Source organism: Mus caroli, unplaced genomic scaffold, assembly GCF_978045245.1.
Source record: "Mus caroli unplaced genomic scaffold, Mus_caroli_1 scaffold_1, whole genome shotgun sequence".
In the NCBI taxonomy this organism is placed as follows: domain Eukaryota; kingdom Metazoa; phylum Chordata; class Mammalia; order Rodentia; family Muridae; genus Mus; species Mus caroli.
In genome coordinates this window covers 94,901,298-95,045,449 of record NW_028227256.1, presented here as the reverse complement: position 1 = coordinate 95,045,449, position 144,152 = coordinate 94,901,298, and the positions used below count along the sequence as shown (strand labels likewise).

Here is a 144,152-nt window from a genome sequence, read left to right as displayed (position 1 = left end):
TGAGTTTCATGTGTTTTGCAAATTGTATCTTGAGCTCATATCTCAAGCTTCATATGTAGCAGAAGATGACCTAGTCAACCATCATTGGGAGGAGAAGCCCTTGGTCTTACAAAGATTATATGCCCCAGTACAGGGGAATGCCAGGGCCAGGAAGCAAGAGTGGGTGGGTTGGAGAGTAGGGCACAGGAAGGGTATAGGGGCCTTGCAGGATAGCATTTGAAATGTAAATGAAGAAAATATCTAATAAAAATTTGTTTAAAAAAAAAAAAGAAAAGAAAACTGAAGAAGATGGTATCCTGCATGGTGAGCAACATACAGAATTGATGCTAGTGTGGGTTTTAAATTTCATTCTTTTGAAACTGTTGTTGTAGGTACAAAAGGATACAAGCTAAATTGACCTAACACTGATCCCACTGAGGGGTTGACAGTGGAAAATGGGACTGGAAAATTCCATATAGGTAATTGTCTACAGTCAAGAACTGAATCAGGCGCGAGGAGTAGGACTTAAAATAAAATAAAATAAAATAAAATAAAATAAAATAAAATAAAATAAAATAAAAAAGAGTTAAAAAAAACCAACAACAACAAAAAAGGGAAGATCCTAGATATACAAATGACATGAGAGAAAAAGATCAAGAGAGAAGGAAATCGCTTTTGGAGCTCTCCTTGGGACACAAGGAAATCGGGAGACATCCTGCTTCCTCTCTGGCCCCTACAAGAGACATTCTTAGTTCTGGTTACATCAAGTTCCCTTCCCTCTCTGCATTGTATATCCTTGGTGCACCAATCTTTCCATGTGTCAATTTCTGTCTCTTTGTCTTCATTATCTGAATGACTGTTCTATGTTTCATGTTGAAAAGAAAAAAAAATGGTTAAAACTTTATCTGCTGACTATCCATCTCTTGATTCAGTCTCAGTTTGCACAGTGGAGGCTGATTTAAGTTAACCTGCACCCTTAGCAAGTAGTCAAGCACAGCAGAAGCTCTGCTGAAAAGATTCTCTTAAAAGGGGTCAGCAGCTTCTTTAGTTCTAAGACAAATAAGCTGATAGTTGTTTTTTCCTAGAAAAATCTCTGTAAATGTGAGTATTGGGTTCAGTAAATAACAAAGTGCTTTTTCTATTGAAATTATACCTAGAAAAAGTAAAAATTCTTTGATTGGTCTAAATTTATAAGATTCATGTAGCTGCTTCATTTGGTTTCTGACTGGTCTTAAGAGAATAAATATGCTCTGCATATCTTGGTCATAGAATATTGGCTTATAAGTTATTGGGTATGATTAAAAAGGTATAACATTGGTAACAAGGGAGAGAGCTTAAAAATGGTAACTCAGGGTTGGAGAAATTTTAAACAACAACATGTGGCATGAACCAGCCCAGGAAACCAAGCCTCTAAGATACTTCTAAATTGGGATACTATTTTATGTAATTCTTATCCTAGAAACTAGACTTATAAGGGATAAGATTTAAAATAATGTCTCCTTAGTGAAACATTAAAAATTATACTCTCATGCATTCATATATAAGAATTGGCAGCCAAACTTTGTAATGTGAAAGTGATGCTTTTAATATTAATTTTAAAGAGGATGGATTGTTTAAAATTGGATTTTGCTTTCCAAAAGTTATGATTATACTTTAATACTGCAAAAGAAACTTAAAAATTATGGGTAAAATTGCCAGTGTTCCATTGGATTCTTAACTCACACATATTTTATAATTAGGATGATTGGAAGAGTAATAGAAGTTAAAAATAACTGTGACTACTATCGGCCTGCTTCCCCTTTTACAAAAGCTTTATTGGATACAGTGGTAGAAGCAAAATTTATCCCCCCAAGATTGGAAAGGAGATCTCAGTAAGAATGTATTTGGTATCAAACAGGATACTGATGAACTGTTTCAATGAGTTTGTGGATAGGCTCAGATTAAGAAATATTAACTTTTGAGTTAATGCAAAGTGAAGAGTGGCCTCGGCGAGGTTTGTGTGGACCCTGTCTATGGAAAGTTTTCAGGCCTAGCCTCTCCTTGCCTCTCCTCTTCTCAGGGGAATTACTTTTAAGACAAAACAGCATTATTACAGATCTATCAAGGTGTTGTTCAAAATAAGTTCAAACTTCAGATTTATGAAAGTGCAATGAGGCTGTGTAACTTGTAGAGGCATTACAATCTGGCATGCTTACTCCATATAGAATTATTGTGGATTTGGAAGTCTGTGTTTTTCCTTTGTATCCTAATATTTGTAAAGGGTTTGCTTCTAGTGATATTGTAATCATTTGGAAAGTTTTGCCTATAGAAATGGCTAATAGCCTTACAATATATAATTTTTTTTGTCTCGGCTTTAATAAAAGAGGCTAGGACTTTGAATCTTTCAGTGTATATTGTTTATTATATGGAGAGTATTTTATTAGCTAATCCTTCTGAAGGGAAATTTACTAAAAACCTTTGCTTTTATGTAACAAGCTTTAGATTCAGAGACAATATCTTTTTCAATATTTGGGGCCTCAGTTATATCCTAGAAAAATTTGGTGCAGAAAATTCGAGAAAGAAAAGATGATTCGCTTATTTCATATTATTTTCAAAAGCTTCTAGGAAATGTTAGTTGGCTAAGACCTCACCTTAAGCTCCCCACAGGAGGACTTAAACCTTTGTTTGATAACCTCAAGGGGGATACAAATTAACTGATGAGGGATGAATCATTTTGCAGATAGTAGAAAAAGCTATTATAATCAATTGCTGGCTGTTTATGTTATGTGCCCACAGCAATTCTTTGGCAAAGGGAATATTAATGTGGATTCATCTTTCCTCATCTCCAAGTAAAGTTTTAACATCCTATTATGAAGTTGTTGTGGTGTTAATAAAGAACTGTAGGATCAAATCATCAAAGTATTTTGGGAAGAATGTCTTAAAAACTTGATGAGACATCTGTTCCTTGTTTCAAACAGCAATTAAATTGGTTATTGCAGAATACTAATATTTGGTTTATTACATAGCAAACTTTTTAGGCAAAATTGATAATCATTATCCAAAAATAAGTTTTTAAAATTTGCTTGCATGCATGCTTTTCTATTTCCTGTAAATTTTTGCATGCATCCTATAAAGAATATATCTACTGCATTTATAAACAGCCCGTCTATGTGAGAGAAATATGTGATTGGATACATGTTTATTCTCGTGAGTTTTCCTCTACTTCAACAAAAATCATTTAACTACGTGCTGTAGTCACTGCTTTTAAAGTGTTAAAACCAAACTTTTAATTTGTATAAAAATTAAAAGCCTATATATATATATATATATATATATATATAACTCAGGGCTTACAATTGCTTTAAATTATTCTGTTTTTAGATACTTCTAGCTATCAAATTTTGCAATTGTTTATGCATATACAACTCAAGTTAAGAAAAAGTACTGTTCCTTTAAAGGACTGTCTTTGGATATTTAAGAAATCATCCATCCTGGACTGCCTGGGAAAAACCCCTTAAGGCAATGCCAGAGTAGATTTGTATCCCAGGCAGATTATAGACCTTACACAAGAACAATTAGCCATATAATCTCATTCTTCACATCATCAAAATAGTAACGGCTTGAGATAATAATTTGGAATTTTTAGAAAATATGTCTGTCAAATTGTAAAGACTTGTCCTCAGTTTCTACCTGTACCACATAATGGTACATAATTAACAAAGACTTATACTTAATCAATTATTATAAATGGATACTCATATTTCTGATTTTAGAAATATAAAATATGTACATGTGACTACTGACACCTTTTCAGGCCCTCTAGTTGCAACTGCTTTAGCAGGAGAAGCAACTAAAAATGTAATTAGTCATTTTCTGCATTATTTCTCTATGCTTGGTGTTCCAAATGAGATTAAAACAGATAATGGAACTATTATAGACAAGCATTTGAGATGTTTTGTCAACAATTTAATGTTACCCATATTACTGGGAATTCTTATCGTTCTCAAGGACAAGATATTGTGGAACTTTAAAACAATATAGTCTAAAAAAAACAAGCCGGGCGTGGTGGCGCACGCCTTTAATCCCAGCACTCGGGAGGCAGAGGCAGGCGGATTTCTGAGTTCGAGGCCAGCCTGGTCTACAAAGTGAGTTCCAGGACAGCCAGGGCTATACAGAAAAACCCTGTCTCGAAAAACCAAAAAAAAAAAAAAAAACAAAAAAAAAAAAAACAAAAAAAAAAAACAAAAAAAAAAAAACAAAAAGAGGGGAATTATATATCCATGTACAAATTACTTAAATCATGCCCTATATTTTTAAATTTTTAAAATTTGAATGCCAAGGAACTCTTTGCTGAACAGCCATGGCATCCTACAACTACGCATTCTTATGTTTAGGTGAAATGGATGGATACACTTACTGGCATATGGCATGATCCTGATCAGGTATTTAATATGGGGAAGAGGACATGTTTGTGTTTTTCTGCAGAATGTTGCAGGAGTAAGCTAGGTGCCAGAGTGACTGGTGTGACATGTTGATTATGAAACAAAGGAGCTTGCTGAGTGCCCTGACAATGGTGTAAGGAATCCTGTACTTGACATATGTTCTTGACCCACCTTTGCTTGCCTATGTCCCAGATTGGACAAGCTGCCTTGCTTAAAGCTTTTAGACCTTATGGGGCAGAGAACATGGAGACTGTGGAACCTGACTTAGAACTTAGAATGTAGTTTCTACTCTTACCAGGGAAGTAACAGTTTTCTGTTAATTCTCAAAGCCACCTCCCCACACCAGAATGCCAGGCCTTGTGCCTGATTGTTGCTAATTTACAACTTAATTGAATGCTTGGGAAATACCTTGAAGATTACCTTAATACTGTTTGCTCTTAACTTCTGACATTGTGTTTTAAGCAGATTGGTTGCTTTCACATAGGATTGTCTTTGGCAAGCTCAGTCATTTACCATGGCAGTTATTCATCACTATGAAGAAATGCATTGAGTGCATATTGTGGTTTTGGTCTGAATGGGGAAATGGTATGCTATGAGGGCTGGCAGTTAAAGATGGGCCACGGATGTTCTATGACTCTTATCAACCTAAGACAGAGGCCATGATTGTTCATAATAAACACTAAAAGGTAAATACACACAAGCAAGTTGTTCATGTACTCTGGGATGGGTGAGAGAGTATAGACACAGACCCAAGCCAGGCACAGCCACCAGCCACCATAATTCCCAGGCAGAACCATGGAGCATAAGTAAACCTTATGCCCCAGTACAGCTAATTTTTAATAAATAAAAAGGGAGAAACTGTATCCTTACCTAATCCTTGAGCAAGCTAAGTCAGACCTTGTTTTGCCATAGTCAGCTAGCTCACCTAGGGTGGAGTCTTCCTACCTAGATGAAGTCTAATGTACTGCCACATCTGCGGCTTCCTGCAAGAAACCACTACCTGCTGGGCTGCCGAGCTTGTCTTGCTGATGAGGTTCTTGCAAAGTGGGGGATGAGTTTTCCCCTTTTAAATTCAAACTTAAGAATTAAACATTGGGCCTTGATCAGATAACTTTGTCTTGGTCTTATTCTTCTCTCATCTGTCATTCCCATCCATCCCTAGCTTTCCTTTCAGGAACCCAGTTTTCTGTGGCTGCAGGTAGCTACAAACAGGTGTGTGGAAAAACAGAAGAAATGCTGAGAAGGCCAAGAAAATGAAGTGAAATCTGTAGCTGCTGGGGTAGGATATGGATAAGGGTAATCTCTAGGATGTCCCAGAGTCCTGGGATGGGGAGGCTCTGAGGAGGTGTGACGTTAGTTGATATGCCTAACATTGGGGACATGGAACATCAAGAGGCCATCTGTAACCAGGAAGGATCCCCAGTGAAGCAACAAATACACTAATACACTCACAAATGTTTTGACCGAAAAATGTGTCCTTTCTAAAAGAAATGCAGGAACAAACAAGGAGCTGGGACTGAAGGGATGGCCAAGCAATAACTGGCCCAACTTGAGACCCATCCTATGGTCAAGCACCAATCTCTGACACTATTAATGATGCTGTGTTATGTTTGCAGATAAGCACTTAGCATAAATCTTTTTGAGAGATTCTTTCTAGCAGCTGGCTGAAACAGATGCCAAATATTGAATGGAGAGCAAGTATTCTTATTGAAATAATTTGGGGTAGGATTGAAGGCCCTGAAGGGGATGGGAACTACACAAGAGGCCAACAGAATCAAATACCTTGGACTCCTGAGAGCTCTCAGATACTGAGGTACCAAACAGAGAGCATATATGGGCTGGACTGATGCCCACAGCATATATGTAGCAAACACACAGTTCAGTCTCCATGTGGGTCCCCAACAACTTTAGCTCTTTCTAAAGGTGTAGCCCGACTATTTTATCTGTTCCCTATAGGGATGCCTTGTCTGGACTCATAGGGAGAGAATGGGCCTAGTACTTCAGTGACTTGATTTGCTAGGGTAGGTGGATACCCAAGTGGAGTTCTCCTTTATCAAAGACAGGGGTTTGAGCGCCATGTGAAGGGGTCGAATTGATTGAATGAATGAATGAATGAATGAATGAATGAATGAATGAATGAATAATATGCATTATCACAGTGAGCATGTCTTTAGAGGACAACTTTGAAGGTCAGTTCTCAGCACACATCTCATTTGATAAAAGTTCTTTTTATTTGTTGATGTATATAGCAAGAAGTGGCCTGCTCACTTCCTGAAATTCTCTTCTCAGCCTCCATATCCTGGGTGCAATGTGAGTGGATTACTGACACTTGCTCTACATGAGTTCTAAAAATCCAAAGGTATGTGGTTAGGTTTTATAAAACAGCACTCTACACATTGAACTTTCACTCCAACTCTTAATTTTTTCATAGAATATGAGGATGGACAATTGCAGTGTCCAATGCCTGTCCATCTATGCTATTTAATAAACCCTCAAAAAAAGCTAGGGCAAAAGAAAAAATGTCAATAGGGATTTGCAGCATAGCAATGATGCAGGACTGACTCATGATGTGTATCTTGGGCACACTGATGAATCTGAATGTCTGAGACAATGCAAAGATGTCACCTCACTACACTTGGTCGAAGATGAAACCAGCAATTGTGCTAGTAAGCGACTCTTCCACAAAAATGTTGTCAACTCATGGTCAAATGCACTCAGCAATTTTGGAAAGAAGCATCCTGCTTAGGGCAAATTGCATAAGGGGCTTAAAATACCTGCTTCTGCTTTTCTAAAATACAAATCTGAATTTGTAACATAATGTATTTGAAATGGGTATGCACCTTGCATCTCAAAAGGATTATTCTCTCTGTTTGAACGTCTCTGTCTCTATCAGTTTATGTCTCTCATTCTCTCACTCTGAAGTTAGAAGTAGGGGAGTAATACAGCATACAGCATGCATAGGGAGAACAGAGGACATTGGTTCTCTCCTCTCACATATGAAGACATTTTTTAATTAATTTAATATTTTCCCCATTTGCCTTCATCCTTAATATGTTTTTTCCCTATCAAAGGTATTTGGGGAAAGGATGAGTATCCTTATTTTTACTGAAAGGCAAAGTGAGCCATTCCTTGTTTCTTTTTGTGGTATTTTAGAATTCAGGATATCTCAAGATCAAACAGTTTCCTTGTCTCTCAGAGTAGATGAGCAGAAACAGAATGCTGTTGGAGTAAGCAATAACTCATATATAAACTGCTAGCCATCCAAGCATGAGGACTGCGATTCATTCTCTAGAAACTACATTAAGAAGTTAGTTCTGGTGGTACATGCCTGTAAGCCTACCAGTGGAAAGCAGAGAAGAGATTTCTGGAGCTTGCTGGCCATCTGGTTTGGTCTAGATAGAGCACCAGGAAAATTACCAATCTTTCTTAAAAGACAAGGTAGATGGTGCCTGAGGCACTAGAGTTTACTTGGACTAGGCACTTGGATGCCACACAGGCACACATACAGAGAAACAGAGCTTTAAAATGAAGTCTCATGTGGTGATAATCTTTCACTTAGTGGTTATACAGACCCACACATTTGTTCCAATACTCCCCATTTCCCTGACATTCTTGTCTCAGTTTGTTCTGTGAAGCACCTATTAATGCTTCAAATGATCACAGACTCCCTTCCCCATCTCTTTTTCTCTCTCAAGACTTTTCTCATGCAGAAATGATCTCTACTCCTAAGTGCAATGAAAACTTCCTGTCCTCTTTGTCCAGTGCTCCAGTTTCCTTCCTGTTTGCTTCTTAAAATACCTTGAACAAAATAACTTAGTATCAAGGAGAGAATTAATTTCAGATGAGTCCATCATTTAGGAAAGCTGGAGCAGGAACTTGAAGAAGAAACAATGAAGGAACAGTGCTTGCTGGCTCACTCATCTCATGTTTAGCTAGATTTCTTACACAACCTAGAACCACCTGACCAGGAGACAGTGCCACTTACAGTAGTCTAGGCTCCCTTATAATGTTAACAGTCAAGACATGCCCATTTGCCAGTTTTATCTAGGCAATCCCTCAGTGGAGACTTTTTTCTCAGGAGACTGGAAGTTGTCTCAAGTTGATAGTTAGTAGGTAAAAGTGCTTGCTGCACAAGCATGAGGATCCAAGTTTAAATCCCAAATACCCATGCAAAAAAAAAAAAAACAGGTGTGGTTAAATACTAACATGTAACTTTAGCTCCACTAGAAAGGAGCAGTAACTCTGGGACTAAAAACTTAGCTCCAGTTTAAAGAGGTTTCCTGAAGCTGAGTTCTAGGCACTATGAGCGTCCCTGTCCTGAGAGACTAGGAAGGATAGAACAGAACAACTGATGTTGTTTTGGCCTCCACATACATACGTGCAGATACCCAATCCAAGTGCACCTTTATCACAGAGTCTGAGGGAAGAGGTACGGAGAGTAATACACTAACAGTAAGAAGTATTTCCATGTACTGTCCTCTTTAAACTTTATCCATGAATACAGGGCAGACACTCCATTTAGTATTAACTACTTTGGAGAAGAAACACTGGCTTAGAAAGTTTAAGTAAATTGTTCTAAATCACACAACTTATAAGTAACAGAAGATTGAAAATGACTTCCTGTTGAGGTGGAGGACCAGTACAGATATAAATAAATAAATAAATAAATAAATAAATAAATAAATAAATAAATAAATAATAAGTTCTTGTTAGGGATTGGTTCTAATGCTAACTCAATTCAACTTGTCTCCCAAAAGGCCATGGTCCCCGAAGCTGAGGGTCTTCACCACCAGCTGGATTTGACTGGCAATAAAGAATTGCTGGGCAACCAATGGCTGGGCAAAAGGAGATGGAGTGAGACATTTAGATTTGCACAGACTAGAAACTGGAAAAAGGAAGACAGAGGATAGTCATGATTCAGAGAGAGAGATAGATAAGACTTAAGAGCTGCAGAAGGAAAATCATCTGAGATATTGGTGAGAAGTGTAAGTCTTTTGAGAGACTTTGTCTCTTATACATGACAGGTAAGCTACACTCATAATACATCAACAAAATGGTTGTCTAAATAAGACATAAACAATGACAATGTCAAAAGAAGGTTAATGAAGAAGAGGAAATCTCATGGAGTCCTACCCCTAGATGAAAACTCTACAGCCACTAATGACTACTAAGAGAGAGGGGGAGAATTATTCCTTCTCAAAGTTAAAAACTAATTGGTTTTCTGACACAAAGATGTTAACCTTAAAAATATGTGCCTATAAGCAAAAAAAAAAAAAAAAAAAAAAAGGTACTCAACAGTTTATATTTCTCTCTCTCTCTCTCTCTCTCTCTCTCTCTCTCTCTCTCTCTCTCTCTCTCTCTGTGTGTGTGTGTGTGTGTGTGTGTGTGTAACAATAATAAATAAAGAAAAAGGAGCCATCAATTTGGGAGGGAGTGGGCAGAAGATTGGAGGTACTAGAGTTAGCAGACATGGGAGAAATTGGAGGAAAGGGAAGAGATGAGATGGTATAATTGTATTTAATTATTTTTTATTAATAATAAATTTTTAATAAATAAAAATCAAGAGGGGACTAGTAGTCACCATCCATGAAAATAATCTTCCTAGCAGGATCCCTTCTATTCATCAGCATTTTTGCCAGACCAGCCATGTTTTATCTATTCATATGGAGCTCTTGCCAACAGGCCATTACATGTTTGATTATTTGTTTGAGGTAGCCTCACACCCCACAATGCAGTGTCAATGTCTTTTCTTTGTGCAATGTCTATAAGCTATTCTTTTCAAAAATCTTGAATAAGTCTACCTTTTTTTCTGCCTTTCTTATTTCTAAATATTCTTAAAAATACAAAACTAGTAAAATATTAAAATCTTTACTTTGCAGTTCTCACATTAACTGCATATTATAATCATCAGAGGACATATTGTACACAATTTGCTACATGCCATTTACTAGAGCAAAGGTTACTCTGTACACTCTTTTACTTCATCTTTACAAAGTCCATATAGACTGTTTTTTCTCATTTTCATATACATTAAATTACATCTAAGAACAAATAAAGTATCTGAGGTCACAGATATTAGAGGGTGCTACTTTATGTTCCACAAATGAAAATTCTATAAAAGAGCAGCAAAGGACATAGAATCATACTTTGTGCCCTTCCTTTTTATTTATGCTTTTCTGTTGTCATTAGCTTTGTGTTTTATTTGAAAACAACTCATAGAAAAGCATTCTCTCATAGTATTTTTTTCCAGAAAGGGGCTGTATAAACAATTTTGTGATGTGTGGAAACTGTGGAAAACTTGTCAGAATGAAATTATTAATCTGATACTTGGGTATTTATTCCTGTCATAAGACTCTACATAATGGTTTTGAAAAATTGCCATGGCTGGTGATTCATATCCAAGGATTTATAAAGTACACTTTTTAAAAATATAATGCAGGTGTCATGAGGTTACTGGCACATTGCAGTCTTATCCAATAATTCTCTATAATCCTGAAAATAAAATCCTGGATTACTTTTATGGGAAATTTATTCCTGTTTATAGGCCTTACTCCAAAGCCATAAGTCATATTTGAAAGGGGGCACTAAATAGGTGATTCTGTAAACCATCTTTGAGAAAATGAGAAAATGGTCAGAAAAGGTGGTATACACCCAAAATCTCAGCACTTGAGAGGCAGAGGTGAAAAAGTAAACGTTCAAGGTCACTCTCAGCTACAAAGCAAGTTCAAGATATCCTAGGCTAGATGACACCTTGTTCCATAAAGAAAAATATAAGCATTGGTAATACTAATACTAGAAGTAATACTGAACGGTGTCTCACACAGATGCAAAATGCCTCTGAAAGACTTCCATGTTTTCATAAACAGTAGCTACATTGTTTCACGTTCCCACCAGCAATATGTAAGGGTTTTCTTTGGCCCATATTCTTACCAGATTTGGTTGCGATTTGCTTTCTTAATGATAGCTACTCATACTAAGGTGAGTTGGATTCTCAATTTTGTTTTAAAATTCGTCTTCTCTGATACCTAGCTATGTTGAACATTTTTCCTATTGGTTGGTCATCTACATGTCTCTTATTTTTAAGATTTATTTTTTTAATATTTTTATTACGTATTTTCCTCAATTACATTTCCAATGCTATCCCAAAAGTCCCCCATACCCTCCCCCCGCTCCCCTACCCACCCATTCCCAGAAGATTTATTTTCTGATTTTTTATTTGCATGTGTGTATGCATATACATTTGAACACTTCAATGCTGGTGCCCACAGAGGACAGAAGAGGGTTTTGTATCCCATGATGTTTCTGGATCACTGATATGGGTGCTGGGAATGTTCTGTACCCTCTAGAAGATCAGCAAGTACTCTCAAGTATAAAGGTATGTCTAGAGCTGTTGTGATTCATTTTTAAAGAGGAGTCATTTCATTAGTCCATTTAGCAATTGTTCCTGAAAAAATTGTCCAAAATATTCAAGACAACATGTCACCAAAATTCTTGCAGATCCATGTTATTTGTAGCATTATTCACAAAAGGTAAATTTTGGAACCAACCTAGGTTTCTAACATCAGAGGAGTGAATAAATTAGACATGGTATATATGTAGAATGGAATTATTTTCCGCCATTAGTAAAACAAAGTTATGTTAATTGCAGAAAAACATGCATGCAACCAGAGATGGGCACAGTAAGCAAAGTAAGTCAGTTTCAGAAAGACAAAGCTCATGATTTCTCTCTTTCAAGGTTCCCAGATTTTATATAGACACAAAATTACTAAGGAATGTAAAACATGGAAGTAGAATCAAATATGCCCAGAAACAAAGGAGACTAAGAGGAAGAGAGTAGTTTTAAGAATTGGATAGTGTGGCGATTATGTAAAGATACATTTAAATACTTTTTAAAAAATAGCCCAGTGACCTTATACCTTGTGAAATGACTCTTTACAGCAAAGCAATGAAACAAATGATTGTCTTGTCAGGTCATTTTCCTGAAGATGTAGCTGTGGCAGCTTTTCCAATTAGATCTGAGCTTAGAGATAATTCTCTATATGTCCCTCATGTCCTTCTTTCCACTCATTAAACAAAGCACCCCATTTTTATTGTTGGCCTTTTAAAATAGGAGAGACAAGTAACACATTCTCATACCATGGACCCAAAACTTTGCCATTTTCAAAGTGATTACTCAACACCCAGCAAGGCATTATTTGCAAGATCCATGTCTGGTACAACTCAGAAGCTTAGAAATATGCAAAGAATGAACCACAGAGATAGATCAATCAAGTGCTTGCCATGAAAGTGTGAGGAACTTATTTCAATATCATACCCAAAACCATTGTGAAAAAGCTAAACATAATAACATGGGTATACCATCTTAATGCTGGGGAGGCAGAGATTTGAGGCTACTTAAAGCTAGCCTAGCTTGCTTAAAGAGTTTCAGTAAGAAATGCTGCTTCAAAAATAAAGTGGGCCGTTTCCAAACTACAACTCTTAAAATTAACCTCTAGCCCGAATGTATACATATGATCATACAGAGAAAAAAAGAAAGAGAGGGGGGGGAGGAGGAGGAGAAGAAGGAGGAGGAGAAGGAGGGGAGGGGAGGGGAGGGGAGGGGAGGGGAGGGGAGGGGAGGGGATGAGAGGGAAGGGGAGGGGAGGGGAGGGGAGGGAAGGGGAGGGGAGGGGAGGGAAGGGAAGGGAAGGGAAGGGAAGGGAAGGGAAGGGAAGGGAAGGGAAGGGAAGGGAAGGGAAGGGAAGGGAAGGGAAGAAAGAAGGGAAGGGAAGGGAAGAAAGAAGGGAAGGGAAGGGAAGGGAAGGGAAGGGAAGGGAAGGGAAGGGAAGGGAAGGGAAGGGAAGGGAAGGGAAGGGAAGGGAAGGGAAGGGAAGGGAAGGGAAGGGAAGGGAAGGGAAGGGAAGGGAAGGGAAGGGAAGAAAGAAGGGAAGGGAAGAAAGAAGGGAAGGGAAGGGAAGAAAGAAGGGAAGAAAGAAGGGAAGGGAAGGGAAGGGAAGGGAAGGGAAGGGAAGGGAAGGGAAGGGAAGGGAAGGGAAGGGAAGGGAAGGGAAGGGAAGGGAAGGGAAGGGAAGGGAAGGGAAGGGAAGGGAAGGGAAGAAAGAAGGGAAGGGAAGGGAAGGGAAGGGAAGGGAAGGGAAGGGAAGGGAAGGGAAGGGAAGGGAAGGGAAGGGAAGGGAAGGGAAGGGAAGGGAAGGGAAGGGAAGGGAAGGGAAGGGAAGGGAAGGGAAGAAGGGAAGGGAAGGGAAGGGAAGGGAAGGGAAGGGAAGGGAAGGGAAGGGAAGGGAAGGGAAGGGAAGGGAAGGGAAGGGAAGGGAAGGGAAGGGAAGGGAAGGGAAGGGAAGGGAAGGGAAGGGAAGGGAAGGAAGACTTGGCTTTCGGTCATCTCTCTGGCATCTCTGTACAAAATTTTAAAATAGAGCCACTACCAACTTTGTCACTTGAGGGGGTGTTTCATTATTTTAGCATCCCTGAAAAAGCCCAGCAACTGCTACTGAAAGAAGAATTGGAGAACAAGCATGAATGAAACTGAGGCCACTAAGCACTAATTACACACTGAATAAAAAAATTATTCAGTGTTATAGACTGAGGAGTAAGGAGAAAGAAAAGCTCCTTCACACCCACCTACCCACCTATTTTTACATGCAAGCTTTCCATCTAGCTTCAGTTCATCTGAAATCTAGGTGAACTGGATGACTCTATTCTGGAAACAACATTAAGTGACCCAATGAACTATATTGCTAGCTAAATTCCCAGATTGTTCAGACAGAACATGGCAACCTAATGAAAGGGTAAACCTTATACGCAGCTCTCTTCTAAAGCAAACCACAAGTGGGTACTATAATGTGGAGACTAGTGTCACATTCTCAGGTATAACTCTAATACAGTTGAGTGCAAGTGAGAAATAAAAGCCACTTTCACTAGAAAACCACACTGCTATATGCTCTTCAGAAATGCCAGATCAGAGGCAAGGATTCAGGAAGCTGTGAACATCCTAAGAAATGTTAGGGAGTACATAATATGAGTTTCTCATCCATATTTGGCCTGGGACTTCCATTCTCCCTCTGAAATCTGTAAGAGGAGATACTACTGGCTTTATCTTGTGGACCTGAACTAAATATGCTTCAGAACTGCAAAAAGGAATCAATCTCTCTCTTTCTCTCTTTCTCTCTCTCTCTCTCTCTCTCTCTCTCTCTCTCTCTCTCTCTCTCTCTCTCTCTCTCTTCTAATATACATCTTAATCTGATCAGTCCAGATCGATAATCTCTATTGAACCCCAAGTCTAAGATCTTACAAAAGTCAGGATTCCCAGAGCCATCTAGGAGAAGCTAAAAACTAGCAGGTCATTTTCCTGAGATGGGTACACCATGGTTTAAAATCAACAATAGATTTACTACTTTAGGCAAGGCCAAGGAGAATTTCATTTTAGGAATTATTCCTACTATTAGTATGCTTTACCTGTTATTATTAAATATATACAACAATCACTACAGATTAGACCATCCTCTTGAGAAGATTTCTGCAGAACAATGAAGATGTACTGTCTTGTACTAATACTGTGTAGACAAATAGATAAGTTTTGAATTCTTAATGATTACCCTATAAGAATTCCTACAATTATATTAGTAATTATTAAGTTCTTTTGTAATAGGACTGCTACTAAATCCTTTCTGATGCCAAAACTACATAGAAAACAGTCAGTCTTCAAGTGTCACGAGTTAATTGCTACTGAGAAAACAAGCAGGCATCTGCAATTGAGTACATTCCAAGAGGTTGAAAAACCATTAAACAAAGGTCATATAGAATTAATGATTTGCTATAGGTGCAAGGACAGACGATGAAATATTGACTGGGTTTATGTATATAAAACTTCACTAATAACTCAGTCACAAAAGTTATGGTTTTTAACTCTTCATGAGCCTGTAGAGCTGATGATAGATGATAAATATTTAGCCAGATAATTACTCCTAATGGATATGCAGGTAAATATTCTCTGTTGTAATCACATTATTCAGTTCATGATTTGAATTTATGTTTAAACTTATGATGAACTTTTTGCCATATGATCCTGTATTATGGAAGATGTATTTATTAGTGCTGAGGGCAAAGAGAGGAAAGACATCTTATCCCTCTTTTTTGTTTTTAAGCCTGATCCCCTCTTCTTAGAGAACTTTCATAGGAAACTTTTTGAAACATAGAAATAAAGGCTGAAATCACTTCTCAACATGTCCTGGGACTTCAACAAACAAGCCACACACTTCATGTGGAGACAGAACAAAGGCTTCTTTATTTTATCCCCTCCTGTTTTACAAAGAGGTGCTAAAGAATTTTCTCAGTTTCTCACCTCAGAGGAACTTGGGAGGCAGGCCAACTACTGAACCAAAGTGACTTAGACTTAAGATAGGTAAGTATTTTATACTTTATACAGCAACCCTAAATATCTCATAAGAACAAGTTTTAACCCATCGAAGCTTTTCCTGCTCTTGCTCTGCTGTCTCAAGAAGAACCAACAAGAAAGAACCACTGCAACTGGCCCCCAACTCAAGATCACATCCTGGTTTTACCATGTACCAGTTCAAGAAGTGGGACTATATCTCAGATGGCCTGTGATGCAATATATGATCCTGCTAAAAATCAGGGAATACATTTATTACCTACATTTTCAAGCTCCAATTGACTCTGGTGATGAATGTGCTGGTGTATTTTACAGAATGAAAGTTGTTAAGGCTAAGCTTCTAGGAATGGATGTGTGAGAACAGCATTGTACAGCCCAGGGTGTGTCTTTCACCTCTGAGCCACAGTGGATTGATGCAGAGATAGTAATTTCCCTCCATTTTACACTCTATCTTTCATCTAATAGAAGCTTATTTTGACTTAGTTACCTTGATGTCTTCAAAGAAAACAAGTAGGCTCCTCTTTTGGGGAGAATTTCCAACAAATTTAGAAGATGTAACATTGGCTTGTATGCATTTGACATAACCCTTCCACAAACCCTCATCCCATTCCCTATCCCCCTGCCTCTATGAGGGTGCTCTCCTACCAACCTTCTCACTCCAATCTCACCTCCCTAGCATCCCCCTGCAAAATAGCTCTTGAAACAGTAGCAAACAAATAGAGTTCCCTTTCAACTATAGTCCTGAGAAGACATATCACTAAAACTTGTAGGTTCCTCTGTTTCTTTATAGCATCCTTTTTTTTTTTCATCTATAAAAACCAATGTTTTATTTTGGGAACTACTTGTACCTCTGTCCAAATACCATGATTGCTTAGGGTCCTGTGTGTATCAGCTCTGCTAAGGCACACAGGTGCCAATCACCACCTTGCTTCCAGGGTCATATTTCAGTGTTCCACAGAGAATGGACAAATGAGCTACACAGGATCACTTTGTCATACCATCATGTACTACTTCAGATCCTCAGGAATTCAGAAGCCAAGTCAGATAAGGATAGCCAACTGAAAACCTAATGTGTATCTTATTTATTATTTTCCCCTTAGGACAATGTTTAAAAGAGGCCACAAGCCAAAATCCAGTGGCTAATCTATAACAGGTAAATAAAAAAAATAGGACTATAGCACCAACATACTTAGTCAAAGAACAAAAGCTACTCCATCTTTCAACCTTTTAGCTTGCAATAATTTACTAATAGCAAACAGTAGGTACTGAAGAATTGTAGCCTTATAAGTAAGAGCAAGCCCTACAGCAGATCAAACATATATGGAACAAATGGATGAAATAAATCAGACAGTGACTAATGCATGGAGGAAATTAACCAACCCAGCATAAGAGAGAATAATAACAGAGTTTAAATTCCTTCCATCAGACCACAACACAGTAGACGTGAAAAAGCCTACTTATGGATAACCAGATTTCTGTTGGAGCCAGAACTCAATCAAGCAAGTACAGTAATGTTTGTAGAAACAACAGAAGTTGCTGACAATAGAGTAGGAACCACAAAGCCTCAGAAACCACAGAGACTGAGTTTTATACTAACAATTATGCAAACAAGAAAGAGGAAAATAGGCAAAGTCACTTTGTTAGTCTTACAAGGAAAAGTGGGCAGGCTAAGAGAAAGCTCAGTCACTAACATGCTGGCCAACTAAGCAAAGGGACCTGAGTCTGATCTTCAGAGCCTGTATGTGGTAGTTAACCTTGATTGTCAACTTGGTGAGATTTACAATCACCATGGAAACAAGTCAATGGGTGTGTCTGTGACTTGTCTAGATTAAAGTGAGATAGGAAGACCACTATAAATGTGGGTGGTGAGCTGAACTGAAGAAATGAAGGAACCTGAACACAGGCACTGACTGTTTTGTGCTTTCTGATTATGGATGTGACCTTCCCAGCTGCCTGCTATTCCTACTGCTCAAATGTTCCCCAATCCAATGGACTGTATCATCAGGAACTGTAATCCAAATTCTCTCTTCCTTCCAGGATTATCTTCTATCAAATATTCTGTCACAGCTACAGACAGGTAGTTAATGCATACTTTAAAAAGCAGAATTGCACTGCTGTGTATTTGTGAACCAAGCACTGGAGAATTAGGGGGGAGGTTGAGTCCTAGAGCTCACTGGCCAAACAACTAAATTTAATCCAGAAGCTCAGACCAGTGAGAGATGCTGTCTCAAAAAGGGAAATGGTTGGTATCTGAGCAAGAGAAATGATACCCAAGTTTGTCATCTAGCTGTCATAGGCATGTGACCCATAAAATCACATGAATTTACATCTGCACACATATGTGCACTGACACACACATAGACACACAAAGGGTGAAACTTTTTTGTGCTGTGGTCTTAAAGTTTGCAAAATGACATTCCTAAATGAAATCATTAGCTGTTAAAGAATCTATTACTGCTCAAAATTTCAATTAACATGCATTTTATTCATAATTTTAAAACTAATTTTGATAGTTTAAAAGTTAAATATAGCAAATATGTATAACGTTCTTTATATTTCAGAATTCCAAATTGGTGGCATCACACAACAGAACTAATGGGTATAGATGGATTTTGGCTCCTTTGACTTGACTTCTCACTTGGGTGGTCATTAAACAGTTTGAGTCTAGTTTATTATACATTACGTTTTATTTGCTCTACACCCATTGGGCTCCACTGATGCAAGCCAATAGCAATGAGTCTCAAAATGGTCAAATCTCTTAATAGTTTAATCAGCCTTATTTTCTTGTAGGTCCTCAACTTGCCCCTTTAAATATTAACCTGTTTTCTCAAAAGAAGAAAAGTTTAAATCTTCTGTAACTGCAAAAGTGACTCAAAGCACAAGTCATGAACTTAGAGTAGTAGGTCAGTTGCATTATGCACAAAGAATTTTCAATGCATTCATTTGTGAATTCCTACTTTATGCTATACAAAAGATGTTTAAAAAACCAAATGACTTACTAAAATTTATTTTTAAGGGCTAGAAGTGAATACACATCCCTGTAAATAAGGAGTAAGGCTTCAACTGTCATAAAAATAAAATATATGAAAAGATCAATAACATAAATTATAAAAAATAAACACATACACGCGCAGGAACTCACACACACAACCGTACCTGGCTATGTACAAGGGTGCCTTTAACTAGAACAGGAGAAATCTTTGAGGTAACCAACTCCTTATAGCTCCTGTATTCCTTTTTTAAAAGATTAAAATGAATCATTTTTAAATTCTTATTTTCAATATGAATAAACAAGTCTATGGAAACATGAACAATTTACTCATTTGAAAGTTATCAAAAAGTCATGGAATCAGAAACGCTAGAAGCTATAGAATCATACAGAAAATAGTGATCTTGATGGTAAAGAGTTAGCTAGGGAAACCCCTGACAAAAACGGAACTCTAATAAAATCAGAAAATGAAGAAAGAAGAAACACAGAGGGGGCCCAGGAAAGCATGAGATTTCCCTTCATTGTCTTTCAAAGACTAAAGTCAGTCACTGACACAAAGCCATTAGCAAATGAGATTAGTCAGAAAGCACTGAATTCTTGCTATTATTAAGGAAGATCTATCTCCTAAGGGAATAGTGACTAAGGACTCCAAGCAAGAGTCATTCCATGAAAATTGCTGTACTACTTCGTAATGTCTCTGAATGTTGAAATAAAACTCCAAAGGTCACCAAGCCACTCTGTGTGTTTTCTATAACAATACCAAGAAGCAACACAAGAAATTGTAGATAGAATGCTTCTCAAATGTTCAAGAGCTCCCAAATGACAACCAAGTTACATGTGCCTAAGGTATGAATGACAGGCACTATCACATACCCAGGTAACAAAGCAAGAGAACTTGGCAACTAATACACTACATATAGTTCTAGTGGCTATTTCATTCTCTACTAAGAGTCAGGAGCAAGATGACAGGAAGGAATTTTTAGGTAGAAAGAAAGAAATTCCAAGAGTTGGTATATTTTTGCATTTTACTACTATAAAAATAATGCTTAAGAGGTACTTTCAGCTTTGAAATACAACCCAAATAAGGATGTCTTTGAAGGAAACACATTTCCCAAAAAGCTAGTACTAAGATATATAGACCAAATCACTCTCAGTAAGTTTGCTGTGCATAGCTGGAATATATCATCCATGTGTAGTCCAAAAGCTGGGGGGGGGGGGTGTGAGGTGGAGGCAGAATGACATGTCTAGTGATCTAGGAACTCGAATCCTCAGATGAAGTCCTCTCCCATAGACCTATGCATTGTCATGATACAACAGAGTCAAGACTTAAACAAACATTACTGTTATGCTCTGAGCCAAAGCAAACAGTCGTCTATCTGTGTCCTCTAAGGTACTATTATAAGATATAGTTAATGGTGTTGCTATGGTGAAATATATGCTAAGTTCAGAAGATATGATTCACAAAAAAATGAAGATTTCTGTTAATAATTTTATATATTAACTACATTTTAAAATGATAAATAAAATATTAAATGCATTACATTAAATAAAGTTTATTAATAGAAATATATTTTTGATTCCTTCTTAGGGCTCCTTATTGTCTATACTAAAGCCTAATTATCATTTCAATTTTTTGAGAATTTTATACATGTGTACACTGAAATATCATATCTACACCCATTTACACTCTCCTCCAATATCTCTCCCTCTTAACTTCATGCCATCCTCTTCTTTCTCTTCCTCCTCTTCCTCCTCCTCCCCTCCTCCTCCTCCTCCTCCTTCATAACCCCAGTAAGTTTAATGATTTTTTTAAAGTCCATATGTGCCTGGGTATGGAGACATCCATTGGGCATAGAGCATGAGAGACCTGTTAGTGGCCATAACTCAAACACAGATGTTGTAACTTCCCCAGCAACTACCAATTGCAAAAGCTCCTCAATAAGTGATGAGGCCTAGAGAACACCACCCATCTATAGATGGCTCATGATGTATGTATACATTGGACAGTGCTAAACTATAATGTCTTTGTGGTATTTAGACAGAAGAAACAGTCAAGGGGACATAAATTTTCTGTGAAAGCAAGTACTGGCTTGAGATTAAGCAGGGCCATACAATCTTGAAACATTACAAGACTAGGAGACTTAAGGCTATATTTTCAGTATGTGCACAAAATTTGGAAATAAGTTATCCTGCATAAAAGAAAGCTTAGGCCAGGCCAGTCCCGTGCCACCTTGGGCCCAAACTCGGCAGACGGTTCCACAGTCCCCAGAAGACTTTCCATGCCTCAGGCTTCCTAGCACACCCAGGATCTAAGGATCACTGAGAAGAGTGTGCCTCCAGAGAGGGATCTCAGAGGAGAGCGTAATCTTGTATCCCAGGTCTCTCAGAGACCAGTCCAAGCAGGAGAGCACATGGGCCACAGAAGTAACAGAGATTCTTGAACAGGGTCCCTTTGGGCCTTCATCCTCAGCCAGGATGCAGAGCTGAGACCCAGATTTCTGGGCACCTTCCCTGCAACAGGAGAGCTTGCCTGCAGAGTGAGCTCTGAGCACTGGGAATCAGGAGAGAGTTGGATTTCCAGGAGTGCTGACAGAAGCTAACAAAATCACAGGGGGCATATAAAGTTTGCAAGACCAATGGGCCTCTCTTTCCACTGACGGCTGACTAGGCCATCTTCTGATGCCTCAGTACAGGGGAACACCAGGGCCAAGAAGTGGGAGGTGGTGGGTTGGGGAGTTGGGGGGAGGGTATGGGGGACTTTTGGGATAGCATTGGAAATGTAAATGAATAAAAAAAAACCTAATTAAAAAAAACAATCAGAGGAGGAAAAAGCTCCACTCAAAGACAGTTAAAACATCTAACACAAGAGATTTCCAGGTTGCAAAGGCAAATTTAAGAATCTTACTAACAGAAATCAAGACCACACAGCATCACCAGAACCCAGTACACCCACCACAGCGAGCCCTGGATACCCCAACACACCCGAAAAGCAAGATTCGGATTTAAAATTATATCTCATGATGCTGGTAGAGGATTTTAAGAAGGGCATTAATAACTCAGTTAAAGAAATACAAGAGAACACTGCTAAACAGGTAGAATTCATGGTCTGTTTAAAAGGACATAAAGATGGAAAGAATCACATGAAAATAGAACATGGGAAGCAGTTGAAGTTTTAATGACTTCTTTAGATATACCCAATGTTTTTTGTTTGTTTATATGCTATTATGAAAGGGGTTTTGCTGATTTTTTTTCCCATTCTGTTTGTCATATATACATACAAATGGTACAAGGATTTGTGTGTGTGTGTGTGTGTGTGTGTGTGTGTGTTGATTTTGTATCCTACTATGATGCTAAAAGTGTTTATATTGATGGAGAAGTTTCTAGTTAGGGTTTTGTTTGCTTGTTTTGGGGTTTTTTGGTTTTTTTTTTTTTTTTGAGTTCTTGGATAGAATCTTATCTGCAAGATACTTTGACTCTTTTCTTTCTTGTTAAATCCTATTGATCTCCTTCATTTGTCTGATTGTATTAGAGAAGAGTTCAAGTACTATGTTGAGTAGGTATCGAAACTGTAGACATCATTTTTTTGTTCCTGATTTTAGTAGAATTGCTTTAAGTTTCTCCCTGTTTATGCTGACATAAGTTGGAGGTTTACTGAACATTGCCTTTGTAATGTTGAGATATCTCCCTTGTGTTCTACTCTCCAAGAACTTTTATTGTGAAGGACTGTTGGAAGTTGTTAAAGGCCTTTTCTGTATCTAATGAGATTATCATGAGGATTTTACCTTTTAGTCTGTTAATGTGGTGGATTAAATTTATTGAATTATATATGTTTCCATGTCATTGTGCCTGTGGAATGAAACCTGTCTAATCACTTTGCAAACTCTTTGTGTGTGTGTGTGTGTGTGAATGTGTGTATGTGTGTGTTTGTTTTATTGGATTCAAGGTGAAAAGTTTCTCCCAGAGGAGACAGATTTTTATTTGAAATCTATAGCTTCTTGGAGGAGCATAATACCTATGTAGGGTAATTTCAGCTAAAATCTTATATGAATATAGAAAGGTATGTAGATAGACAATAAATAGATAGAAAATGATAGATGTATATATAGATACATAGATAGACTGATAAATACATGACAGATAGGGAAAAAGGAAAAAAGAGAGAGAGAGAGAGAGAGGAAGGAAGGACGGAAGGAAGGAAAGCACAAGATAGATGATAGAATGTTTGAGAAAGCCATATGGAAACCTATTAATGGCAAAATAAGGCCTTTACAGTTAGTTATCTAACCCATTCCTCCTCTCATACCTTACCAACCCTCTTTCCACTTAAATCTCTCTACTACTCATTTTCCCTCCTCCTTTAAGGTCTTTTTTTTTTCCTCTCAACACCAAATATCCCTTTCTACTTTCCTTGATTCTATAGGTACTTAAAATTAAATATACAAGTCAATATTTGAAGTTAAGACTTGTAAATGCCAGGCAGGGGTGGCATAGGCCTTTATTCCCAGCATTGTTAATGAAAGAACCTAGTGGGGAAACCCCCACTCAACTCCCGATTCGGCGTGCACCCAAGAATCACGAACAAAACACAACACCTTGATGTAACAACACTAGGTAGTTTAATGGCGGAGCTCCAGGTCTAAACGTGTCTCACACAGGAGACAGTGGATCTGACCATGAGGCTCGGAAGCTAGGGGTTTTTATAGAAAAGGAGTGGGGCTGGGGGAGGAATTGGCATGGTTACCCATGATTGACCCATTCAAACATCAGCAACATGATTATGAGTCAGCAGAGAAGTACGTGCAGGTATAAGAATTCTAAAGCAGGGGGCTTCTCTGAGTCGACAATGCATCTGGTTAATGTTTCAGCTTTTAACTATGCTCTCTATAGAAAGGGGGGCGAGCAAAAGACGCTGGGCTGCCAGATGGTCAATGAGTCAGCAAAGATAGTCAGAACCAGTTCCTGCATTCCTTCCCTTATCTTTTACGACCTGGTGACCTAGCTTCAAGACGGATTCGGGCGTGCCCGGGCTTGTTTGACATACATTACATGAATCACAGGTCTCAAGTTTTATTTCCTTTCATTAACTCTGGACTCTAAAGGCAGAAGCATGCAGGTCTCTGTCATTTGGAGGCTCGTCATATATATGTATTTGTCATGTATGAGTGACTACATGTGATGATTGCCTTTCTGATTTCAGTTACCTCACTGGGTTTTCCAGATCTGTCTTCTTATCTATTCATTTTTTTTATGTAATTGAATGAAATCGCATTGTCACATTTTTGTCTTCTATTCATCCACTGATAGACATCAACAGTGTTTCCATGCCTTAGTTTTTATCAATAAAGCAAGAATGTACATGCGTCTCTGTTGTCAAATGTTGAGTCCTTGGGATATAAGTCGAGGAAACATATGGAGGATTATTTAATTCTTGTTTTCTGACTAAACACCACACTGGTTTCCATAGTGTTTGCACCAAATTATATGAGATTTGTCAGTTTCCCAGGTCCTTCCTAGTATTTCTTATCTTCTATTTGAGTGGGTTAAGATGAGATATTATTACTTAATCTTAATTTGCACTTCCCTGATGGCTCAGGACACTGAACATTCTAAAAGTATTTGTTAGCTGCATGTGTTGCTTCTTTCTTCTAATTCTGTTACATTCCTTAGCCACCATTGATTTTTTTCCCCTTAGTGTTTATTTTATATATTGAGTCACTTATTTATTTATGTATTTCTTTATGTTTATTTATTTATTCTATTTTCATCCTGATTTTGCCACCTCCTTTCTTTTCAGTTCCATCTTTACAAAACCCTTTTCCCATTATCCCCTCCAGTTTATAAAGTTCCTTGTATGCTTTAGACACCAATTAATTTCCGAATGTCTGGCTGGAAAATATTTGTTTTTTCTCACTCACCATGCTGTTGCTGTAGCCAGTTGACAGGTTCCTTTGCAGTACAAAAGCTTTTAAATTCTATTATGTACCATTTGCTGTATATTTTCCTGTTTCCTTTGGAGAAGGTCCTTACTTGAACCTAAATCATAAGACAAGTTTCAAAATTTGAGGTTTAATATTGTCGAGTCATTTGGAATTAGTATGTGTGTGTGTGGAGGGCGTAGGGGTAAGGCAAAAGGATAAACTTTCATTGGATTACCTATGGTTATCAAGTTTTCCCAAACACCACTGTTAAGGATGCTGTCTTTTGTCAAATTTATGTTTTCATTATGTTGGTCACAGCCCGTGGTTAGGTCTGACGACTTATATCTGGATCTTTAAATCCTTTCCACTAGTAAACTCCTAATAAATGTGTCTCTTTTTGTATCGTGCTATTTTTATTACTATTACTATTACTATTACTATTACTATTACTATTACTATTACTATTACTATTACTATTACTATTACTATTACTATAGTTCCCCAATGTAACCTAGCACCAGGCATGGTGGCACGTCTAGCCGTGTGTTCATTGTCAGAGTGGTTATGATTATCTTTTCTTTGTTTTTCTCTGCACAAATTTTAAGATTTATTTGTATTTCTATGCAGAATTGTATTGAAATTTTGATAAGATTTGTAGAGAATATGTACAATTTTTTGGTAGAAAGCCATTTTTATAATATTTATCTTACAAACTGGTGTGTATAAGGGGTCTTTTCATTTTCTGGTGTTTTATTCTTTAGTGTTTTTAAGTTTTCTTGGTAGATCTATCTCCCTGTCTTGGTTTATTCCAAGGTATATGTGTTTGTTCATAGTAAAATTGGAAATGACATTGTTTTCCTGACTTCTACCTCAGAGTGCCTTTGTTCTACAGGCAAACAAAGGATTTGGATATGCAAATTTGCAAACTCCACTTTGGTGACTGTGATTATCAGCTAGAAGAATTTCTTGTTGTCTTTGAAATTTACAAACAAGTTATCTACAAGTAGGGGTACTGTGACTTCTTCCTTTCATGTTTGTAGGCCTCTTACTTCCTCATTCTGTGGTACTGCTTTAGTTAGAACTCCACACACTGTAGCACTGCACTGAATACAATTGGTGACACTGAACATTCTTTTTTTTTAACCCTGATCTTCATGGAAAAACTTCGAGTTATTCTGCATTTAATATGATGCTAGCACTATGTCATGGTCATAAGCCTCTCTTATGTTAAGATATGGTCATTCTAGTGTTGTTGTGAAAGGATGTTAAAAAAATTGTTGATAAAAGCCAAATTTTATCAATGAACTTTTTGGTATTCCTTGAAATGATCAAGTGATGTTTTTTTCTGGTGCTCTTTTATTTCATAAATTACATTTATTGATTTACTCATGGGAGCCATCTATGAATGAATCTATGAAATGAAGCCTACATAGCGATGGTGAATGTTTTTTTGGTATGTGCTCTTAAATATTTTACTGAATAATATTCCTTTAAAGTTCATCAAGCAGCTTGGCTAATAAGTATCTCTCTTGGTTTTGGCGGCATGATAACTGTTTCTTTCCTTTTTCTTTTATGGAATAATTGATTAGGAATAGATATATATGATAATGCACAAATATCATCCGTATATTTTTGTATAGCTTTGTTCTGTGGTCAACTTTCTATGGAAGTCCTTTTAGGAAAGTATAATAGGTGATGTTGAAGGCACAACAGATCACAAATCTCATGAAACTGAAATAGAAGGAAGACCAAAGTCTAAATATTTCGATCCTTCTTAGAAAGGGGAACAAGATACCTATGGATGGAGTTACAGAGACAAAGTGTGGATCAGAGACTGTAAAAATGACCATCCAAAGCCTGCCCCACCTGGGGATCCAGAGAGAGGGTATAGGGAATTTTGGAGGGGAACCAGGAAAGGGGATAACATTTGAAATGTAAATAAAGAAAATATCTAATTAAAAAAGACAGTACAACATTAAAAAAGAATCATGAACTAGAATTAGTTTTTAAGAAATTGTCATATTCTGTACATTTTGGCTAATATCCACTAATCAGTGAGAACAAGCCATGTATGCCTTTTGGGGTCTGGGTTACCTTACTCAGGATATTTTCTTTTTTAATTTTTTTTAATAATCATTCTATTTGTTTACATCCCAAATGACATCCCACTTCTGAGTTACCCCTTCACCAACACCCCATCCCAGGATATTCCACTTTCCGTTTGCAGTCCATCAACCTCCATCCCACATCTGCCCTCCCCATTGCCTGTATGAGGGTGCTACCCTACCCACCCACACTTTCCTGCCCTGTTGCTCCAGCATCCCACTATGATGGGGCATCAAACCTCCTGTGACCAAGAACCTCCCCTCCCAGCACTGTAGGCAAGGCTATTCTCTGTTACATATGTGTCCAGAGACATGGATCTCTCCAGGTACACTCATTGGTTGGTAGTCTAGACTCTGGGAGAACTGGCCAATATTCTTCCAACAGGATTGCAATCACTCTCCATTCCTTCAGTCCTTCTGCCAGCTTCACCATCAGGATTCCTGAGCTCAGTCTGATGGTTGATATTTTCTAGTTCCATCCATTTGCCTGCAAAATTCATAACGTCCTCATTTTTAAAAGCTCAATAGTATTCCACCGTGAAATGAACCACATTTGTGGTATCCATTTCTGTATCCCTTAAGGGACACCTGGATTGTTTCCATCTTCTGGCTATTACAAATAAAGCTGCTATGAACATGGTGGAAGAAAGGGGGAAAATTAGGTATGGAGGAGGGACAGGAGAGATGCCCAGAGGGACAAGAGAATGAATGGAAATAAGTAGTTTGGGGTGGGATGGAGAATCTCTAAAAAGTACCAGTGATCTTGGAGGTAACAGAATCTAAGGACTCAATAGGGGTGACTTAAACAAAATGCCCAACACTGGGGAAAGGGAACTTGAAGAGTCTAACTTCAGGAAATACACAAACCCTTTAACAAAGGGACAGGGTTACTAAACCACAGCCTAAATTTCTAACCCAAAACTGTTCCTGTCTAAAAGAACTGCAGGGACAAAATGGAGAAGAGACTGAGGGAAAGGCAGTCCAATGACTGGCCCAATTTGATATCTATCTCTTGGGAGGGCATCAAGGACTGATATTAGTCAATCTGATCGGTGTCAGGTAGAATCTCAGAGTTATTTTGTTTTGCATTTCCCTGATAACTGGGGACTCTGAACATTTCATTAAGTACTTCTCAGCCATTCAACATTCCTCTGTTGTGAATTCTTTGTTTAGTTCTGTACCTTATATTTTGATTGGGTTGTTTGTTTGTTTGTTTGTTGTTTTTTGAGGTTAAATTCTTGAGTTCTTTATATATTTTGGATATTAGCTCTCTATAGGATGTGGCATTAGTGAAGGTTTCTCCAAATCTGTAGGTTGCTGATTTGTTCTATTGACTACTTCCTTTGCCTTACAGAAACTTTTCAGTTTGATGAGGTCCCACTTATCAATTATTGAACTTAGAGCCTGAGCCAATGGAGTACTGTTTAGAAAATGTTCTCTGTGCCAATGAGATTAAGGTTCTTTCCTACTTTCTCTACTATTAGGTTCAGTATATCTGGTTTTATGTTGAGGTCCTTTATCCACGTGGACTTGAAATTCATACAAGGTGACAAATATGGATATATTTTCATTTTTGTGCATAGAGACTGCCAGTTAAACCAGCACCATTTATTGAAGATGCTTTCTTTTTCCACTATATATTTTAAGTTTCTTTGTCAAAGAGCAAGTGTCTGTAAGTGTGTGGTTTTATTTTTTATTTTTTTTATTTATTTTTGGGTCTTCAATTCTATTCTATTGACCAAGCTGTCTGTCTCTATATCAATACCATGCAATTTTTAATCACTATTGAGCTGTAATACTGTGTCAACACAGGAGTGGTGATTCCCACAGAAGTTTTTGTATTAAGAATTTTTTTTTTTTTTTTGCAAACCTGGATTTTTTTTCCACATAAATTTGAAAATTGCTCTTTCCATGTCTGTGAAGAATTGTGTTGGAATTTTGATGGGGATTACATTAAATCTCTAAATTGGTTTTGGTAGCATGGCCATTTTTACTATATTAATTCTATTAAGCCATGAACATGGGAGATCACTCCATTTTCTGAGGTCTTCTTTGATTTCTTTCTTGAGAGACTGGAACTTCTTGTCATATAGATCTTTCACTTGTTTGGTTATAGTTACCCTAAGATATTTTATATTATTTGTGGCAATTGAGAAGGATGTTGTTTCCCTAATTTTTTTTCTCAGCTGCTTATCATTTATAAAATGGAAGGCTGCTGATTTATTTGAGTTAATTTTATATTCAGACACTTTGAAGTTGTTTATCAGCTGTTGGAGTTCTCTGGTAGAGAATAGTGTTATTTATTATAGTGTAAATGGGGATATTTTGATGTCTTCTTTGCCAATTTATATTCCCTTGACCTCCTTTTGTTGTCTTATTGCTATAGCTAGAACTTCGAGTACTATATTGAATAGATTTGAGGAGAGTGGATATCCTTGTCTTGTCCCTGATTTTAGTGGGATTGCTTCAAGTATCTCTCCATTTAATTAGATATTGGCTGCTGGTTTGCTGTATATTGTTTTTATTATGTTTTGGTATGGGCCTTGAATTCCTGATCTCTCCAATACTTTTAACATGAAGGGGTGTTATATTTTGTCAAATGCCTTTTCAGCATCTAATGAGATGACCACATGATTTATTTCTTTGAGTTTGTTTATATAGTGGATGATGTTAATGATTTTTCACATATTGAACCAACCTTGCTTCCCTGGGATGAAGCCTACTTGATTGTGGTGTGTTCTTGGATTCAGTTTTTGAGAATTTTATTGAGTATTTTTGCATTGATATTCGTAAGGGAAATTGGTCTGAAGTTCTCTTTTTTTTTTTTGTTTTTTGGATACTTCTGTGATTTAGATATCAGAGTAATTGTGGCTTCATAGAATAAATAAAGTAGTGTTCCATCTGCTCCTATTTTATAGAATTGTTTGAAGACTATTGTTATTAGCTCTTCTTTGAAGGACTGGTAGAATTCTGTACTAAAGACATCTGGCCAGGAACACTTTTGGTTAGAAGGTTTTTAATGATTTTGTCCATTTCCTTAGGTGATATGGGCAAATATAAATAATTTACCTGCTCTTGGTTTAAATTGGGAAAGTGGTATTTTCCTAGAAAATCATCCATTTCAGCTAGATTTTCCAGTTTTGTTGAATATAGGCTTTTATAGTAGGATCTAATGATTTTTTTTTTAATTTCCTCAGTTTCAGTTGCTTTGTCTTACTTTTCATTTCTGACTTTTAAAAAATTTTTAAATTTTATTTTATTTGTAATTCATTTTTTATACTTCATATTCCATCCCCTGACCCTCCCCATCCACCCAACTGTTCCACATCCCACACCTCCTTCCCACCCCACCCCGTCTCAACATGGATGCCCCCACCTCCCATCCACCTGACCTTTGAACTCCTTGGGGCCTCCATTCTCTTGAGGGTTAAGTACATCATCTCTGAATGAACATAGACCTGGAAGTCCTCTACTGTATGTGTGTTGGGGGCCTCATATCAGCTGGTATATGCTGTCTCTTTGGTGGTCCAGTGTTCGAAAGATCTTGGGGATCCAAATCAATTAACATTGCTGGTCCTCTTACAGAATCGCCCTTCTCAACAGCTTCTTTCAGCCTTCCTAATTCAACAACAGGAGTCAGCTGTTTCTGTCCATTGGTTAGGGGCAAAAACTACACCTGACTCTTTCAGCTGTTTGTGGGATCTTTCAGAGAGCATCATGATAGCTCCCTTTCTGTGAGCATTCCATAGCCTCAGTAATAGTGTCAGGCTTGGCACCTCCCGTTGAGCTAGATCCCACTTTGGACCTGTCTTTTCCCCAGGATCTTCTCCATTTCCATCCCTGTAATTTTTTCAGACAGAAACATTATGGGTTAGAGGTGTGACTGTGGGATGCCAACCCTATCACTCACTTGATGTCCCGTCCTCTTGCTGGAATTGGGCTCTATAAGTTCCCTCTCCATTTGTCAGGCATTTTATCAAAGGTCCCTCCCTATGAGTCCAGGGAGGCTCTCACCTCCCAGATCTCTGGTGCATTCTGGGGATTCCTCCAAACCTATTTCCTGATAGTGCCTGCCTTTGTTGTTGAGGTGTGCTTCTTGTATGCAGCAAAACGCCAGATCTTGTTTGCATATCCAGTCTGTTAGCTTATGTGGTTTTTTTTTCTTTTAGTTTTTTTCCCGTATTTATTCTTACTAGATTATTTCTTTATATACATTCCAAATGCTATCCCGAAAGTTCCCTATACACTCTCCCCACCCTGCTCCCCTACCCACCCACTCCTACTTCTTGGCCCTGGCATTCCCCTGTACTGGGGCATATAAAGTTTGCAATACCAAGGTGCCTCTCTTCCCAGTGATGGCTGACTAGGCCAACTTCTGCTACATATGCAGCTAGAGATACAAGCTCTGGGAGTACTGGTTCGTTCGTATTGTTGTTCCACCTATAGGGTTGCAGACCCCTTCAGCTCCTTGGGTGCTTTCTCTAGCTTCTCCATTGGGGGCCCTGTGTTCCATCTTATAGATGACTGTGAGCATCCACTTCTGTATTTGTCAGGCACTGGCACAGCTTCATATGAGACAGCTATAACAGGGTCCCTTCAGCAAAATCTTTCTGGCATATGCAATAGTGTCTGGGTTTGGTGGCTGATTATGGGATGGATCCCCAGGTGGGGTAGTCTCTGGATAGTCCATCCTTTCATCTTAGCTCCAAACTTTGTCTCTGTAACTCCTTTCATGGGTATTTTGTTCCCTATTCTAAGGAGTAATGAAGTATCCACCCATTGGTTTTCACTCTTCTTGATTTTCTTGTGTTTTGAAAATTGTATCTTGGGTGTTCTGTTTCTGGGCTAATATCCACTTATTAGTGAGTGCATATCTAATGAATTCTTTTGTGATTGGGTTACCTCACTAAGGATGATATCCTCCAGATACATCCATTTGTCCAAGAATTTCCATTGTTTTTAATAGCTGTAGTACTTTAGTAGTACTCCATTGTGTAAATGTACCACATTTTCTGTATCCATTCTTCTGCTGAGGGACATCTGGGTTCTTTCCAGCTTCTGGCTATTATAAATAAGGCTGCTATGAACATAGTGGAGCATGTGTTCTTATTACCAGTTGGAACTTCTTCTAAGTATATGCCCAGGAGAGGTATTGCTGGATCTTCCAGTATTATTATGTCTAATTTTCTGAGGAAACTCCAGACTGACTTCCAGAGGGATTGTACAAGCTTGCAATCCCACCAGCAGTGGAGGAGTGTTCCTCTTTCTCCGCATCCTCGCCAGCATCTGCTGTCACCTGAATTCTTGATCTTAGCCATTCTGACTGGTGTGAGGTGGAATCTCAAGTTTGTTTTGATTTGCATTTCCCTGATGGAGGCTAAACTCCTCCCCATTTACCTAGCAACAGTAAAGACCATAAAAAGAGCTGTTCAGCCCCTGCTTGCTCTCTTACTTCTCTCTCTTACTTCTTACTCTCTTACTTCTTACCCCTCACTCTTACCCCCTCTCTCCTCTCTCTTTGTCTTCTCTCCTCCCTGCCTTTCTATAATAAAGCTCTAAAACCATAGAGAGTCTCTGCTCCAGTCAAGATCTGCTGCACTCACTCTCCTCAATGTTGGGAACCTCTTTCCTCATCCTTCTCTCCCATAACCTCTGGTGGCTTTACCAAAGTAGCACCAGGGCTCCCCAGGGCTTCAGCAAAGTAGCCAGGGCCTCCCAGGTAGGGCTGCCCCTTGCCACCCCCTGAACAGTGGGTCAGAGTCTTAGATGCCCACTCAGGGATGAGTGGAAGGTAGATAGCAGCCTTCCCATGCCTGAGTGACCAAAGAATAGGTGGAACTCTGGTGGGGTGTGGTTCTTCCTCTTCCCCTTCTTCCCCAGGGCACCCCTTTTGAGTTCCCAACAGTGGTTGATGGTCCTGAGTCCACCAGCCTCCCAGCAGCAGTTCAGGAACTCAGGGAGGGGAGTGGGATTTCTTACCAACTGCTCTGAATGCAGTGGGCCCTCTGGGATATATTAGGATATAGAGTCTTCAGTGGAGCAGGCCAACTAAGGATCTGCCCCAGCAGCAAGGACCAGGCAGAAGGGCCAGAGTTTGTTAATTTAGATACTGTCTCAGTGTCCTTTGGTTAGTTTGGCTAGGGGTTTATTTATCTTGTTGATTTTCTCAAAGAACTAGCTTTTGGTTTTCTTGATTCTTTGTATAGTTCTCTTTGTTTCTATTTGGTTGGCTTTGGCCCTATGTTTAACTATTCTCTGCCTTCTAATTCTCTTGGGAGTGTCTGCTTCTTTTTGTTCTAGAGCTCTCAGATGTGCTGTAAAGTTACTACTGTGTAGGACCCCTCCAGTTTGTTTACCAGGACACTTAGTGCTATGAATTTCCTCTAAGCACTGCTTTTATTATGTCCCATAAGTTTGGGTATGCTGTTTTATCATATTCATTGAATTTCAGTAATTCATTGACTTCTTTCTTTCTTTCTTCCATGACCAAGTTATCACTGTGTAGAGCATTGTTCAGTTTCCATAGATATGTGGGTTTTCTGTTGTTGTTATTGAAATCTAGCCTTAGTCTGTGGTGATCTGATAGGATGCTTGGGATTGTTTCAATGATCTTTTATTGGTTGAGGCTTGCTTTGTGATGGATTATACGGTGAATTTTGGAGAAGGTACCATAAGGTGCTGAGAAGAACATATATTCTTTTGTTTTCAGGTGAAATGTTCTGTATATATCAATTAAATCCACTTGGTTTGTAACCTCTATTACTTTCACTGTGTCTCTATTAGTTTCTGTTTCAATGACCTATCCATTAATATGAGAGGGGCTATTGAAGTCTCCCACTTTTATTGTGTATTGTTCAGTGTGCATTTTGGGCTTTAATAAAGTTTCCTTTATGGGTGTGGGTGCCCTTGCATTTGGGACATAGATGTTCAGAATTGAGACTTTCTCTTGGTGGATTTTTCCTTGGATGAATATGAAATGTCCTTCCCCATCTTCCTTGATAACTTTTTGTTTGAAGGTCTAGTTTATTGGATACTAGGATGGGAACTCCAGGATGTTTCTTGGGATCATTTCCTTGGACCACTTTTTTTTCCAGCCTTTTACTCTGAGCTAGTGTCTGTCTTTATTATTGAAATGTGTTTCTTGTATGCAGTAAAATGCTGGAACCTGCTTGCATATCCAGTCTGTTAGCTTATGTCTTTTTATGGGGAACTGAGTCCATTGATATAAAGAGATATTAAAGGCAGATGGTTGTTACTCCCTGTTGTTTGTGTTGTAGATGGTATTATGTGCATGTGACTCTCATTTTAGCTTTGTTGTGAGATGATTAATATTTTGTTTTTTGGGGTGTTTTGTTTTGTGTATGTGTGAGTGTGTGTGTGTGTGTGTGTGTGTGTGTGTGTGTAGGTACCCTCCTTGTGTTGGAGTTTTCCTTCAAGAATACTCTGTAGAGCTGGATTGGTAGATAGATATTGTTTGAATTTGGTTTTTCCTGGAATATTTTGGTTTCTCCATCTCTGTTGACTGGGAGTTTTGTTGGGTATTGCAGCCCGGGCTGGCATTTGTGTTCTCTTAAGGTCTGCATGATGACTATCCAGGCTGATCTGGCTTTTAGAGTCTCTATTGAGAAGTTTGGTGTAATTCTGATATGTCTAATTATATATGTTACTTGGCCTTTTCCCCTTACAGCTGTCAATATTCTTTCTTTGTTCTGTGCATTTAGTGTTTTGATTATTATGTGCCTGTAGGTATTTTTTCAAGTTCCAATCTATTTGATGTCTTCTAAGCTTCTTATACATTTATGGCCATCTTGTCCTTTAGGTTGGGAAAGTTTTCCTTTACAGCTTTGTAGAAAACATTTTCAGGTCCTTAGAGCTGGGAATCTTCACTCTCTTTTATTCCTATTATTCATAGATTTGGTCTTTTCTTTTTTTATTTTTATTAGGTATTTATTTCATTTACATTTCCAATGCTATCCCAAAAGCCCCCCATACCCTCCCACATCCACTCTCCCACCCACCCACTCCCACTTCTTGGCCCTGGTGTTCCTCTATACTGAGGCATATAAAGTTTGCATGACCAATGGACTTCTCTTTCCACTAGTGGCCAACTAGGCCATCTTCTGATACATATGCAGCTAGAGAACATGAGCTGGGGGGGGGTACTGGTTAGTTCATATTGTTGTTCCACTTATAGGGTTGCAGATACAATCCAACACCCCCCCCCCCAGTTCCTTGGGTACTTTCTCTAGCTCCTCCATTGGGGGCTCTGTGATCCATCCAATAGCTAACTATGAGCATCCACTTCTGTGTTTGCTAGGCCCTGGCATAGTCTCATAAGAGACAGCTATATCAGGGTCCTTTCAGCAAAATCTTGCTAGTGAATGCAATGGTGTCAGTGTTTGGAGGCTGATTATGGGATGGATCTCCGGGTGCAGCAGTCTCTAGATGGTCCATCCTTTCGTCTCAGCTCCAAACTGTGTCTCTGTAACTCCTTCCATGGGTGTTTTGTTCCCAATTCTAAGAAGGGGCAAAGTATCCACACTTTGGTCTTCGTTCTTCTTGAGTTTCATGTGTTTTGCAAATTGTATATTATATCTTGGGTATTTTAAGTTTCTGGGCTAATATCCACTTATCAGTGAGTACATATCATGTGAGTTCTTTTGTGATTGAGTTACCTCACTCAAAATGATGCCCTCCAGGTCCATCTATTTGCCTAGGAATTTCATAAATTTTTAATAGCTGAGTAGTACTCCATTGTGTAAATGTACCACATTTTCTGTATCCATTCCTCTGATGAGGGTCATCTGGGTTCTTTCCAGCTTCCCATTCCAGTGGCAAAATACCAAAGAGAGAGGAGAACTTAAACTGAAGAAATATTTATTTTTGTCTCCTAGTTTCAAAGGGTTCAATCCACACTCAGCTGACTCCATTGTGTATAGGCCTGGGGTAAGAGAAAACATCATTCAGGTCTAGTGTAGGAGCCCAGTGTAGCTTACATCAGGCTATGCTGGTGATGTCAGTCATCCTGAAGGCGCTGTTTGCCAAAGTTCCTGTGCTTGGACAACCTAACTGACCCTTCCCTGCCCTTGTGAATATTTGCTTCACACCTTTTGATATACTTATGTTTCTTACTGTTAAAGTCCTCTCTCCAAAGAAATACAGAGAAAGGAAAGGAAAGGAGGAATTAAGTATGAGTTAGAGATTGAACTTTTTAGAGTTAGTTAGAGAATACATTTTGAGCTATTATTTTTATGCCACACTGAAACAAAATCAAATTCAAACAGAGTCATCCTGTGTAGCATTTCTGTAACCACAAGGCTTTACTATGTCAATCCTAAAGAAGAAGATACTGAGTTTAAAGAAAATATCTGAGTTTAAAGAAAATTGATTTTATTGTAATGTTAGTTTTTAGTTCTTATGAGATTGCTGTTTGCTTGCTTTGTTCTTCTTTCAATATTCTTATGTAATCAAGGAAGATTTTAGAAGAAAATATATTTTGAAAAGCTGTGTAGTCAATAAATAAACTTTCTAAGGAAATGATTTTAAGTATAAATAAAGCCTGAAAGAAACAAAAGTTGTCAGAGTAGGAAAAGCCATACTGAGATGTGCTTCTTCTCTGTCCCTTCTATCACGAAGCAAATGATGTCCTGTGTCTGATCTTTCCTTTCCTTCACCACTCTAGCATCCACCCTTCTCCAGACCCTTCCCTCAGCTGAGGATGGTCCCTAGCAGTGTGTACCAAGCAGAGATAGAATAGCTACTTGAGGCCATACCTCCAGTAACCTATGACACCTAACAAAGTCTCACAATGTAAACTTTCTACCAGTTCCTAGCAATGCCACCAATTGTCATCAAGTCTTTGACTTATAGTACACATTTAAGATAGAAACCATAACTTATACAAAACTTATATTAAAGGAGGATAAAGGGAAAAGAGCAATACTGGAATTGGTGTCTGCAGAAAGGATGGATCTCTAGGCGGCCTTTCCTTCAGTCTCTGTTCCACTCTTTGTGTGTGCATTTCCTTTAGACAGGAGCAAGTCAGGGTTAAGGTTTTTGAGATGGATGGGTGACCCCATCCCTTAACCTGGGGCCATGCCTAACCACTGCATATGGTCTCTACTGGTTCTATCTCCCTTTTGGTTATTTTAGCTAGTGTCATCCCCACTGGGTTCTGAGAACTTCTTGCTCCCCTTAGATCTGGGACTTTCTAGTCGCTAACCCCATTTCCTTATCTCCCACTGTTACAAACCTCCATACAATATTCTGAACCTCTGTACTTTTCCCCATCTCCTCCCACTCCTGACTCTGTCCTCTTTCCCCCATCCTCTCCTTCTCCCATGTCTCTCCCTCTACATCTTATGATTGTTGTGTTCCACCTTCTAAGTACAATGAAGCATCCACACTTTAGTATTCCTTCTTCTTTAGCTGCGAGTTGTATTGTGGGTTTTCAGTACTTTTTGCCTAATATCCACTTATTGGTGAGTACATACCATGTGAGTTTTTTGTGACTGGGTTACCTCACTCAGGATAATATTTTCTAGTTTCATCCATTTGCCTATGAATTTCATGAGGTCATTGTTTTTAATAGCTGTGTTAGTACTCCATTGTATAAATGTACCACATTTTCTGTATCCATTCCCCTGCTGAGGAACATCTGGGTTGTTTCCAGTTTCTGGCTATTGTAAATAAGGCTGCTATGAACATAATGGATCATGTGGCCTTGTTATATGTTGGATCACCTTTTGACTGACAGTAGCCTGATATAGCCACCCCCTGAAAAGATCTGCCTGAGCCTGACCAATAGTGAATCAGATGCTAGCAGCTAACCATCAGACTGAGCACAGGGACCCCGGTGGCAGAGTTAGGGGAAGGACTGAAGGAGCTGAAGGAGTTTGCAACACATAGGAAGAACAACAATATTAACAAGCCAGATCCTTTTCCCCCACCAAGAGCTCAGAGGGGCTCAACCACCAACCAAAGATTACACATGGAGGGACCCATGACTACATCTGCATATATAACAGAGGATTGCCTGATCTGGCAAAAATGGGAGGCTAGGCCCATGGTCTTGTGGAAGCTGGGCAGTGAGGCAGGAGTGGGGGGGGAGCACCCTTATAGAAGCAGGGGTGAGGAAGTATAAGATTGGAGGTTTTCAGAGGGGAAAACAGGAAGGGAGATAACATTAGAAATGTAAATAAATAAAATTACCTCTAAAAAAAAGGTAAAAGGAAACAAAATAATATTGTTAATTAAGAAGCAGGGACCTATCTACTTTAATGGAATTCTATTTCAACTTAACACTTTACCTGGTCAACATCTAGGATTTCCCCACATTACAAAGTACCTCCTGCCCATTCTACCATCTATTAAAATAACAACATTTAGAAAGATGTTTATTTCATTTCACTTAACCATCCCTTTGTCTCTTTCTACCACAAAATCATTAGTTGCTATTGAGAAAGACTTAAAATGAAGAAAAATGCCTAAGTAAGAATAGAGTTAAAATTTTATATTTGTAAATGTTTTTAATTCAACAGGGTGTTTCTTCCCATTTACACACTAGATGGAGCCATATGCTTAAGCTTATTTTAGAAACATTGAGAAAAGGCCAAACTATGCATGCTTGAAAATAGAAATATCAGTTTCTAGCTTCCAAGACAGCACATGAAGTATTAGGAGGTTTCATTCACATCCAGATTGGAGTTTTGCTACTCTTTAATTTTATTCATCATACACTTGTGCATCTCTGTATATTGTTTTATTGTGTGTCTATTTTTAAGGGTATATACCTGTTTCTGTGGGTAAGAAAATTGAGGTAAAACATTAAGGATGTCGTTTCATATCCACTCTTTATGTTTGTTCTTTGAGACAGAATCTCTCACTAAACTTAATACTAGTAATTCAAGATGGGACAGGGTCCTATGGGCCTACATCTGCAGCCAGGAGGTGGACCGAATCCTCAGCCCTCTGTTCACCTTCCCTGCTAGCCTCCAGGGAGTGAGTGCTCTGATGCCCAGGATTCAGTGGAGACTCTGAGTGACTCTCTAAGGCAGATCCACTCAGGAGTGCACAGGCTGCAACAGCTACAGAGCAGCTGAGACAGGGTCCTATAAGCATATATCTGCAGCCAGGAGGTGGGGCTGTTCCAGAGCCCTCTATGCTCTGGTCTTGCCAGGAGAGTGCTGGTCTCCCAGGAGTGCTAACACAGGCTTATAGACTCACAGGAGGAACAAGCTCCAGCCAGAGACAGTAAGAACATCTAACATAAGAGATTACCAGATGGCAAAAGTCAAACGCAAGAATCTTACCAACAGAAACAAAGAATACTTGGCATCGTCAGAACCCAGTACTCACACCACAGCAAATCCTGGATACGCCAACACACCGGAAAAGCAAGATTTGGATTTAAAATCATATCTCATGATACTAATAAAGATTAGTATCATCCCAGAGATCCCAGGGACTAAACCACCAACCAAAGATTACACATGAAGGGACCCATTGCTCCAGCCATATATGTAACAGAAGATGGTATTGTCTGGCATCAATAGGAGATGATACCCTTGGTCCTATGAAGGCTCAATTCCCCAGTGTAGAAGAATGCCAGGGCAGGGAGGTGGGAGAGGGTAGGTGGAAGAAGGAGTACCCCCATAGAAGCAGGGGAAGTGGGGAGGGGATAGGGTAAGTTCTGGAGAGGAAACTTGGAAAGGTAAATGTAAATACATAAAATATCTAATAAAAAAAGTCTATAGCTTACACTATAGGTCCACTATAAAATCAGCCCTGTCTTGTGGTCAGAGATCAGTTATATATTTTAATGTAATTTATTTTAAACAAGTTTGTATAATATAGGTAAATATTGACAAGATTTATTTTAAAATCTCAATGAGAAACTGTAAGGTATCATTCAAGGCCCAAGAAAAAATAAAAACAGCAACATAGCATAGGAAGAAGAAAAGAGAAAATGTGTCCTGGGTGTTGTAGAAGGTTCTTGGAGGGAGAAGGTTAGTTTTAGTTGCCTTATTAATTTTGTAAGAATTTTCACATGATTACTTAAAGTATGTTGTGCTCAGATTTATGTTCTATAAATAAATGACTTAATTCTTTCTTTCTTTTTATTTTTAGACATTATCACACATTGGTATCAATGTTAGGCATTTTGAAATGTTCAGGCAATAGGAGGTGGCCATGTTGATCTTAAAGAGATGAGAAGTCAATCTGTGCATGTTGGTAACCAGTCCATCTAAGTGTCCCTCAGTATCTTCCCCATTGATGAAGGGCTGAGGAGACCCAAAAGCTTAGAGGTGCTCAGTGCTGTGTCCTGCCTAATTCTTTTAAATGGTAATAAAGATGTTTTTCTTCCCCGTGAATGCAACATACCAGAAACACTTACATAGCAGGGTTTTTTGTTTTTTTGTTTTTGTTTTTGTTTTGTTTTTGTTTTATTTATTTTTTGGAAATTAGAAGATAGCACATACACACACTATCCTAGGTCTTACAAAATGGCAGATAGTAAGCTTTCTCAGTTTTTATAATTACATAAGTAAATTCATCATAATAAATCCCATTCAGATATATCTGTACCCTACTGGATTGTTTCTCTGGACAGCCCTAATTTAGCTTATGTCTGAAATATTTTTTTAAGAAGTAGATTGATATCCAAAGGTCTATTCATCAATAAAAGAGAGAAAGAGATAACAGATAGCACCTTAAGGTGTTCAGCCGATGTTGAAGATCAAGTGACCATAGGTGTGTGGGTTCAATTTCTGGGTCTTCAATTCTATTCCATTGGTCTACTTGTCTGTCACTATACCAGTACCATGCAGTTTTTATCACAATTGCTCTGTAGTAAAGCTTTAGGTCAGGCATGGTGATTCCACCAGAGGTTCTTTTATCCTTAAGAAGAGTTTTTGCTATCCTAGATTTTTTGTTATTCCAGATGAATTTGCAGATTGCTCTTTCTAATTCGTTGAAGAATTGAGTTGGAATTTTGATGGGGATTGCATTGAATCTGCAGATTGCTTTTGGCAAGATAGTCATTTTTACAATGTTGATCCTGCCAATCCATGAGCATGGGAGATCTTTCCATCTTCTGAGATCTTCTTTAATTTCTTTCTTCAGAGACTTGAAGTTCTTATCATACAGATCTTTCACTTCCATAGTTAGAATCACACCAAGATATATATATATATTGGTTTTTTTGAGACAGGGTTTCTCTGTATAGCCCTGGCTGTCCTGGAACTCACTTTGTAGACCAGACTGGCCTCGAACTCAGAAATCCACCTGCCTCTGCCTCCCGAGTGCTGGGATTAAAGGCGTGCGCCACCACGCCCGGCTAAGATATTTTATATTATTTGTGCCTATTGAGAAGTGTGTTGTTTCCCTAATTTCTTTCTCAGCCTGTTTATTCTTTGTGTAGAGAAAGGCCATTGACTTCTTTGAGTTAATTTTATATCCAGCTACATCACCGAAGCTGTTTATCAGGTTTAGAAGTTCTCTGGTGGAATTTTTAGGGTCACTTATATATACTATCATATCATCTGCAAAAAGTGATATTTTGACTTCATCTTTTCCAATTTGTATCCCCTTGATCTCCTTTTGTTGGAAGAAAGACAGCATTTTCAACAAAAGGTGCTGGCACAACTGGTGGTTATCATGTAGAAGAATGCGAATCGATCCATTCCTATCTCCTTGTACTAAGGTCAAATCTATGTGAATCAAGGAACTCCACATAAAACCAGAGTACTGAAACTTATAGAGGAGACAGTGAGAAAAAAACCTCGAAGATATAGGCAGAGGGGAAAAATTCCTGAATAGAACAGCAATGGCTTGTGCTGTAAGATCGAGAATTGAAAAATGGGACCTCATGAAACTGCAAAGCTTCTGCAAGGCAAAAGACACCGTCAATAAGACAAAAGACCACCAACAGACTGGGAAAGGATCTTTACCTATCCTAAATCAGATAGGGTACTAATATCCAATATATATATATATATATATATATATATATATATATATATATATATATATATATATATAAAGAACTCAAGAAGGTGGACTCCAGAAAATCAAATAACCCCATTAAAAAATTGGGCTCAGAGCTTAATAACGAATTCTCACCTGAGGAATACCGAATGGCTGACAAGCACCTGAAAAAATGTTCAGCATCCTTAATCATCAGAGAAATGCAAATCAAAACAACCCTGAAATGTCCTACATTGATGAGAAGAAACTTGTAGAGACCACCTCCAGCATAAAGACAGGGCATCAAGTGAGAGATGTGTTTGCCATTCCACAGTCAAAATTCTGTCTCATAATTGTTCCTTCCTGAAAGAACTGAAGGTATGGAAATAAAGAGGAGCTTGAGGACAAGAAGGTCCAGCAATAGGCCCAAAGTAGGCTGCAACTCAAGGGGAGGACCCAAGACCTGACACTATTATGGAGGCTATGGAGTGCTCACCAAAAGTGACTGCTCTACAAAAGACCCAACAAGCAGCTTAAAGAGTCAGATGTAGATATTTTAACCCAACCAAAGGACAGAAGCTGCAGAACTCTGTGGTGGAATTAGGGAAAAGCTGGAAGAATCTGAGGAGGAGGGTGACACTGTAGGAGGACTAGCAGTCTTAATTAACTAACCTAGACCCCAGAGATCTCTCAGATACAGGAACACAAACCAGGCAACATATACCAGTTGATATGAGGCTCCCACCACATGTACAGAGGACTGCTGGTTCTAGGTTTAGTCAGAGAAGATGCATTTAACTCTCAAGAAACTTGGGGCCCCGGGATGTTTAGAGGTCTGGTGGTGGAGGAACTTGGAGGAGGAGACATTCTCTTGAAGACAGGGAGGCAGGGAGGAGCTATGTGATGTTGAACTGATGGGGAATAAAATCTGAAGTTTAAAATACATACATACATACATACATACATACATACATACATACATACATACAAATTTAAAAAAAAGAAATGTTCAACATCCTTAGTCATCAGGAAAATGCAAATCAAAACAACACTGAGATTCCATTTCATACCAATCAGAATGACTAAGATCAAAAACTCAGGTTAGCAAATGTTGACAAGGATGTAGAGGATGTAGAATTGCTGGAGGGATTGTAAGATGGTACAACCACTCTGGAAATCAGTCTGACAGTTCCTCAGACAACTGGACATAGATTTCCTGACAACCCAGATGAACCACTCCTGGGCATATAATCAAAAGATACTCATACATATAACAAAGACACATGCTCCACTATGTTCATAGCAGCCTTATTTATAATAGCCCGAAACTGGAAACAACCCAGATGTCCCTCAACAGAGGAATGGATACAGAAAAAGTGGTACATTTACAAAATAAAGTACTACTTAGATTTTAAAAACAATGACTTCATGAAATTCTTAGGTACAAAAGAACACACATGATATGTATTCACTGATAAGTGGATATTAGCAAAAAAAAAAAAAAAGAAGCTTAGAAAACTCATGATACAATTCACAGGCCATATGAAACCCAAGAAGAAAGATCATACCAAACTAATGGATTCTACAGTCCTACACAGTAGGGGGAAGAGAATACTCTCTAGGAAGAAGAGGGAGAGAGGGATCTGAGAGGGAGAAACAAAGGTGAGAGAAAAATGGGGGCCAGTTCAGATATGGGAGAGGATAGAGGAGAAGTAAAAGGGTCAGGAATTTGAAATTAGGTATGTAGCAGTGAGAGCAAGAATTCTGGAGGTAGCCACCAGAAAGTGGACCCAACAGGACCACTTCACAGGACCCAACAGGGAGGAAATTAGCCAAAATACCCAACACAGGGAAGATAGAATCTGTAGAGACCATAACCAGTGGATAGGCATGGCCCCTAGTAGGTTCAAGAATATTTCAACAGCTATAATTTAAAAATTTGGAACTAGTTCTTAATGGAATCTATATTACTTACATAGAAAAATATTTTAAAATCCTATTCCAGAGCTAGCAAATGGCTTAGTGGGTAAGGGTGCTTGCCCATAGAGATGAAAACCTTAGCTCATTGCCAATAGCCCACATGATGGTATGAGAAAACTGACTCCAGAGAACTGCTCAGGTATGACCTATGCTCAGAACACACACTGTCCCCTCAATAAAACTAAGAAAAAGTACTAATACATAAGACATGATTAAAAGTGTTTCATATGAGTATTTTATTATGAAAATAAAGATCCACATAGATATTTTAATGTTCTTTGTCTTTTCTGAAATTATGGCATAGACCACATCTTATGAAAACTTCAAAGAATAGACTGCAGTCCTTAGAACTCAGAACATCACAGATTGTCCAGTCCTACAGATTTAAACCAAAAAGATTTAGTCAGTTTCTACATAAAACTAGTGTGATGGTTTGAACATGCTTGGCCCAGGAGTGGCACTATTAGGAGCTGTGACCTTGTTGGAGTAGGTTTTTCACTGTGGATGTGGGTTTTAATAACCTCATCCTAACTACCTGGAAGCCAATCTTCTCCTGTATGCCTTTGGGTGAAGATATATAATTCTCAGCTCCTCCAATCCCACATCTGCCTGGAGGCTGCCATGCTCCTGCCTTGATGAAAATGGACAAACTCTGAAACTGTAATCCAGCCCCCAAGGGACTAAACCACCAACAAAATAGTACACATGGAAGAACCGATGGCTCCAGTCATGTATTTAGCACATGACCTTGTTGGACATCAATGGAAGGAAAGGCCCCAGTGTAGGGAAGTTTCAGTGCCCCAGTGTAGCGAAACACCATGGCAGGGATGTAGGAATGGCATTGTGTGTGGATGAGTACCTTCACAGAAGTAGGGAGAGGGAGGATGAGATACAGGGTTTCCAGTGGAGAAACTGGGAAAAGTGATAACATTTCAAGTGTAATTAAGTAAAAATATCAAATACAAAAAAAAAAAAAAAAAAAAAAACGAAATTGCCTTGGACATGGTATCTGTTCACAGCAATAAAACCAAAACTAAGATAACTAGTTTATAAATGTTCATGTTGTATGTTTAATGTGAAGACTGTGAATACAATGGACATTTCCTGCTTCACACTTCCTTCTGAGTGCTGTGAGTATGGACAGAGCTACCCTCCCAAACAAGGATTCATTTCCATCCAAGATTGTCAGTTCCCCCAGAGAATGAAACAGCAGAGAAAACTGGCTTATGAGTTTTTGCTATAGAAAATCAGTTTATCTAGTACTTGAAAAATATAACAAAAATGTGAATAATATGTGAAAAATTAAAATTTCTTTAAATGCAAATTTTAACTAAGGGCACTTTCAAACATTGATTGATACCTATTCTCTTGACAAGTATAAATGTTCCTTCACAAGAAATATTTGTTATTAAATATAATCTGCGACTAAATGTAAATATAAGAATAAAGGAAAAATAAACAACTCAAGTGATTGTATATTGTTAATAAAATCCAGGTGGAAGTAAAAGGTAGAGATATGTAAAGTCTTTAAATTTCATGTCTTCTAAAATACAAAACGGCAAAACATGGGTAGTGCAAATTTTCTAAAAAATCTATATCAAATCACCAATGAATATAATTTTGACTCTAAAAAGCTACAATAATATACTTTGAAATTTAATTCAAATTTAAGTTAAACTTCATTGTATATTCTATGGGGAAATTTCTAATTTATAGCATTATTGAAAAACAATTAGTTATACTCCAATTATCTTAACAATTATCTTAATACAAACAGTAGTTTCACATACCAAATAAAAATTGTGTGATAAAAAGAAACATATTTTTGAATGTAACTATTCACAATTATTGTTTTAAAATTATCAATATGATATTCCATTGACAAAGGAAAAGCAAACAATCCTTACCCAATGAAGAAATCAGTTTGAAATTAATGTTCTTACTTTTCTTCTGCTTTTTCACCATTTCCTTTTACCACATAATCATGTCTGTAAACCCCGTAAAGACAACTCAAGCCTGACAATATTTGCATGTTAATCCCTGAAACAAAAGAAGGGGGTAACTATATCACATTAAAAAAAAGGTTTTTTTAATGAAAAATGCCATTTACCCAAATAAAACATAATTTATTTCTAAAGGTGTTAATTTCCCATTTATAAAATGATATTGTAATCTTATGTCAAATTATGTATTTTGAAATGCTGATCATATTTCATACTTATCAGAGAGCTTCCAAAAACTAATTTTCCATGAATTCATAAACTATATTCATTTGCAAGTACATGAATTATATTTTTAAAACTTAATTATCATTAAAAACATAAACTTGCTTTAAGTTTTATATACCTTAAGTGTTTGAAATATTGATCACTTTCCATACATAAAAACTAATAATTGTTTTATAGATTTAATTTTTGTCTCAAATTTCTTAAATTAAAATATTACATAAAAATATTAAACTTCACAAGTGAAATACCCTATTAGAGTGCAAATGTTGTAGCAAATGAATACTAGTTATATAATCCAGCCAATTGAAACACTAAGAAACACCAATAAGTCTTTTCTATTTATGAACTATGGCATCTGTTTTAAGGGATATCATCTCAAAGACATAGTTACCTGTGATAGAAAAGTAATATTACCATGAAAATTATAAGTAATGAATGACTGTAATGAACATTTGAAAGCACAAAGTTTGAGAAAAGAATGAGAAATTATTAAAAATAAGCCTGGCAGCTCTTCACAGAAGAGTGACAAGCTAGTAAAAAATGTATCTGACCACAGTGAAAAAAATCTAGACAATAAACCATATTTTTCCATGTTTAATAACTAAAGAAATAAGGAATTAACATCCAAAGGAATGGAGAACTTCATGACCATGTCATGGAGTACATTTTCCACAGCAGATGGGAGTATGAAGTGGAAAACCACATTTTCACCCTAGAAGGACCTGTGAGAGAATGGAGCATTCTGTTGTAGTCTTACAATGACTATCTGGAATGATTGCACAGAACAAAGCCTCCCAAAATACCAAGAGGTATGCTTAATATTAAGAGGGCAATATTCAAACAATCAAAGAATAATGATATGCAGTGGACAGTACTGACTGGTTTTATTCAGAATTTTATACTAGTAAAGATTTGGAAGTTCTATAGCCTGGTCAGAAAAGAAGAAAGCCACTTTTGTTTGGAAGAACAAATTCTAAGTGTTGCCCAGTAAGCACTTGCTAATGAAATTAGTGTGACTCTGTAGGAGTGGACTGTGGTGGATTAGAAAGATAAAGAAACGCCTACAGGATATTCTAGAACTCTTTAAAGATGTCCTTGGCACCAGAAATGGATTTCCTGCTCAGAGAAACTTTCTCTCCTTGTTGCCAAGTGAGTAACTAAAATAGCTATGATTTAGTCTTCAGTATCACAACTCAAATGTACAGCAAATCTTACTAAGTGGTCTTTTTTTAAAAATTTTTTATTAGATACTTTCTTTATATACATTTCAAATGCTATCCCGAAAGTTCCCTATACCCTCCCCCTGCCCTGCTCCCCTACCCACCCACTCCCACTTCTTGGCCCTGGCATTCCCCTGTACTGGGGCATATAAAGTTTGCAATACCAAGGGGCCTCTCTTCCCAGTGATGGCTGACTAGGCCATCTTCTGCTACATATGCAGCTAGAGACACAAACTCTACTGGCTAGTTCCTATTGTTGTTCCACCTATAGGGTTGCAGACCCCTTCAGCTCCTTGGGTGCTTTCTCTAGCTTCTCCATTGGCGGCCCTGTGTTCCATCTTATAGATGACCGTGAACATCCACTTCTGTATTTGCCAGGCACTGGCATAGCCTCATATGAGATATCTATACCAGGGTCCCTTCAGCAAAATCTTGCTGACATATGCAATAGTGTCTGGGTTTGGTGGCAGGTTATGAGATGGATCCCTGGGTGAGGTAGTCTCTGGATAGTCCATCCTTTCATCTTAGCTCCAAACTTTGTCTCTGTAACTCCTTTCATGGGTATTTTGTTCCCTATTCTAAGGAGGAATGAAGTATCCACCCATTGGTCTTCCCTCTTCTTGATTTTCTTGTGTTTTGCAAATTGTATTTTGAGTGTTCTATGTTTCTGGGATAATATCCATTTATCAGTGAGTGCCTATCTAATGACTTCATTTGTGATTTGGTTACCTTACTAAGGATGATATCCTCTAGATAACATCCATTTGTCCAAGAATTTCATAAATTCATTGTTTTTAATTGCTGAGTAATACTCCATTGTGTAAATGTACCACATATTCTGTATCCATTCTTCTGTTGAGGGACATCTGGCTATTTTAAATAAGGCTGCTATGAATATAGTGGAGCATGTGTTCTTATTACCAGTTGGAACTTTTTCTGGGTATAGGACTCCAGAATCAAATAACGCCATTAAAAAATGGGGTACAGAGCTAAACAAAGAATTCTCAACTGAAGAAAACCAAATGGCTGAGAAGCACCTGAAAAAATGTTCAACATCCTTAATCATCAGGGAAATGCAAATCAAAACAAACTTGAGATTCCACCTCACACCAGTCAGAATGGCTAAGATCAAAAATTCAGTTGACAGCAAATGCTGGCGAGGATGTGGAGAAAGAGCAACACTCCTCCATTGTTGGTGGGATTGCAAGCTTGTACAACCACTCTGGAAGTCAGTCTGGAGGTTCCTCAGAAAATTGGACATAGTATTACTAAGTGGTCTTACTTAACATCCAAGTGTTGTGGGGGTTCTAACATCTTCAACAAAATTCGCACAGTAAGTCCTGAAGACCAGACCAAAATGTGCTACAAGGTTCATAACTATAAAGAATAGACTCAATGGGACTATAGGAAGTTGAGCTTTAGAAGTGGACCTGCAAATGTGACAATAGACAAGCAGAGTAGTAAAAAGTATTCTACTGATTCAAATAAAGGTAGATAGATAATTTGCAAATCCAGAGCAAAATAAAGCTCAGGGTCCTACAGTTTTATTAACATCAAAATTAAGATCAAAAGTTGCCTGAGGGGTCACACAGCATTACAATGTTTATGTAATATCATATTTGGAGCTTAAAGACTCTGCATCTTCCATGCTAGATTTTAGTCTTTGTTATGGCTTCAGTACTACTCTATACCTCTTGACATCTTTCTTTGTACTACTGTTGTTTATCATGTGCTTGTCCCACTCCTAATTGTAGACACGTAACTTTTGAAACAGCCGCTCATATCTGAAAATGTTTTCACTCAGATAAACCTGTGGATTTAGTCTTTGCAGGGATGTTGCACAGTCCTTAGCACTAGGAGGATTGGATTATTATAATTTATATTAGGAGACGTTCATAGATCTTGGATGCAGGCATAGATGACAACAGATTGGATATTTATGCATTGGGAGATTATATTAATTAATACACTGGTGAGAGGTAGAGTACAGTGGAAGACTCATAGAGAACACTACAGATAAGGACTTTACTTTGATTACTTCCCATTGTAGCAATAAGCCTATGCTCTGTATTTTCTAGCTTCCTGTCTCACAACGTGATATTTTTATGATATATAGGTCTCAGACATTACACTGAGGACTATGATCTGATGAAGCAAAAAAGTTCTTTCTGGATTGAAGTCCTACAGGGTCCCCAATGAAGGAGCTAGAGAAAGTACCCAAGGAGCTGAAGGGGTTTGCAGCCCCAAAGAAGGAACAACAATATGAACTAACCAGTACCCCCAGAGATCCCTGGGACTAAATCACCAATCAAAGAAAACACATGGTGGGACTCTTGGCTCTAGCTGCATATGTAGCAGAGGATGGCCTATTTTGTCATCAATAGGAGGAAGGCCCTTGGTACTGTGAAGGTTCCATGCCCCAGTATAGGGGAATGGCAGGGCCGAGAAGTGGGAGTAGATTGGTTGGGGAGCAGTGTGAGGGAGTAGTGGATAGGGGATTTTCGGAGGGGAAACTAGAAAAGGGGATAACATTTGAAATGTAAATAAAGAAAATATCCAATAAAAAAGAAAATTTTTAAAAAGCCTTAAAAAAAAAGAAAAGAAAAGAAATCCTATTTGGAATTCGAAACTCCAAGACTATGGACTATATACATTTCATTATGAAATACCAAGATTCAACGAATTTTAGAACAATAGAAAATGTAATGATAATATACATAATATCTATCAGATTTATCCATATCTTCAATAGAGACTTTTTTTTCTTCTTTTTGGATCAAAATAGTATCTGGCATGTAATGGCCTATGGTCATTATCCACTCATCAGTTAGTGAGATTACTGCACATTCTTTTTCAAATTTCTAAAAGGTGATCTGCAATAACTATAGTTTTTCTTCACTATCTTATGTTTTCTTTGCTTTGTGTTTCCTTGTCTGGATAATTTGAAATGACTTGCTTTCTGACGTGTACCACATTATGTGTGTGCCAGCCACTGAAATTATAATGAATCACCTCATCTCTTCTGTTGTTAGCTTTACATTTCTAATTTGTTCTTATTTTCTGATTTTTTTTATTTCTGCTGAATTTAATTTCTTTTTGATACTCTCTTTTCTTTTTGTATTCTCTTGTTTATGTCTATACAATAGACATATCACAGTGGAGTACATTCCAAAGTGCACACAGCACTAACTGCACTCATTAACACAAACATTCACGCATACATTACTTTGTGTTTCAACATGCTGATATCAATTCAATTAAATCACATACATTATTCATGTCTCTTATGCACACATATATTTTATCAAACATAAGAATTCATCTTGCTGGTGAGATGGCTCAGTGGGTAAGAGCACCCGACTGCTCTTCCAAAGGTCAGGAGTTCAAATCCCAGCAACCACATGGTGGCTCACAACCACCGGTAACAAGATCTGACTCCCTCTTCTGGAGTGTCTGAAGACAGCTACAGTGTACTTACATATAATAAATACTAAATAAATCTTAAAAAAAAAAAAAAGAATTCATCTTGTGTGGGGTCCATCATTCTTGAACTCATAGATAATATAACTGAATTTGCATGGTTCTCACGTTCCTTCTCTGTAGTTTCTTGGCAAATATGTTGTCAGTCTTGATCCAATACTTTTTCATGAAGCTCTTATGTTTATTTGCATTTTATTTTAAAAAGGCATTCAGTGATACCTCTCTACCATATCTGGACATCAATTCAATCATACTGTTGAGAGACTTTCAATAACTAAAAATATTAACATATATGTCTTCTCATACCAAAAATGATGAAACTTCCAAGATTAGTCTTCAGAGAAATTATAGTATTTTGATGATATTATTTGCAACTTGCCTTAGTTTGGATTTTATTTTTGTGAACAGGCACCATAGCCATGCCAACTCCTACAAAGGAAAACATTTAATTTGGCCTGCTTACATTTTCTGATTATTAACAAAAACAAAAACAAACAAACAAAAACAAAAACAAAAACATTTTCTGATTATTAGTCCATGATTTTCATGACTGTAAGCATGGCAGCAGGTAGGCAGAGATGGTGATAGAGATGAAGCTGAACATTGTACATCTTGATCCACAGGCAGAAGAAGTAAACGCTGTGCCTCACTGGGCATAGCTGGAGCATAGAAGACTGTAAATCCTACCTCCACAGTGATACATAGCAAGGCCACAATTACTACAACAAGCCCACACCTCCTAATAGTGTTACTTTCAATGGGTCAAGCATTCAAACACATGGATCTCTGGGGACCATACCACTGAATTTCAATTCCTGGTCCCAATAGGTTTGTAATTGTATCATAATGCAAAATATGTTTATCTCAATTTCATAGGTGCCTATAATCTATCATAGTCTCAACACTGTTGTGATCCAAACATCCAAGTGTCTTCTGAGATGCATGCAATTTCTTAACAGTAATCCATTGTAACATGAAAATCAAAAAGCAGATCACAAACTCCAAACATGGAACAGGGTATACATTACTGTTCTAAAAGATAGAGAAATGAGCAAGGTCAGGAAATACTGGATGAAAGCAAGGCAAAACACAAATAAAGGAACAAAATCCCAGCTTGTCAAACTTTGAACTCTGCATCTCTGTGTCTGATGTCAAAGTGCTATTCAAATTTCCATCTCCTTTAAGTTTTGTTGATTGCAACACATATCTATCTGCTAGGCTGATTTCATTCCCTGTGTTTTGCTATCTGGCAGAGATCCGATGAATCTGGCATCGCCAACATTTTGGGGTCGCCATGCAGGGACACTCTTGACACCAACCTTGTGTTAGCAAATTTTCTTAGTCACAGAGGAAGATTTCAAAACTTCTATTATCCTTGCTTCTAAAGACAGTACCACATATCCAAAGATGTCAAATTCTGCTGTTAGCTGGGGCTGAAACATGGTCCCCTCATTCAAGTCTTTCTTCACCAGCTTTCTGTTTTTGATGGCTTCCTTCTGTGCTTAAACTCAAATCTCCTTGAACTCCATCTATACACTAGGTTGACCATGAACTCAGATATCTGCATGTCTTTGTCTCCTGAGTGCTGCAATTAAATGCATGTACCTCCATGCCTAGACCTAAGCTGTTCTTTAATTCCTTTTCACAAGATGGAAACTTACCGTGATGGGTTCTTGCCATGTTGTCACAAATCCTTTTATGCCACTTAATGTCTTTAATATGTTTATATGCTTCAACATGGGATTTATCTCCTTTGTACTTTCTGGTGCCGATTTTCTCCATGAAACATACATGTAGTAGTTTTCCTTGTTACTTTTCAACAAACTGTTCTTCATAAGAGTGAACCACAGGACAGTCTACACTAGGCTGTTTGAGATTTTGTTTGCCAATGAAATTAATCTAGACCTCTTCACTTTAACCTCAGGAAGACTCTACAGACAATGGAAAGAGCAGCCACATTCTGCACCCTAAGATCACAAGAATGATCTCTAGGCAACATACTAAAATCCTTCTATTATGAAACTTCCTGAGCCCAGCACCCACAGTTCAAATTGCACTCAACACCACTGTCTTCTTTGTTCTTACTAGTATGACCAATTTTTCCCAGTTAAAATGCACTCTACTGCTTTCCTAACCCATAAGCCCAAATCCACATTCCTCCAAATCATGTTCAGTCCTATCATGCAATACTCCAGTCCCTGGTACCACTTCTAAATTAGGATGTTACTGGTGGGAAGAAACACCACAGTAATTCTTATTAAAAAATATTTAACTAGGACTGGCTTACACTATCAGAGGCTTAGTCCATAACTGTGATGGTGGGAAGCATGCTGGACTACAGGCAGACACAGTGATGGAAAAGAAATTGAAAGTTGTTACATCTTGATTGGCAGACATCTGGTGACTGAATGGTACACTGAGCATATAGTTTGAGCATAGGAGACCTTAAGCTTGACTCCACAGTAACATACTTTCTCTAAAAGATCCACCCCTACTACAAAAGGCCATACCACCTAACAGTGTTACTCCCAATGTGTCAAGCTTTCAAACAAATGAATGTGTGTGAGGTTGAGTGATATGCATTCAAACCACCAAACAGCTATTATAGTTTTTATTCAAATTTATCTAATAATTAAATCTGTTGCCTTTAAAATTTTATTAGGAAAATTTTATTTTGCCTTCAAAAATGTACAAAATAGTCAACACATTAAAATTATATTAATTACTACCCTTTCTTAAAGTATTATACAGAAATCTAGAGTGCACTTAACAGAAAAATATAAGCATTTGCATGAATTATATAATAAAAGCTTACAAAATACTTCCTATAGAATTATGTAAGTCTTTAATTATCAAAGTACTTATTCACAGTTATTACCTTGGTATAAACAATTGGAAATTCTAAAATCAATATAAAATTCACATCACTTACATATTGTCTTAAATGTGTAGACCAAATTTTCCGTATTATAGATCCAACAATGTACTTTTTCTCCACATTCATTAATATCCCAGAATTGACAAGTAAAATCTGATGTTGCTGCAAAAAATATTGGTGCAGGGACAGAGCCTATAAAATAGTAAATGATCAGAAGTGCTTCATTAAAAAACAAAAACAAAAAAAACAGGATAAGAATAATTACTTCTCAGCATCCATGCATGCACATACAGGGAATCCTATACAATTATTGAAAATTCTATAATAGCCTTTTTTCCATTGGCTAAAAAATGTGATAATCAATATCCTGATCCTTGCATGCATACCAATATTAGTAGTTTACAATGATTTTAGCATTCTGCCCATGCTGTTATTTATAAGATATAAAGTAGATTTTTAAAGGGAATATTTATCAGACATATTTACATCAAAGGAACTCTATTACATGATTTTTTAACTCCTACTATCTTTAAAGATAGATAACTATGAGATTTTTTTAATGACCAAAAGTGACTTCTTACTATTTTCTGTCTGCAATCTCTTGTCTATGTCTCTCAAGAAACCTTCTCTTATCCCAGGGGAATATATTTCAAGATTCTCAGTGGCAACAGCCTGTACACACACACACACACACACAGGGGTTCAATGTGCTGCTATCAATTAAATTAAAACACATAATCTATTCATATCTTCTATTTTCATATAGCATAAAAGCTAGTAAGAGTTCATAAACCTTCTATCATTCTTAGTTTTGATGGACTCTTCCTCTATTTCTTCATTATTCATCTCAGTCCCGTCCTTTTAAAACCACAGCATCCAGTATTTCCCACTGTGTTTTCATATCACATGGGTTTTATCCTTCTTGTTTATGAACTTTTACTCATGCTACAAGATCATTGTTGCCCATGTAACTTCTTCATAAAGACTGCATTTTCTTTGAGGCTTCCCCTGGCCCTTCCTTTGCTCTGTTATTTTACTCCCTCCCCAAACCCTTTTGTTCCCTACATTCTCCCTCTCTACTTTTATCTCACCTATATTATGCCATACCTTTTCCCCAATTGAATCCTATCAAGCAATGGGCCATTTCTAGTTTCAAAATGTACTTTGGATTAAACCTACAAATGATCAAAAGCTAAGATAAACTTATTAAAAGGAGCATTTAGAATTATATTGTTGGACCTGAATGACCTCACTCAATATAATTCCTTTTTGGTTATTTCAATTTTTCTGCAAGTTTCTCAATGTTACTTTTTCATTACCAGTAATTTATAATATATATATATATATATATATATATATATATATATATATATATATATGCATTCTCAGTGTGCATTCCTCAGCTGATGACCAACTAAGTTGCCTCCATTCCTAGCTGTAAAGCAATATAAAATCAGTGAGCATGAATACTATGGTATTGATGTAATAAGAAATCAATTCATTTGGCAATATGCCCAGGAATTGTATAACAGGGTCGTGTAGTAAGAATTATTTCAGAGTTGAACAGATGTGTCCCACACTTGTAAGTAATACTCTGCATGAACACAGGTAATATTAAGTGCAAATCTCAGTGTCAAACACCATTTTCCTCTCTGTTGGTTATTTATTGTTCAGGGAGGCTGTAGAGGCACTTGAAACAATATGGACTATTGCCATTGATAATAGTACCAAAATGTCTAGATGATAAGACCTGATTACTGAAGATACACTTTGGTGACAGGACACAAAGAAAAAAATCCTGAAATCTCTCTGCTGACTAGCGTTCATAGAGCTGGGTGAGCTATTCAGGCTGATGGAGAAAAGTTGGGTATTATCCATGGCCAGACTCAACTACAGTACAAAGGTTTCAGGCAGGTAGTAGTGCCCATGGTGCAATAGTGGCAAGATTGGTTATATGGACAACCAACCCCTTTCCTATTGAACCAGAGAACTACTCTGCAGGAAGAAATTTTATGAGTACTGCTATAAACATGGTCAAAAACTGTGATTAAGGAAAATATTTCACAGGACACATTTCTTATGACAATCCACAAGCATACAAGTATAATATTACTTCAAATATGTAGATGTTTTAAATAATCTCTCTGTAATTTGTGTGTGATGATGAAAACACTTCAGGTACAACTCAAGGCTTCAGCTGACACAATATAATTGAAGCCCATTTTGTTTAATTGGATGGTTTTTATCTTACCTAATAGAGCAATCTCATATTTATTTTTGTATCACTTTACATTATTTTTTCCTGAAGTTTAAGTATACATGAAAATTTACATGTCAAAGATAAACAATTTTGTACATTGTATATAGCTGAAAACACATACCAGTGAATCTCCAAACTGTCGACATTAAACCCAAACTCATTGAATTCCAACTGGTAGGTACACTTCTGAAAGCAAATAGCAATGATATTACCTATGAGTCACACATGCTAGGTTTTTTTTTTAATTTATGTTATACTTAATTTACACCACAAATATTTAGCTGGTTGACAAAAGTTCAATTTGTCCTATAAACACAGTATATATCTATCCATTTACCCATTATTTAACATGAATAAAAACTCAAACAATAAAATTCTTTCCATTGGGGAAGAACTTTATGGATTAAATCTGCCTGAACCACCTTTTCCTGAAACAACTCAGCTCTGTATAGGTCTCATGTTTACTTTCCTCCCTCTGCCAGGTATGGTATTGCTTAGAGTCCATTTCAGCATTGGTAAGTACACTCTGTACTTTCTTAGTTCGCTGTTTCTGGTGGATTCTATACTCTATAAATTGCATCAGTAAGTCTACACTTAACATTCTTGCCTTTGATTGAGTTCTGGTAAAATGGCTCTTTGAATGAGGGGGATAATTTAAGTCCACTCTTTACCTTTAGGTATACCCCAATGGTTACTTGGGGTGAGTGAGCCCCAAAGAAGGTTGTCTTCCTTACAAGGGCTCCTCTCTCACTCTCATTCCATGCAGACCATTGTGCCTGCATAACACATTATGAAATGGCTTTCCTTACAACCATCCTACATTTGGTTAGAACTTTATTCAATTTTACTTGAATCATCCTAATTTCTGAGTCTCCCCTCTTTCATGTGGTATCCTTATTATATTCACAATTCCAAATTAAAATAAATGAAAAAAATAACTTTAAATCTGTAAAATTTACTGCACTCCATTTTTGTTGACACATGACTCAGCTGTTAATGTAGAACTATTGTTAAATACACACACTAATAAGTTAAATTTACACTCACATCTATGGTGACAATTTAAAATTTTCTTGATTATGGATTTATCATGTATATTCTACAAGATAAATATAAGGTTTCTTTCAAAGTTATGCTGTTTCTGGTGCATAAATACCTACATTTGCTATAAAGTTAGAGATCAATATATTCAATTCCAACACGGGTTTCATTTTTAAATTAAAGTGAGAATAAGTGTAGCATCTATACACATTACAGAAAAAGACTAAGTATAATAAGTAAAAGGGAAAATTATACATATACATAAATTTTAACAATAAAAATATTTTCTATTTGTATTAACTACAATAAATCACAGGAAATCATTTGTGGTAATAATTTGAAGTATTCCTGTTTCATACTTATAAGGTAACTTCTCAATAATTACAAAAATCACATACTTACTGAATGACAATCAAGGTTGAAGGTATACTACAGAAACTAGAAAAAATGGTTGCAGTAAAGTAAAAGGCAAAAAATAAAGGCAATGTAAGGCATCTGGTATTACATGTTCCAGAAACAGCATCAATATATTGACCTTCATTATCAGCAGTTGTCAATCCTTCTTTGATGCAAGAACAATTGTAGTATGTCTATTAATATTGAAAATAATAATAGTATTTCAGAAATAGCCAGCATACAATAGCCTTATTATGAGAGTAAAGATTAAATTAATACTCAAGAGATATTTCCCAGGGTTTTGTTTCTTATTGCTTTTATTTTCTGTATGTGTGATATTAAGATCAAATGAATATGTGGCACATTTACACAATGGAGTATTTCTCAGCTGTTAAAAAAGGTGGCATCTTGAAATTTGTTGACAAATGAATGGTAATAAAACAACAACAACAACAAACATCCTGTGTGAGATAAACCATACCAGATGGAGAAACATGATATGTCCTAATTTATAAGTGGATATTCTCATTAAGTAAATGATAATGAAGCTACAATTCACAGACCCCAAGTTTAGATAAAAACTAGGACACTATGGTAGATTCATTGATCTTCTTGATAAGGAGAAACAGAAAGTTATGTTTGTAGATTGCCTGTAGACAAAGACAGGAGCAAGAGGAATCAGATGGACAAGAAGTGAAAGATAGAGCTAGAATTGGGGAGCATTGGGTGTGTTATGGAAACCTAGTCTAGGGGAGGATTCTTGTAATCTATGAGGATGACCCTAATGAAGACTCCTAGTAATGGAAGATATGGTATGAGAACCAGGAAAGGTTTTCAGTGGTGATACTGGGTTGCATTCATTTGAGTTGTTGGCTGAGAGAGTTCCACAGGAATACCAAAGCATCCCAATCTGATGCTAAGACCAAAGATTATTTTCTAAAAACCAACACTGGGATCCTTTTGCTAAGGAAAACATCCACAGAGCTCTTTGAATGTAAAGGGCCTGCCGAGATCCTTCTCCTCTACTTCTTGTCATAAAGTTCTCAATGTATGGGTCACAATACATTTGGGGTTGAATGACCTGTTCATATCAGCTCTCTCAAACCTATAGAGCCCATAGACCTAGGCTAGAACCAAACATGATTGGCAGAAAAACAAAAATCAAAAGATTCCTAATAATATTCTGCTATTCTCATAATTTGGTGCTATGTACAGTTGTCATCAGAGAGGTCCCCTCCATCAGTAGATAGGAGTAGTGCAGAGAACCTCAGCCAGATATTCTGTGAGAGACATTCTAAATTGGAGGACTCACTAGGTCCCTCCACTGGCATATAGGGAAAGACTGCAGTAGAGGGAGAGATTAAATTGCAGGAGTCTGAGGGATAGAAGATACCAAGAGAATTTGGATCACTGAATCACCTATGCAGAGCTCGCATGAGTTAAAAGAGACTGAAGCAGCAAGCACAGGGTCTGCATGGGTCTGTACCAGGTCTTCTGTGTTTATGTTATGGCCTGAAAACCTTGGTGTATTAGTGGCACTCATAACAGTGAGAGGGGTGTATCTCTGACAATTTTTTATCTCTCTAGGGACACTTTTCTTCTTCATCGGATCCCTTCAGTCCAACCTCAATATGAGGCTTATTGTATCTTGCTTTGTCCTACTTGACTGTTGTCTCTAAGTGGTACGCTCTTGTATAAAGAGGAGGCAGAATAGGATTGGATTTGTGGGAGAGGGGAAATAAAGGGAAATTTGGGAGGAGTGAAGGGAAAGGAAACTAGACAGGTTTATTTTGTTAGAAAAGAATCTTTTTTTTCTTAAGTAAAACAGTTGGAAATCTATAGGAAATATTAAAAAGTATAGCACAGTGTAGATGTCCCCTCCCTTCTGTGTGATTCTGTCCATCAAGTATACATAACTTAATAATACCCATGGAAAAGAATCTGTGGCTTTTAGTTCTCTTATAAAGTATATTACAAGTGTAATGAGGGGGAAAAAAGAGTACTTTGAATCTCAACTGACTAGGTGAGCTTCAAAGTGTAACAGGCATTTCATTAGAGGAAGGCAGCCTAATATTGTATTTTGCTGACCTTGATGGAAAGGGGTTCACCTGTTAAAGAATTTTAGTAGTCCATATAAGCTAAAACTGCCTCTGAGGAAATCTATTAAAGAAATACAAATTATATTACTTTCAAACTTAGAGAAACCAGAAGCATTTACAATGCACTAATTCTCAGAGATTCTAGACAGACCAGAGCTTGGCTTTGAACCCTGACTTCTGACCATGCAACTGAGTCATGCTATGTTTGGGGTTCTGAACTTAGAATTGGGGCATCATAACAATGTTATTCAAATTCAAAAGTATTTTGGAAGTTGCTAGGTAGAGATAGGGTAATAAATGATAGATATTGATCCAGACTCAAGATACAGGTTGAATCCAAACAAAAAAATAAAATAAAAATTATATTCATATACTAAATAAAGCACAAAAAGAGAAAATTCTAAATGTTTGTGGACAGACAAGATAATACAACTCTGTGATGGTGAATTTTGATTATCACTTTGTCCCGAGTGTATGTATGTATATATATAGTCATTGCCAGACATTAATTTGTGGGATTGAAAGTGAGCATTATGTCTAATACAAAGTGGCCATAGGGAAATAAGCATCCTATTTGTCAGCTGGCCCAGGCGTGCACACCAGTTTCCTCTCTCCGTATTGAATGCAGTAATGTGAGAAGCCCTGATCCACATCAGTGACCCTCCACAGACTTAAATAAAAAAAAACACCTACAATGGACAAACAGTTGATAACAATAGCAAAGACAAATCATTCTTCTCTCAGAAATTCTAAAACTGTGGATTTCAATTGGTAAGGGGGAGTAAAGAACATGCAACCCAGCATCCCATGCCTAGTGAATACATTTCAGAAATGTTGGGGAAATTCTTCAGGCAGAAAGAAAATAATTCCATATCAAAACATAAAAATATAAGAACCAGCTAAAGGTACAAGATCATAAAGAAAAACACAAGGATTTTTATTACATAAACATGTGGGGGGAAAGGTGAGCATATTTTATGAAATATAAGATGTGGTCTTAAGGAGCCCAATGTTCTTGAAGAAAAGACATTTTTAAATTTTACTAAAGGTATCATTTCTCCTTAGTTTTATCAAAATTATTTTGTTGTTATAGTTCTTTCCCTTTTCAAGTTAATGCTTATTGTGTTAATTCCTCCATTCCATACATAACAAATTTGCATAACCAAACTCTTTGTTTTTATCAATGTTGCTTCAGAGCTATAATTTCCAATACAGATAATTGTCATTTTATAAAACTCTGGTAGTTATACTCTTCACTGCAAGTATTTTGTTTCCACCCTTTTAATTATCAAATGTTATCTTAAACTTGTGTGGATATTTTATGGAATATTTATAAGTGATATTCATTATGAATTAATTATGCATTGTAGAAATGGATGAAAATTATAAAGAATTCCAAATGCTGAATGTTCCTAAGCACAATTTCCCAAATAGAAGAATTGCTCAGAATTGATACTGTTCTTAGCATCTCAGTGAAGAGCTGGCCCTGCTGGAGGAGTCTTTACTGCCATGATTTCAAGGGCCAGAGGTAAGGAGAGGTGGCTGACCACTCATCTACTCTGAGGTGGCATGTGTGCAGACATGATGCTCTCCCCCCTTGACCCCTTAGTTCTTACAGTAGTCAGTTGAGCTGGTGTGAATTCATGAGAGCATCCTGGCCTCACACTGGATATAGTTCTTGGAAAAGCAAAATCTATAGTATGTGTGGACTGTGGGTCCATGTGAAAGGGCCAGTCCTGATGAACCAAAGCTGCAGGATTTACATGATGCATGGAAACCAGGACAGCAGTAAGGAGTCCCAGTAAGGATCCAATACTGATGATGTGATAGAAGCCAGAGACCTTAACCCAGACTAGTGAGTCATTGCAAAGAACATTTGAGGAGAAGATGGACACAGGGCTACCCTTTGGGACACACTGTGGCAAACTTCAGCTTCCACAATGAGATATTTTTTATGCTTTGTTTGGTTTATTACTTTGTGTGTTTTGTATCTTGGGGGGGGGGTGAAGCTTCCAAGGACAGAGAGCAGATTATAGGGGACAAGTAGGTATGTAGGCCTGGGGTGCATGATGTGAATCTCATAAAGAATCAGTAAAAAGTTAAAAAATAAAATAAAAACCAATTAATTATCCCTGCCCTCCAAACTTGCTTAACATTTTAAGGATCCTATCACCTTCTATATCCATCATACTGTGGGCCAATATTCTGATACATAAATTTTGGTGATATGTATTCAAATTATATCCAAATGTTATCACACATGATAACATTTACTTAATGAGTTATACATGCTGAGTCATGCTATGTTTGGGGTTCTGAACTTAGAATTGGTGGATCATAACAATGTTATTCAAATTCAAAAGTATTTTGGAAGTTGTAAGGTAGACTTAAATTATATTTTAATAAATAGCATAAATTTTTTTAATAATGCTTGTTAAAAACCTTGTTCTGATATTAAAGCATAAACACTACTAAACATGTCAATATAATATCTACAAATCAGTAAATATACAATTTATTGCTCTCTTTTCTTCACAGGTATCAAAAGCAGAGGAAAAGAAAGACAACAGTATTAGTACCTAGATCCCTATTTTGTTCCAATAAAAAGGAAAAACTTAAGAAAACATAGTTAGCAAATATGAAACATACACATAGGGGAAGGAGTAAAATTCTGTGTGGTTCCAAGAATGGTGTTCTCACTATACCCACATTAAAAGCCTTGCATGGTAGTGTGCTTCTATGCCCACTGCTGCAGATCCAGAAATATGTGGTTCCCTGGGGACTTGGGGCCAGGTACTCTAGCATACTTTGGAGAGCTCTAAACATGTGAAAGACTGCCTCACAAATTAAGATGGACTGATCCTGATGAATGACATCAGACATTCTCCTCTGACCAGTACCCCATTTACCTAATTCATAACTGAATACTCTTATATTTTGGAGAAACAAATATTTTCATGAATGCACAGATGTGCTTCACGTGTGTGTGTGTGTGTGTGTGTGTGTGTGTGTGTGTGTGTGAGCTGGGGATATGGCTCAGTGGTAAAGAACTGTATTCACAACCACCCATTTTTTTAAAAGTCATGTCCAAATCTGAGTTGCTGTGAAACAGAAATAAGAAATATTGGGAAACTAGGCCTGGCAGTGCTGGCACACGCCTTTAATCCCAGCACGTGTGAGGTAAAAGAGGGGGATTTCTGAGTTCAAGGCCAGCTTGGTCTACAGAGTGAGTTCTAGGACAGCCATGGCTATACAGAGAACCCCTGTCTTGAAAACCCTTTCATATATATATATATATATATATATATATATATATATATATATGAAAATGTAGACTAGGGATTTTGAATCTCAGCAGAAGGCACATTTGAAGGAGAGGTGACACACAGGATAGCACTGGGCAACTCTTCGGTTTGTGAAAGATTGTGATCAAATTTCAGTGAATGCTGATGAAAGGGAATTCGGTAAACAAAAATTAGTTTTTCTTTGATTGTTGCTAAAATTAAAAGTGAGAAAAATATAAAAGCAAAATATTGGAGAGCTATGAGTAAAATCTAGTTAACATCTACCAATTGAGCATGTTACTGGAGAGAAAGAAGCATAAGAAAATCTACCTTTTCCTTCCTTAGCTTTTTAGTAGCTCTGCAACCTGCAAAGCAGGGAGAGAAATATTGTGTCTCATCTCTTCCACATACAGGATTATATTCAGAAGTTGTACAACCACAGGGCGCATTGCATGGAGCTGTGAGGTTTCCAATTATACCAAGCCTGTGAAGTTGAGATTAAACATAATTATAAAACCATCACTTAAACTGTTAATGTGTACATCAAGATATTCATAATATCCATAAATATGCATTTTTGAAATATTTTTTCACAGATTTTTCTCTTCCTGTTCATCTGTTGGGATTTTATAAAAAGTAATCACATGATACTTATATTTTCCTTGCTTCTTTTGCATTAATGACCTTTATTTGTTCATATAAAGACATATGTTTTCGAGCCTTCTGGTTTCCCTCTGTGCTTGGAGCCAGTACTCTGCCACTGGGCTCCATACCCAGGTGGAACCAGGAGAGAGGTATCAACCCAGGAGTGCAGACAGGCCTGTGAACATAGGTAGGACCACCACTGCTGCTCAGAGAAACAGGCCGGAACCCTCAGGACACAGGAACCAAGGAGCTGCCTAGGACAGGAGTTTTCCCATTCATGTCTGTGCCTATATCAGATCCTGTGCCACAGAACTACATACATAACTACTCCCAGGAAAGGGCTGGTCTCCAAAGAGTACCTACACACCTGCAAGCACTTCTCTTCAAATTCCTGGCCCAAGAGGGACCCTACCAGAGCCATTAGGACCCAGGAACTAAGGATGAGATGGGGTAAGGCTCTTTCTGATTTCTGTCTCCATCCCAGAGCTGGCACTGAACCACAGCTCTCCATACCTAAATAGCTCCCAGAGAGAACTGGTCTTTCAGAAATACTGACACAAAAGATTGCACTATGGACAAGCCACAGTCAGAGACAGCAAGACCAGCTAACACCACAGATAACCAGATGGAGGAGGGCAAGCTCAAGAACATAAGCAACAGACACCAAGGCTACTTGTCATTATGAGAACCCAGTTCTCCCACCACAGCAAGCCCTGGTTACCCCAACACTCCAGAAAAGCAAGACTCTGATGATCACAACTCATGATGTTGACAGAGGACTTTAAGAAGGAAATAAATAACTCTTTTAAAGAAATACAAGAGAACACAGGTAAACAGGTAAAAGACCTATAAGAGGAAACGGAAAAATACATTAAAGAATTACAGGGGAAAAAACCAAACAGGTGAAGAAACTGAAAAAAAACACCATGGATCTAAAAATGGAAATAAAAACAATAAAGAAATCAGAAAGGGAGACAGCACTGGAGAAAGAAAACCTAGGAAACAGAACAGGAGTCATAGATGCAAGCATCACCAACAAAATACAAGAGATACAAGAGAGAATCTCAGGTGCAGAAGATATCATAGAAAACATTCACATAATATACAAAGAAAATGCAAAAAATTCCTAACCCAAAACATCCAGGAAATCTAGGACACAATGAGAAGATCAAACCTAAGGATAATAGGTAAAGAAGAGAGTGAAGATTTCCAATTTAAAGTGCCAGTAAATATCTTCAACAAAATTATAGAAGAAAACTTCCCCAAACTAAAGAAAGGGATTCCCATAAACATACAAGAAGCCTACAGAAATCCAAATAGATTGGACAAGAAAAGAAATTCCTGCTGTCACGTAATAATCAAAACACCAAATGCACAAAACAAAGAAAGAATATTAAGAACAGTAAGGATCAAATAACATATAAAGGCAGAACAATTAGACTACACCCGACTTCTCACAAGAGGCTATGAAAGCTAGGAGATCCAGGGAAGGTGTAATACAGGACCTAAGAGAACACAAATGCCAGCCCAGACGACTATAGCCAGCAAAACTATCAATTAACATAGATGGAGAAATCAAGGTATTCCAAGACAAAACCAAATTTACACAATATCTTTCCACAAATCCAGCCCTACAAAGGATAATAGATGGAAAATGCCAACACAAGGAGGGAAACTACATGCTAGAAAACGTAAGAAAGTAGTCTTTTAACAAACCCAAAAGAAGATAACCACAAAAACATAAAAATAACTTCAAAAATAACAGAAAGCAAAAATTACTATTCTTGAATAGCTCTTGAAATCAATGGACTCAATTCCCCACTGAAAAGACATAGACTAACATACTGAATAAATAATCAGTACCCAGCATTTTGCTGCATACAGGAAATGCACCTCAGTGTCAAAGACAAACAGTACCTCAGAGTAAAAGGATCAAATACAATTTTCCAAGCAAATACTCCCAAGAAACAAGCTGAAAAAGCCATTCAATATTGCATAAATTCAACTTTCAACCAAAAGTCATCAAAACAGCAAGGAAGAACACATTATACTCATCAAAGGAAAAATCTCAATTGTGGGGGACTTCAACACACCACTCACATCAAAAGGACAAATCAGGGAAACACAAACTAAACTGAGACACAGTGAAACTAACAAAAGTTATGGACCAAATGGATTTAACAGATATCTATAAAACATTTTATCCAAAATCAAGTAATATACCTTCTTCTCAGCACCTCATGGTACATTTTCCAAAATTGACCATATAACCTGTCATAAAACACCTTAACAGATATAAGAAGATTGAAATAATCCCATATGTCCTATCAGATAACTACAGATTGAGGCTGGTCTTCAAAAAAAAAAAAATGAAAACAACAACAATAAAACAGAAAGTCTATATACACATGGAAATTGAACAATGCTCTACTCAATGATAACCTGGTCAAGAAAGAAATAAAAGACATTTTAAAATATAATGAAAATGAAGCCACAACATACCCAAACTTATGAGACACAATGAAAGCAGTGCTAAGAGGAAAACTCAGCTCTGAGTGGCTCCAAACAGAAATTGGAGAGAGCATACACTAGCAGTTTAACAGCTTAGCACATACACCCAAGAGGAATAGATGGCAGGAAATAATCAAACTCAGGGCTGAAATCAACCAAGTAGAAACAAAAAGAACTATATAAAGAATCAACAAAGCAAGGAGCTGGTTCTTTGAGCAAATCAACAAGATAGATAAACCTTTCACCAGACAAACCAAAGGACACAGAGTCAACATACAAATTAACAAAATCAAAAATGAAAGGGGGAATATAACCACGGAAACTGGGGAAATTCAAAACTCATCAGATCCTATTACAAAAGCCTATACTCAACACAACTGGAAAATCCAGATGAAGTGGAAAAATTTCTAGACAGATACCAAATACCAAAGATCGAGAAGACCAAAGCATTCAGAATTATTCTGAATACAAAAATAACCCATAGGGGAGAAAAACATCCCTGTCAGAAGTTTTTTCATTCAAATAGAAGATAGATAGATAGATAGATAGATAGATAGATAGATAGATAGATAGATAGATAGATAGATAGATAGATAGATAGATAGATAGATAGATAGATGATAGACAGACAGATGATATAATTTTCTGCCAGACACAACTTGGTAAGGGAGGCAGAATGAACTGCAAATCTCCCAAAATTCCAGGCAAGCTACCCAGGTTCAGAGATCACCCTCCTCATGATCTAACCAGAACTCAGAGCTCTCCTGATGACTTCCTCCTGTCAGCCCTTTCTGTCAGAGTCCAGTAGTGCAGAGCAGCAACAACTGAGTTCCAAGCAATGGTAGGTGGAGCTCCAGGACCTACAACTGGAACTTAGATTTTGGTTTTGTTTGTTTTTTGTTGTTTTTTCCTCAAAGCAGTAATAATTCAATGTCAAAGCTGCTTTCATGAGCATTTTCCCTCATACCAGGAAAATACCACCCTCTTCATGACAGAAAAATATCAAAAGATCCCAACTTTAAGTACAGCAACAATTATAACTAGAAGGTAAAGCACTTAAACTGATGCTAATTAAACTTCCCGAGGCATTGTTCATTCAATTTATTGAGGACATTCTGTTATCCTGCTCCTCAAATCAATGTTTAAGTTAGGATTTGGTGTTTGTGGTAGATAAATTAAGAGAAAAAAATTCAAAATATTTGAGCTAAATCAATTGGATATCATCTTATCTGCTTAACACTACTAAGGATTTGAACCTACTTTGTAGGTTGCTTTCTAGAGGCACCGCATTAAAATTTGAGAGAAATGTAACATCTAAAACATAGCAGCAAAATTGAGGCTCTACATTAACTGACCTCATGTATAAACACATGAAGGACAGAGATGCACTGAGAACAGAAACTGACCTAATTTCAGAGAAAGAAAATATTGAAGATTTGTGAATGTAGAAAGGGAAAAGTGAATGACAAAACTTGCCATGATGTACTCAAGGTTGGAGTTCAGTGACAAGATGTTGGAAAGGCTAGCACATGAGTAGTTTGGGTTTAAATTTGAGAAGAGGCAAAATGACGTCGGACTCCTCAAAGTTTGATCCAAGTTGACAAGGTCAACCTGAACAGCCATTTTACTCTAACCTCTTTGTGGTTCATTTAGGTGCCCTCAGTTCCTTGTAGAATTTCTCCCAGCAGTATGTAGGAACTTCAACTGTTTGCCACATTACTTTGTAATGGTATGATTTCACTAATTTACACATTTTGATATAAAACAATTTGCTAGTGACTAATGGGAAAGAATTTCTGTCTGCATATTTTCCACATGTATATAATTATTATTTGATGAAATTCTGTTTCAAATTATTTGTCCATTTCAGATATGCCATTTATTTTCCAGATACTAATATATCACTGTAGCAGAATTTTTCCCCTAATAATTTAAATATTAAAACAACAAGACGCCTATGATTGGACACTGGAAAAGGAAGGCTGGTGGAGATTTTTGGAGACAGGAGAGAGAGGAGAGAGGGAGAAGTAAGAAAGATGAAGGAAGAGAAAGATGATCTAGAATCTGCATGGCTTTAAATAGCAACAGGTAGCCATAAATATCTTCGAAGTGATGGACAGTAACAGGACAATTTGTCTTATCTCTAGATTAGACAATTTATATGAATATCAATTGGCTGTGAGTTTATTGTGTGGGTGTTTTCTGTGGTGAGAATTTACTGATAGAAATCTGACTTATAAATTACAAGCTTCTAGAGTTTTGATTTTAATGGGATTTGAGACTGCTAGCCACAGGGAATGGATTGCTGGGAATGTGGGCAGAATCCACAGCAAGAGAACTGTGAGGTGTGTGGTCACTGCATGGGGCTAGCCATAGAGGCAGTGGGATTGCCAGCACCCAAGAGTAGCCAGTGATAGTGCAAGATGGTGCATTTTTAAATATTTCCCTCTACATACTACTGTTAAATGTTTTATATGATCAGAAATAAGTCCTTTTTTAATATACTGTTTTCTGATGTCTTATTTTATAGTTTGTGGGTTATTTTTTAAAAGAGAATTTGACTCAAAGATTTTAGTAGCCCTCCTTATCCAAACTATAACTGGGCCAATAAAGAAAATAGGGAAATAAAACCCTTTACAACAACTACAAATAGTATGAAATATTTTGATGTAACTCTAACTAAGCAAGTGTAAGCTCTGTATGACAATAACTTCAAGTCCCTGAAGAAGGAAAGAAGATATGAGAATATGGAAAGATCTCACATACTTATGGACAAGAATGATTAACAAAGTGAAAATAATCATCTTACCAATAGCAATCTTCAGACTCAATTCAGTCCCCATCAAAAGTTCAACACAACCTTATGAACCTGAAAAAACAACACTCAACTTCATATGGAAAAACAAAAACCCAGAAGAGTCAAAGTAATCTTGAACAATAAAAGAATTTCCAGGGATGAATTACCATCCCTGACCTTAAGCTTTACTACTGAGCAATAGTGATCAAAACTACATGGTATTTGTACAGAATCAAACACTTTTATCAATGGAATCTAATAAAAGTTCCAGATATTAACCCATAGACCTATAGACAGAGACTTGATTTTTTATAAAGAATCCAAAACCATACAATGGAACAATGATTACATCTTCAATGAATGATGCTGCTCTAACTGGATGTCTGCATGTAGAAGAATACAAGTAAATCCATATTTATCATCCTGCACAAAACTCAAGTCCAAGTGATTCAAAGGACCTTAACATTAAAACAGATGCAGTATATCTGATAGAAGAGAAAGTTGGAAATATCCTTGAACACATTGGTATAAGAAACAACATCCTGGGCTGAAGAGATAGCTCAATGGTTAAGAGTACTGAGTACTCTCCCAGAGGTCCTGATTTCAATTCTCAGCAATCACATGGTGGTCCAGAACCATCTGCAATGGGGTCTGATGTCCTCTTCTGTTGTGTCTGAAGAGAACAATGCTGTGCTTATATACATTAAATAAATAAATAAATAAATAAATAAATAAATAAATAAATAAATAAATAAATTTTAAAAAGAAACAATTTCCTGAAAAGGACATAAATATCTCAGGCTCTATTATTAACAATTGATGAATGGGACCTCATGAAATTGAAAGGCTTCTGTAAGGCCAGGAAGGACACTGTCAATAGAACATTTCAGCAACCTACAGACTAAGAAAGGATCTTCAACCTTACAACTGACACAGGGCTCATATCCAAAATTTACAAAGAACTTAAGAAGTTAGAAAACAACAACTCAAATAATCCAGTTAAAAAAATAGTCTACAGAGCTAAACAGAGAATTATCAACAGAGGAATCGTGAATGACTGAGAAACACTTAAGGAAATATTCAAAGTCCTAGGTCCTCAGGGAAATTCACATGAAAACAACTTTGAAGTTCTATCATATGGCTGTCAGAATGGCTAAGATCGATAACTCAAGAGATAGTAAATTCTAGAAAGGATGTAGAGCAAGGAGAAAACTTCTTCATAGCTGGTGGGAGTGCAAACTTGTACAACGACTTTAGAAATCAATTTGGTGGTTTCAGAAAATTTGAAATAGTTCAACCTCAAGACTCAGCTATACCCAAAGGATGCTTCAACATCCCAGAAAGTCACTTGCACAACTTTGTTCATAAAAGCTTTATTCATAATATCCAGAAGTGGGAACCAACCTAAATGTCCTTCAAATGAACAATGGATAATGAAAGTGTGGTACATTTACACAATCAAATATTCTTAAGTTATTAAAAATAATCACTCCTGTGGTTCCTCAGAAAATTAGAAATAGTTCTACTTAAAGACCCAGCTATTCAACTCCTGGTCATAGATCCAAAAGAAAATCCAACATATAATAAGGACACATGATCCACTATGTTTATACCAGCCTTACTTATAATAGCCAGAATCTGGAGCAACACAGATGTCCCTCAACAGAAGAATGGATAGAGAAAATGTGGCACATTTACACAATGGAGTACTAATCTGCTATTAAAAATAATGACTTCATGAAATTCACAGCCAAATGGAGGGAGCTATAAAATTTCATCTGAACAGATATAACCCAAACACAAAGAACACATATGATATATACTCACTGATAAGTGGATATTAGCCTAAAAGCTTGAATTACCCATGATACAACCCACAAACCATATTGTGCTTAAGAGAAAATATTATCAAAGTGTGGATGCTTAAATTCTAGATAGAAGGGGAAACAAAATAATCACAGTAGGTAGAGAGAGAAAGGGTACTGGGAGGGAGAGAGGAGGGCGATGGAATAAGGGGAGCAGGTTTAGGTATGGAACATGACAGGAGAGTAGTACACAGGGTCAAGAAATTGAATAGAAATATGTAGCACTAGAGGATGGGGAACTAGGGGTAGCCACCAGAAAGCCTCATTTGCCAGGGTAGCAAGAGGCTGCCAGGATCCAGTGGTAATGACTTTAGCTGAGATACCCAACAAAAAGGAGATAGAACCTATAGAGAACACCTCCAGTAGATAGGTACTGTCCCCATTTCAGAGAAGGGGACATCTGCCCATCTCAAAATTGTTAACCCAGAATTGATCCTTCCAAAGGAAAGGCCAGGACAAAAAAAAAATGGAACAGAGACTGAGGAAAGCATTCCAGAGACTACCCCAACCCAGGGATCCATTCCATCTGCAAATTAAACCGTACATTATTGTTGATGCCACGAAGCACATGGTAACAGGAGTCTTGTATGGCTTTTCCCTGAAAGGTTCTGATAGCACCTTATTAATACAGATGCAGATACCTACAGGCAACCATCAGACTGAGCTTGGGGAACCCAATAGGAGAGCTAGGGGAAGGACTGAAGGAACTGAAGGGAATTGCAACTCCATAGAAAGAACAATATCAATGAACTGGAACACCCAGAACTCCCAGGGACTAAACCACCAACCAAAGAGTATATGGAGGTATCCATGACTCCAGATATGTATGTAGCAGAGGATGGCCTCATCTGACATCAGTTTGAAAGGAGGCTCTTGGTCCTGTGGAGAATTGATGCCCCAGTGTAGGGGTTACTAGAGCAGTGAGGCAGGAGTGGGTGAGTGGATGAAAGAGCACCATCAGAGAGGCAAAAGAGATGGAGAAAAATAAAGGTTGGATGGAGGTTTGTGGGGGAGTAACCATGAAGGGGGATATCATTTAAAATGTAAATGAATAAAATTATTAATAAAAAAGGCTAGATATGTTAAAAAAAAGACACCATGAATTTTGCAGCAAATGGAAGGATGTTAAAATATCATCCTGAGTGACATTACCCAGTCTCAATAGGACATGCATGATTTGTACTCACTTATAAGTGGATATTTGCTATAAAATACAGGTACCATGCTAAACAAGACCTTAAAAAGCTAAGCAAGCAGGAAGGCCTGGGTGAAGAAGCTTGATTTTCACTCAGAAGAGGAATAAAATAGCCATAAGACGCAGATGGAGGGAGGGAAATAGGTGGAAGAGGGATGGGGAGGGTAGTGTGGGGTGTTCAGGATCAAGTGTGGAGAAGGACAGGAGAGATGACTAGATGGCCATGAAAATGAATGGAAATATGCAACTGAGAGGGGTGAGGTGGTCCAGGATGAGGCAAAGACCTGTGATAAGGAAGATGGCCATGAATCAATAGGGTGGCCTTAGCTGTGACTCACAACATTGGAGATATGGAAACTGAAGAGGCCACCTGCTGTAGCCAGGCAGGAACCCCAGTGAAGTAATAGAAACACCAACCCACACACAAAACTTTCAATAGATCTTTATCTGGTCTACAAGAAATGCATGCATGGGGAATGGATCAGAGCCTGAGGGAATGGCCCAACATCAAACCCACTCAGTAGACTAGCACCCATCCCTACCACTATTAATGATACTGCTATGCTTGTAGACAGGTGCCTGTTGTCCTTTGAGAGGCTCCCCCTAGCAGCTGAATCAGGCAAAATTTTTATCATAAATTACTAATAAAGGATGATAAACAAATATATCTATATGAAATATGTAACCTTAATATAAAAAATAAACATGTTTGATATTTCAGTTGCATGATTAATAATTCCAAAAACTATGTAAATATGTAGTTACTGAATTATTAATATAAAAATATTCCTTCAGTTATGAATAAAGTATATAGTCTACAAATGTATATTTATCTATCCCAGCCAAACAGTGGAGCTTGGGGTTTCTTAATGGAAGATTAGGAGGAAGGATTGTGAACACCAAAGGGAATAGGGACACTTTAGGAAGACCAACAGAGTCAACTATCATGGACCCTTGGGATTCTCCAAATTGGAATCACCAAACAAGGAACATACATAGGTCCCTTGTATGGCTTCCCTGCACATATGTAGTAGATGTGCAGCTTGGCCTTCATGTGAATCCTGAAAAACTGGAGCAGGGTCTACCCCAAATGTTGTTGCCTGTACATGGTATATGTTCTTCTAGGTGGGCTGCCATGTTTTGCCTCCCTGGAAGATGAGTTGCTAGCCTCACAGAGACTTGAAATATGAAAGTGGGGGGGGGGAGTGGAGGAGTACCAGGGAAGGGCTGACCTGGTCAGGGGAAAAGGGAAAGATTGTGGGATGGAGTGACTGGGGGGAGGGGCAATGATTGGGATATAAGAGGAATATGCAAAACAAAACAAAACAAAATTACCTTTAAAAAAAATCCTCTGACATTAACATCACGTTTTATAGCCTTGTGGTCAGCTCCAGTAGCATTTATTGAACAGTGGTTTGTCATATGCTATCCCATTGTAGATGAAAGTGCTATCATTTCCTTTTATCATTTCATTTGCTTAGTCCTTTGGTTTACAGTTACTTTTATGTGGTCCAATATTTAATATTAATTCATCCCAAGACCTTTTAATTTGAGTATTTAATCTAAAATATGTGCATGCTCAGGTGAAATTATGTTTCACATATTCTAGTAAAATTTGTTACTTTCTGCATACCTTAACACAAAGTTCTAGTTTTGATCATAAAACACTAAGAAATGCATAATAAACAAATATATCTACATGAGATATGTAACAATATTAACAGTAAAAACATTTTTGATTTTTCATTTGCATTTTTAATAATTCCAAAAGTTATTTAAATATATAGGTACTGAATTATTAGTATAGAAAATATCACTTCAGTTATAGAGTCTCCAAATGTATATTTACCTATCATAATCATCATTGATTCCAGCAAACTTTGATATTTCACACTCCACAAAAAAGGTTAATAGGAAAAGCACAATTGACACAAAAGATACTACTACTAAAAATTTCAATTTGTTCTTATTATTCATTTGCATTCTGTGAACAATAAAGCCTCCCAAAAAATGGCCAAATATATTTCCCGGTAATATAAAAACACCTGAAAAAGGAAAATAAAATATGGTTAAGCGCAATCTGCTGATAGTTGAAGAAAATTACACATAGATATCATTCCCTCTAGTTTAGCACACATTTTTAAAACAAACCAAGAAACAGAAAACTCTAGAGGATGTGGTATTTGAATAAATCACGATTTTATAATATCTAAAATCCTGTGCATGGTTATGGAGCTAGTATAGGTCTTCAGGTTCTGGTAGACATGGTGATGATTTACCCCTAAACACTGAGCACCTAAGACAAGCAAGTACAGTCCATGCCACATATAAATTAGGAGGTGCCTTATTGAGAGACATTATTACTACTCCACTTAAATGTATAGCCAATTTTAGAGATTTGATTGAAACAATAGGCTTTTTCAAGCATCCTGTGAACAAGAATGGAAGAACCAACTCACTGAGATCTCTCATAGATGGTAAACATGAACATTTTTATAACAACCTGAGACTCTCGAGTTCCCATAATAACGTATGATTTTTTTCTACTTAAGTATCAGAAAGGAAATCACAAGAAGAATATGAGCTGGAAAAAGCAAACTAAGAGAAATAGAAAAGTAAGTGTAACATAGTAAACTGACACACTAATACAGTCCAATCAACTCCAAATGTAGGTCACTGTGAGTACATATAAGAGAAGAGAATAAAACACCAATAACAACACACACACAATATTACATCATGCTATAATGAAATGTTTCATAAAAATGGAAAAAGTGAAGGAAAAAAAAAAGAAATAAAGTTGATGTTTAAGAAAAACAAACATGAAATGTGACTTACGGTGGGCGCCATCTTGGTTCCAGGACTCCACTGAACTTAGGAACTTAGTCTGCACAGGTGAGAGTGTGCACCATAGAAGCTAACAGCTTCTGGGACAGGCAGGAGCCACAGAGCCTCTGAGGCAGCGCCCTTTTCGGACCCCAGACATCCGGCCACCCTCCCAGCCAGAGGAAAGGTGTCTGCCCTGCCCTGGAGACTTTTGCCTCAGGACCAGCAGGCACCATCTTGGTTCCAGGACTCCACTGAACTTAGGAACTTAGTCTGCACAGGGGAGAGTGTGCACCACAGAAGCTGACAGCTTCTGGGACAGGCAGGAGCCACAGAGCCTCTGAGGCAGCGCCCTTTTCAGGCTCCAGATATCCAGCCACCCTTCCAGCTAGAGGACAGGTGTCTGCCCAGCCCTGGAGCCCTTTGCCTCAGGAGCAGTGGGAGCCATCTTGGTTCCAGGACTCCACCGAACTTAGGAACTTAGTCTGCACAGGTGAGAGTGTGCAACACAGAAGCTGACAGCTTCTGTGACCTGCCAAAGCAACACAGCTTCTGGTAAAGGTCCTGTTATGGGCCTTCATCTTCGGCCAGGAGGAGATCCAAACACCAGATATCTGTGCACCTTCCCTGTAAGATGAGAACTTGCCAGCAGAGAGTGCTCTGACCACTGAAACTCAGAGGAGAGAGCCTGTCTCCCAGGTCTGCTGATAGACGGTAACAGAATCACCAGAAGAACAATCTCTAAACAGAGACAACTATAATAACTAACTCCAGAGATTACCAGATGGCAAAAGGTAAAAGTAAGCATCTTACTAGCAGAAACCAAGACTACTCACCATCATCAGAACCCAGCACTCCCACTTTGCCCAGTCCAGGGCACCCCAACACACCAGAAAAGCTAGACCTGGATTTAAAATATATCTCGTGATGATGGTAGAGGACATCAAGAAGGACTTTAATAACTCACTTAAAGAAATACAGGAGAACACTACTAAAGAGTTACAAGTCCTTAAAGAAAAATAGGAAAACACAACCAAACAGGTAGAAGTCCTTAAAGAAAAACAGGAAAACACATCCAAACAGGTGATGGAAATGAACAAAACCATACTAGACCTAAATAGGGAAGTAGACACAATAAAGAAAACCCAAAGTGAGGCAACGCTGGAGATAGAAACCCTAGGAAAGAAATCTGGAAACATAGATGTGAGCATCAGCAACAGAATAGAAGAGATGGAAGAGAGAATCTCAGGTGCAGAAGATTCCATAGAGAACATCTGCACAACAATCAAAGAAAATGGAAAATGTAAAAAGATCCTAACTCAAAACATCCATGAAATCCAGGACACAATGAGAAGACCAAACCTACGGATAATAGGAGTGGATGAGAATGAAGATTTTCAACTCAAAGGACCAGCAAATAACAAAATTATAGAAGAAAACTTCCCAAATCTAAAGAAAGAGATGCTCATGAACATACAAGGAGCCTACAGAACTCCAAATAGACTGGACCAGAAAAGAAATTTCTCCTGACACATAATAATCAGAACAACAAATGTACTAAATAAAGATAGAATACTAAAAGCAGTAAGGGAAAAAGGTCAAGTAACTTATAAAGGCAAGCCTATCAGAATTACACCAGATTTTTCACCAGAGAATATGAAAGCCTGAAGAGCCTGGACAGATGTTATACAGACACTAAGAGAACACAAATTCCAGCACAGGCTACTATACCCAGGCAAACTCTCAATAACCATAGATGGAGAAACCAAAGTATTCCACGACAAAACCAAATTCACACATTATCTTTCCACAAATCCAGCCCTTCAAAGGATAATAACAGAAAAAAAAAAAAAAAACAATACAAGGACGGGAACCACACCCTAGAAAAAACAAGAAAGTAATCCCTCAACAAACCAAAAAGAAGACAGCCACAAGAACAGAATGCCAACTTTAACAACAAAAATAACAGGAAGCAACAATTACTTTTCCTTAATATCTCTTAATATCAATGGACTTAATTCACCAATAAAAAGACATAGACTAACAAACTGGCTACACAAACAAGACCCAACATTTTACTGCTTACAGGAAACTCATCTCAGAGAAAAAGATAGACACACATCAGAATGAAAGGCTGGAAATCAATTTTCCAAGCAAATAGTATGAAGAAAGAGGCTGGAATAGCCATTCTAATATCTGATAATATTGACTTCCAACCCAAAGTCATCAAAAAAGACAAAGAGGGGCACTTCATACTCATCAAAGGTAAAATCCTCCAAGAGGAACTATCAATTCTGAATATCTATGCTCCAAATACAAGGGCAGCCACATTCATTAAAGAAATTTTAGTAAAGCTCAAAGCACACATTGCACCTCACACCATAATAGTGGGAGACTTCAACACACCACTTTCACCAATGGACAGATCATGGAAACAGAAACTAAACAGGGACACAGTGAAACTAACAGAAGTTATGAAATGAATGGATCTGTCAGATATCTACAGAACATTTTATCCTAAAACAAAAGGATATACCTTCTTCTCAGCACCTCATGGTACCTTCTCCAAAATTGACCACATAATTGGTCACAAAACAAGCCTCAACAGATACAAAAATATTGAAATTGTCCCATGCATCCTATCAGATCACCATGGACTAAGGCTGATCTTCAATAATAAAATAAATAATAGAAAGCCAACATTCACGTGGAAACTGAACACTCTCCTCAATGATACCTTGGTCAAGGAAGTAATAAATAAAGAAATTAAGGACTTTTTAGAGTTCAATGAAAATGAAGCCACAACATACCCAAACTTAGGTGACACAATGAAAGCATTTCTAAGAGGAAAACTCATAGATCTGAGTGCCTCCAAAAAGAAACTAGAGAGAGCACACATTAGCAGCTTGATAACACACCTAAAAGCTCTAGAACAAAAGGAAGCAAATTCACCCAAGAGGAGTAGACAGCAGGAAATAATCAAACTCAGGGGCTAAATCAACCAAGTGGAAACAAGAAGAACTATTCAAAGAATCAACCAATCGAGGAGCTAGTTCTTTGAGAAAATCAACAAGATAGACAAACCCTTAGCCAGACTCACTAGAGGGCACAGGGAAAGCATTCTAATTAACAAAATGAAAAATGAAAAGAGAAACATAACAACAGATCCTGAAGACATCCAAAACACCATCAGATCCTTCTACAAAAGGCTATACTCGACAAAGCTGGAGAACCTGGATGAAATGGAGAAGTTTCTAGACAGATACCATGTACCAAAGTTGAATCAAGATCAGGTTAATGATCTAAACAGCCCATATCCCCCAAAGAAATAGAAGCAGTCATTAATAGTCTCCCAACCAAATAAAGCCCAGGACCAGGTGGGTTTAGTGCAGAGTTCTATCAGACCTTCACAGAAGATCTAATCCCAGTTCTTCACAAACTATTCCACAAAATAGAAACAGAAGGTATTCTACCCAACTCATTCTATGAAGCCACAATTACTCTGATACCTAAACCACAGAATGACCCAACAAAGATAGAGAACTTCAGACCAATTTCCCTTATGAATATTGATGCAAAAAATCCTCAATAAAATTCTTGCTAACTGAATCCAAGAACACATCAAAACAATCATCCATCCTGACCAAGTAGGTTTCATCCCAGGGATGCAGGGATGGTTCAACATACGGAAATCCATCAACATAATCCATTATATAAACAAATTCAAAGACAAAAACCACATGATCATCTCTTTAGATGCAGAGAAAGCATTTGACAAGATCCAACACCCATTCATGATAAAATTCTTGGAATGATCAGGAATTCAAGGCCCATACCTAAACACGATAAAAACAATCTACAGCAAACCAGTAGCCAACATCAAAGTAAATGGTGAGAAGCTGGAAGCAATCCCACTAAAATCAGGGACTAGAAAAGGCTGTCCACTCTCCCCATACCAATTCAGCATTATACTTGAAGTCCTAGCCAGAGCAATTCGACAACAAAAGGAGATCAACGGGATACAAATTGGAAAAGATGAAGTCAAAATATCACTTTTATCAGATGATATGATAGTATATATGAGTGACCCTAAAAATTCCACCAGAGAACACCCAAGCCTGATAAACAGCTTCAGTGAAGTAGCTGGATATAAAATTAACTCAAACAAGTCAATGGCCTTTCTGTACACAAAGGATAAACAGGCTGAGAAAGAAATTAGGGAAACAACACCCATCTCAATAGTCACAAATAATATAAAATATCTTGCCGTGACTCTAACTAAGGAAGTGAAAGATCTGTATGATATAAACTTCATGTCTCTGAAGAAAGAAATTAAAGAAGATCTCAGAAGATGGAAAGATCTCCCATGCTCATGGATTGGCAGGATCAATATAATAAAAATGGCTATCTTGCCAAAAGCAATCTACAGATTCATTGCAATCCCCATCAAAATTCCAACTCAATTCTTCAATGAATTAGAAAGGGCAATCGGCAGATTCATCTGGAATAACAAAAAACCTAGGATAGGAAAAAAATCTTCTCAATGATAAAAGAACCTCTGATGGAATCACCATGCCCGACCTAAAGCTGTACTACAGAGCAATTGTGATAAAAACTGCATGGTACTAGTATAGTGACACACAAGTAGACCAATGGAACAGAATTGAAGACCCAAAGATGAACCCACACACCCATGGTCACTTGATCTTTGACAAGGGAGCTAAAATCATCCAGTCGAAAAAAGACAGCATTTTCAACAAATGGTGCAGGCACAACTGGCTGTTATCATGTAGAAGATTGGGAATTGATTCATTTCTATCTCCTTGTACTAAGGTCAAATCTAAGTGGATTAAGGAACTCCACATAAAACCAGATTCACTGAAACTTATAGAGAAGAAAGTAGGGAAAATCCTGGAAGATATGTGTACAGGGGAAAAATTCCTGAATAGAACAGCAATGGCTTGTGCTGTAAGATCGAGAATCGATAAATGGGACCTCATACAATTGCAAAGCTTTTGCAAGGCAAAAGACACTGTCAATAAGACAAAAATACCACCAACAGATTGGGAAAGGATCTTTACCTATCCCAAATTGGATAGGGGACTAATATCCAATATATATAAAGAACTCAAGAAGGTGGACTCCAGAAAATCAAATAACCCCATTAAAAAAAAAATGGGGCTCAGAACTGAACAAAGAATTCTCACCTGAGAAATACCAAATGGCAGAGAAGCACCTGAAAAAAAATGTTCAACATCCTTAATCATCAGGGAAATGCAAATCAAAACAAACCTGAGATTCCACCTCATACCAGTCAGATTGGCTAAAATCAAAAGTTCAGGTGACAGCAGATGCTGGCGAGGATGTGGAGAAAGAGGAACACTCCTCCATTGTTGGTGGATTGCAAGTTTGTACAACCACTCTGGAAATCAGTCTGGTAGTTCCTCAGAAAATTGGACATAGTACTACCAGAGGATCTAGCAATACCTCTCCTGGGCATATATCCAGAAGATGTCCCAACCGGTAAGAAAGACACATGCTCCACTATATTCATAGCAGTCTTATTTATAATAGCCAGAAGCTGGAAAGAACCCAGATGTCCCTCAACAGAGGAATGGATACAGAAAATGTGGTACATTTACACAATGGAGTACTACTCAGCTACTAAAAAGAATGAATTTATGAAATTCCTAGGCAAATGGATGGACCTGGAAGGCATCATCCGGAGTGAGGTAACACAATCACAAAGGAACTCACACAATATTTACTCACTGATAAGTGGATATTATCCCAGAAACTTAGGATACGCAAGATATAAGAAACAATTTGCTAATCGCATGAAACTCAAGAAGAATGAAGACCAAAGTGTGGACACTGTGCCCCTTCTTAGAATTGGGAACAAAACACCCATAGAAGGAGTTACAGAGACAAAATTTGGAGCTGTGAAGAAAGGATGGACCATCTAGTGATTGCCGTATGCAGGGATCCATCCCATAACCAGCTTCAAAACACTGACACCATTGCATGCACTAGCAAGATTTTGCTGAAAGGATCCAGATATAGCTGTCTCTTGTGAGACTATGCAGGGGCCTAGAAAACACAGAAGTGGATGCTCACAGTCAGCTATTGATTGGATCACAGCGCCCCCAATGGAGGAGCTAGAGAAAGCTCCCAAGGAACTAAAGAACTGCAACCCTATAGGTGAAACAACAATATGAACTATCCAGTACTCCCTGGAGCTCATGTCTCTAGCTGCATATGAATCAGAAGATAGCCTTGTCGGCCATCAGTGGAAAGAGAGGCCCATTGGACCTCCAAACTTTATATGCCCCAGTACAGGGGAACACCAGGGCCAAAAAGGGGGAGTGGGTGGGTAGGGGACTGGGGGTGGGTGTGGGTATGGGGGAGTTTTGGGATAGCATTGGAAATGTAAATGAGGAAAATACCTAATAAAAAATGAAAAAAAAAAAGAAATGTGACTTACATAATGAAACATACATTTGATAAAATAAAATTTCTAGTTCATGTCCAAGGTGGTAGTATGGGGAAACTCAGGAATAATTTTCTCTTCCGTAGACTGGAAAGAAAATAATAGACATGGAACTTCTCATGGAAGGAAGAGTGGGTGAAACCTGGAAGTTGTCTGCACAGGAAATAAAACCTAACCAGATTCCACAGACTAAGGGAGAATGACAAAGCAAGGTGAGCAAATACCCTTGCTCCTCAAATACAAAGTTTAAAAGGGAGGTGGACTTCCTCTTCCTAGGCAGGAAAGTGGCAGTGGAAGGCAACATGTGGCCCTGAAGGCTGCATCCTGAAGACAAGAAGCCGAACTACATACCAGGTGTGGAGGGTGAAAGCAAGCCAGCTTCAGAAAATAAAGTAACAGGAAGCACAGAGAAAACTCAGTTATAGAGCTGCCTGGAGGGAAGTTCTGTGGCCAGGAACTCAGCCATTCTCAGACTGTAAATCCCGACATGGTCTCAGACTTCTCAGAAGAATCTCAGAGTTTGCATGAACACCTCATTGCATCACCTGGGTAAGCAACCATCCCAAACGATGAGAAAATTACAACTTGGGCAAGTTACTCTGACTCAACATACTGACAGATGTATGTTCACACACACTGTTGGAGATGTTCCAGGCATGCCTTATGTCTTAGATGTTTCCTGTGCCTCAGGTTGAAATAAAACTAAAAGCCTTTAGAGCAGATGTATACCAATTCAGTATGGTCCACAGACTTCCCAAGTTTATTGTTGAGTGAAAAGAGCTCACTGTATCACAAATACTGTCTATATATTCACTGTACAGAGTAACACTTCCTAAGAGAAGATAAACCTAAATTAGATTATATTCCTCCTATGCCCATGTTGCTAGACAGGGTCACTGCTCTACCATCAATATCCACTGCCAGGGCATTGCCTACTTAACAAATCCGGAGAGTACAGTCAGTGTGTTTGCCAAAGGTTAAGCATAGCTTGGTTTTGCTCCTATTAGTTTGTTCACAACTGAGAAGAAATAGAATAATCAGAAAATGCCTTCTACTAGTCTCAGTGTATTCGTTAAGAATTGTAACTCTAGAAAATCTTAGCAAGGAATAAACTTTCACTTACTTTTCAAGCCACCTATTTACATTTTAATATTGCAATATCATTTCTTTCCAGTTTTCATACTATAATCTTCATTTTAATTGAGTTTTATCTCTTCTCCCTTTTCTTTTCATATTTCCCTCTTTATTCTTTTTATTTCTGTTTTTATCTTTTTACTATTTTAGTTTTTAAAATGCTGGGAATTTTCATGTGTCTTAGGCAAATGGTTCCTTCACTGAGTGAAATCCAGCCTTTCAGTTACCGTTTCTATTTTTCTATTTATATTATTTTAAAGATCACTTCTACCTTTGTCTCTCCTCTGTCCCACATGTACTGAGGATAAAACCCAAGGCCCAGTGTATAATGAACTGTTGTGTCCTTGAGCTATAGTTACTGAAGAATTAATTTGGTTTAAATCACAACACATTCCTGCTTGAACCTAGTGGAAACTTTTACTTAGTGAAAGGGAGAAGGCATATAATCCCACATATTCACCAGTCTGGATGGGGAGGTATGGCTGAGGTTCTATTTCCAGGCAAATATTAACTGAGTGGCAATAGAGAAGAAAACATAACACAGGGGAGAGCACATCTACATCTCTGTTCTACTGTATTCAAGGCTGCAGCAGTGCAGACTGCATGTGACTGATAAGTCTGGTCATGAAGTGTCAGTGTCATACAGTAAAACCTATGATTCTAGATGTTAATCATCATCATAATATGTCTTCAGTGATTCCATGGACCTTTCAGCACAATTGCAACAATGACCATAATATCTTTAGAGATCTGCAATTCCTAATAGTGCTATCATTCCAGTAGGAGTCACATTTGAGTATGCATACTACAACTTAGGATGCCTACCCATCTGCTTGAAATGACAGTGTTTGTCCATTCTTTCAAGATTTGCAGAAATACTGAGATACTCTGTTCTTGACATGGTAATATCTGCTGAAAAACTGAGGTCACAAACAAAAGCCCTGTAAAGACTGTATTAGAGACTCCTTTTGACAATGAATACAACATTACATAAGATGCTCATCATTCCAAATCACACAGAATTCAACGTGTCATGAAGACTACCATATAAACGTAAAAAGCTGTCCATGTGAACTCATGGGGAAATCTCAATATGAAAAAGTATAAAAAGCAGCAATATAAAACAAATGAACCATGTGAATGTGTCTTAGCTAGGGTTTCTAGTGCTGTGCAGAGACACCATAACCATGGCCACCCCTATTAACAGAAAACATCTAACTGAGGATGGCTTATAGTTTCAGAGTCCACTATTATCAGGGAAGAAACATATGGTAGCTGACAGGTAGACAATCTGCCGGAAAAGGAGCTGAGAGTTATACATCTGGATTGTCAGGCAGCAGAAATGAAAGTGACAATAGGCCTAGCTTGAGCTTCTAAGACCTCAAACCCTGCCAATAAGTGGCACACTTCCTCCAGCAAGGCCATGCCTACCAAACAAGGCCACATCTCCTAAAGGTGCCACTTCCTATGGGCCAAGCATTCAAACACAGGACCCTATAGAGGCTATTCCTATTCAAATCACCACAGAGTAACTTGATTGATTTAATTTAAAATTAAGAAAAACTCAATGAAGAAAGACTGTGGAGATAATACAAGGATTAAAAATTAAAAATTTGATAAAGGGAATCAAAACTAATAAAACTGCGTATGGCCAGGCACACTTAAAATTTGGAGGAGGAAAACTGTAAATCAGCCTCATCTCCAGAAAAGTTAAAGTTCATAATTGCTATGCACACTCCAGTGAAGTTTGCTTGGCAGCCCGAGAGGCCTGGGAGCACTCACGAGGCAAAGAATTTCACGGAAACTCACCTCCTGGAACTTTGGTGTTTTCATAACCCGTATACTCATACCCTATCCCCGCGTTAGTCTGGTGTATGGATCCATGTGCTCTCTTTTAGTATTATCTTATTATAAGTGCCTGTTAAGATTGAATTCTGACATAGCTAAGCCTTCGTCAGGGTTTCAATGTCCTAGAAAATGCTTGAAGCCAAGGAGCTTGGTAGAGACAGTGAAACTAATTAGCCATTACAAAAGACAGAGCCAGCAGCTCAGGGCTAGTCTGCAGAGTGTTTACTAAGGACAGTAGCCAGTCTCACCCAAACAAGAGAATACTATGAAAGAGCTAGGGAATCCCACTGAGATAGAAATCTCAATGTAGTACAAGTTGGTGAATTCTTCTGACAAATGGAGATTCTCCACAGATACTTAAAAGTTATACTCATACAAGAAATTATCAGGGCCCAAGAAATAAGGGGGTTATAGTATTGCAGTATTCATGAGAAGGTCTGCTAGAGCAGAACCCCTGGTGGTGGGTTTAACAATAGACTATCTTTACACCTGGCTCCCTTCTTAGTGGCAGCGGCCTGGTCCCTGCCTTCTTTTGATGTATACATTCCTTTTGTATTGTGTCACTGTAACTTGGTGAATGTATCTCGCCTGGTTTCTTGCTATTCTTCTGTATAAAAAGTTTGATGCTCAACTTAACAAATTACATTCAGATTTCTACACAATCTCCTGTGTGCATCTGTCTGTCATTTGCCAACTCCTTGCCCACCTGCAACTAGAGATACTTTCCATGCAGACGAAAGGACCCAGAGGGTCTGCAGCATACAATCAGTCTTGTCTGCATCCTACCTCATTTCAACGAACAAAATTAGTTAAAATATTGACCAATACCTTAAATCAAGCTAAAAAGAAGAATATTACTTTAGTGCTAATAAAGTACAACAAGTAAAGATGCATGCCACCAATACCTGGGACCCGCATGGTAGTGCAAAAATGTTGACTAGTGTAAGAGTGTTTTCCTTGGAAGGAAAGGGCAAGCATGGCTCATATCCATTATACAAAGTTTGGATTTTCAAAGGTCAGGGTTTAGATATGTGTTTGTTTGTTTTGTTTTATTTCTGTTCTTCCTGTTACAATTCACTATGAGTACAAATATCACCTGGCAACTTTTCATATCACTTCATGGGACCTGTGCCTCAGGAAAATGGGCTATGTCTTTTAGAATTGTTGACAATGAGGCTTCAAACCATTACCACTAGTAATATCAGATTATTGTCATTTTTCTTGGTCACTCTCCAGTATTGGCAGTAAATTCCAGTTGTGGGAGACAACACAGACTTGAATAATTAAACTTAGAGAAATCAAGATGGTTCTAACTGGCTATCATTTGTAATATGGAAGGTATTATCCATGCTACTCATGAAAAAAGTCATCATCAGGTACACCCAGATATTAACCCTGACAACTAGATAAACTTGGCAAGGTGTGCCCAAGTGGTTGAACATATCATAGTACCTACCAAAAAACCTACTACTGTTATTTTACTGGATGGATATACTATTAAATCAAGTTCTAATGATTTATTATTATACCATAAATTAATGTATCTCACAACAACCACTATAGAATTTTCTCTTTCTAGAGTAGATTGTGAGTAACACAGAGGCCCACAATGGCCAAGATCCAGAGATAGAACCTAAAGAATGCTTAGCTCTGAGTGGGTCATATATAGAGAGAACCTGTTCCGAAGGCTCAGCAATCATTGTGGAAGAGGAAACAGAAACCAGCACAGTGGGTAACACATACACACACACACACACACACACACACACACACACACACAAACAAACAAACAAACAAACAAACAAAAAAACAGTGTTTTAACATGGAAATATGAGTTGAGCAACAAATTCTTGCCCTATCCATAGAGCTATTGGCAACTTTTAGCTGCTTGGCATGGGAGACAGTATTTTCTGTTTAAAAAATCTACCTTAAGTTATAACTAGGTTTCTTTTAAGAATCTATCTTGAGATACCACCAGTCAGGTACAGACCTTGTAATTAGTACTTTTTTGGACCCAATCCTCTAACCTGGAGAACTGTCCTAGAACTGCAGCCCAATGAAAAAATGTAATACTAACTTACTGTAGAATATTAGAAACTGATAGTCTCCTTTGGGATGAACTGGAGTCTATGTCTCTGCTGTAGATAACAAAAATGGCTCAATGTTCATCCTTATTTGTCAGAGTAGAGCATGCAGTTGTTAATACATCTCTTATTTGGGTGCTGATGTACCAGGGTACATGAAGAGATCAATATGTTAACATGGGGAATGGATGGTGAAAAATAATCTGCTAATGATCAATGTTTCTGCTCTTGATAATATTCAATAATATTTGGCTTTAGATTTTGTTTTGTTTTGTATTGCCTTGTTTTCTCACATATATTATATTCACTCTTTCTTATATTCCAGATCTTGTGTTTATTTAAAGATTAATGTACATATGCCTTTATTCTTTCACTCATATGCCTTTATTCTTACACTAACTGCTGTAACATGCCTACTTGACTTTTATAGCCTAAAATCAACTATTATGTTAGTCAATTTCTGGTTAATTATAGAACCTATAAATATTCCATTTACAATGTCTATCAGAGAGCCAAATTCTCAATAGAATTTGAGACTGATAATGTGTACAATAGAAACTGACCTTTGGGGTCAAAACATAGAACACATTTACAAATACGCACAAAAGGATATCAGTGGATTTGGGTATTATGACATTGTTTACCAGAAATAAGATCAAATATGATTTTATATCTCTTAGCATAATAATAAGCAAACAATTGTGTTACATAAACTGTGGTTTCTCTCTGGTGTAGTGGGTTGGTCTGATGATTCTTATCTTCTTATCCTAAATAGTGGTTCCTTGAGATGTGATTGCTCCTGATCATCAGATCCTAAAGTTCACAAGTAATGCAACATGAACCTTCTCCTCAATTTAATAAAAGGCTAGAGGCTATGATTGGGTAGTGGATAGAAAAAGGTGGAACTAGATGTTTGAGAGAGTGGGTTGCAAGGATGAGGAAGCTTCCATGGATAAAAACTGCATAGCCAGGAGAAACAGCAAGGAACAAGGGTCTTTATAGCTAGGGAATAATGCCTTATAGCCCTAGATCTGCCCAATCTAGGTATATGTCTTGTAAATAAAATACCTGGATTGTGTGTCTGTTTATACAGATTTATTAGGATTATAATCTCCTACTACATTTTGGCAGTTAAAAAGAAAGAATAGCACAGCATATTTATGATGAATTAAGTTCAAACCAATCTGAATCTGAAATATACAGTTTCTGGTGAAAGAGATAGAATAATCAGTAGTCAATGTACATATTTTAGAAAAACTTTGAGTATAGACAGAGTACTTAATAATTAAGAAAAATATTTGTACATTGAGTAAAAGAAGAAAAATATAGAAGCAGTTAAAAGAAGGATAGATTGTGGCTTGAGAACAGTTGTTTCTTAAACAGGAGGGGAAAGGAAATTGACAGTTATCTAGGAAGGCAGGCAGGAATAAAATGAGCTATATAAGGAGCACTGTGAAATTTTATGTATTAAAAATATTTATGTGGTCTTGGGAGTGTTCCTGCTTTGATAGTTTTAGCAAATGACACTCAAGTACACTACACATTCTCTCTTCTGCTTACATGACATATTTCTTAAATATATATCACACTTAGATATGCTCATTGCGAAAATTTTGAAATTAACCAGTAAGATGAAATATCTACCTGTGAGCATAGAGGCACTTGATGGTCTTATTAAAAACCGAGTTTGTAAATATTGGGGCAAAAAAACTGCAGATGACTTAAAAGTTGCAAACTCTGTGAATTTGCATACTACCTGGGACAGCACCAGTGGGTTCCTTATTAGACACTGAAAAAGAGCAGATAATATCACAATGATTTTCCTTAGCACATGCAGCACTGTCTTTCTATAGTCTATATCTAATGATTGAAATTATGAAAAATTGTATAACTCCATAGTAGACACAATTCCATATGAGACTAGTAGTTTTCTCTTTACCACAAATGTAGCTTTTACCTAAAGATCAGGTAGCTTGTTGAAAGTATTTCTCAGAGATTTATTAAATACATTCATATTTTAGCATTCACCTATCTCAATTGGTAAGTACTGTCTAATTTGGCATCATGTGATTTCACTAGATTTATTGGTTCCATTAGGATTAAATAATTTTGTCATTTTTAACTCACAAATGTCACAAACATAGTTACATTAAAAAGTTGCATGCATGTAGTCCTGATTTCCCATGGTGTAATAGCTTTAGAATTCTGTATCCTGCTTTTAGATATGAGGTTTATGAGGAATTTATTTCATACTTTGATTCAGAATTTTCTTCAGGTTATATATTTTTATAATAACACCTCAGTATCAGAACACAGTTTCCTAATGAAGAAACACATACTCTAAGTTTCATCGGAACAATATTTAAAGTTTCACAGGCCCTTGCAGAAGTGTAAATTTCCATCAAGCCACTAAGCATGGGAAGGTGATTTCGGTACAAGCAGACTACATCTGATTACTCTGAAACCCAGCCATTAATAGAGCTAATAGGAGAACAAGAAAGCCTCTAGATATCTCTGTCTTTCAGACTGTGAGCATTTAGTCACCCCATGTGAACCTCTGGAGGATAAGCTTCATCTAAAATTTGCACTTGTAAATAAGACAGTTTTATGTTAGGATAGTAAGTTTTGTCACACAGCAATAGCACAGACCACATAACTAGAAATATTTGATCATCACTGCTAACGTTTGTAGGCTTCTAAATTTTGTGATAAAGACATACAGAAGGTAGTATTTGTTTTGTGTTTCAATCGATTCAAATAAATCTGCAGTTTGGGGGATGGAGAAATGTCTCAGTTGGTAAAAATGCTTGCTTTTCTCGAAGACCTGAACTCATCCCTCATAACTCATATTTAAAAGATGACAAATAGAGTGGTACACACTCATTATATCAGTTTTGAGAGATGGGTGTAGGGGATAGTCCTGAAGCCAATTAACAAGCTAGTTTAGCCTACACATCAAGTTCCAGGCTGGCGTGTTTCAGAAAATAAAAGAAAAGTGGATAGCTCCTGAGGAAGCACACCTTGAGTCACCAGGTAGCACATGTAGGCATACATATTTCCAGGTGAACCTGAACATACGTGAATATCTACATGCCATTAAACACATAACTGTGTATTTCTTCATATAATTTAGGCATTCACTGTGTGGTTTTGTGTGTGTTATTCTATTACACTTCCTTATGGTTTTTGTTGATTTGCAAAAGTTTCATTATTTATGGTAAGTGTTAACTTCTTACATTTAGATAACCATTACCAATCTACTCAACTGCCTATGGATTAATTCATAAGAGAAACATTTTTGCCTTTATTATCTAACCTATACATTTTTTATGTTTTACATTACTTAAAACTTATTTAAAATGCATTTCTTCTTCCATGTTCTATGTATATACCAAGGTCAGCATTAACTATATTATATTACCTAAAGAATTATGTGAACCTGAAAACAATCTGTGTGAAATTCTGAAATTTATGATTTTATACATTGAACAATATTCTTTCCATTGCTTATATTATATATCAAATAATCCTTTAAATATATGTGTATTCACAGAGATAATGAATAATTAAATTGTGTACCCTATAACTGTGGGTTATTTAGATTCAAATGGGGAAATTGTCATTGTTTAAACTATCAATACCATGTGATTATTATTGTACCACGTTTATAGGTTATTCAGCTAAATATATCATTCATATATCATTTCATGAATTATATATCTACATATATGCTAATTTAACCTACTATTTATTGATACAAATACTTTGCAATTGATTTCCTTCATGAAAATTTTAGGTTTGTGCATTATTTATTATACTGTAATTATATTTTAGTCCACAATGCAATTTTTGTTTAAATTAAAGGTATATAATAACAAGGCACACAGTAAATTGTCACTGTTAAGAGTCTATCCTTTCCTATGAACGTCAATACTAAAATACTAAAATCAATAGTAAAGCGGTGTTAGAATTGATACCTTAATGCAGAAAATTTGTTGTATATAAAATCAAACTATAAAATATGGTAACATTTACATATACAGATGAACATGCTGAGAAAGAAATTATGAAAGCACTCACAATCAAAACAGCTATCAAGGAAATGCCCAGAAATAAGTTTAAGCTTGGAAATGGAGAACTTCTATAGTGAAAATTGTAAAACACTATTAAAGAAATTGAAGTAAACACACACAGAAAATAAAATATCATACATGAAAATGATATAAAGATTGAATCGTGGAAAAAAAAAACACTGATTTATATATTCAATGCAACCTTGACTAAGACACCAGTGGTATTATTTCAGAACTATTAAAAACAACATTGATATTCCCAACATAGAAACACAGCTAGAAGTGTCAGTATATCTGATATCAAGAGCAATGTAGAGCCACAGTAGACCCAGACAAAATTAAGAATACAGTGAAGCAAAAATACAACTCTGTAGGTCCAGTCATCTATACCCAGCTGATTTTTGGTGAATGATCAAAAATTACACACTGAAATAGAGACATGTTTTTCATTGAATAAATGTCTACTTGCAGAAAACCATAATTCACCCTTGTCTTTCATTTTGTAGGAAATGTCAAATCACAGGTGGTTAAAATGTAAACATAATACCATAAACTCTGTCTACTAAGATGGAAGTTACAGGCTATACTATATCAGTATCAGCAATCATAATACTTTTGTCTATGACCTCAAAGATATGGAAAATAGAAGGAATAGAGATAAATGAGATTATTTAAAAACCAAGAAGCTTCTATATAGGAAAGAAAACATCCACTGGAATGAAGAGACAAACTCTGAACGGGAGAAAATGCATCCCACATATTCTTTGTTTCAAGGATTAATAGGCAAAATAGTACATGTTCTGAAGAAAATTAAAAACAAAAAGGTAATTCAATGTAAAAAGTTGACATAACCATAATCAAAGCAAAATAAAATAGTTAAGAAATGATCTATAAATTACTAAGTAGCCAAAACTCCAATGATAAGTGATGCCAAATTGGGAGCTAGGGAGAATAGGAAAATGAATTCCAAATGCTATAGAGGACATAACAAGGGATAAAAAGATGTATATTTCCTTTCAAGTTTCCAGCAAAATTTTTTGTGTGGCTACAACCAAAGCAATATCCTCTGCTTTGAAACCAAACAGGATTTTCTGGGGCTTTGTTTGTTTCGTTGATCGCTTTAAGTTTTTTTTTTGTTTGTTTGTTTGTTTATTTATTTGTTTGATATTCTGTTTCTTTTCCCAAATTCTGTTTCAAAAATAGTTGGGAGAATGACCGAGCAGTTAGAAAGTTTTTGAGAGTAAATGGAGAGACCTGGAACACAAAAATTGGCTAATATGGGAATACACAGGGTTCACTCTGTTCTTCCATTTCTGAAAGTGTTGCAGAGTTGGTTCTGCAACTAGAAAAAATTGTGTGTGGAAGTGCTTGGAAGATGAAGATTGCTAGAAAATGGGGAATAAGTGCTCAGCCCTGAGGAATGAGCAAGAGAACAGGAGATTCTTGTAGGAGAAAAGAAAGAAGCTACACCAGAGGGAAGTCATGTCAAAGAAATGGGAAGACAATTTGATGAAACAGACTGTTTTGAGAAAAAGAACTCATTTTTTATCAGATATTTTCTTCATTTACATTTCAAATGCTATCCCAAAAGTCCTCTATACCCTCCCCCAATCCTGCTCCCCTACCCACTCACTCCCAATTTTTGGCCCTGGCATTCCCCTGTACTGGGGCATATAAAGTTTGCTAGACCAAGGGGCCTTTCTTCCCAATGATGGCCGACTAGGCCATCTTCTGCTACATATGCAGCAAGAGACACGAGATCTGGGGGAACTGATTAGTTCACATTGTTGTTCCACCTATAGGGTTGCAGACCCCTTCAGCTCTTGGGTACTTTCTCTATCTCCTACATTGGGGGTCCTGTGTTCCATCCTATAGATGACTGAACATCCACTTCTGTATTTGCCAGGCACTGGCAAAGCCTCACAGTAGACAGCTATATCAGGGTCCTTTCAGCAAAATTTTGCTGGCATATGCAATAGTGTCTGCGTTTGGTGGCTGATTATGGGATGGATCTCCAGGTGAGGCAGTCTCTGGATGTTCCATCCTTTCATCTTAGCTCCAAACTTTGTCTCAGCAACTCCTTCAATGGATATTTTATTCCCTGTTCTAGGGAGGAATGAAGTATCCATGCGTTGGTCTTCCTTCTTGATTTTCTTGTGTTTTGGCAGTTGTATCTTGGGTATTCTAGGTTTCTGGGCTAATATCCACTTATCAGTGAGTGCATATCAAGTAACTGCTTTTGTGATTGGGTTATCTCACTAAGGATAATATCCTCCAGACACATCCATTTGTCCAAGAATTTCATAAATTCATTGTTTTTAATAGCTGAGTAGTACTCCATTGTGTAAATGTACCACATTTTCTGTATCCGTTCCTCTGTTGAGGGACACCTGGGTTCTTTCCAGCTTCTGGCTATTATAAATAGGGCTGCTATGAACATAGTGGAGCATGTGTCCTTATTACCATTTGGAGGATCTTCTGGATATATGCCCAGGAGAGGTATTGCTGGATCTACTGGTTCTCTTCAGTACATTCTTCTTTCTCTTTTTGTCCTAAATACTTTTTATTATTGGATATTTTTATTTATTTACATTTCAAATGTTATCCCCTTTACTGGCTTCCCCTCTGGAAACTCCCTATCCCATCCTCCCTTCCCCTGCTTCTATGCGGGTGCTCACCCATTCATTTCAAACCCAGCACACCACCAGAGTTAAGGTCACCTGAGTAAGTTTTTAGAGATCACCATCAATAGCTTTCCCAGTAGTTGTACAGCATATGCCTCCTAATGATGTGGAACAAGTTTGTGACAAGATAGTGAGGTATCCTATATGATAGATCTAGGATTATTTAAAGAGGTCACAATTACATATGGGATGCACTTGCCTTATGTGACTCAAATTCTGAATAGCTGACCTGCTCAAAATAGAATTATTCCCCCAAAAAAGGAGGGGATTGATTACAATTGTACGATATGCCAGTCTGAGTTAACAATGGCTACCAGTAAATCACATTGATGGTAATAATACAGTCAAAGATCAGTTGCTGGGGGAAGGGTAATATTCTCATATACAAGAACAAACTTAATTTGCTGCTGCTGCTATAGAATAATGTCACTTAGCAGATTTAAGAGATTAAGACAAAGTTGAGGAGCCCGGGAAAAAGTTTACTACATTATATTTACAAACATTATACAAGTATCAGGAGGAGCATTCACTGATTTTATTCTTTTACAAACATAAGTTTGAACTGTGAATAAATTCATATCATACCAGGGTATACAAGACAGGTTTTGATAGAAACCTTGGCATATGAAAATGCAAGTACCAAATGTAAAATGTTTATTAAGTAATTAGTGGTGTGGGCATCATGCTAGGACCAGTGGATAAGGGGTACAACTGATCTTGGTTGAACCTGTACCATGCTAATATGATAGGTTAAGGTATAGATAGAAGTTTCCAATATAAAAAATGCATGATGCTTCAGCTGCAGGAAATAGCTGAAGGAAATAAGGCCATTTCAAAGAGACTATGGAGAAGCCCCTAAAGGTCTCAGATATCAAAATGCAATGTGAATAAATGATGAGAAATATGGTACTTTGCACAGGAAAAATGACAAACCATTTCTAGAAGCAACAAAATTTGTCAATGGGAGCAAGAAAGAAGACCTAGGCTTTCAGGGATGTGCAGGTCATGTGACCAGTATTACCACTGGCCCAATTATTGTTGGCCAAACAGAAATAAAGAAGGCAATTTCTTATTGTTAGGAATTTGCTAACATCAACTAATTTGCTCTATGAAGCCACAGTTACTCTGATAACTAAACCACACAAAGACCCAACAAAGAAAAAGAACTTCACAGCAATTTCCCTTATGATACTGATGCAAAACTATTCTACAAAATTCTTGCAAACTGAATCCAAGAACACATCAAAATGATCCTTATGCATGATCAAGTGGTTTCATCAGAGGGATGCACAGTTGGTTCAATATATTAATATCAATTTAACCACTATACAAATAAACCCAAAGAGGAAAGCCACATGATTGTCACATAAGATGTTGAAAAAACCTTTAACAGAACAAAACACCCCTTCATGATAAAAGACTTGGAAATGTCAGGAATTCAAGCCCCATACCTAAACATAGTGAAAGCAATATATAGAAAACCAATAGCCAACACAAAAATGGGAAGAAGCTTGAAGCAATCCCACACAAATTAGGACTAGAAAAGGCTCCCCACTCTCTTCCTTTCTATTCAATCTAGTACAGGAAGTTCTAGCCAGAACAATTAGACAACAATCAGAGGTCAATTCTTCACAGAAATAGAAAGAGCATTTCTCAAATTTATCTTTAATAACAAAAAACATAGGATAGCAAAAATGATTCTCAACAATAAGAGAATTTCTGGGGGAATTCACCATCACTGATCTCAATCTATACTACAGATTTGAAAAGATAGTATTTTCAGCAAATATTGCTGGAAAAACTGGACATCTATAGGTATAAGAATAAAGTTTGATCCTTGTCTCTCACCCTGCACAAAAATCAATTATGAAGGCATGAATAACCTACCCAGTATTATACCTGAAACTCTGAAACAATTAGAGGTTAAAAGAAGCACATTTAAAGATAAGGAAAGAGAATCAGGGTGACAAGTCCTGTCCGGTCAGCACCAGCACGGGGTATCCTTGGGCACAAAGTCAGCGGACACCCCAAAAGTCCCTAGAGGACTCTCCACAAGATCTTAGAACCTCTGGTGAGTGGAACACAACTTCTCTTCCAATCCAACTGCGTGGGACCTGAAACAGCATTAGGGAAGCAGAAAACCTGGCACGACCAGGATCACAAGCCCCTTCTGGTCTGCGCCAGCACCAGATAACCTTGGGTGTGTGGTCGGCAGACACTCCCAAGGTCCCTAGAGGACTCTCCACATGATCTTAAGATCAATGACCTGACAGCTCCTCAAAGGAGACACCACTTCCGGGCACTGTAACAGGATCCCAGGATAAAAAGAGCTTGGTCACACCAGTATTTCAGGGTCTCAGAGGAACTTAACTTCCAAGAACTGTGATACACCCAGAATTTCAGGTTCATAGGAGCCCAAAAGCAAAGGATCACAGAGAAAGCTGGACTCTAAGGAGTTCTGAATCAACTGGGATTATAAGAAGAATAAGCTCCAATCAGATATATTGAGGACAACAAATGCTTGAGATAATCAGATGGCAGGAAGCAAGCTTAAGAACAGAAGCAACAGAAACCAAGGTTACTTGGCATCATCAGAACCAAATTCTTCCACTATAACAAGTCCTGGATACACCATAACACCAGAAAAGCAATACATGGATCTAAAGGCACTTCTGATGAGGATGGAGGACCTTAAGAAGGAAATGAAGGAAGACACAAATATACAGCTAGAAGCCTTTAAAGAGGAAACACAAAAATGCCTTAGAGAGTTACAGGAAAACAATACCAAAAAAGAGATGGAATTGAACACAACAATCCAGGATCTAAAAAGGGAATTAGAAAAAATAAAGAAAACCCAAAGAGAGACAACTCTAGAGATGGAAACCCTAGGAAAGAAATCAGGAACCATACATGCGAGCATCAGCAACAGAATACAAGAGATGGAAGAGAGAATCTCAGGTGCAGAAGATTCCATATGGAACATGGACACAACAATCAAAGAAAATGCAAAAAGATCCTAACTCAAAACATCCATGAAATCCAGAACACAAAGAGAAGACCAAACCTACAGATAATGGGAGTAGATGAGAATGAAGATTTTCAACTTAAAGGGCCAGCAAATATCTTCAACAAAATTATAGAAGAAAACTTTCCATACCTAAAGAAAGAGATGCCCATGAACATACAAGAAGCCTACAGATCTCCAAATAGACTGGACCAGAAAAGAAATTCCTCTCTACACATAATAATCAGAACAAAAAATGCACTAAATAAAGAAAAAATATTAAAAGCAGCAAGGGACAAAGGTCAAGTAACATATAAAGGCAGGCCTATAAAAATTACTCCAGACTTCTCACCAGAGACAATGAAAGCCAGCAGATCCTGGACAGATGTTATACATACACTAAGAGAACACAAATGCCAGCTCAGGCTACTATACCCAGCCAAACTTTCAATTACCATAGATAGAGAAACCAAAGTATTCAATGACAAAACCAAATTCACACAATATAGTTCCACAAATCCAACCCTTCAAAGGATAATAACAGAAAAAAAAACAAACAAAAACAAAAAAAAAACAAAAAAACAAAAACAAAAACAAAAAACAATACAAGAACGGAAACTACACCCTAGATAAAAGCAAGAAAGTAATCCTTCAGCAAACCTCAATGAAGACAGCCACAAGAACAGAATGCCAACACTAACAACAAAAGTGATAGAAAGCAACAATTACTTTTCCTTAATATCTCTTAATATCAATGACTCAATTCCCCAATAAAAAGACATAGACTAACAGAATGGCTACAGAAACAGGAACCAACATTTTGCTGCTTACAGGAAACCCATCTAAGGGATAAAGACAGACACTACCTCAGACCGAAAAGCTGGAAAACAATTTTCCAAGCAAATGGTCTGAAGAAACAAGCTGGAATAACTATTCTAATATCGAATAAAATCGACTTCCAACCCAAACATCAAAAAAGACAAGGAAGGGCACTTCATACTTATCAAAGGTAAAATCTTCCAAGAAGAACTCTGAATTCTGAATATTTATACTCCAAATGAAAGGGCAGCAACATTCATTAAAGAAACTTTAGTAAAGCTCAAAGCACACATTGCACCTCACAAAATAATAGTGAGAGACTTCAACAAACCACCTTCATCAATGGACAGATCCTGGAAACAGAAACTAAACAGAGACACATGGACACGAACAGAAGTTATGAAACAAACAGTTGTAACAGATATCTACAAAACATTTTATCCTAAAACAAAAGGATATATCTTCTTCTCAGCACCTCATGGAACCTTCTCCAAAATTGACCATATAATTGGTCTTGAAAGAGGTCTCAACAGATACAAAAATGTTGAAATTGTCCCATGCATCCTATCAGATCACCTTGGACTAAGGCTGATCTTCAATAGCAATATAAACTATAGAAAGCCAACATTCACGTGGAAACTGAACACTCTCCTCAATGATACCTTGGTCAAGGAAGGAATAAAGAAAGAAATTAAAGACTTTTTAGAGGTCAATGAAAATGAAGCCACAACATACCCAAACTTATGGGATACAATGAAAGCATTTCTAAGAGGAAAACTCATAGTTCTGAGTGCCTCCAAAAAGAACCTAAAGAGAGCACAAACTAGCAGCTTGACAACAAACCTAAAAACACTAGAACAAAAGGAAGCAAATTCACCCAAGAGGAGTAGACAGCAGGAAATAATCAAACTGATGGGCAAAATCAACAAAGGAGAAACAAGAACTATTCAAATTAACCAAACAAGGAGCTGGTTCTTTAAGAAAATCAACAAGATAGATAAACCCTTAGGCAGACTCACTAGAGGACACAGGGTTAACAAAATCAGAAATGAAAAGGGAGACATAACAACAGATCCTGAAGAAATCCAAAACACCAACAGATCCTTATACAAAAGGCTATACTCAACAAAACTGCAAAACCTGGATGAAATGGACAATTTTCTAGACAGATATTACATACCTAAGCTAAATCAGGATAATATTAATGATATTTAAATACTCTCATATCCCCTTAAGAAATAGAAATAGTCATTAATATTCTCCCAACACCCCCCCCCAAAAAAAGAACCTAGGGTCAGATGGGTTTACTGCAGAGTTTTATCAGACCTTCAAAGAAGACCTAATTCCAACTCTCCTCAAACTATTCCACAAAAAAAAAAAAAAAAAAAACAGAAGGTACTCTACCCAATTCATTCTATGAAGCCATAATTTCTCTAATACCTAAACCAAAGAAAGACCCAACAAAGATAGAGAACTCCAGACCAATTTCCATTATGAATATCAATGCAAAAATACTCAATAAAATTCTTGCTAACCAAATCCAAGAACACATCAAAACAATCGTCCGTCCTGACCAAGTAGGCTTCATTCCAGGGTTGCAGGGATGGTTTAAATTATGGAAATCCATCAATGTAATCCACTATATAAACAAACTCAAAGACAAGAACTACATTATCATCTCGTAAGATGCTGAAAAAGCATTTGACAAAATCCAACACTCCTTCATGCTAAAAGTCAGGAATTCAAGTCCCATACCTAAACACGATAAAAGCAATCTACAGCAAACCAGTAGCCAACATCAAAGTAAATGGTGAGAAGCTGGAAGCAATCCCACTAAAATCAGGGACTAGACAAGGCTGCCCACTTTCTCCCTACCTATTCAACGTAGTACTTAAAGTCCTAGCCAGAGCAATTCGACAACAAAAGGAGATCAACGGGATACAAATTGGAAAGGAAGAAGTCAAAATATCACTATATGCGGATGATATGCTATTATATATTAGTGACCCTAAAAATTCCACCAGAGAACTCCTAAACCTGATAAACAGCTTCAGTGAAGTAGCTGGTTATAAAATTAACTCAAACATGTCTATGACATTTCTCAACACAAAGGATAAACAGGCTGAGAAAAAAATTAGGGAAACAACACCCTTCACAGTAGTCACAAATAATATAAAATAACTTGGTGTGACTCTAACTAAGGAAGTGAAAGATCTGTGTGATAAGAACTTCAAGTCTCAGAAGAAAGAAATCAAAGAAGATCTCAGAAGATGGAAAGATCTCCCATGCTCATGGATGGGCAGGATGATTATAGTAAAAATCGCTATCATGCCAAAGCAATCTACAGATTCAATGCAATCCCCAACAAAATTCCAACTCAATCCTTGAATGAATAAGAAAGGGAAATTTGCAAATTCATCTGGAATAACAAAAAACCTAGGATAGCAAAAACTCTTCTCAATTATATAAGAACCTCTGGTGGAATCACCATGCCTATATTAAAGCTGTACTACAGAGCAATTGTGATAAAACTGCATGGTACTGGTATAGTGACAGACAAGTAGACTAATGGAATATAAGTGAAGACCCAGAAATGAACCCAGACACCTATGGTCACTTGATCTTTGACAAGGGAGCTAAAACCATCCAGTGGAAAAAAGACAGCATTTTCAACAAATAGTGCTGGCACAACTGGAGTTATCATGTAAAGGAATGCGAATTGATCCATTCTTATCTCCGTGTACTAAGGTCAAATCTAAGTCTATCAAGGAACTTCACATAAAACCAGAGACACTGAAACTTATAGAGGAGTAAGTGGGGAAAAGCCTTGAAATATGGGCACAGGGGGAAAAATTCCTTTATAGAACAACAATGGCTTGTGCTGTAAGATCAACAATTGACAAATGGGACCTCATAAAATTCCAAAGCTTCTGTAAGTCAAAAGACACTATCAAAATGACAAAAAGGCCACCAACCGATTGTAAAAGGAACTTTACCAATCCTAAGTCATATAGGGGACTAATATCCAATATTTATAAGAACTCAAGAAGGTGGACTCCAGAAAATCAAATAACCCCATTAAAATGGGGTTCAGAGCTAAACAAAGAATTCTCACCTGAGAAATACCGAATGGCTGAGAAGCACCTGAAAAAATGTTCAGCATCCTTAATCATCAGGGAAATGCAAATCAAAACAACCCTGAGATTCCACCTCACACCAGTCAGAATGGCTAAGATCAAAAATTCAGGTGACAGCAGATGCTGGCAAGAATGTGGAGAAAGAGGAACACTCCTCCATTGTTGGTGGGATTGCAAGCTTGTACAACCACTCTGAAAATCAGTCTGGAGGTTGCTCAGGAAATTGGACATAGTACACCAGAGGATACTGCAATACCTCTCCTGGGCATATATCCAGAAGATCTTCCAACTGGTAAGAAGGACACATGCTCCACTATGTTCATAGCAGCCTTATTTATAATAGCCAAAATCTGGAAAGAACCCAGATGCCCCTCAACAGAGGAATGGATACAGAAAATGTGGTACATTTACACAATGAAGTACTACTCAGCTATTAAAAACAATGAATTTATGAAATTCTTGGACAAATGGATGGACCTGGAGGGTATCATTATGAGTGAGGTAACCCAGTCACAAAAGAACTCACATAATATGTACTCACTGATAAGTGGATATTAGCCCAAAAACTTAGAATACCCAAGATACAAGTTGCAAACCAGATGAAATCTCCTGACGAAAGAAGACCAAACTGTGGTCACTTTGCCCCTTCTTAGAATTGAGAACAAAACACCCATGGAAGGAGTTACAGAGACAAAGTTTGGAGCTGAAATGGATGAAAGGATGGACCATCTAGAGACTGTCATACCCAGTGATCCATCCCATAATCAGCCTCCAAACACAGACACCATTGCATATGCCAGCAAGATTTTGTTGAAAGGTCCCTTATATAGCTGTCTTTTGTGAGACTATTCCAGTGCACGGCACACACAGAAGTGGATGCTCACAGTCAGCTATTGGATGGAACCCAGAGACCCCAATGAAGGAGCTAGAGAAAGTACCCAAGGAGCTAAAGGGTTCTGCAAGCCTATAGAAGGAAAAAGAATATGAACTAACCAGTACCCCCAGAGCTTGTGTCTCTAGCTGCATATGTAGCAGAAGATGGCCTAGTCAGCCATCACTGTAAAGAAAGGCCCCTTGGTCTTGCAAACTTTATATGCCTCAGTACAGGGGAACACCAGGTCCAAGAAGTGGGAGTGTGTGGGTAGGGGAGTGGGGCAGGGAGGATATGGGGGACTTTTGGGATAGCATTTGAAATGTAAAATAAGAAAATACCTAATTAAAATAAGAAAAATTCATAGTGTACACTTATGATGAATGCAGAGTTTTAAAAGTTTGTCAATGTCAAGGTAAATAGTGTTTTGCTAATATAAAATTATTTGTTTTTCAAAAAGAAGATAAGGAAAGAGAATTTGAATGATAAGGAAGAGAATGATTTCAGTGGCTTGAGATATAATGTAAACAATGAAGATGTGGAAACTCACAAGATCAAAATGCCTCTTTTCTGCAAATGAAACTCATGATAGAATGACCTGATAAAATACTAAGTGGAAAAAAATCTTCTCAAATATATATATGGCCAATGGAGATAATATAAAAAGAACAAAACAATCCTAAAAAAGGCAAAGAATCCACTTAACACATGGTCTAGGAAGGTGTGCTGAGAATTCTCTAAAACAGAACTAGACCTAATTCTCATCCTCATCTCAAGTATGATAGCAAAAGGAGGGTCTTTTCTTCACTGTCTCTACAGATTCCTAGATGCCATGTCCTTCAACAAAACAATGAATAAGAGATATGTGGTACATTTACACAATGGAGTGTGCCTCACCTATTAAAACAAATGACATCATGGAATTTGCAAGCAATTGGATGAAACTAGAGGACCATCATTCTTACTGAGGTATCCAAGATCCAGAATGATAAATATAGGATATATTTACTTATATGCAGAGATTCACTCTTAAGTAAATTATAACCAACTACAGTCCTTATATCCTGAGTTGTTATTTATCAAGGAAGGGACTAGAGGCAACAGAAGTAGCTTAATGCATAATTTGAAAGGAATAGGGAAAAGAATCTCTCTCTCTCTCTCTCTCTCTCTCTCTCTCTCTCTCTCTCTCTCTCTCTCTCTCTCTCTCTCTCTCTCTCTCTCTCTCTCTCTCTCTCTCCTCTTCCTATTTGCCTGTAGTTCTTTCTCTAGTTAACAGAAAGGCATTTGGTATACATAGAAATGGAAAGGGGGAGGAAAGGGAAAGAGAGAAGAACCATAGTATATTTTAATTATAAAATAAAACATTTCCTAAAAAGGAATGGGATTGAGGAGAAATATGAACAATGAAAGAATGAATATCTCTAGGAAAAAGAAAATGACTGAAAATAGGGAAGATATGCAATGTAGGAATACAAATTCTAATGTGAGTTAGGAGAATTCAATTGATGTTATTTTCAAGATTCTTGGAAGTGTTATTCACAGTGTAAAAAACAATGTGTGAAAACTGGCACCATGAATACATATTGTGTGAGTTCCTTTGTGATTGTGTTACCTCACTCAAGATGATGCCCTCCAGGTCCATCCATTTGGCTAGGAATTTCATAAATTCATTCTTTTTAATAGCTGAGTAGTACTCCATTGTGTAAATGTACCATAATTTCTGTATCCATTCCTCTGTTGAGGGACATCTGGGTTCTTTCCAGCTTCTGGCTATTATAAATAGGGCTGCTATGAACATAGTGGAGCATGTGTCCTTCTTACCGGTTGGGACATCTTCTGGATATATGCCCAGAAGAGGTATTGCTGGATCCTCCGGTATTACTATGTCCAATTTTCTGAGGAACCGCCAGACTGATTTCCAGAGTGGTTGTACAAGCTTGCAATCCCACCAACAATGGAGGAGTGTTCCTCTTTCTCCACATCCCTGCCAGCATCTGCTGTCACCTGAATTTTTGATCTTAGCCATTCTGACTGGTGTGAGGTGGAATCTCAGGGTTGTTTTGATTTGCATTTCCCTGATGATTAAGGATGTTGAACATTTTTTCAGGTGCTTCTCTGCCATTTTGTATTCTTCAGGTGAGAATTCTTTGTTCAATTCTGAGCCCCATTTTTTAATGGGGTTATTTGACTTTCTGGAGTCCACCTTCTTGAGTTCCTTATATATATTGGATATTAGACCCTTATCTGATTTAGGATAGGTAAAGATCCTTTCCCAATCTGTTGGTGGTTTTTTTGTCTTATTGATGGTGTCTTTTGCCTTGCAGAAGCTTTGCAGTTTCATGAGGTCCCACTTGTCAATTCTCGATCTTACAGCACAAGCCATTGCTGTTCTATTCAAGAATTTTTCCCCTGTGCCCATATCTTCAAGGCTTTTCCCCACTTTCTCCTCTATAAGTTTCAGTGTAAGTGGATATTAGTCCAAAACTTAGGATACCCAAGATATAAGATACAATTTGTTAAACGCATGAAACTCAAGAAGAATGAAGACCAAAATGTGGACACTGCCCCTTCTTAGAATTGGGAACAAAACACCCATGGAAGGAGTTACAGAGACAAAGTTTGGAGCTGTGATGAAAGGATGGACCATCTAGAGACTGCCGTATCCAGGGATCCATCCCATAATCAGCTTCTAAACGCTGACACCATTGCATACACTAGCAAGATTTTGCTGAAAGGACCCAAAGATAGCTGTCTCTTGTGAGACTATGCAGGGGCCTAGCAAACACAGGAGTGGATGCTCACAGTCAGCTATTGGATGTATCACAGGGCTCCCAATGGAGAAGCTAGAGAAAGTACCCAAGGAGCTAAAGGGATCTGCAACCCTATAGTTGGAACAACATGATGAACTAACCAGTACCCCGGAGCTCTTGTCTCTAGCTGCATATGTATCGAAAGATGGCCTAGTCGGCCATCACTGGAAAGAGAGGCCCATTGGACTTGCAAACTTTATATGCCCCAATATAGGGGAATGCCCGGGCCAAAAGAATGGGAATGGGAGGGTAGGGAAGTAGGGGGGCGCTATGGGGGACTTTTGGGATAGCATTGGAAATGTAATCGAGGAAAGTATGTAATAAAAAAAAAAAAAAAGAAAACTGGCACCATGCAATCTATATGTCAGGAAGAATGTTATAAATAGAAAAAATATTCAGAGTAGGATTAGTGCATTAAAAGTGGCTATCTATGCATTCCCGTGTCTGTTACTACTATGACAGTCCTGTTTATAATACAGAGAAACAAAGAATTTTGTGTTAAATATTGTGATATTATTTGTGTTGTGGGGGCTATGTGTTGACACAGAATTCTTCCAATTCATGTAATTTTATTAAATCTCCCATTAATTCTTTTAGAGAGAATAAACACAAAATTGTATCAAATCAATTAAAAATAAATCAAAATTATTAGTTCTGAATCATTATTCTCTAACCCTATACCTGTCTTTAGTAATATCAAAAAAGGGAACTATTTCTTTTCATTATAAGGAAAATATGCATTTTAGTAATTTATCTAAGAGACTCCAAACCTCTCACGCAAATTTAAATTAAACACCTTACCATATTCTTGACTCTATAAGAAAACTACACAGGTCACTTTAACTGGCTTGTTAACAGAAATATTTTACTTTACCCAAGTAGCATGAAGAACACTCTTCAAATTATTCTTAATTTCCTTATTTTTAAGTCTCCTGTCAAAGGTGGGAGATTCCTGACTTTTCGCAAGTCTTATCTGGCGTGCACCTATAGCTCACGAGGAAAATAATATTTTCTTAACTACACATCAGTATGAAAATATACATCATGAACTTGTACACATTATATTAATCACATTTAACATAGAATAACAGGTGTTAAGTTAAACACACTAAAACCAATGTGTATTTTAGAATGCAAATTCTTCAACAACAGCAATGCTTTATAAGACACAATTCTTTGATAATGAAAATGTTTAAGATTTGCAATTAACCACTATGTATACCTCTTAACTGCTGAAAGTATGGTATCTATGGCTGAATTGTTTCCTAATTTAATATACAATTTAATAGCCATATTCAATAAATAACATATGACGGTTCAAAAATAGCCACGCCAAAAAATGACTTCTTGTATCACAAATTATTTTATGGGACCAAGTTAAAAGATTGTATAAGAATACAGAGTAATAATATAAAATATTAATAAATGTAATTATAATATTTTCATTCTTGTATACATATCATTACACTTTATTACTTGGCATGATCTTACTCACAACCCTCTCCTACTCACTTTCCCTCATCTTCTCATGGAGCCCATTTTGTCCCTTCATTTCCTACATGTCCCTTCCATGACAGCCTTTTTCCTGCAAGTGTTTTGACTATTCTTCATATCTGAGTGAATTCCACTGGGTAACACATTTCTTTATCCAGTAGTTTGTTGTTGTATTACTAGACAGGCTTTAAACCATGGCTGTTTGAACAGTGCAATTAAGAGTAATGAATGTTTCACTATCCCTGGATGATGTCTCATTGGCATTTCCTTAATGTCAGCTACTCTGTGTGGTGAGAGATCCCAGTTGTTAAACACTTTAATCATTTTAGGTTAGCATATAAAGTAGTTGACTTCCTGGTTTTTTTTTTTCCCATGTGTATATGTCATCCTACTCTGTTCTTATTTGTTCCCTTTCCCTATTGTTCTCCCACATGTTATAACCACCTACCCCCATTGATTCTTCTCTGTGTAAGTCTTACATTCTGCTCATGTATTATCTGTATTTCAGTGCTATCTATCCCATTTCCCTTATGCTCTCTTCATATCTGCACTTCACACTTCTCTAGTTGTCACACCCACAGTACCCCTGCACACACACACACAGGCACACACACACGAGAGAGAGAGAGAGAGAGAGAGAGAGAGAGAGAGAGGGAGAGGGAGAGAGAAAGAAAAAGAGAGAAAGAGACACATATACTACTCACAAGAATGTGTAGACACATGCATATATTTTATATTTATGCTCCACTTTTAGAAGAAAAATATTTGGGACTTGACTGTCTGAGTTTCACTTGTTTGAATTTACATAAGCAATCCTAGACCTTACAATTTAATTTTTTTATACCTGAATAAAATTCCATTGTATATGTATACTATGTTTTCTTTATCATATTAAAGTGTTTACAAATATCTAGATTAGTTCCATCTTCTAGCTATTGTAAATAGTAAGTAAAGATACATAGCAACTCAGGCATACATATGGGAGGGTCATGAAATTAAGTTATATCATAAATTTACTTTCAGTTTTTTAGAAAATTTTCTAAATATGCATAAATTTGTGTATGAGAAAATATGTGTACATGAGCTATTTCTTGTATAGTCCACAGGTAGAGGTAGTTATGAGAAAACTCAGGTCCTCTGCAAGAGTGGTATGTATTCTCAACAGCTAAAACATCTCTCTAGCCCCAGATTTTCTGGATTGTTTTGGAGGAACCTCCAGAATAACTATAGAAGCTTATATTGCATCCAGCACTGAGTAAAGTTTTTTTTTTCTCTTCCTACTTTCTCCTAAGCATTAATTCTCTTGAGGACAGCAGATCTGACCACATTGAGATGGAATTTCAATGCAGGTTAAATTTCCATAATGGAAAAATGATACCAAATGTTCTTCAAATATTCATTGTCTATTTGTATTTAAAAAAAAACTGATTATTTAGCCAGAGGTTGGTGGTACACACCTTAAATCACTGCAATTGGAAGGGAGACACATGAATCTTTTATTTCAAGAACAGCATGATCTATGGAATGAGTTCCATGAGTTCCAATATAGCCAGGGCTACACAGTAAATCCATGTCCAAAAAAAAAAAAAAAGAGTTCTAACATAGGCTCTGTTAGTGATGAGATTTTCTTTACAGAACTGTTTCAGCTGTTTCCCAAATGTTAGTGTATATTGTACTTTCATCCTTCATTTTTATTGATTTCATTTAGAACTGAACCTAAATGTTCAGGATTTTCTGTGACCCCTTTTCCTCTTTCCCTGCTTGCTCTTGGCTTCATCATTAGCAAGTCCAGTCCTTCACTGGCATTAGACCTTCTTTGTAATTTCAGTTTGTATTAAAGAGGGGCTGAGGCATCTAGACTCATGGACTGAGCAACTACGGACCATGATTTCATAAACAGACATTGCTCGATTAGTTGCACCAGAGCTTGTAAGTCATTCTAATGAAATTCAAGAGAGAGAGAGAGAGAGAGAGAGAGAGAGAGAGAGAGAGAGAGAGAGAAGGATAGAGAAAGAGAGAGAAAGAGAGAGAAAGAGAAAGAGAGAGATTCATTCAATAAGTTCTCTACAAAAGAAAGTCTGAAAAAAAACACTGGCTAAATATATTTTAGTATAATTTCATGTTTTAAAGCACCTATGTACTTTAAATAAAATGGGATTATTAAAAAGAAATAATGAAAAACACAAATATATATGAATAAAATATAGCTCATAAATATAACATTTGGATGTGATCCTGCTTAATTTGATAAAGAATAACAATAAAATAATAATATTCCTTTATCACAGAGCAATAACAGTCGGAAGGCATATTCATTTTAAAATTAGTTTGTCGGTGCTTTGAAAATTGGATCAGAGGGTAAAATAAACTGTTGGTAATTATATTTCTTTTTATACTCACCAGGTAAACTAGGAGGAAAGCCCAACAGTGGTAAAGTTGTACAAAATGCAAATACAGCAACAATTATAAAATTTCTCCACCAACCACGCTGCAGTATTCGAATCCTCTGACGATGTCCACTTTTGCAGAGAAAGGTGGAAAATTTCAGTTAGGAGCTTTTAATAAAACTCATATTTTGTTGGTAGAAATTCCTGTTTATTTACTTGTAGTTTGTTACTATGAATTTGGGGATTTGCTGACGAGAGCCGGATGTCAGCTTTCACTGTTACTGTTTTGTTTTTCCTCCCATCAGATCCTGACTTCCCATACTTCCCTTTCCAGTTACATGACTCAGGTAGCAGAAAGTCCTGCTTGTACCAATTTAAAATTTTCCCATTTAATCTGTGCCTATGGAAAACCAAAACTTGTTTATTTTTCTGGCTCCTTTAATCTTATACCTGGACCTCTGTAGCAAGAAACCTTAATCCTTAGCTTGTCCTACTTTTTCTAGCTTATGGCATCTGACCTTTGAGGTCACATGACATCTATACTTATTTTGGATAATGTCTACTGATTAATGAGTACCTATCACGCATAGCCTTTTGGGTCTGAGTTACCTCACTCAGGACCATATTTTCTTGTTCTATTCATTTGCCTGCAAAACTCATGATATCCTCGTTCTTAATAAAACTGCATGGTACTGGTATAGTGACAGACAAATAGACCAATGGAATAGAATTGAGACCCAGAAATGAACCCACACACTTACTGTCACTTGATCTTCAACAAGGGAGCTAAAAACATCCAGTGGAAGAAAGACAGCATTTTCAACAAATGGTGCTGGCAGAACTGGTTGTTAACATGTAGAAGAATGCGAATCGATCCATTCCTATCTCCTTGTACTAAGGTCAAGTCTAAGTGGATCAAGGAACTTCACATAAAACCAGAGACACTGAAACTTATAGAGGAGAAAGTGGGGAAAAGCCTTGAAGATATGGGCACAGGGGAAAAATTCTTGAACAGTAATGGCTTGTGCTGTAAGATCGAGAATTGACAAGTGGGACCTCATGAAACTGCAAAGCTTCTGCAAGGCTAAAGACACCATCAATAAGACAAAAAAACCACCAACAGATTGGGAAAGGATCTTCACCTATCCTAAATCAGATAAGAGACTAATATCCAATATATATAAAGAACTCAAGAAGGTGGACTCCAGAAAGTCAAATAACCCCATTAAAAAATGGGGCTCAGAACTGAACAAAGAATTCTCACCTGAGGAATACCGAATGGCAGAGAAGCACCTGAAAAAATGTTCAACATCCTTACTCATCAGGGAAATGCAAATCAAAACAACCCTGAGATTCCACCTCACACCAGTCAGAATGGCTAAAATCAAAAATTCAGGTGACAGCAGATGCTGGCGAGGATGTGGAGAAAGAGGAACACTCCTCCATTGTTGGTGGGATTGCAAGCTTGTACAACCACTCTGGAAATCAGTCTGGCGGTTCCTCAGAAAATTGGACATAGTACTACCGGAGGATCCAGCAATACCTCTCCTGGGCATATATCCAGAAGATGTCCCAACCGGTAAAAAGGACACATGCTCCACTATGTTCATAGCAGCCCTATTTATAATAGCCAGAAGCTGGAAAGAACCCAGATGTCCCTCAACAGAGGAATGGATACAGAAATCATGGTACATTTACACAATGAAGTACTACTCAGCTATTAAAAAAAATGAATTTATGAAATTCATAGCCAAATGGATGGACCTGGAGGGCATCATCTTGAGTGAAGTAACACAATCACAAAAGAACTCACACAATATGTATTCACTGATAAGTGGATATTAGCCCAAAACTTAGGATACCCAAGATATAAGATACAATTTACTAAACGCATGAAACTCAAGAAGAATGAAGACCAAAGTGTGGACACTGTGCCCCTTCTTAGAATTGGGAACAAAACACCCAGGGAAGGAGTTACAGAGACAAAGTTCGTAGCTGTGATGAAAGGATGGACCATTTAGAGACTGCCGTATCCAGGGATCCTTCCCATAAGCAGCTTCTAAACGCTGACACCATTGCATACACTAGCAAGATTTTGCTGAAAGGACCCAAATATAGCTGTCTCTTGTGAGACGATGCCGGGGCCTAGCAAACACAGGAGTGGATGTTCACAGTCAGCTATTGGATGTATCACAGGGCTCCCAATGGAGAAGCTAGAGAAAATACCCAAGGAGCTAAAGGGATCTGCAACCCTATAGTTGGAACAACATGATGAACTAACCAGTACCCCGGAGCTCTTGTCTCTAGCTGCATATGTATCGAAAGATGGCCTAGTCGGCCATCATTGGAAAGAGAGGCCCATTGGACTTGCAAACTTTATATGCCCCAATATAGGGGAATGCCAGGGCCAAAAGAATGGGAATGGGTGGGTAGGGAAGTGGGGGGCGCTATGGGGGACTTTTGGGATAGCATTGGAAATGTAACTGAGGAAAATATGTAATAAAAATATTAAAAATTAAAAAAAATAGCCAAGTAATATCCCATTGTGTAACTGAACCACACTTTCTGTAGCCATTTTTCTGTTGTGGGACATCTGGGTTGTTTCCACCTTTTGGCAGCTATGAACATAGTGGAAGACATACCTCTGTGGCTTGGTGGGGAACCTTTTGGGTATATGTCCAGGAGTATAGCTGAGTCTTCAGGTAGATCTATTTGCAATTTTCCAAGGAACATCCAGATTGATTTCCAGAGTGGTTTTACCACTTTGCAATCCCACAAACAATAGAGGAGTGTTCCTCTTTCTCCACATCATCACCAGCTTGTACTGTCACCTGAGGTTTTTATCTTGGACATTCTGATTGATATAAGGTGGAATCTCTGGGTAATTTTGATTTCATTTCCATGATGACTAAGGACTTGGAACATTACTTTAAGTGCTTCTCAGCCATTTGAGATTCCCCTGTTGTGAATTCTCTTCTTAATTCTATACTTTATTTTCGATTGGGTTGTTTGGATTTTTGGTGGTTACCTTCTTTGGTTCTTTATATATTTTGGATATTAGCCTGCTATAGGATGTGGGGTTAGTGAAGTTTTGTTTTTGTTTTTCGTTTTTGTTTTTTGTTTTGTTTTTTGTTTTTGCTTTTTGTTTTATTTTGGTTTGGCTTGGTTTGGTTTTAGCTTTTCGAGACAGGCTTTCACTGGATGTCCTGGAACTCACTCTGTAGACCAGACTGGCCTTGAACTAAGAAATCTGCCTGCCTCTGCCTACGAAGTGCTGGGATTAAAGGTGTGTGCCACCACTGTGAAGATTTTTTTTCCCAATCTGTTGGTTGCCGATTTATCTTACTGACTATGTTCTTAACCTTACAGTAGCTTTCCAGATTCATGAGGTCCTATTTCTCGATTTTTTTTTAATCTTTGAGCCTGAGCCATTGGAGTTCTGTTTAGAAAACTTCCCCCTGTGCCAGTGAGTTCAAGTCTATTTACTACTTTCTCATCTATTAGATTCAGTGTACCTGGTTTTATGTTAATGTCCTTCACCCACTTGGATTTAAGCTTTCTGCAAGGTGACAAATATGGATGTATTTTCATTTTTCTACGTACAGATTGTCACTTAGACCAGTGCCACTTATTGAAGATGCTTTCTTTTTTCCATTGTATATTTTTGGCTTCCTTGGCAAAGATCAACTATCTGTAAGTGTGTAGTTTTATTTCTGGACCTTCAATTCTATTGCATTGATCAATGTATCTGTCCATGAACCAATACCCTGCAGTTTTGATCACTATTCTTCTGCAGTATAGCTTGAGGTCAAGGATGGTCATTTCCCCTTAAGTCTTTTATTGAAAATGGATATATTACTGAATCATTTCTAAAGATATAATTCAATACTTAGCAAATACTGATGGCATTATTTACAGAATTAGAAGAAATACCCTAATATTCAAATGGAGACACAAAGACCCTAACCTGAAAGAGAATCTGACAAAACCCATTGCTGGAGAAATCTCAATACTAGATCTTAAATTGCACTACATTCTCATAGTGCCTAATATCGCATGATATTTGCACAGAAACGAACATAAGAACCACAGGATAGAGATGGGAACAAACAAAGGCTGCACTGCAGATGTCTGATTGTGAACAAAGGGAGAAAATCACAGGCTGGAACATAGACAGCTTCTTTAAAGACTGGTTCTAGGGGAAGTAGATGTCCATATGCAGAAGATGCAAGCAGATCTTTCTCTCTCACCCTAAAATCAATTAAAATGAACCAAAGGTCTTAATCAAATCCTGCAAATTTGAATCTAGCAGAGAAAAACTGAATGAAAAAACGTTAAGGTAGAGGCACAAGCAGCTTCCGTCCCACTGAGTATGCGGGTTCTTCTCTCATTTCCCTATGCTCTTTCTCCACCTTCTCAGGAAATCATTTGTCTTTCTTACTAGTTTTTCATTTTCAAAAAGTGACAGCACACCATCAAAGTTTGCTATGCAGCATATTTTATTGATGTGATAGTTAACATATTTGTGCATTGACTAAATTTAAGATAGTTACTACTTTTATTTCTTTACATTATAGCACTTCATCTAAGTTGGAAAATGACTGATGGATAAGATTTATATTACTATATTTATTATATTTATTATAATATATTATATTATTCCAGATTTATAAAATTACTTTTTCCTATGAGTTTTATATATTAAATATTTACTTACTGCTTGGGCATGAACTCAGCAGACCGTCCGAAGGTCCCAAGAGGACTCTCCACACCACAGACACCCTAGCACACCCAGGATCTTAGGATCACTGGTGAGTGGAATGCAACATCTGTTCCAAAACAACCCAGAGGGTCATGGACCAGCAAAAAGAGGGACATAGGAAACCCACCCAACCAGCAGCTGTGGTTCATTCCAGTTGGAGCCAGCCCTGCAACACCTTGGACATGAACTCTGTGGACAGTCCCAAAGTCCAAGAGGACTCTGCATGCCACAGGAGCACTAGAATACCCAGGATCTTAGGATCACTGAGGAGAGTCCACCTCCAGAAAGGGCTCTGACCCTGGGACTCAGATGAGAAAACCATCTTGTATCCTGGGTCTCTCAGATACCAGTCCGCACAGGAAAGCTCGTGGCCTGCAGAAGCAACAGAGCTTCATGGACAGGGTCTCTTCAGGCCTTCATCTCCAGCCAAGAGGTGGATCTGAGCTCCAGAACTCTTTGCACCTTCCCTGCAAGAGGAGAGCTTGCATGCAGAGAGTGCTCTGACCACTAGGATTCAGGAGAGAGTTGGACTCCCAAGAGTACTGAGTGAGGCTAACAGAATCACAGGAGAAACAAGCTCCACCCAGAGGCAGCAAGAACATATAACACCACTGATTACCAGAATCTTACTAACAGAAACCAAGACCATTTGGCATCATCAGAACCCAGTATGCCCACCACAGAGAATCCTAGATACCCCAACACACCCGAAAAGCAAGATTTGTATTTAAAATCATATCTCATGATGCTGGTAGAGGATTTTAAGAAGGGTGTTAATAACTCACTTAAAGAAATACAGGAGAACATTGCTAAACAGGTAGAAGTCCTTCAAGAGAAAGCACAAAAATCCCTCAAAGAATTACAGGAAAACACTGATAAACAGGTAGAAGACCTTAAAGAGGAAACACAAAAATCCCTTAAAGAATTACAGGAAAACACAACCAAACAGGTGATGGAATTGAACAAAACCATCCAGGATCTAAAATTGGAAGTAGAAACAATAAAGAAAACCCAAAAGGAGACAACTATGGAGATAGAAATCCTAGGAAAGAAATCAGGAACCATAGAGCATCAGCAAGAAAATACAAGAGATTGAAAAGAGAATCTCAGGTACAGAAGATTCCATAGAAAACATGGACACAACAATCAAAGAAAATGCAAAAAGATCCTACTTAAAACAACCAGAAAATCCAGGACACGATGAGAAGACCAAACCTAAGGATAATAGGTATAGATGAGAATGAAGATTTTCAACTTAAACGGCCAGCAAATATCTTCAAAAAAATATAAAAGAACACTTCCCTAACCTAAAGAATGACATGCCCATGAGCACACAAGAAGCCTACAGAACTACAAGTAGACTGGACCAAAAGAGAAATTTTCCTCCCGACACATAATGATCAGAACAACAACTGCACTGAATAAAGATAGAATATTAAAAGCAGTAAGGGGAAAAGGTCAAATAACATAAAAAGGCAGACCTATTAGAATTACACCAGAATTCACACCAGAGACTATGAAAGCCATAACATCCTGGACAGATGTTATACAGACCCTAAGAGAACACAAATGACAGCCTAGGCTACTATACCCAGCAAAACTCTCAATTATCATAGATTGAGAAACCAAAGTATTCCATGACAAAAACAAATTCACACAATATCTTTTTACGAATCCAGCTCTTCAAAGGTTAATAAAGAGAAAACTCCAGCAGAAGGAGGGAAATTACGCCCTAGAAAAAGCAAGAAAACAATCCTTCAACAGAGACAACCACACAAACAGAATCCCAATTCTAACAAAAAAAAAAAAACAGGAAGCAATAATTATTTTTCCTTAATATCACTTAATATCAATGGACTCAATTCCCAAATGACAAGACATAGACTAACAGACTGGCTACATTAAACAGGACCCAACATTTCCCTGCATACAGGAAACCTACCTCAGAGACAAAAACAGATACTGCCTCAGAGTAAAAGTCTGGAAAATAATTTTCCAAGAAAATGGTCTGAATAAACAAGCTGGAGTAGCCATACTAATATCGAATAAAATTGGCTTCTAACCCAAAGACAAGGAGGGGCACTTCATACTCATTAAAGGTAAAATCTTCCAAGATGAACTCTCAAATCTGAATATCTATGCTCCAAATGCAAGGGCAGCCACATTCATTAAGGAAACTCTAGTAAAGCTCAAACCACACATTGCACCTTAAACAATAATAGTGGAAGACTTCAACACCCCACTCTCATCAATTGACAGATCCTGGAAACAAACTAGAAAGAGGCACATTGAAACTAACAGAAATTGTGAAACAAATGCATTTAACAGACATGTACAGAATAATTTATCCTAAAACAAAAAGGATATATCTTCTTCTCAGCACCTCATGGTACCTCCTCCAAAATTGACCATATCATTGGTCCCAAAACAGGCAACAACAGATACAAAAATATTGAAATTATCCCATATATCCTGTCAGATCACCAAGGCTGATCTTCACCAACAACATAAATAATAGAAAGCCAACATTCACATGAAAGCTGAACAACACTCTATTCAATAACTTGGTCAAGGAAGAACTAAAGAAAGATTAAAGATTGTAGAGGTTAATGAAAATGAAGCCACAACATACCCAAACTTATGGAACACAATGAAAGTAGTATAAGAGGAAAACTCATAGCTCTTAGTGACACCAAAAAGAAACTAGAGAGAGCATGCACTAGCAGCTTGATAGCACACCTAAATGCTCTAGAACAAAAGGAAGCAAATTCACCCAAGAGGAGTAGACTGCAGGAAATAATCAAACTTAGGGCTGAAATCAACCAAGTAGAAACAAAAAGCACTATGCAAAGAATCAAACAAACCATGAGCATATTCTTTGAGAAAATCAACAAGATATATAAACCTTTAGACAGACTAACTAGAGGGCACAGGGACAGTATACTAATTAACAAAATCAGAAATGAAAAAGTAGACATCACAACAGAACCTGAGGAAATCCAAAACATCATCTGATCCTACTACAAAAGGCTATGCTCAATAAAATTGGAAAACCTGGATGAAATGCACAAATTTCTAGACAGACACCAGGTACCAAAGTTAAATCAGGGTCATATTAATGATCTAAACAGTCCCATTTCCTGTAAAGAAATGGAAGCAGTCATTAATCATCTCCCAACCAAAATAAAAGCCCAGGACCAGATGGGTTTAGTGCGAGTTCTATCAGACTTTCAAAGAAGGCCTAATTCCAATCTCCTCAAACTATTCCACAAAATAGAAACAAAAGGTATTTTACCCAAGTCACTCTATGAAGCCACAATTTCTCTGATACCTAAACCACATAAAGACCTGTAGTGGCTATTCCTGATTGTCAACTTGATATTTGGAATGAACTACAATTCAGAATTGGAAGGGTCACCAGTGACCCTAATCTGGAGGCTGAGAGATAGAAGTTTCTCACCTGGATCGTGGTATGGAAATCTTGAGGCATAGTGACTATGGATTCCAGTGGATTAAGACAGGGAGACCTCCAAGTTCAAGGTCATCTGGAATTAAAGGTGTGGTGGCACACGCCTTTAATCTGGGCTACACCTTCTGATGGAGCCCATATAAGGACATTGGAAAAAGGGAATTGCTCTCTCGCTCTTTCAACTGCTTGTGGTGTGGGACTGAGCAACTGCTAGATCCTTGGAATTCCATTCACAGCAACTACTGAACCATTGTTGGGAATTGGACTGCAGATTGTAAGTCATCAATAAATTCCTTTACTATATAGAGACTATCCATAAGTTCTGTGACTCTAGAGAGACCTGACTAATATAAGACCCAACAAAGAAAGAGAACTTCAGACCAATTTCCCTTATTTTGCAATGTCAATGCAAAAATACTCAATAAAATCCTTTCAAACTGAATCCAAGAACACATCAAAACGATCATCCATTATGATCAAGTAGGTTTCATCTCAGGGATGCAGGGATGGTTCAATATAGGGAAATCCATCAACGTAATTCACTAGATAAACAAACCCAAAGACAAAAACCACATGATCATCTCGTTAGATGCTGAGAATTCATTTGACAAAATCAAATACCCATTCATGACAAACATCTTGAAAGATCAGGAATTCAAGGCCCATACATAAACACAATAAAAGCAATATACAACAAACCAGTAGCCAACATCAAACTAAATAGAGAGAAACAAAGCAATCACACTAAAATCAGTGACTAGACAAGGCTGCTCACTTTCCACTTACCTATTCAATATAGTACTTGAAGTCCTAACCAGAGCAATTAGACAACAAAAGGAGGTCAAGGGAATATAAATTGGAAAGGAAGAAGGAAAAATATCATTATTTGCAGATGATATGATAGTATATATAAGTGACCCTAAAAATTCCACCAGAGAACTCCTAAACCTGATAAACAGCTTCAGTGCAATAGCTGGATATAAAATTAACACGAACAAATCAGTGGCCTTTCTCTACACAAAGGATAAACAGGATGAGAAAGAAATTAGAGAAACAACACCCTTCACAATAGTCACAAACAATATAAAATACTTTGGTGCGACTCTAAGGAAGTGAAATATCTGTGTGATAAGGACTTCAAGTCTTTGAAGAAAGAAATCAAAGAGGATCTGAGAAGATGGGAAGATCTCCAATGCTCATGGATTGGAATGGCTGTCTTGACAAAAGCAATCTACAGATTGAATGCAATCCCCATCAAAATTCCAACTCAATTCTTCACAGAGTTAGAAAGGGCAATTTGCAAATTCATCTGGATTAACAAAAAACCTAGGACAGCAAAAACTATTCTCAGTGATAAAAGAACCTCTGGTGAAATTACCATGCCTCAACTCAAGCTGTACTACAGAGCAATTGTGATAAAAACTGCATGGTACTGGTACAGGGACAGACAGGTAGATCAAAGGAATAGAATTAAAAACCCAGAAATGATCCCACACACCCATGGTAACTTGATCTTTGACAAAGGAGCTAAAACCATCCATTGGAACAAAAGACAGCATTTTCAACAAATGGTGCTGGCTCTACAGGCGATAATCATGTAGAAGAATGCAAATTGACCCATTCTTATCTCCTTGTACAAATCTCAAGTCTAAGTGGATCAAGGAACTCCACATAAAACCAAAGACACTAGAACTTATAGAGGAGACAGTGGGAAAAAGCCACGAAGATATGGGCACAGGGGAAAAATTCTTGAACAGAACAGCATTGGCTTGTACTGTAAGATCAAGAATCAACAAATGGGACCTCATAAAATTGCAAAGCTTCTGTAAGGCAAAGGGCACTGTCAATAAGACAAAAAGATTGGGAACAGATTGGGAAAGGATCGTTACCAATCCTAAATCTGATAGGGGACTAATATCCAATATATATAAAGGAGAAGATGGACTCCAGAAAATCAAATAACATCATTAAAAAATGGGGTAAAAGCTAAACAAAGAATTCTCAACTGAGGAATACCAAATGGCTTAGAAGCACCTGAAAAAAATGTTCAACATCCTTAATCATCGGGGAAATGCAAATCAAAACAACCCTGAGATTCCACCTCACACCAGTCAGTATGGCTAATATCAAAAATTCAGGTGATAGAAGTTACTGCAAGGATGGGGAGAAAGAAGAACGCTCCTCCATTGCTGGTGGGATTGCAAGCTTTTACAACCAGTCTGGAAATCAGTCTGGTGGTTCCTCAGAAAATTGGACATAGTACTATTGGAAGATTCAGCAATACCTCTCCTGGGCATGTACCGAGAAAATGTTCCAACTTTTAATAAGGACACATGCTCCACTCTGTTCATAGCAGCCTTTTTAAAAATAGTCAGAAGCTGGAAAGAACCCAGATGTCCCTCAATAGAGGTTGGATACAGAAAATGTGGTCCATTTACATAATGGAATACTACTCAGCTATTAAAAACAATAAATTTATGAAATTCTTAGACAAATAGATGGATCTGGAGGATATCATCCTGAGTGAGGTAATCCAATCACAAAAGAAGACACATGATATTTACTCACTGATAAGTGGATATTAGCCCAGAATCTGAGAATACCCAAGATATAATTTGCAAAACACAGGAAACTCAAGAAGGAAGATCAAAGTGTGGATATTTCATTCCTCCTTAGAATTGGGAACAAAATACCCATTGAGGGAGCTACAGAGACAAAATTTGTAGCTGAGACAGAATGAAGGACCATCCAGAGACCGCCCCATTCAGGGATCCATCCCATAAACAGCCACCATACCCAGACACTATTGCATATGAGAGCAAGACTTTGCTGAAAGGACCCTGATATAGCTGTGTCCTATAAGGCTATGCCAGTGCCTGGCAAATAAAGAAATGGATGCTTACAGTCATCTATTTTATGGAACACAGAGCCCCCAATGGAAGAGCTGGAGAAAGTTTCCAAGGTTCTGAAGGGGTCTGCAATCCTATAGGAGGAACAACAATATGAACTAACCAGTACCCTCATAGCCCATGTCTCTAGCTGCATATGTAGCAGAAGATGGCCTAGTTGGCCATCTTTGGGAGGAGAGGCCCTTGGTCTTCCTAAGACTATATTCACCAGTATAGGGAAATGCCAGGGCCAGGAAGCAGGAGTGGGTGGGTTGGGGAATAGGGCGGGGGAGGTATTGGGGACATTTCAGATAGCATTTGAAATATGAATGAAGAAAATATCTTAAAAAATGGGGGGGATTATTTTTTTTTACTTACTAATTTCAGTTTTAAATAATTACTTTATAATTTCTTTTAGGATAGATTTCCTACTCTTCCAAACAATCTAATGTATTCACCATTATTTTCTAGAGAGAAAAGAACTTTGAATTTGAAAGGAAGTAAAGAGGAGTATATGGGAGGGTGTGGAGATAGATAAGGAACAGGGAAATGATGAAAACATGATTTAATCTCAGAAAATAAAAACAAAATTTAAATACGTTGTCATATAGTATAAGTTTTCTGCTGAGAAGTAGATTAATTCTTAAATCTGAGATCTTATATGTTATTTATTTTCCTTTATTCCCTTTTGAATAATTTATGTTTTATCTCTGAGAACTAGGTTATAGTATAATTTCCATAGACTTTGTTGAATATAAACTGTTGGATGACATTTGATCTTATTATGTCTGAGTAGATATATAATTTTGATTTTAGCGATTTTTATTTCTTTGAAAATATTTTGATATCTTTGACATATTGGTGGCTCACATGAATTCCAACAATTTCAATATTTGTTCCTTTTATTCACTTATTATTCTGCCTCATTTTTATTATTTTTCAATTAGGCATTTTCAAATTGCCTGCTACAAACTCACTAACTCTTCAAATGTATCTATTATACTACTGATGCTTTAATTTCACTTTGTGTACTTTACATATCAGGATAAATTTTTGGCTTGCATCTCTATGTTCCGTTTTATAGAAGCATAAAATCACATACCTATACTTTATTTTTTATGATGGTGAGTGTGTGGTGGGGGGAGATGGGAGTGTAGGTGTGTATGTATATAAACAATTGCCTATGAAAGGAAGGCACAGGCAGTTGTGACCAACCCAGGTATTGTGCAAGAATGGTATGCATTTTTAGCTACTAACACATCTCTTTAGAAACTTATTTTTGAGAATATTTTTTCTTGAGGAACCTCCACAATAATGTTCCAAGTTTATATTGCCAACAGTGAGTAAAGGCCTTTCTATTTCCACATCCTCATGAGCATTCATTCTCTTGATTATTGCTGTTCTGATCAAGTTGAGATGGAATATAAAAGCAAACTCCATTTTCATTTCCTTAATATTAAAATATTTTAAACATTTTTCAAATATTTATTGTCTACCTGTATTTTCTTAGAAACTTACTATTCGAAATATTAACCTATGTTCTAATAGTGAATACATAAGAGAAATCTTACTGACAGGACTCCAAAAGCAAGGGCAATAAGATCAAGAACTAATTAATGGGAGCTCATGAACCTGAAAATAAGGCAAAGCAAGCAACACATCATTGAAGCAAAGCAGCAGCGAAAGGAACAATTAAAAAGCAATTATATGTCCAATAAAATGTTAGTAACTACAGTATATAAGGGACTAAAACACTGAGCATCAGAAAATAACCCAATTCATAGTGGTGTGCAGAACTCAGCAGAGAGTCTTAAATGATAAAATGCAAAGGGTTGGTTGAGTTGAAAGGAATTCTCAACAACTTTATCCATTACAGAAATGCAAATTAGCACTATTTTGAGATTTCTTCTCATACCAGTCACATCTATCAAGATCAATAAAACAAATGACAGCACATGCTGATTAGCGTGCACACTAGTACAGTCAGTACATGAAATTAGAGTTAAGGTTCTATCAGGAACTTGAGTGTCAATCTACATCAATCCAAATATACTACTATTTAATAAATACCAACAGATTCTACTGTAATTCTTGTTCATTCACATCTGTTGATTTGTGTTCTACAAAATGAATAACCGCAGAAGTTAGATTCCCACCAAGGTGCCAGCAAGAACACAATCTCCCCCCAAAAAAGGGAAATACACACAATGTTATAGATATTTAAGCAATAAATTAGAATGGGAGGAATAAAGAGGGAAGATGATTTGTGGACAGATAAAGGAAGAAATATAAGGGGCAGGATCTAACACTAAAGTCCTTTTCAAATCCAACATGGAAACATACTACATTTAATTTATTCCTGGGACATGATGGCATAAGACATCTAGCTGGGGCATTGTCCCACCAATTATTCGCTGAATCTATTTGAACTCTTTTCATACATTTATCTATTTCTAAGCTTCTACAATAGTACAGTAGTGTGTTTCCATGGGAGCCTTGATATTATGTTATTTTTTCCATTTATTCAAAAAACAGAACAAAAATGAAACACTCACAGAGAAACAAAAATCAAAACAAATGAGGAAAAGATAAATAACACAAAGAGTTCATTTTATATTGGTTAGAAACTAGCCATGGGACCTACTGTGGAGTGTGGTTGTTACATGTACTGACATTCTGCTGTAGAAAACATATTGTCTCTAGGTATATAACATCATGTGGGTAGGGAGGTAGCTGTGAGGAGTTTGATGCAAGGAATAATATATTGTATGAAAAAATCTTTAAATTAAGTAATAAGCAAAATAAAACCTTCTATGTGTAATATACATAATTACTGTTATAATGTATTGAATGAGCATTGCATGTTTTTAAAAACAAAACATAAAAGGCTAATGAACATTTAAGTAATCATATTGATTATATTTTAAATAGTAAAAATATAAATGCATGATATAATCTTACTTATTTTTACATTTTATGTATACATCACACACCATTTAATACATTTTCTATGTATTATTCAATGAGTTTTCTATAAAAATAAACTAAATAGAATAGTAAATCATATGACTTACACTGCTTGCATAGCTTCTTGCACAGACATCTTAAAATTTAGCATTCCTCCTATAAAACCCAGACAGTATCCGACCCCTAGTGCAGCATCTACAAGAGCTTAAAAATAAAAACAGCACAAAAAGCTTAACAATAATACTTGGTCTTGTAAAATACAAGTGAACTATCTATGTTATCTATAATGTTTTCTTGCTATTCTCTATTGCTTAGCAGAGAGAAAATGAATAGGAACAGAGGAAAAAATAGGATTGGGTGTAAAAGAGAGGGAGAGAGAAATTTGTAAATAATTCTATAATGTATTCTAACAAGTTTCAAAATAATATGACAAGAAACTGGTTATAAATTCATGCAAGAGTTGATGATAGTTTTATAGTTGATCCTAGTCCTGAGCCACAATTGCTACTTCTTTGGGAGCAGTGATTCTGTTCTGTTAGGACTCTACAATGCTGGAGTGAGGACTGTTCTGATGACCTAAGTAATGTGATTTAATCAGTACTTAATGACTATGAATGTTAATTGTACCTAAGAAAATGTCAGAGAAACATCTAACTACTGACTGACAGTACAACTGGGTGGCATAGCATTTTATCTAATCAAGAAATAGATATTAATATAATTTAATTATTAACTTAATTTTATCTTATTTAATCTATATTTTAATGTAGCATAAATATATTTACATTCAATATGAAAATAAATAAATTATGTTTCCTTTATGATACCATAACATACATTCTCAAAGTAAATATAAGTTTATGTTTTAAAAATGAAGTCTAACCACTTACCTATGTGTCAGCCTCTGTAACAATACGATTCAGTTTAAAAACACTGTGGCTCTGTAGTACAGATTGAGGTCAGGAATGGTGATTCCTTCAAAAGGTCTTTTATTATTGAGAATGGTTTTTGCTATCCTGGGATTTTTGTTATTCCAACTGAATTTTTGAGAATTGCTATTTCTATCTCTGTAAATAATTGAGTTGGAATTTTGATGGGAATTGCATTGAATCTGTATATTGCTTTTGGTAAAATGGCCATTTTTACTATGGTAATCCTGCCAGTCTATGAGCATGAGAGATCTTTTCAATTTTATTCTTCAGGGACTTGAAGTTCTTATCATATGGATCTTTCACTTCCTTAGTTAGAGTCATACGAAAATATTTTATATAATTTGTGACTATTGTGAAGGGTGAAGTTTTGAAGATCCAGAAATAAACCCACACACCTATGGTCATTTGATCTTTGACAAAGAATACAAAACCATCCAGTGGAAAAAGAGCATTTTCAAGAAATAGTGTTGGATCAACTGGAACTCAGCATGTAGAAGAATGCAAATTGATCCATTCTTAGATCCTTGTACAAAGGTAAAGTCCAAGTAAATAAAAAACCTCCACATAAAACCAGATATGCTGAAACTAATAGAAAAGAACCTAGGAAAAAACATCAAGCACATTGGCACAGGGCAAGTTTTCCTGAATAGAACACCAATGGCTTATGCTGTAAGATCAAGAATTGACAAATAAGACCTCAGAAAATTGAAAAGCTTCTGTAAGGCAAAGTACACTGTCAATAGGAAAAAACAGCAACGCACACATTGGGAAAAGGTCTTTACCAAACCTCCATCCAAGAGAGGATAACATAAAAAATTATAAAAAGAACTCAAGAAGTTAGACTAGAGAAAACCAAATAATCCTATTAAAAAAATGGGGTACAGAGCTGAACAAAAAATTATCAACTAAGGAATCTCAAATGGCTGAGAAGCACTTAAAGAAATGTTTAACATCCTTAGTCATATGGGAAATGCAAATCAAAAGGACCCTGAGATTCCTTCTCACACAAATCAAAATGGCTGAGATTAAAAAAACCATGCAGGTGACAAAAGATGTTGGCAAGGATGTAGAGAAAGAGGAAAACTCCTCCATTGTTGATGGGACTACAAGCTGGTAAAACTTTGGAAATCAATCTGGTGGTTCCTGAGAAAATTGTTCTACCTGAAGGTCCACCTATACCACTACTAGACATATACCCAAAAGATGCTCCAACATATAGCAAGGACACATACTCTACTATGTTTATAGCAGCCATATTTATAATATCCTTAAGCTAGAAACAACCCAAATGTCCCTCAACAGAACAGTAGATAAAGGAAATGTGGGCTACTAAAATCAATGACTTCATGAAATTCACAGGCAAATGGGTAGAAATAGAAAATATCATCCTAAGTATGGTAACCAAAAAAAAAAAAAAAAAAAAAAAAAGAACACAAAGGGAATATACTCACTGATAAGTGCATATTATCCCAAAAGCCCAGAATATCCACAATACAACCCATAAACCATATAGAGCTTAAGAAGAAGGAAGAACAAAATGTAAGTGCTTCAATCCTACATAGAACTGGGAACAAAATAAACACAGGTGGTTAGAGGAAAGGAGGGGCGTGGAAGGGAGAGAGGAAGGTGAGGGAAAAGGTGGGTAGAATCAGGTATTGGAAGGGACAAGAAAGAAAACTGCATAGAAAAATATAACATTGGAGGATGGGGAACTGAGGTAGCCACTATAAAGTTCCAGACTCCAGGGAAGCAACAGGCTCCCATGACCTAATGCCAATGACTTTAGCATAAATACCCAACAAAGAGAAGACACAACCTGTAGAGACCACCTCCAGTAAATAGGCAGGGCCCCTAGTTGTGGGACGGGGCTAACTACTCTACTCAAAACTTTTAATTAAGAAATGTTCCTATACTAAGGAAAAATCAGAGACAAAAACAAAATTAAAACAAAGACTGAAGGAAAGGCCATTCAGAGACTGCCCCACATAGAGATCCACCCATCTGCATACATCAAATCCCAACACTATTGCTGATACCAAGAAGTGCTTTCTGGCAGAAGTCTGATATGTCTTTCTGAGAAGTTTTACCAGCACCTGACCAATACACATGCAGATACAGCCAACAACTGGACTGAGCCTGGGGATCCCAATGGAAGAGCTATAGGAAGGACTGAAGGACCTGAGGGTATTGCAACTGCATAAGAAGAGCAATATCAACTAAACGAACCACCCAGAGCTCTCAGGAACTAAACCACCAACCAAAGAGTATACTTGAAGGGAGCCAGGACTCTAGATACATATGATGCAGAATATCTCCTTATCAGATATCCATAGGAGGGGAGGGAGGCCTGATGTGCCAGCATAGGGGGACGATAAAGGGTGACATGGGAGTAGGTAAGTGGGTAGAAGAGCACACTTATAGAGGCAGAGGGGAGGGTGGAGAGGGGAATGGAATGGGAGTTTTGTGGAGGGGTAACCTGGAAATGGGATATCATTCGAAATGTAAATAAATGAAATGATTAATAAAGAAGAGAGAGAGAGAGAGAGAGAAATGTCATTTAACATGTCTGAAAATACTTCACTCTTGCCTACCAGAATCAGAATCTAACACTGGTTACCAGGTAGATTATTTGGGATTGAATCGATGCTTATTTAATGCAGGAAAAAACTTACATAAGACAATGTAACATAGATGATACTGTGTGCAGCTATCTCCTTCTGTGCGCCACACCACCCACACCCCCGTACCCTTCTCAATACCCTCTCCTTAATCCTCCATATCCCTCTCCATTCTCTCAGGGAAAGAGAAATAGAGACATAGACAAAATGTTGCCACTTAAAACATTCCTATACTTTCTATTCTTGTAAAGCTTTTCAGTGACATTTAGCTGATTTAACTACAGTTCCAAATCTCATAATTAGATGTATCAATATGATTTTAAAATTATAAAACCAATTAGTACAATGTCATCATCTAGCCAACAGTATTTACCTGTCAGATAAACTACACAGAAATCTAATAATAATTCAAAATGGGGAATAAATCATTTTTTAAAAAACTTGCCTATATATAATCCAGATGAGTTTGTGGGAACGTGGTCAAAAATAAAGCTTGTGGCAAGTATATACAATGGCAAGCCTGCTATTCCATGGATACACTGCCCGAAGATGAAGATAAAGATACAAATTGATTTGTGTGGCATTACCGTTGGTTCACAAGCTTTAGGTATTTTTCCTTCCTCGCACAACTCTTTTAAATGATAAGAAATATATTTTACTGAATTGAGTTCAGAAATTAAATGTACATTTAATTTTTTAGTGCTACCAGCACCATGGTTTTCTTGTTAGACTGAGGTATAGTCATACAATCAATTGCTCATTATGTTCTAAATAGAAGTAGCATTAAAAGAAAATGGGTGGGAATACTGGAAGAGATATACAGATTATGAACTGGTATAGTTATTTACATGCAAAAGATTACACTTACAAAGATATTCTTATATAACTGCACATATATACATGCATAATACATATCACACTTGTTTTCCAATACTTTGCATTCTGTTCTGACATTTTTCTCCAGAATAAAAGCACTTGTAATGCCCTGGATAATCCACCATCTGAATTTAATTCCATGATTCTTTCTTTACAGTCTTTAAATTACATATACACTACTCATAGGATTAAATAATTTCCTATTTTAGAACCTCAGGTTTCTATACTATTGTGGTTTGTATATGACATAACTCTCTAAAGTCTTATGTATTCAATACATCATTCCCTGTTGATACTATTTGGAGAGTTCCTACAAGAGAGAGAGAGAGAGAGAGAGAGAGAGAGAGAGAGAGAGAGAGAGAGAGAGAGACTTGTCTCCAGAAGGTATATCTTGCTCTTTCATGCCTTCACTCTGCTTTGTTCCACCATGAGGTCAATTGACTTCCTTTGCGTACTACCAGTGTTCTGCCTGACCATGGCTCAAAGTCAGTGGGACTAGCCACCATGGAGGGAACACTCTGAAACCATGAATTAAAAAGACAAATTCCCTACTGTTACATTGTTTGTTTCTGACCTTTTTTGCACAGCAACAAGACAACTAAGTGTTCCTGGGATCATAAAGACAAAGTATTAAGTGATAAAGATTCCCATAGGCACTCTGTGGTCAATTACACATTTTACTTTAAAATCATTTGAATAACAGGTACTTTCTTAATTATCTTACATGGTAATAGGGTTTGTGTATTTACACTTGTTAGTAGACTAGCAGAACTAAGTCTGTAATAGTAAACTATAACTATTATGACAATCTTGGGTGAAACTAAATACTAAATACATGCTTGTAAAATGTTTAGAAACTAATAAAAGTACAACTTATTATACCAGTGAAATGGCATTTGGTGTAGTTTATGTGGAGCAATATATAACTCAGTGCAAAGTGGAAAGATGCACCAAAATTATGATTTAACTCAGCATATAACACGTTGTTTTTTAAATATATTCTGCATTCAATGGGATTTTAAGGCAATTTCATGCATGTATGTGATATATATTCCAATTTGATGTCATATCTTTACTTTTTCTCTCTGCCTCAGGCTCCCACTGATTGGCTTCCACTTTGCAACGCGATCCCTCTTCTACATTCACAGTGTTATTTTTTTAATGTCTCAATGTGTTGTGTTAGGTTTACTTGTAGGATTGTGGGTCATGCTCACCTTGTGAGGAATTCTACTGTTTCTCTCCTCCTTCCTCCTTCCTCCTTCCTCCTTCCTCCTTCCTCCCTCCTCCCTCTCCTTTCTCTCTCTCTCTCTCTCTCTCTCTCTCTCTCTCTCTCTCTCTCTCTCTCTCTCTCTCTCTCTCTCTCTCTCTCCCCTCTCTCTCTCTTGCTCTCTCTCTCCCTTCCCCACTCTCTCTCTCAGAGAAACATACTAGATACACATGTACATACACATCTACAGGAATGCACGGTGAGCTAATTTTCTCCCCATGATAGGTTGTTCACAGATGCTATCCTCGGGTAACTGATGTGCAGACACTCCCTGCTTCCATGAGTTCATGGCCTCTTCATGCCTAAGTTCAGTGTTTCACACAACGTCTCATGCCCTCTGCCCATTCAAGCTCTTTCCTTCTTCTGCCTCTTCTTCTGCAATCTTCTGAGATCCTTGTGGAACCCTTTTATTGCTGAGCCTATAACAGTCACCCTTTCTTAATTCTTATTCTTTTAGTCTTTCTGGCTAATGTCTTTTAGTATGTAATCCAAATAATCCTTTAAAACTCCTGTTGAAATGCTTTTGTTAAATATCTCAGTAGCCCTGTATGTGTTTCTTCTATAATTAACATGGACACTTCTTTAATATTTTCTCTCCTTTACAGCATGCAGACTCTCAATAAAGTTACAACTGTAGCCAAATTATGATTTTTGTGAGATCTCTAGCTATATTTTTGAGCTGAGGAAAATTATGTGACACTCAAAAGCCAATTTTACTCCATATTGAATAGACTATAGAAAGTCATTCAGGCTCATGACAGTCATAAAACACCTCCTGAGTCTATTCAATATGTCTTGTTCTAGAAAGTTGAATGTACTTGTCCACATACTACTATGGATCATATTTCTCAGCTTTCCACTGGATAACCTTTTTTAGTCTTTTAACAATAAAAACTAATTGTTCATTAAGAAAATTGAAGATTCTAAGTAACTTAATATCTAAGTAGCATACATAGAAATATCCAAAAGAAAAACTATCAAGAAGCGGGCTATGTTCAATACTACAAATGAGGATTATATGTCTAATTTCATAACACATAAGATTTATATGCAGTAAATAGTATTATAGTAAATAGCATGAGTTATGTTCATGAGTTGCCAAAAATTATTGTTCATTTGGGACTAAACCACCAACCAAAGAGTAAACATGGAGGGACCCATGTCTCCAGCAGCATATGTAGCTGAGGATGATGGCCTTATCTGGCATTAGTAGGAGGAGAGGCCCTTGGTCCTGTGAAGGCTTGATGCCCCAGTGTAAGGGTATGCCAGGGTAGTGTGGTGGGAGTAGACAGGTGGTGGGGGGAACACGTCCATAGAAGCAGGAGGAAGAGGGATGGGATACTGGGATTGCTGAGGGGAAACAGGGAAAGCAGATAACAACATTTGAAATGTAAATAAATAAAATATCCAATAAAAATAGAAAGTAAAGAAATTTTCAAACATGCTGATATTTTCCATCCAGCATAGGACAACTTAGGAGTTTAGTAAAAAGGAAAACAAAATCACTAGAATTCCCAAACAAACCAAAGCACCATGTAACAAACAAATAAAACAAACAAAACAAAACAAAACAAAAATACTACTGGTTTTTTCCCCCAAAGGTTACAATAGATTGTGGACAATGATGACTTTCACATGAATAGATCCATTAGTGAAGAACTAGCACTTGCAATTGGCAGCAGTAGATTCATCACAGGACTCAGGAGTCACCTGGCATAGGGAAAGGGGCACGTGCATGATTCACTCCCTAGGTTTCCAAGCAGGAGATAAAGAGATCAATGAGATAAAACAGCTGAGGGCACTCACTAGAGAATGTTGGAAAGATTTTGATATGTCATGTTGGCATACAGAAAACAGTCTGCAAATGAAGGAAAATAGAACTAATAGAACCAGAAGAAGCAGTTTTTCATTATCCACTGGTCCTAATGATAGAAAAGAAATTTGCCTTCATTCTGAGTAAGTATGAACCACTGGTGGGTATCATCAAGAACCTGAGCTCAGTATACCTGCTAAGACAGATGTGTGCATGGTCATTTTATATAAAGTTCTAGAAAACAAAGGTGATAATGAAGAATGGGTATATGAATTTGAGGAGAAAGTTCATTTTTCATTATGTATTCTCTGAACCTCTTTGGTATAGTCCACAGCTTTCTAATTTCTATTTGTTATCTATTCTAGTGTTTAATCATGAAAGCACAAAAAGGAAAGAGCAGAAAATAGAATTAGGAGACAGCAATAACGGAAGATGTGTAGATAAACAAATGGAAAGAAATCTCTCCCCTCTCCCTAGAGCCCTCCCTCCTTTACCCCCTCTGTGTGTGTGTGTGTGTGAGTGTGTGGAAGCCAATAACATCAGAGGCCAGAAGAATAGTACCCTTGTGGTGTAGTTATTTGTGTTTTCTGGCTGGATAATATCTATGCTTGAAAACAAACTCAGGTCCTGTGAGTAGTACATTTTTTTAATTACTGAATAGAATTTTTAATATTGATCATGACAAGTTCCTGAGGACTCCACTATTTCTGACCAGAATACTGTTAAGAGAACAAAGTAAGGAAATGCTTTTCATTATCTTCTTTTCATTAGTCATTTTATCATTGAAGCAAATACCAGTTCTATAAGTTTAAATGGCATTTTAAAACCATGTGCAATATACACTTCTTACATTTGTATGCATTTTGATATAAAAATAGTATGTAACTATTCTTATATCAAAATAGTTGTGGTTCATATTAACTACTTTTAAATTTAATATTGCATAAACTTAATAAACATAAACTTCAAAAACATTAATGCACGTGGATATGTGTCCTTTATTGGTTATTTCTTGATAAAAACCGGCTTAATCTGCCAATAAAACCCCATATAAGATAAGGAACAATCTGAGACAATAGTGTTAGAAGTATACTCCAAGGACATTTCAAGTAGATCTTATTTACTAGGAATAGCAAAAATTATGAAATCAACACTGAACAATTTCACAACACCACTATCTTTGTAGATTCAATTGGTAGTCAAAGAGTAGCATACAGCTTTTAAAAAGGAATAGCTTTCTAGTCACCCCTACATTCTATGTATGCTTATTCCTGTATTTGAACTTCTACGGGTCTGTGCTATGAATAAAACAAACAGAATAATTAAAGTATCTAGTACCAAATAAAAATGACTTTCCAGAATTCTCTAGAGATTTGTAAAATCCTTAAAATTTTATAAAAGAAGTAATTTTATAAATCATCCAACAATGTTTCTTCCTATGCAAGAGAAAAATCAGAGCACTACAGTTATTATTAAGCATGGTTACATAAGCACATATAGAAGAATGGACACACAATTACACATCATAAACAATTTTCAATTTCTTGAACCAAAGAATTAAATAAATATTGATAATATATGATGCTATATTTTAAAAAAATCTCACCTTCTTTTACTACGTTTAGTTTCATAATTTCAAAATTAAGGAAAGGAACAGCAAAAACAATTGCAGCAATTCCTGTTAGAAAGCAGCCAGCTGCCACCCAATTTGCTCTATTTCCTCTACCTCCAAAGTGTGCTACAAACATTGAGAACAGAAAAGCAACAAAATAATCACTAGAATCCATTAAGTATTCCTCTGTCTGTGATGGAGATAATTGAGACACGTAAAGTTTTAGAGACTGATCAACAAGAGCAAATATCATACCTAGAAAGAAAAAAGAAAGAAAAATATAATACAGTTTAATAAATGAAACAGACCGCCATTGTAATCATTCAAAGAAAATTATATTTATACCATTTAGGGTTATTTTAGAATACTATCAGTGAATAAAATCTATAAATAAAAATAAATTTATTAACTTTCATGAAATATTTTACCAGAATATGAGAAGCTATTTTAAGTACCACTATTAGTAGTCTCTTTGAGATAAATTATGTCTGAATCATCTCATCACTATATTAGATGTATCATGTTAAATTTAAAAAAATTAGTAAATACTATAATGGATATTTACCAATTTTCTAACTGAAATTATAAAGATATTTGAAACCCAGGTTGGATTTCAAATTATAACCATGTACCAGATCTAAGATTCTGTCTTTGAAGATTAACATTTCTGAAAACTTTCAGTCTTAAAGTAAAAAATAAAACTAATGTATACATTCATATAAATCATTATAAAGAGCAGGAAATATATAAATTTAGTGTTATCTGTGAACATTCACCATCCAGTGTGTAAAGAAAAAAAGAAAATAATCATACTAAGGGGAAAAGTGATGTGATACAAGGAATAGCTTCCAACAGATTTCATTTCTTGGAATAGAAACAGAAAATAGTGACAAATTAACATTCATGCTGTGTCTGCAAAGTGGCAGGATCACATGTCATTGCTGAAGCAACCATAGCTGCTGTCTCCAATTACCTCAAACACTTGTTGGATTGCAGAGATCAAGGAATCCATACTGTTCTTCCTAAAGCTCTGAGAGCCAACTGATCCCTGCTGGTCTACTGCCCCAGGGCCAGACATAGGAGCACAGTGATGCTAACATATTCATGATTGATGCTGATAGAATATCTATTCCCTACTTTACCTCTAAGAACCCCAATCACTCAGTGTTGCTCCTGCTGCCAAAATCATCACCCAAATCAGATAACCAGAGAAGATTCTGCCTACACTTTTGGTACCGACTTTTGGTAGCCTCTCACTGGCAATTGCTAATTGTGAATGCCAACAGAAAGCTAGAGGGAGAATGTAGTGTCCAAGTCATTACAAAAAAAATTAATTGTTAACTAAAACAATGAAGAGAAAGAGAAGGAAGAGACAAGAGGCAGGAGAAGACAACATGAGGATAAAAGCAGTCATGTATTTCTTCCTGCAATCTTAACCACTTGAAGTCTCACCACCCCTCAATTCAAAGGTAAGGAAATAAAATCCAGGTAGAAACCTGGTTTGTCCACAGTGTTTCAAACGTGTGAGCAAAAATCATGATGGCGATGCTGTATTCAGTTTTATCTTCCTCTCCCGAGCATTCAACCCAAACGTAAGTTGATCATTAAATAACATGCACTAACTCAACACCAACTTCCCATCTGTTATGAAGCTGTAACCCACAGTAAAGAAAGCACCCTGCCAAGCAGGAAGTCAAAAGACTGAAGGCAGGGGCAGTGCATTGGGTTAACTGATTTTCCTTCATGTTTAGAAAAAGAGTCAGAAGTCATCCACACGCTCCTTCCCACAGTGTGACAGCCTCATGTCTACTGCAATACATCCTCTCGCCTGAGCAACCCTGCTCCTCCAACTTACTATGAGCCATGACAGCTAAAAATGACAGAGTCAGGAAGGAGTTAACATTGTTGAAACGCTGTAAACAAGGGAAAACGAGAGGGCCCAAACCATATGGCCCCTCCAAGAAATCGTTGTATTTTCGATCTGACTTTTTCATATCTGGTGTATCTGTAAACTTCTTCACTGCAGTCGGAAGTGTTACCAGGTACGTTTCTATTTTCCTGGGTTCCTTAGTTTTCTGGTGTTCATCCACGTCTACCACCTGAGCCTGCTTCACTGCATCTTTTTGTTTTTTCTTGTCCTGGGCCATGGCTTATCGAAAGCAGCTCCGAGGATACTGTAGGTGTGTTTTGAGGCACCCGTGCAATCCCTGAGCCGAGGTGAGTAATGTTGTCACTGCCACTAGAACTCTACAGGGAACGTTATTTCCAGTGCAGGGAGCCAACGTCCCTACAGACCTCTTGAGTGACGCTGCGGAAGTTCCAAGACTGAATTCTATCTTCTTTGTTTCACAGAGAAAGAAAAAAGAGGAAAGGAAGGAGGGAGGAGGGAAAGAGAAGAGAGGAGGTGAATATGATCAAACAACCTTGAACAAAATGTCGAATAAATAATTGATATTTGTAAAAGAAATGGAGAAATAAACGTGTAAACAAAGGACTGAGAACCTACCATCAGTATTGCCAATTTTCCTTCAGTATGGTGTCTCTACAGCTGGATAATCTCATTTGAAAAAAATTCATTTAGATTCTTTAGTAACAAGTAAGTAAGTAAGCAAGTAAATAGCAGGAAACAAGAGACAATTTAAGCCAATCCACTGTGATGGAAGATCTAGAAGAACAAGGAAGAATTAGAATAAAAGACATCAAGCAATGGAAATGAATGAACAGATTTGCACTGAGAAAGAGTTCTGCTGAAAATTCATCCCAAGCCAAGAGCAGGAAGGCAGGTGTATATTCTACTATACATGAAGGAAGGCAGGTGTATATTCTACTATACATGAAGGAAGGCAGGTGTATATTCTACTATACATGAAGGAAGGCAGGTGTATATTTTACTATAAATGAAGACAGGGAATACAGAGGAGCACTAACATTAGTGGGAGAAATATGTCATTTGAGAGAAGGACCATGATATATGGTATGAAACTTGTTTTATATAAAAATGCGATTTCAGATCAGCATCTCTCTTACAATGAACCTGACTCATGTGTATGCGTAAGGTATCTTTTTATTCCAGATGAACCAATCTTCTGTCTTAAGATGTCGACATGTTGCCACAACTCATGAAGCTTAGAACAATTTTGCCACTTGATTTCAATATGGTACACCAGACAATTAACTGACTAAAAGTGGAAAAATTAGTATGCATACAAAGAAGAAACTATTATTCTTCCTTACATTAAGAGACTTAATTTTTTTCATCATAATCACTACATGAATAACTGCAAATGCCTAGTTTACTATTTCCTCATACCTGGCATAAATACAATTTCATATTGATTCATTATAATAAAAAGCATAAATGTAGCAGGGTTCCTAAGGATAAAACATGTGAAAAGGCTAGAATCCTTCTTCTTCTTCTCCCTGATACTACACTCCTCTTAACCCAAAGGCAGAAGGAGAAAGATAATTGTGAAACAAGAAAAGCACTGGAAATTTTGTTTCTAGTAATAATATAGAAATCCAAGAGAACACTATTCCAACAGCCAATCAAGATATTCTAAATCATTCAATATTTGGTGTGGTCCAGCAGAGAGCTGAATTTGTAATCAACTGGTAAATTCACTCAAAAGGGTAAGAAGCTATTAGTAAACAATACCGAGCATTCATGTATCTGTTTAAAAGGACATAAAGATGGAAAGAACTGTGGGAAAATGTAACATGGGAAGCAGTTGAAGTTTTACTGACTTCTTTAGACTTACCCAAAGGTTTTTGTTTGTTTTACCCTATTGTGAAAGGTGTTTTGATGATTTTTTTTCTCATTCTGTTTGTCATTTGTAAATACAAAAGCTACAGGGATTTTGTGTGTGTGTGTGTTGATTTTGTATCCTACTATGATGCTGAAAGTGTTTATATTGATGCAGAAGGTTCCAGTTAGGATTTTTTCTTTTTGTTTTTCTTTTGTTTGTTTGTTTGTTTGTTTGTTTGTTTGTGTCTTTTTTTTGAGTTCTTGGATAAAATCTTATCATCTGCAAGGAAAGATAATTAGACTTTTATTTAAATCCTGTTGATCTCCTTCATTTGTCTTATTGTACTACCAAAGATTTTAAGTACTATGTTGAGTAGGTATGGAGAGAGTAGACATTATCATTTTTTTTGTTCCTAATTTTAGAGGAATTGCTGATTTTCTCCCTCTTTATGCTGATATTAGTTGGAGGTTTCCTGTACATTGCCATTGTAAATTAAGATATCTCCCTTGTGTTCCTAGTCTCTCCAAGAACTTTTATTGTGAAGGACTGTTGGAAGTTGTTAAAGGCCTTTTCTGTATTTAATGAGATTATCATGAGGATTTTACCATTTAGTCTGTTTATGTGGTGAATTAAATTTATTGAATTCTATATGCTTCCATAGAACTGTAACTCTGGGATAAAACCTATCTAATCACTTGGCAAAGTCTTTGTGAGAGAGAGAGAGAGAGAGAGAGAGAGAGAGAGAGAGAGTGTGTGTGTGTGTGTGTGTGTGTGTGTGTGTGTGTGTGTGTGTGTGTGTGTGTGATTTATTGAATTCACTGTGCAAGTATCTCCCAGAGAACATAGATTTTTATTTGAAAATCCATAGCTTCTTAGAGGAGCATAATACCTTATGTAGGGAAACTCCAGTTAAAATCCTATATGAATATAAATAGGTAGGTAGATAGACAATAAACAAACAGATAAATGATAGATGTATAGATAGATACATATATAAGATAATACATACATGACAGATGGAATAAAGAAAGGAAAGGGAAGGAAGGAAGGAAGGAAGGAAGGAAGGAAGGAAGGAGAGAAGGAAGGAAGGAAGGGAGGGAGGGAGGGAGGGAGGGAGGGAGGGAGGGAGGGAGGGAAGGAGGGAGGGAGGGAGGGAAGGGAAGGGAGGGGGGAGAAAGGGAGGAAGGGAGGAAGGGAGGAAAGAAGGAAGGACAAGATAGATGATAGGATGTTTGAGAAAGCCATATGGAAACCTATTAATGACAAAATAAGGCCTTTACAGTTAGTTATCTAACCCATTCCTCCTCTCATACCTTACTAACCCTCTTTCCACTTAAATTTCTCTATGATTCATTTTCCTTCCTCCCTTAAGGTCTTTTTATCCCTCTCCCCACCAAAGATCCTTTTCTAGTTTCCTGGATTCTATAGGTGTGTGAAATTAAACACACAAGTCAATATTTGAAGTTAAGACATGTAAAATGCAGGCAGGGTGGCATAGGCCTTTATTTCCAGCACTGGGGACTTGGGACTCTGAAGGCAGAAGCATGCAGGTCTCTGTCATTTGGAGGCTCGTCATATATATGTATTTGTCATGTATGAGTGACTACATGTGATGATTGCCTTTCTGATTTCAGTTACCTCACTCAGTTTTCCAGATCTGTCTTCTTATCTATTCATTTTTATATAATTGAATGAAATCCCATTGTCACAGTTTTGTCTTCTATTCATCCACTGATAGACATCTACAGTGTTTCCATGCCTTGGTTACTATCAATAGAGCATCAACGAGCAAGAATGAGCATGTGTCTCTTGTCGAATGTTGAGTCCTCGGGATATAAGTCCAGGAAACATATGGCAGATTTAATTCTTGTTTTCTGACTAAACACCACACTGGTTTCCATAGTGTTTGCACCAAATTATATGAGATTTGTCAGCTTCCCAGGTCCTTACTAGTATTTCTTATCTTCTATTTGAGTGGTTAAGATGAGATAATATTATTACTTAATCTTAATTTGCACTTCCCTGATGGCTCAGGACACTGAACATTCTAAAAGTATTTGTTAGCTGCATGCGTTGCTTCTTTCTTCTAATTCTGTTACATTCCTTAGCCACCATTGATTTTTCCCTTAGTGTTTATTTTATATGAGTCACTCATTTATTTATATATTTTTATGTTTATTTATTTATTCGCTTTTCATCCTGATTTTGCCACCTCCTTTCTTTTCAGTTCCATCTTTACAAATCCCTTTTCCCAGTATCCCCTTTAGTTTATTAAGTTCCTTGAATGGTCTAGACACCAATTAATTTTCAAATGTCTGGCTGGCAAATATTTAGAAGTCATGCTGTTGCTTTAGACAGTTGACAGATTCCTTTGCAGTATAAAAGCTTTTAAATTTCATTATGTACCATTTGCTGTATATTTTCCTGTTTCTTTTGCAGAAGGTCCGTACTTGAGCCTAAATAATAAAACAAGTTTCAAATTTCGAGTTTTAATATTATCCAGTCATTTAGAATTTTTGTTTGTGTGGGGGTGAGGCAAAAGGATAAACATTCATTGGATTACCTATGGTTATCAAGTTTTCCCAAACATCACTGTTAAGAATGCAGTCTTTTGTCAGATTTATGTTTTTAGTATGTTGGTCACAATCAGTCGTTAGGTCTGAAGAATTTTATCTGGATCTTCAAGCTTTTTTCACTAGTAAACTACTAATAAATGTATCTTTTTTTGTACCATGTTATTTTTATTTTTATAGTTCTTTAGTGTAACCTGGAACCAGGAATGGTGATATCTCTAGCAGTGTGTTTATTGTCAGAGTCATTTGGATTATCTTTTCTCTTCGTTTTTTCTGCACAAATTTTAAGATTTATTTATATTTCTGTGCAGAATTGTATTGAAATTTTGAGAAGGTTTTTAGAGAATATGTACAATTTTTTTGGTAGAAAGGCATTTTTAATTACAATATTAATCTTACAAATCGTCGTGCTTAAGAGGTCTTTTCACCTTCTAGTATTTCATTCTTTAGTGTTTTAAACTTTTCATGGTAGATCTATTTCACTGTCTTGGTTTATTCCAAGGTATGTGTGTTTGTTTGTTGTAAGATTATTGGAAATGACATTGATTTCCTGATTTCTTTCTTAGTATGCCTTTGTTCCAAGGGCAAACAATGGATTTGGATATGCTAATTTGCAAACTCCACTTTGGTGAATGTGATTATCAGCTCTAAGAATTTCCTGTTTCTTTGAAATTTACAATCAAGTTATCTACAAGTACTATGACTTCTTCCTTTTCTATTCGTATGCCTCTTATTTCTTCCTCATGTGCTATTATTGCTTTAGTTAGAACTCCACATACTGTAGCACTGCAATGAATACAAGTGGCGACACTGAACATTCTTTTCTTTATCCTGATCTTCGGGGAAATACATCGAGTTCTTCTACATTTAATATGATGCTAGCAATATGTCATGCACAGCCTCTATTATGCTGAGATATGGCCATTGCTGTGTTATCGTGAAAGGATGTTAAAAAATTATTGATAAAATCCAGATTTTATTAAAGACCTTTTTGGTATTAATTGAAATGATCAAGTGATTTTTGTTCTGGTGCTCTTTTATGTCAAAAATTACATTTATTGATTTACTGGTGGGAGCCATCTATGAATGAATCTATGAAATGAAGCCTACATAGCTATGGGGAATGCTCTTTTGTATATGTTCTTAAATATTTTACTGGAAAAATATTCTTTTAATGTTTATCAGGCAGCTTGGCTAATAAATATCTCTCTTGGTTTTGGTGACATGATAACTTTCTTCTTTTTCTTTTATGGAATAATTGATTAATAATAGAACTAGTACTTGGAAGGTCTATAAAAGCTGTGGGATATATCAGGTCCTGGGTGGTTATTTTGTGAGGAGAGTTTGAATTGGTATTTAGAGAATCTTTAAATATCCTAGTTAGTCTTGACTTAACTTTGGTAGAAATATGGATCAAAAAGTGTATACAGGTATTTTAGATTTTCATATTTAGTAGAATATAGATTTTTAAACACTCATGTTTCATTAAATATCATTGGTGTTATAATGTCTCTGTTTCATCTCTAATTTTAATGGTCTTCTGTCTCTTTCAAATAATTTGCTTGTTTCTTTTTTACTTGAAAATATATTATTTTTCCACAAAATATATCTTGATTATGATTTTCTCTCCCTCAACTTCTCCCAGTTCCTACTGGCCCTTCCATCTTAGATCTACTCCCTTACTATCTCTTATAAGAAATAGAAAGGCTTAAAATAGGTAATAATGTAATAAATATAGTATAACATTATATAAAACAAAAACAAGTACATTGGAATTGTTACAATTTAATTGAAATATATTTTCAATAATTTCTCTTTACAGTAGTTTTTATCGTTGGTTATAAGGGATTTGTTTTTATTGTTTGCTTGTTTGGGTTTTTCTTTTGGGGGGGGTTGGTTGGTTTTTCTTTCTTTTGTTACTTCCTCTTCGTTTGTTTGTTCATTCATTTGTTCATTCCTTCCTTCTTCCCTGCTTTCTTACTTTTTTATCTTGACTTTGAGACAATTTATCCTGTCTGCTAGTTCATATTTTTTGATTGGTAAACTGAGACAAGATATTCTGATTTATTACTGAAAAATATGTATGGCTTCTCTCGTTTTGTTAAGTTTTTTTTTTTTTTTTTTTTTGGTTTTTCGAGACAGGGTTTCTCTGTGTCGCCCTGGCTGTCCTGGCACTCACTTTGTAGACCGGGCTGGCCTCGAACTCAGAAATCCGCCTGCCTCTGCCTCCCGAGTGCTGGGATTAAAGGCGTGCGCCACCACGCCCGGCTTGTTAAGTTTTTAAAACTTTGGAAGTGTCTTAATCTTCTTTTGTTTAATAAGTCTTTGTTGTTCCTGTGGTCATTTGTGTGTTCTTGTCTTTCTCTATACATTTCAGTGTTCCTTCCTTTGTCATCTATGGTACTGGCTTGGTAGTCATGAATTCCATTGGCCTGATTTTATCATGGAAACACTTTCATCTCATAATAATTATGACAACTCATTTTACTAGGCATATTAGATAGGGTAGGCAACATGATTTCTTAGAATTTGAGATGTTGGTTCCGGGACTCCACCTAAAGTAGTCTGCACAGGTGAGAGTGTGGACTACAGAAGCTAACAGCTTCTGGGACAGGCAGGAGCCACAGAGCTTCTGAGGCAGCCCCCCTTTCAGGCTCCAGACATCTGGGCGCCTTCCCTGCCAGAGGATAGGTGTCTGCCCTGCCCTGGAGGGCTTTGCAGGAGCACCTGGGGGAGCCATCTTGGTTCCCGGATCCCTCCAAGACTAGTCTGTGCAGGTGAGAGTGTGGACTACAGAAGCTAACAGCTTCTGTTACAGGCCAAAGCAACACAGCTTCCGGGACAGGTCCTGTTTTGTGCCTTCATCTTCAGCCAGGAGGGAAGTCCAAATGCCAGATATCTGTGCACATTCCCTGTAAAAGGAGAGCTTGCCTACAGAGAGTGCTCTGACCACTGAAACAAAGAAGAGAGAGCTAGTCTCCCAGGTCTGCTGATAGAGGCTAACAAAATCACCTGAGGAACAAGCTCTAACCAGAGACTATAACAACTAACCCCAGAGATTACCAGATGGCTAAAGGTAAACGTAAGAATCTAATAACAGAAACCAAGACCACTCACCATCATCAGAACCCAGCACTCCCACCTCACCCAGTCCAGGGCACCCCAACACACCCGAAAAGCTAGAGCTGGATTTAAAAGCATATCTTATGATAATGGTAGAGGACATCAAGAAGGACTTTAATAACTCACTTAAATAAATACAGTAGAACACTGCTAACCAGGTAGAAGACCTTAAAGAGGAAGCACATATTGTTGTTCCTCCTATGGGGCTGCAAACCCCTTCAGCTTCATCGGTAGTTTCTCTAGCTCCTTCATTGCAAACCTGGGCTCAGTCGAACGGATGTCTGTGAGCATCCACTTCTGTATTTTTCAGGTACTGACAGAGACTCTCAGGAAACAGCTACATCAGGCTCTTCACAGCAAGCACTTGTTGACATCCACAAAAGTGTCTGGGTTTGGTGAATGTATATGGGATGTATCCCAAGGTGGGGCTGTCTTTGGATAGTCATTCCTTCAGTCTCAGCTCCACCCTTTGACTCTGTAACTCCTCCTTCCGTGGGTATTTTGTTCCCCCTTCTAAGAAGGAACTAAGTATCCACACTTTGTTCTTCTTCTTGAGTTTCATGTGCTTTGTGAATTGAATCATATTCTGAGATTCTGGACTAATGCCCACTTATCAGTGAGTGCATATCATGTGTGTTCTTTTGTAATTGGGTTACCTCATCAGGATAATATCCTCCAATTCCATCCATTTGCCTAAAAATTTAATAAAATCATTGTTTTTAATAGTTGAGTAGTACTACATTGTGTAAATATACCACATTTTCTGTATATAGTACTCTGTTGAGGGACATCTGGGTTCTTTCCAACTCTGGTTATTATAAATAAGGCTACTATGAACATAGTGGAGCATGTGTCCTTACTACATGTTGGAGCATCTTCTGGGTATATGCCCAGGAGTGGTATTGCTGGGTCCTTAGGTAGCACTATGTCCAATTTTCTGAGGAACCACCAAAATGATTTCCAGTGGTTGTACCAGCTTGCAATCCCACCAGCAATCGAAGAATATTCCTCTTTTTCCACATCCTTGCCAGCATCTGCAGTCACCTGAGTTTTTGACCTTAGCCATTCTGACTGGTATGAGGTGAAATCTCAGAGTTGTTTTGTTTTGCATTTCCCTGATGAACATTTGCCTAAACATGAAATGTTGAACATTTTTTTAAGTGCTTCTCAGCCATTCCTCAGTTAAGGATTCTTTGTTTAGCTCTGTACCCCATTTTTAAAAGTATTTTTTTTTTATTTTTGGTGTTGTTGTTGTTCTCTGGAGTCTAACTACTTGAGTTATTTGTATATATTGGATATTAGATCTCTTTCAGATTTAGGATTGGTAAAGACCTTTTCCCAACATGTAGGTTACCATTTTGTCCTATTGACAGTGTCCTTTGTTTTACAGAAGCTTTGCAATTTTATGAGGTTCCATTACTCAATTTTTGATCTTAGAGCATAAGGTTTTGGTGTTATGTTCAGAAAATGTTTTCTGTGCTCATGTACTCATACCATGCAGTATTTTTATCACAATTGCTCTGTAATAGAGCTTGGGGTCAGGGATTGTGAATCCACCAGGAGTTGTTTTATTGATGAGAATAGTTTTTGCTATCCTAGGTTTTTTGCTATTCCAGATGAGTTTGCAAATTGCCCTTTCTAACTCAGTGAAGAATTGAGTTGGAATTTTGATGGGGATTGCATTTAATCTGTAGATTGTTTGCCACAATATGGCCACTTTTACTATATTAATCCTCCCAATCCATGAGCATGGGAGATCTTTCCATCTTCTGAGGTCTTCTTAGATTTCTTTCTTCAGAGACTTGAAGTTCTTATACAGATCTTTCACTTGCTTAGTTAGAGTCACACCAAGGTATTTTATATTATTTGTGACTATTGTGAGGGGTGTTGTTTCCCTAGTTTCTTTCTCAGCCTGTTTATCCTTTGTATAGAGGAAGGCTACTGATTTGTTTGAGTTAATTTTATATCTGGCCACTTTGCTGAAGTTGTTTATCAGCCATAGGAGTTCTCTGGTGGAATTTTTGGGGTCACCGAAGTATACTACCATATCATCTGCAAATAGTGATATTTTGACTTCTTTCCAATTTTTATCCTTTTGATCTCCTTTTGTTCTCTAATTGCTCTGGATAGGACTTTGAAAACTATATTGAATACATAGGGAGAGAGAGGGCAGTCTTGTCTAGTCCCTGATTTTAGTGTGATTGCTTCAAGTTTCTCTACATTTGGTTTGATGTTGGCTACTGGTTTGCTGTATATTGCTTTTTACAATGTTTAGGTATGAGCCTTGAATTCCTGATCTTTCCAAGACTTTTAACATGAGGGGATGTTGAATTTTTTCAGATGCTTTTTCATCATCTAATGAGATTATCATGTGGGGTTTTTTCTTTGAGTTTCTTTTTGTAGTGGATTACATTGATGGATTTCCATATATTGGACCATCCCTGCATCACTGGATTGAAGCCTACTTGATTGTGGAGGATGATCATTTTGATGTATTCTTGCATTAGGTTTGGGAGAATTTTATTGAGTAGTTTTGAATTGCTATTCATAAGGAAAATTGGTCTGAAGTTCTCTTTGTTGGGTCTTTGTGTGGTTTTCTTATCAACTTAATTGGGTTTCATATAATTAATTGGGTACTGCTGTTCCTTCTGTTTCTACTTTGTGGAATAGTTTGAAGAGTATTAGTATTAGGTCTTCTTGTGAAAGTCTGATAGAATTCTGCACTAAACTGGGCTTTTTTTGGTTGGGAGACTTTAAATGACTGCTTCTATTTCTTTAAGGGTTATGGGACTGTTTATATGGTTTATATGATCATTAAGTAACTTCAATATTTGGTATGCGTCTAGAAAATTTTCCATTTCATCCAGATTTTCCAATTGTGTTGAATATACTCCTTTTGTAATAGGATCTGATAATTTTTTTTAATTTCTTCAGTTTCTGTTGTTATATTTCCCTTTTCATTTCTAATTTTGTTAATTTGGATACTGTCTCTTTGCCCTCTGGTTAGTCTGGCTAAGGGTTTATCTATCTTGTTGATTTTCTCAAAGAACCAGTTCCTGGTTTGGTGGGTTTTTGGTTTGTTCTTTTTGTTTCTAATTGATTGGTTTCAGCCCTAAGTTTGATTATTTCCTGCTGTCTCCTCCTCTTGGTTGCATTTGGGTTCTGGTCAGTGCCACCTCTATGCCATCTTGTACGTGAACTCAGATGGCCCTAGCACTACCCAGGATCTTGGGATAACTGGTGAGTGGAATGCAACATCTGTTCCAAAGAATCCTGGAGGGTCTTGTGCCAGCAGGAACAGGGACAAAGGAAACTATCCCAATCAGTGGCTGGAATCCCTTCTGGTGGCTCCAGCAAACTTGGTAGGCCCTAGCACACCCAGGATTTTGGGATCACTGAGACCAGTCAACACAGGAGAGCACGTGGATGGCAGAAGCACAGAGCTTCTTGGACAGGGTCCCTTCAGACCTTCATCCTCAGCTAGGAGGCAGAGCTGAGACCCAGAGCCCTGGGCACCTTCCTTGCCAGAGGAGAATTGGCCTCCAGGGAGGGCTCTGACCCCAGGACTCAGGAGGTGGATCTGAGCTCCAGATTTCTGTGCACCTTGCCTGCAAGAGAAGACCTTGCCTGCAGAGAGTGCTCTGACCACTGGGACTCAGGGGAGAGTTGGACTCACAGGAATGCTGACAGAGGCTAACAGAATCACAGGAGGAACAAGCTCCAGCCAGAGACAGCTAGAACATCTAACACCAGAGATTACCAGATGGTGAAAGGCAAACTTAAGAATCTTACTAACAGAAACCAAGACCACTTGGCATCATCAGAACCAGTATGCTCACCACAGCGAGTCCTGGATACCCCAACACACCTGAAAAGCAAGATTTGAATTTAAAATCATATCTCATGATGCTGGTAGAGGATTTTAAGGAGGGCATTTATAACTCACTTAAGGAAATACAGGAGAGTACTCCATTGTGTAAATGTATCACATTTTCTGAATCCATTCTTCTGTTGAGGGACATCTGGGTTCTTTCCAGCTTCTGGCTATTATACATAAGGCTGCTATGAACATACTGGAGCATGTGTTCTTATTACCAGTTGGAACTTCTTCTGGATAAATGCTCAGGAGAGGTATTGCTAGATCTTCCGGTAGTATTATGTCCAATTTTCTGAAGAACCTCCAGACTGACTTCCA

General features: G+C 37.3%; 1 protein-coding gene across 3 annotated transcripts; it reads right to left on the bottom strand.

Annotated features, from left to right (window-relative positions):
• Positions 1-43,827: 43,827 nt before the first annotated feature.
• On the bottom strand, positions 43,828-132,755 carry LOC110294789 (solute carrier organic anion transporter family member 6C1-like). 3 transcript variants are annotated; one of them, XM_021163258.2, is made up of 14 exons: positions 132,371-132,755; positions 130,510-130,770; positions 125,393-125,578; positions 121,505-121,601; positions 107,325-107,443; positions 104,305-104,414; positions 87,677-87,821; positions 73,500-73,695; positions 62,968-63,121; positions 57,261-57,448; positions 55,939-56,003; positions 53,612-53,749; positions 45,659-45,791; positions 43,828-44,127 (listed from the first exon to the last, which is right to left on the bottom strand). In XM_021163258.2, the coding sequence occupies exons 1-13, from the start codon at positions 132,660-132,662 to the stop codon at positions 45,691-45,693; spliced, it is 2,052 nt and encodes a 683-aa protein (XP_021018917.1). In that variant the 5' UTR covers positions 132,663-132,755; the 3' UTR covers positions 43,828-44,127; positions 45,659-45,690. The 3 variants fall into 3 exon arrangements, with proteins under 3 accessions (XP_021018917.1, XP_021018932.1, XP_021018925.1); XM_021163273.2 differs by having other exon boundaries at positions 132,555-132,606; XM_021163266.2 differs by lacking the exon at positions 125,393-125,578.
• Positions 132,756-144,152: the final 11,397 nt, after the last annotated feature.

What these genes read in the sequence shown, in the direction of transcription:
- LOC110294789 (XM_021163258.2), bottom strand. Translation starts at nt 132,662, where the DNA reads ATGGCCCAGGACAAGAAAAAACAAAAAGATGCAGTGAAGCAGGCTCAG. An exon ending in ACTAAACGTAGTAAAAGAAG is followed by an intron (nt 125,579 to 130,509) that starts GTGAGATTTTTT and finishes ATCATTTAAAAG; the next exon opens with AGTTGTGCGAGGAAGGAAAA. An exon ending in CTTTCCTCCTAGTTTACCTG is followed by an intron (nt 104,415 to 107,324) that starts GTGAGTATAAAA and finishes CGTGAGCTATAG; the next exon opens with GTGCACGCCAGATAAGACTT.